This window comes from Oncorhynchus keta, chromosome 3, assembly GCF_023373465.1.
Source record: "Oncorhynchus keta strain PuntledgeMale-10-30-2019 chromosome 3, Oket_V2, whole genome shotgun sequence".
NCBI lineage: Eukaryota > Metazoa > Chordata > Actinopteri > Salmoniformes > Salmonidae > Oncorhynchus > Oncorhynchus keta.
This window is the reverse complement of record NC_068423.1, coordinates 21,862,523-22,006,701: the sequence shown is the minus strand read 5'-3', so window position 1 is coordinate 22,006,701 and position 144,179 is coordinate 21,862,523. Positions and strand designations below refer to the sequence as shown.

Genomic DNA, 144,179 nt, shown 5'->3' with positions numbered 1-144,179 from the left:
GGAGCTTCTTGTTTTAGTTTCTGTCTGTAGGCAGAGATCAGCAAAATGGAGTCATGGTCAGCTTTTCCGAAAGGAGGGCGGTGCAGGGCCTTATATGCGTCGCGGAAGTTAGAATAACAATGATCCAAGGTTTTGCCAGCCCTGGTTGCGCAATCGATATGCTGATACAATTTAGGGAGTCTTGTTTTCAGATTAGCCTTGTTAAAATCCTCAGCTACAATGAATGCAGCCTCAGGATGTATGGATTTCAGTTTGCAAAGAGTCAAATAAAGTTTGTTCAGAGACATCGATGTGTCTGCTTGGGGGGGAATATATACGGCTGTGATTATAATCAAAGAGAATTCTCTTGGTAGATAATACGGTCAACATTTGATTGTGAGGAATTCTAAATCAGGTGAACAGAAGGATTTGAGTTCCTGTATGTTTCTGTGATCACACCACGTCTCGTTAGCCATAAGGCATATGCCCCCGCCCCTCTTCTTACCAGAAAGATGTTTGTTTCTGTCGGCGCGATGCGTGGAGGAACCCGCTGGCTGAACCGACTCCGATAGCGTCTCTCCAGTGAGCCATGTTTCCGTGAAGCAAAGAACGTTACAGTCTCTGATGTCCCTCTGGAATGCTACCCTTGCTCCGATTTCATCAACCTTGTTGTCAAGAGACTGGACATTGGCGAGAAGAATGCTAGGGAGTGGTGCACGATGTGCCCGTCTCCGGAGTCTGACCAGAAGACCGCCTCGTTTCCCTCTTTTACGGAGTCGTTTTTTTGGGTCGCCGGCTGGGATCCATTCCGTTGTCCTGGGTGAAAGGCAGAACACAGGATCCGCTTCGCGAAAGACATATTCTTGGTCGTACTGATGCTGAGTTGACGCTGATCTTATACTCTAAGTGATAGAGGTTAGGTTTTCCAGTATAGCCTTCTGGCCTACTCTACGTGACATGAACACTTGTTGGCTGCTTTTCCTTCCCTCTGCAGACCAAGTCATCCCAAACCATCTCAATTGGGTTGAGGTTGGGTGATTGTAGAGGCCAGGTCACTCCATCAATCTCCTTCATGGTCAAATAGCCCTTACACAGCCTGGAGGTGTGTTGGTTCATTGTCCTGTTGAAAAACAAGTGATAGTCCCACTAAGACATGGTGGTTCGAATAAAGAATCTCAAATTTGGACTCAGACCAAAGGACAGATTTCCAACAGTCTAATGTCCATTGCTCGTATTTCTTGGCTCAAGCAAGTCTCTTATTCTTATTGGTGCCCTTTTGTAGTGGTTTCTTTGCAGAAGTTTGACCACGAAGGCCTGATTCACAGTCTCCTCTGAAGAGTTGATGCTGAGATGTGACTGTTACTTGAACTCTATGAAGAATTTATTTGGGCTGCAATTTCTGAGGCTGGTAACTCTAATGAACTTATCTTCTGCAGCAGAGGTAACTCTGGGTCTTCCTTTCCTGTGGCGGTCCTCATGAGAGCCAGTTTCATCATCGCTCTTGATGGTTTTTGCGACTGCACTTGTTCTTGAAATTTTCCACATTGACTGACTTTGTCATAAAGTAATGATGGACTGGTGACAGCTTTGCACACCTGTTAATTGAAATGCATTCCAGGTGACGACCTCATGAAGCTGGTTGAGGGAATGCCAAGAGTGTGCAAAGCTGTCACCAAGGCAAAGGGTGGCTACTTTGAATAAACTCAAATATAAAATATATTTAATTTATTTTTTGGTTACTACACAACTCCATGTGTTATTTCATAGTTTTGATATCTTCATTAGTATTCTACAATGTAAAACATAGTAAAAAATAAAAAATAAACTTGAAAAGTAGGTGTGTCCAAACTTTTGACTGGTACTGTATGTAAATATATGTAAACATTATTAAAGTGTCTATGTCTATGTACATAGGGCAGCAGTCTCTAAGGTGCAGGGTTGATTAACCGGGTGGTAGCCGGCTAGTGCCAGTGACTAAAGTTCAGGTCAGGGTACTGGGCTGAGGACAGCTAGAACACTGACTAAAGTTCAGGTCAGGGTACTGGGCTGAGGACAGCTAGAACACTGACTAAAGTTCAGGTCAGGGTACTGGGCTGAGAACAGCTAGAACAATGACTAAAGTTCAGGTCAGGGTACTGGGCTGAGACCAGCTAGAACACTAAGGTTCAGGGAAGGGTACTGGGCTGAGACCAGCTAGAACACTAAAGTTCAGGGCAGGGTATTGGGCTGAGACCAGCTAGAACAGAGACTAAAGTTCAGGGCAGGGTACTAGGCTGAGGCCAGCAAGTGGTGACTATTTAACAGGCGGGTGGCATGGAGATGGAAGCTGTTTTTCAGTCCCAGCTTTGATGAACAGAAATGGAAAATTGTATAAATAAAGTGTGCGTGTGAGAGAGATAGATTGCATCAAACTGAACGACAGATGACTCCATGATTAGATGTTAATTAAACTTAATCTCTGTCTCCCTTCATTCTCTCTTTTCCCTCTTCCACCCTCTCTCTAGCCATCTTCTATCAAATCAAATCAAATAAAACAATGTATGTCACATGCGCCGAATACAACAGTGAAATGTAAACTTAAGAAAAATACCTACAAAAATAAGAAATAAAATTATCAAATAATTAAAGAGCAGCAGTAAAATTACAATATATATAGCGAGGCTATATATAGCTCTCCCTTTCCATCTCTCTCTCTCGCTCTCTCTCTCTATCCCCTCCCTCTCCTCCTCCTCTCTCCCTCCCTCTCCTCCTCTCTCCCTCTGCTCCACCTCCCTTCCTCTCCTCCTCTCTCCATCTTTCCCTTTCTCCCTCTCCTCCTCTCTCCCTCTCCTCCTCTCTCCCTCCCTCCCTCCCTCCCTCCCTCCCTCCCTCTCCCTCTGCTCCCTCCCTCCCTCTCCTCCTCTCTCGCTCTAGTCCACCTCCCTCCCTCTCGACTACCAGGGACACTCTCAGTTGCCAAAATGTGTCGAACGTTGCAGATAGAAATGGCATGAAAAGAGACAACATGATTCCTTGGTCTACATGTCGGAGGGGCGTATTTGTTTTATGTCTATATTACACATTTCTAACTGAACGTTCCAAAATGTTGTCCTGCTGAACACACCCCAGATGTTACGGGAACAAGAGTTCTCCTTCTAGGGAGTAATATTTTACCCCGGAGGCCTATAGTGTGTTGGATGATCAGCTCTCTGGCCGTCCAAGTCTCTCCCCTGCGTGTGTGCTTTTGTGTCCAAGCCAAGGGTACTGCTAATGGCTTTCTGTTTGTCTGCATCTGGAGATGCTTCCCTTTTTCTGTTTTCTCTCTATCTTTTTCTTTCGCTCTCTCTCTCCGTCCATCTCAAGGAGTCAATATCGGCTTGTCTCTCTGTCCATCTCAAGGAGTCAATATAGGCTTGTCTCTCTGTCCATCTCAAGGAGTCAATATAGGCTTGTCTCTCCGTCCATCTCAAGGAGTCAATATCGGCTTGTCTCTCTGTCCATCTCAAGGAGTCAATATAGGCTTGTCTCTCTGTCCATCTCAAGGAGTCAATATAGGCTTGTCTCTCCGTCCATCTCAAGGAGTCAATATCGGCTTGTCTCTCTGTCCATCTCAAGGAGTCAATATAGGCTTGTCTCTCTGTCCATCTCAAGGAGTCAATATCGGCTTGTCTCTCCGTCCATCTCAAGGAGTCAATATAGGCTTGTCTCTCCGTCCATCTCAAGGAGTCAATATAGGCTTGTCTCTCTGTCCATCTCAAGGAGTCAATATAGGCTTGTCTCTCTGTCCATCTCAAGGAGTCAATATCGGCTTGTCTCTCCGTCCATCTCAAGGAGTCAATATAGGCTTGTCTCGCCGTCCATCTCAAGGCGTCAATATCGGCTTGTCTCTCTGTCCATGTCAAGGGGTCAATATAAGCTTGTCTCTCCATCCATTCATGAAAACATTGACCCTGCCAAGGTTCTCTATTTTCGTTCACTTTCTTTCTCCTCTCTCCATGTTAAGAGGTCCCTCATTTTCCCCAGCCGTCTTAGCTAGAGTTGTGATTGCTCTCTCTCAGAACCTCCAGTACAACCAGTGGATGCTGCTGAGGGGAGAACAGCTCATAATAATGTCTGGAACAGAGCGAATGGAATGGCATCAAACTACTGGAAACCATGGAAACCAATGTGTTTGATGTATTTGATACTATTCCACTCATTCCTCTCCAGTCATTACCACCAGCCCACTAACCTCATGTGATCCTTTTCTCTCTATTTCTCTCTCTAATAAAGGGGCCTCTGTCTTCTCTTGGGGGGCAGTATTCTACCCAGTATTACTAGTTCAGTGGTACTGGTTGTTACTGGTCCTGGTGGTAATCCTTGTATACTCTGTCGATGCTGCGATCTCCTATATGTTCCTGTTACCCCACTAAACTGAGATACCAGTTAGGTAAATGATGAAATATTAAATCGATTAGCTTTATAACATTTTATTTCCAGACCAATTACTCCTAATCCCAGCAGACCGCCTCACAATTAATATGATATTGTGTGTGTGTGTGTGTGTGTGTGTGTGTGTGTGTGTGTGTGTGTGTGTGTGTGTGTGTGTGTGTGTGTGTGTGTGTGTGTGTGTGTGTGTGTGTGTGTGTGTGTGTGTGTGTGTGTGTGTGTGTGTGTGTGTGTGTGTGTGTGCGACTGTGCAATCGGAGCAATAATTGCCTAGCTGTATTGGATCACGATCTAGTCGATTATACAAACACCGGTTCTGGCGGCCACATAGCCCGGTCTGAGACAGAGAGTGTGTGTATGTGGGTTTAACTATTCTTGTGGGGACCAGAAGGACACACAATTCCATTAGAAAAAGCTAAATTCCATTAGTAAAAAAACAATTCCATTAGAAAAAGCAGCCAAAACCTCCCCAGAGTCAGAGTCAGAGTCAGAGCTAGAGTCAGTCAGAGTCAGAGTCAGAGCCAGAGTCAGAGTCAGAGCCATGTGAATGCAAAACACCAGCGTCAGAGTGTGTTAGCCTTACTCATACTGACAACTGTCAAACGGTTTAGAGGGAAAAACACAAATGTCATCTGAGCTGTAGACATGGTGTGGGCGCTCAGAGAGTAACAGGAGAGAAACAGGGGGAAGGTAGAGAGGAGAAATGGATAGAGAAGAATAGAGGAACAGAGGGCTGGTAGAGAGGAAATGGATAGAGATCAACCTTCTAATCTACCTGGCCCGGGTATCTTGGAAGGATACTGACCTCATCCCGTCAGTAGAGGATGCCTGGTTATTCTTTGAAAGTGCCTTCCTCAACATCTTAAATAAGCATGCCCCATTCAAAAAATGTAGAACCAGGAACAGATAGAGCCCTGGGTTCTCTACAGACCTGACTACCCTTGACCAGCACAAAAACATCCTGTGGCGTTCTGCATTAGCATCGAATAGCCCCGTGATATGCAACTTTTCAGGAAAGTTAGGAACCAATATACACAGGCAGTTAGGAAAGCTAAGGCTAGATTTTTCAAGCAGAAGTTTGCATCCTGTAGCACAAACTCAAAAAGTTCTGTGACACTGTAAAGTCCATGGAATAAGAGCACCTCCTCACAGCTGCCCACTGCACTGAGGCTAGGAAACACTGTCACCACTTGGATAAAAGCGTCTGCTAAATGGCATATATTACCACCAATACATGCACGATAATTGAGAATTTCAATAAGCATTTTTCTACGGCTGGCCATGCTTTCCACCTGGCTACCCCTACGCCGATCAACAGCCCTGCACCTCGATGGCAACTCGCCCAAGCCCTCCCCCATTTCTCCTTCACCCAAATCCAGATAGCTGATGTTCTGAAAGAGCTGCAAAATCTGGACCTCTGCAAATCAGCAATCTGGACTCTCTCTTTCTAAAATGATCTGCCGAAATTGTTGCAACCCCTATTACTAGCCTGTTCAACCTCTCTATCGTTTGAGATTTACAAAGAATGGAAAGCTGTCGCGGTCCTCCCCCTCTTCAAACTGCTACAGACCTATATCTATCCGACCCTGCCTTTCTAAGGTCTTTGAAAGCCACGTTAACAAACAGATTACCAACCATTTCGAATCCCCCCGTACCTTCTCCACGATGCAATCCGGTTTCAGAGCTGGTCATGGGTGCATCTCAGCCACGCTCAAGGTCCTATATGATATCATAACCGCCATCAATAAGAGACATTACTGTGCAGCCGTATTCATCGACCTGGCCAAGGCTTTCGACTGTCAATCACCTCATTCTTATCGGCAGACTCAACAGCCTTGGTTTCTCAAATGATTGCTGGTTCACCAACTACTTCTCTGATAGAGTTCAGTGTGTCAAATCGGAGGGCCTGTTGTCCGGACCTCTGGCAGTCTCTGTGAGGGTGCCACAGGGTTCAATTCTAAGGCCGACTCTCTTCTCTGTATATATCAATGATGTCGCTCTTGCTGCTGGTGATTCTCTGATCCACCTCTACGCAGATGACACCATTCTGTATACCTCTGGCCCATCTTTGGACACTGTGTTAACAAACCTCCAGACAAGCTTCGATGCCATACAACTCTCCTTCCGTGGCCTCCAACTGCTCTTTTTTACTTCTTAGGGCTGCAATCCCGTTAACGGGATGATATGACAACAGCCAATGAAAGTGCAGGGTGCCAAATTCAAAACAACAGAACTCTCATAATTAAAAATCCTCAAACATACAGTTCATGTATCTTATACCATTGTAAAGGTAATCTTGTTGTTAATCCCACCACAGTGTCCGATTTCAAATAGGCTTTACTGCGAAAGCACCACAACGATTATGTTAGGTCACCACCAAGCCACAGAAAAACACTGACATTTTTCCAGCCAAAGAGAGGAGTCACAAAAATCACAAATAGAGATAAAATTAATCACTAACCTTTGATGATCTTCATCAGATGACACTCATAGGACTTCATGTTACACAATACATGTATGTTTTGTTTGATAAAGTTCATATTTATATCCAAAAATCTTAGTTTACATTGGCGCGTTACATTCACTAGTTCCAAAAACATCCAGGAATTTTGCATAGTCACATAGATTCAACAGAAATACTCATCATAAATGTAGATGATAATAAGTTATACACATGGAATTATAGATATACCTCTCCTTAATGCAACCGCTGTGTCAGATATTTTAAAAAACTTTAAGGAAAAAGCCAACCATGCAATAATCTGAGACGGACCTCAGAAAATTAATCAAATTTGCCGTCATGTTGGAGTAAACAGAAACCATAAATTACATGATAAATATTCCCTTACCTTTGATGATCTTCATCAGAATGCACTCCCAGGAATCGCAGTTCCACAACAAAAAAAGTAGGTACTTTTGTTAGCGTCAGGTACATGCGTTTGGACAAAAAACGCTCATGCGTTTGGACAAAAACTTCGGACAAAAAATTCAAAAAGTTATATTACAGGTCGAAAAAACATTTCAAACTGCGTATAGATTCAATCATTAGGATGTTTTTATCATACATCTTCAATAAAGTTCCAGCCGGAGAATTCCTTTGTTTCTACAGAAGCAACGGAACGCAAGTCGATATCATGTGGAATGCGCAAAACCAGGAAATGGCTCTCTGCCAGTAAGCTGACTCATTCAGCTCGTATTCAGTCCCACAACACAGCAGAAGCCTCATTGAAGTTTCTAAAGACGGTTGACATCTAGTGGAAGACCTAGGAAGTGCAACTTCATTCATATCCCAATGTGTGGGCACCTTTCATCCAAGCTACTCAATACTGCCCCTGCAGCCATAAGAAGTTAAATGCAAGGTAAACTAAATGCATGCTCTTCAACCGATCACTGCCTGCACCTGCCCGCCCGTCCAGCATCACTAGTCTGGATGGTTCTGACTTAGAATATGTGGACAACTACAAATACCTAGGTGTCTGTTAGAGTGTAAACTCTCTTTCCAGACTCACATTAAGCATCTCCAATCCAAAATGTAATCTAGAATCGGCTTCCTATTTCGCAACAAAGCATCTTTCACTCATGCTGCCAAACATACCCTAGTAAAACTGACCATCCTACCGATCCTTGACTTCAGCAATGTTATTTACAAAATAGCCTCCAACACTCTACTCAACAAATTGGATACAGTCTATCACAGTGCTATCCATTTTGTCACCAAAGCCCCATATACTACCCACCACTGCGACCTGTACGCTCTCGTTGGCTGGTCCTGGCTTCATACTCATCGCCAAACCCACTGGATCCAGGTCATCTACAAATCTCTGCTAGGTAAAGCCCCACCTTATCTCAGCTTACTGGTCACCATAGCAGCACACATCCGTAGCATGCGCACCAGCAGGTATGTCTCACTGGTCATCCCCCAAAGCCAATTCTTCCATTGGCCGCCTTTCCTTCCAGTTCTCTGCTGCCAATGACTGGAACGAACTGCAAAAATTGTAATTACTTCGCCACCATGGCCTATTTATTGCCTTACCTCCCTTATCCTACCTCATTTGCACACACTGCATATAGACTTTTTCTATTGTGTTATTGACTGTATGTTTGTTTATTCCATGTGTAACTGTGTTGTTATATGTGTCACACTTCTTTGCTTTATCTTGGCCAGGTCGCAGTTGTAAATGAGAACTTGTTCTCAACTAGCCTACCTGGTTAAATAAAGGTTAAGTTAAAAAATAGAGGAACAGAGGGAGGGTAGAGAGGATATGGCTATATGTGTATCCTCTGAGAGTTGTGTTGAAAGGTAATGATGTCACAGCGAATGGTAATGATGTCACAGCATTTCCATGGGGAATACTGTGTAACGGGAGCAAACAGGATCAAATCTAATCAACTTTTATTTGTCAAATACGGCGAATACAGCAGGTGTAGACGTGAAATGCTTACTTACGAGCCCTTAACCTCTTGCTCCTACCTGGCACGCAGGCGTCCCATCTAGAGATCTGGAAATGCAAATGCGCTACGCTAAATGCTAATAGTATTAGTTAAAACTCAAACGTTCATTAAAATACACATGCAGGGTATTGAATTAAAGCTACACTCGTTGTGAATCCAGGCAACAAGTCAGATTTTTAAAATGCTTTTCGGCGAAAGCATGAGAAGCTATTATCTGATAGCATGTAACACCCCAAAAGAGCCGCAGGGGACGTAAACCAAACAATTAGCATATTCGGCGCTACACAAACCGCACAATAAAATATAAAACATTCATTACCTTTGAGCATCTTCTTTGTTGGCACTCCTAAATGTCCCATAATCACTATTGGTTCTTTCTTTCGATTAAATCGGTCCATATATAGCCTAGATATCGATCTATGAAGACTGTGTGATAAACAGAAAAAAATTGCGTTTCATAACGTAACGTCATTTTTTAAAATTCAAAAAGTCGACGATAAACTTTCACAAAACACTTCGAAATACTTTTGTAATGCAACTTTAGGTATTAGTACACGTTAATAAGCGATAAAATTCATCAGGAGGCGATGTAAATTCTATAGGTGTCCGTCTCGAAAAAATGTCTGGAGAGAGCTCGACCAAAACATCCGGTCGGAGACCGGAGGGAATCGGTTCCCTTGATTCGGTTTGACCAAGAATCAAAGCTGAATCAAATGACAAGATTCTAGACATCGTGTGGAAGCTTTAGGCACTGCAACCTCGGCCTCATTTAATTCGGTTCACTTTGAACAATTCCTGGAAGTAGCGCAAGGATATTTATTTACATTTTCAGTGATCATATTTTCCTGCACTTTTCGATGAAACGCACGTTCTGTTATAGTCACAGCCGTGATTGAACCAGTTTTATAAACGTCTGAGTGTTTTCTATCCACACATACTAATCATATGCATATACTATATTCCTGGCCTGAGTAGCAGGGCGCTGAAATGTTGCGCGATTTTTAACAGAATGTTCGAAAAAGTAGAGGGTCGACTTAACAGGTTAAACAAGTAAATAAGAAACATTTGCTTAATAAACTAAAGAAAGAAAAATATACTTTAAGAGAAGAGAGGATGAGGGGGGATAGAGGATGAGTGGAAAGGAAAAGGGAAGGATGAGAGTGGGGGCTAGAGGATGAGTGGAAAGGCTACAACCAAAAACAATGATATGGAGAGTAGGCGAGAAAGGTGGTGAACACACACACACACACACACACACACACACACACACACACACACACACACACACACACACACACACACACACACAGACACATACACAGGCCCAAAGTGACATCTGACTAGAAAAGCAGCAAGGCTTCTGTGACATTTAAACAACATGAGGCTAGCCAACACCAGAGGGCACTGTCCCAAACAGCCCTGCTGTGTTATTGTGTGTGCGTGCGTGTGTGTGATGAATTTGGCAACCTGACCTTTTGCTATTGTTGCTGTAACCCTCTCATTATGACACAGTCTTAGAGACCCAAAGATATGTCTCAACTAAATAACACCTAAATAATGTAATAATGAATAAATAACTAGTAATAACTCATTAAGAGTGGTGGAGTACTGCTTCAAGGATGGATTGTGCCCTTAACTCTAATCTTGTGAGAGAAAGACAGAGAGAGAGAGAGAGAGAGAGAGAGAGAGAGAGAGAGAGAGAGAGAGAGAGAGAGAGAGAGAGAGAGAGAGAGTGTTAGAGGAAATTATGGTTGAAATGACTAATTATGTATACATTCCAATCAGAACTGACTAGTCCAAATGCTATAATGTACTGTACATGTGAATTTTCTCTCTTGCTCCCATTCCCAATTGTATATAATGTAGTCAGGGGTTTAGTAACAATGAAGGTCTGTTCCTTAGTTCATACATTTGTACAATCTCCAGGTGGCAGAAACGGCCCATCTCCAGACTGTCTAGAATGTTGATTTATACTGACTGACCTTGACTTCGTGCTGATAACGCGAAGGCTCGAGAGCTAGAGGGCCCCTCTACTTGTGAAATAGATAGAACGTTTAGAAAACGCTGACGTCATTTTCAGTTTATAACCTGTGGAAATATGTGCATGTGTTTAGTACTCTCTTGAATTAAACACTGTTTACCTGGCTTTTAAGACTGGTCTCAATCTACTTCATGCATAATTAATGAACTTAACAATATAGGAGAGTGGTGGTTGTCGCAGTAACGATATAGGAGAGTGGTGGTTGTCACAGTAACGATATAGGAGAGTGGTGGTTGTCGCAGTAATGATATAGGAGAGTGGTGGTTGGTAAGTAACAAGAGAGGAAAAGGTGTGTTCTGGGCTCCGCTCACCTTGTCTGAGCCCTAGCTTGTTATCATCCTCCCCCACTTCAGCACACACACACACACACACAGCTTGTTATCTCCTCCCCCAATTCTACACACACACAGCTTGTTATCTCCTCCCCTACTTCTACACGCACACACACACACACACACAGCTTGTTATCTCCTCCCCCACTTCTACACACACACACACACACACAACTTGTTATCTCCACCACGACTTCCACACATACACACACACACACACACACAGCTTGTTATCTCCTCCCCCACTTCTACACACACACAGCTTGTTATCTCCACCCGACTTCCACACACACACACACAACTTGTTATCTCCACCCCGACTTCTACACACACACACAGCTTGTTATCTCCTCCCTCACTTCTACACACATACACACACAGCTTGTTATCTCCTCCCCCACGTCTACACACACACACACACAGCTTGTTATCTCTACCCCGACTTCTACACACACAGCTTGTTATCTCCACCCCGACTTCTACACACACACAGCTTGTTATCTCCACCCCGACTTCTACACACACACAGCTTGTTATCTCCACCCCGACTTCTACACACACACAGCTTGTTATCTCCACCCCGACTTCTACACACACACAGCTTGTTATCTCCACCCCGACTTCTACACACACACACACAGCTTGTTATCTCCACCACCTCAATGACTTCTCCTCCTCATGTGAAATATGATGGACAGAACACTTCTCTCCTTTTTCTTTTTATCTTTCTCTCTATACGCTTTTTCTTCTCTCTTTATTTGCTTAAATTTCAAGCATCTGGATAGAAGTTTAAGTAGGAACTACAAAGCTTTATACGTCTTATACAACTACCCTTGTCGGGACACACAATCCTATTTTCCTTAACCTTTAACCCTAAACCAACCCGAAGTCGTACCCTTATCCTAACCCTAACCCTAACCTTAAACTGAAAACCTTAACCCTAACCCTAAACCTAACCCTCACTCCTAACCCTAAAACTAAGCCTAGCTCCTAACCCTGACCCTATGTTTAAATTTAACCCTTGCACTAATTCTAACCTTAACCCTAAACCCTGTAGAAATAGAATCTGACCTAGTGGGGACTAAGAAAATGTCCCCAGTTGGTCAAAGACATCCACACAGACACATGCAATGGCAAGATGGTGCCGATGGTGCCTCGCTTCTAGTCCTAAGGAAACTATGCAGGTCCACCCACACAGACAGTGTGGTGAAGAAGGCGCAACAGCGCCTCTTCAATCTCAGGAGGCTGAAGAAATGTACCTTGTCACCTAAAATGCTCACAAAATTATGATTAAATTACTGAACAAATCATTTTAAATGGAACTGTAACTTAGTAAACGTATACTCTGTTTTATTATATCTGATTAACAATATGAGTTCATAAGAAGGGATTGTGTGACACGGACAAGGAGTAATTAAAGTTAATGAACACCATTCCAACTAGGTAGAAACTAATGGGTTGTGGATTAAGTAAGTCAAATCAAATCAAAATCAAATCAAATCAAATCTTCTACACCTGCATTGCTTGCTGTTTGGGGTTTTAGGCTGGGTTTCTGTACAGCACTTTGAGATATCAGCTGATGTACGAAGGGCTATATAAATACATTTGATTTGATTTGATTTGTGTTGTGTGTCCTGTGTATGTGCTAGGGGGGTCAGAATGAACTCAGAATGAACCTTTAAAGTTAACACATACAATGTCAAGATGGTGCCGATGGTGCCTCGCTTCTTGTCCTTAGGAAACTATGCAGTATTTTGATTTTTTTATCTATTTTTTTCTTACATTATTATCCCAGAAATGTTTAAGCGTTATTACATACAGCCTGGAAGAAGTATCAGAGTGACGTCAACTTACCACCATTACGACCAGGAATACAACTATTCCGAAGCGGATCCTTTGTTCACACCACCACCCAGGGCCTTGATTCCAAAACAACGTCGCCACAGAAGAGGTAGACATAGCGGCCTCCTTGTCAGACTTCGAAGGCGTGCACACCACCCACCGCTTCCGAGTATATTACTCGCCAATGACCAGTCTCTAGATGACAAAGTAGATGAAATTAGGGCAAGGGTTGCTTTCCAGAGAGACATCAGGGATTGTAAATTACTCTGTTTCACGGAAACATGGCTCTCTCGGGATATGTTGTCGGAGTCGGTATAGCCACCGGGATTATTGATGTGTCGCACCGACAGAAATAAACATCTCTCTGGGAAGAAGAAGAAGCCAATGTATGCTTCATGATCAATGACTCATGGTGTAATCGTAACAACATACAGGAACTCAAGTCCTTTTGTACACCTGACCTGGAATTCCTCACAATCAAATGCTGACCATATTATCTCCCAAGAGATTATTGTCAATGCCGTGTATATTCCGCCTCAAGCCGATACCACGATGGCCCTCAAGGAACTTCACTGGACTCTATGCAAACTGGAAACCATATATCCAGAGGCTGCATTTATTGTAGACAGGGATTTTAAACAAGACAAATTTGAGAACAAGGCTACCTAAATTCTATCAGGATATTGATGGTAGTACTCGTGTGAGCAATACACTGGATCACTGCTACTCTAACTTCCGTGATGCATACAAGGCCCTCCCCCGCCCTCCCTTTTGTCACGCCCTGGTCGAAGTATTTTGTGTTTATCTTCATTTATTTGGTCAGGCCAGGGTGTGACATGGGTTTTTGTATGTGGTGTGTATGTAGTGGGATTGTAGCTTAGTGGGGTGTTCTAGGGAAGTCTATGGCTGTCTGAAGTGGTTCTCAATCAGAGGCAGGTGTTTATCGTTGTCTCTGATTGGGAACCATATTTAGGCAGCCATATTCTTTGGTTGTGTTGTGGGTGATTGTCCTTAGTGTCTTGATGTCATTATTCTTTGTTAGTTTGCACCAGTTTAGGCTGTTTCGGTTTTCATTACGTTTATTGTTTTGTTGAGTTTGTGTTTTGATTCGTGTTACGTTGTTTTATTAAACATGGATCGAAATCTACACGCTGCAATTTGGTCCGACTCTCCTTCACCACATGAAAATCGTTACACCTTTGGAAGATCTGACCACGACTTCATTTTGCTTCTCCTGTCCTATAAGCAGAAACTCAAACAGGATGTACCCGTGACAAGACTAGTTCAACTTTGGTCTGACCAATCGGAATCCAAGCCTCAAGATTGTTTTGATCATGCGGGCTGGGAAATGTCCAGGCAGGCTCAGAATAATATCGATTTATGCGCTAATTTGGTGAGTAAGTTTAAAAGGAAGTGCATTGCAGATGTTGTACCCACTGTGACTATTAAAACCTACTCTAACCAGTAAACCTGGATAGATGGCGGCATTCACCAAAACTGAAAGCGCAAACCATCGCATTTAACCATGGAAAGACAACTGGGAATATGGCCGAATACAAACAGTGTAGTTATTCCCTCCGCAAGGCAATCAAACAAGCAAAATGTTCGTATAGGGACAAGGTGAAGTTGCAATTCAACGACTCAGACACGAGACATATGTGGCAGGGTCTACAGTCTACAGGCTTGAGAATAATACAGTGCCACCGACGCGGCCCGCTACCAAGGACTTCGGGCCCCCCCCCTCCTTCTCCTTGGATGATGTGAGTAAGTCAGTTAAATGTGTTAACCCTCACAAGGCTGCCGGCCAGACAACATTCCTAGCCGCGTCCTCAGAGTACGCGCACACCAGATGGCTGGTGTGTTTACAGACATATTCAATCTTTCCCTATCCCAGTCTGCTGTCCCCACATGCTTCAAGATGGCCACCATTGTTCATGTACCCATGAAGGCAAAGGTAACTGAACTTAATGACTATCGCCCCGTAGCACTCACTTCTGTCATCATGAAGTGTCACGGGCGTCTGAAGAAGAGGACCAAGGTGCAGCGTGGTGGGCCTACATTTATTTTTATTTAAGATAAATGTCGCCAACAAAACAAGAAAACGAACGTGAAGCTCAACCGGGCTAAGTGCCACAAATGCGCAATGGAGACACCGTGCGCTCCACCGCATAACAATGTGCCTGACCAGTATGGCGTTCGCCACGGTAAGCACGAGCAGTTGGCTCAGGTCTCCAACCTGACTCAGTCAAACTCCCCATGTTCCCTCCCCCCAACAACAATTGGGGGGCTGCCTCTCGGGCTTCCTTGCTAGCCTTGTTCCCTCATAACGCTGGGCCCCTTTTTACCAGCTGCCTTCGCCTTCCTCTCTGCTTCTACCTGCTGTCACGGCAGGCGATCGTTTCCGGCCTGGATCTCCTCCCACGTCCAGGATCCCTTGCCATCCAGGATGTCATCCCATGTCCAGTCCTCTTTCTTACCACACTGCTTGGTCCTTTAGTGGTGGGTAGTTCTGTCAATGGTGTCCGAAGAAGAGGACCAAGGTGCAGCGTGCTGAGCGTACATTTATTTTTATTTAAGATAAATGTCACCAACAACACAACAAAACATGAAAATGTCCGTGAAGCTCAAACAGGACTAAGTGCCACAAACAAAGTTAACTAACTACAATCACAGGTGGGAAAAAAGGCTGCCTAAGTTCCCAATCAGAGACAACGATAGACAGCTGTCCCTGATTGAGAAGCATACCCAGCCAAAACAAAGAAATACAAAACATAGAAAATAGAACATAGAATACCCACCCCACATCACACCCTGACCTAACCAAATAGAGAAATAAAACGTCTCTCTAAGGTCACATGACGTGCTTTGAGAGACTAGTCAAGGATCATTTCACTTCCACCTTACCTGCCACCCTAAACCCACTTCAATTTGCATACCGCCCCAACAGGTCCACAGATGATGCAATCACCATAACACTGCACACTGCCCTTGTCCATCAGGACAAGAGGAATACCTATGTAAGAATGCTGTTCATTTACTACAGCTCAGCAATCAATACCATAGTACCTCCCAAGCTCATCATTAAGCTTGAGGCCCTGGGTCTCAATCCCGCCCTGTGCAATTAGGTCCTGAACTTCCTGACAGGCCTCCCCCAGGTGGTGAGGGTAGGAAACAATAACTTTCCCTGTTCACCCATGACAGCATGGCCATGCACGCCTCCAACTCAATCATCAAGTTTGCAGAAGACACAACAGTAGTGGGCTTGATTATCAACAACAACAAGACAACCTACAGGCAGGAGGTGAGGGCAGTCGGAGTGTGGTGTCAGGAAAACAACCTCTCACTCAATGTCAACAAAACAAAGGAGATGATTGTGGACTTCAGGAAACAGCAGAGGGAGCAGCCCTCTATCCACATCGACGGGACAGCAGTGGAGAAGGTTGTTATGTTTTAAGCACCTCGGCGTACACATCACGGACGAACTGAAATGGTCCACTCACACAGACAATGTGGTGAAGAAGGCACAACAGTGCCTCAAATGTGGCTTGTCACCTAAAACCCTCACAAACTTTCACAGATGAACAATTGAGAGCATCCTGTCGGGCTGCATCACTGCCTGGTATGGCAACTGCGCCACCCACAACCGCAATGCTCTCCAGAGGGTGGTGCAATCTGCACAACGCATCACCGGGGGAAAACGACCTGACCTCTGGGACATCTACAGCACCCGATGTCACAGGAAGGCCAAAAATATCATCAAGGACAACAACCACTCGAGACACTGCCTGTTCACCCCGCTACCATCCAGAAGGCGAGGTCAGCACAGGTGCATCAAAGCTTGGACCGAGAGACTGAAAACAGCTTCTATCTCAAAGCCATCAGACTGTTAAACAGCCACTACTAATACAGAGAGGCTGCTGACTTGAAATCATTGGCCACTTTAATAAATGGATCACTAGTCACTTTAATAATGCCACTTTAACAATGTTTACATATCTAGCATTACTCATCTCATATGTTTATACTGTATTTTATACCATCTATTGCATCTTGCCTGTGCCGGTCGATCATCGCTCATCCATATATTTATATGTACATACTCTTATTCCATTCCTTTACTTAGATTTGTGTTAGGTAGTTGTTGTGGAATTGTCAGATTACTTGTTAGATGTTACTGCACTGTCGGAATTTGAAGCACAAGCATTTCACTACACAATAGCATCTGCTAACCATGTGTACGTGACCAATACAATTTGTTTGATTTGAGACCATACTCCACCAAATAATTCTATAGAAAATAAATTGTATACATTTTATTTCATACTGTGACACAGTCAAGCATAACCACATGAGGGCTATAGGGTCCACTAAATCGTTTTTCATATCTCTCCCTGAGCCCCATGGCAGAAATCATACACACACAGACCAGTGGATTGAGATAAACACACACACACACACAGCAGGGAGTGGTGGGACATGGTGGAACACACACAGCTTTTGGGTAGGGATGTAAAATACAGAGTGGACTATAATCCATCTTCCTGTGACAGAAACACACACAAACAACTAAACAAACCGACACACATACACAGCCACACACACACACACACACCTACATACACCGACACACACACACACCGACAAACACACACACCGACACACACCCACACACACACACCGACACACACACACCGACACACATACACACACACACCTACACACACACAACTACACACACCACACACACACACACACCAAACACATACACCGACACACACACACACACCGACAAACACACACACCGACACACATACACACACACCCACACACACACACCACACACACACACACCGACACACATACACACACACACCTACACAAACACACAACACACACACACCACACACACACACACACCAGCACACACAAACACACCGGCACACACACACAACTATACACACACACACACACACACACACACTGATACACGCACACACACAACCACACACACACAAACACACCTACACACACCTATACACACCGACACACACACACACACACACACACACAAGCGCGCACACACACATACACACATGCATACAGGGATTTTCTGCCATTGAAATCATTGGGTGGGTCTCCTAAGCGTTTTTTGCAGGCCGCTTAAACAGTGTAAAATATGTATATATATTGTCATTGACACACACACTCATTAACACACACACTCTTTAACACACACTCTACAGGCTATGACAGGAATGCTTTTTCTCATTTTTTTCATGTCATCAGTCGAGAGGCAAGGCAATGTGTGTTTTAGTGATACGTGGGTTGACTCATAACCCACTGTCCCGTGGTTATATCCGTGGGGCAGGCGGGTTCAGGGTTACGAAATATTGTGTGGATGAAGGGCAGGTGGGTGGCGGGCGGTTTGAATTAAGAGGAAACAATACATTAAACGTTGGTTCAATACATTAAACGTTGGTTCTGGTCTGTCCTGAGCTGCTAGAGTCTCCCATCTGTCCTGAGCCATCAGAGCAGCCAGTCTGTCCTGAGCCGTCAGAGCCGCCAGTCTGTCCTGAGCCGTCAGAGCCGCCAGTCTGTCCGGAGCCATCAGAGCTGCCAGTCTGTCTTGAGCCGTCAGTCAGCCAGGAGCTGTCAGTCAGCCAGGACCTGCCAGAGCCGTCAGTCAGCCAGGACCTGCCAAAGCCGCCAGTCAGCCAGGAGCCGCCAGAGCCGCCAGTCAGCCAGGAGCCGCCAGAGCCGCCCATCAGCCAGGAGCCTCCGGAGGCACTAATCAGCCAGGAGCCGCCAGAGCCGCCAGTCAGTTAGGAGCCGCCAGAGCCGCCAGTCAGCCAGGAGCCGCCAGAGCTGCCAGTCAGCCAGGAGCCGCCAGAGCCGCCAATCAGCCAGGAGCCACCAAAGCCGCCAGTCAGCAAGGAGCCGCCAGAGCCGCCCATCAGCCAGGAGCCTCCAGAGCCACTAATCAGCCAGGAGCCGCCAGAGCCGCCAGTCAGTTAGGAGCCGCCAGAGCCGCCAGTCAGCCAGGAGCCGCCAGAGCCGCCAGTCAGCCAGGAGCCGCCAAAGCCACCAGTCAACAAGGAGCCGCCAGAGCCGCCAGTCAGCCAGGAGCCGCCATGGCCGTCAGCCAGCCAGCAGCTGCCAGAGCTATCAGCCAACCAGGAGCTGCCAGAGCCATCAATCAGTCCAGAGCTGCCCCTCAGTCCGGAGATGCCCCTCAGTCCGGAGCTGTCCCTCAGTTCGGAGCTGCCCCTCAGTCCGGAGCTGTCCCTCAGTCCAGAGGCGCTCCTCAGTCCAGTGGAGCCTTTAATTAGGGTCTTAGGCCCAAGGTCGGAGGCGAGGGTTGTCACTCTAAGCAGGCCCCTGAAGACGGCAATGACTATGGTGGAGTGGGGTCCACGTCCCGCGCCGGAGCCGCCACCGCGGCCAGATGCCCACCCACCCAGACCCTCCCCTATAGGTTTAGGTTTTGTGGTTACTGTCACACTCTGACCATGATTTGCGTTGTTTGTTTCTATGTTTTGTTTGGTTAGGGTGTGATATGAGTGGGCATTCTATGTTGTATGTCTAGTTTGTCTATTTCTATGTGTTTTGGCCTGATATGGTGCTCAATCAATGGCAGGTGTTTGTCATTGTCTCTGATTGGGAACCATATTTAGGTAGCCTGTTTTGTATTGTGGTTTGTGGGTTATTGTCTATGTGATGTTGCATGTTAGCACTCAGTTTCTATAGCGGTCACGTTCGTCTGGTTAGTTTGTTTGTTTGTTTTAGTGTATTTTGTGTTTTTTCCCGTCTTTCATTAAATCATGCAGTCACACCACGCTGCGCTTTGGTCAGCTTCTTACGACGATCGTGACATTTACTTTGATGTGATGGTTATTATATATATATTTGGTTCCACCGCCATTTCTCGAGTAATTAATTGAACCGACTCAAAAACATCCCACCATGTCGAACAAACAAATGATCTGTTGGCATTTATGAAATTGTACAGAAACGTCCTGTTTCCTTCACTACTGTTGTGATTTTTTTTCCTACGGTATGACTCATAAAAACTGTGGATGGAAACGTGTCTTTTATTTCATCCCCCGTACCCACACTAACTGTTCATTCTTCCATACCCCTCTTCTAGAACTACAGGTAACTGCCAACATAATGGAAACACGAGTAAATTAGGGGTACAAACTATATTGAAGCCAGTGCTCCACACATGTGGTTCCTGAGTTAATTAACCTCTTGGTCCTACCTGGCAGAGAGCTCGACCAAAACATCCGGTCGGAGACCGGAGGGAATCGGTTCCCTTGATTCGGTTTGACCAAGAATCAAAGCTGAATCAAATGACAAGACTCTAGACATCGTGTGGAAGCTGTAGGCACTGCAACCTCGTCCTCATTTAATTCGGTTCACTTTGAACAATTCCTTGAAGTCGCGGATGGATATTTATTTACATTTTCAGTGATCAGATATTCCTGCACTTTTCGATGAAACGCACGTTCTGTTATAGTCACAGCCGTGATTTAACCAGTTTTATAAACGTCTGAGTGTTTTCTATCCACACATACTAATCATATGCATATACTATATTCCTGGCCTGAGTAGCAGGGCGCTGAAATGTTGCGCGATTTTTAACAGAATGTTTGAAAAAGTAGAGGGTCGACTTAACAGGTTAAGCAGTTAACATCCAGTCATGTTTTGGGTCATGTATAGAAAATACTGGGAAGGCCATTATTTTTTCTACCATGGCTATGCCCCCATAGGATGACAATGCCCCCATCCACAGGGCACAAGTGGTCACTGAATGGTTTTATGAGCATGAAAACAATGTAAACCATATGCCATGCCTGTCTCAGTCACCTAAGCCTAAAACAGTGTTTTCCACCACCATCGACAAAACACCAAATTGTGGAATATCTCATGGAAGAATGATATCACATCCCTCCAATAGAGTTTCAGACATTTGTAGAATCAATGCCAAGGTGCATTGAAGCTGTTCTGGCTCGTGGTGGCCCAACGCCCAATTAAGACACTTTATGTTGGTGTTTCCTTTATGTTATCCTCCCTAACATCCCACCTGTCCTGCCCCCCTCACCACTCGTAGCCCCAGTCCCCCAGGTTCCCAGACGGTGACAGAAGAGCAGATAGTCCTGTGTCTGGGGGGAACGGTGAGGTGGAGAGGGCATGTCTGTTACGTTAGGAGATGGGTGTGGAGTCAGGCTCAGAGAGCAGAAGTTTCACGGGACAAAAACGCTTTAATGTCCACAGTAAACAAAAATGGGTGAAGCCAAAGCACAGGCGCAACACAACCCAAAGACCACTGTTACATAACCCGGACAGTGAAAGCCCTACCTGAACAATACACCTTCAACGTACAATGACAACAAGCCCGCACAAACACAAGGGGGCTAAACAAACTTAAATAATACCCACCCCAAAACCCCAACAAGGAACAGGTGAAAACAATTAGACAAAAACAAACGAAAAGGAAAAAGGGATCGGTGGCATGTAGTAGACCGGCGATGACGACCGCCGAGCGCCACCCAAACAGGAAGGGGAGCCACCTTCGGTGATATTCGTGACAATGTCCGTCTTTTCATGGGTCAGCCCACACTTCACCTAACAGGACTTCCCAGTCAGAGGAGGAGGCGAGAGAGGAACTGTGAGGAGAATAATTGCTGTGTCCCAAATAGCTCCCTGCTTCCTATTTAGTGCACTAATTTTGACCAAAGCCCATATATGGAATAGGGTGTTGCCAGACAGCAACAAACTACCATGTGATCTACTCCAAGTGGAAAGGAAAGGTAGATAGATAGAAGTATAGCAAGAATGAGAGGGGATGGAGACATGATTAATTGAATAGAGAGGGAGAGAGAGAGGTAGAGAGAGAGAGAGAGAGAGAGAGGGGGGGGGGGGGTTTAATGGAAAAGGAGACATGGATTATGTAGTGTCTTTGGCTATGCCTGATTAAGTGATATGACATGTTATTCTATAAAATCCTTTCTCCGTAATTAATATTACCTGATTGAGCTAATCATGTAAATGTAATTAACTAGAGAGTCAGGGCACCACAAAATAATATTTATAGAACTGTTATCTTCCGAATAAACTCTTTAAACTCTCGAATAAACTCTTTAAATCAATAGCAGTCAATATTAATCGTCACCTTAATTCAGTCTCATCTGAAAGTTGTAAATTCTTCAAGAACCTTGGCTAACAAGTTGAATCAGCAATACAATATTGGGTTTAATTATTTATTTACTAAATACCTAACTAATCACACAGAATTACACATACACATAATTAAATCATAACTTGATTACAAATTACATCATAAAGGAAAACGTCTCTTGCAGGCCGAACAGATATGACAGCTTGTTACACAACAGAAAAGGGGCTGGGTTTGAGTGAAAGAACGGGAAGACTGAGGGACAAAGGGAGAAGCTGTGCTATCATAAATACAGCATCTTATGCATTCTAAATTACCGCCCATTTGGAAAAGTAAAATACAATAAATATTTACTCCGAGCTGCGCTTCGGTAGGTTGGTGGTTGATGGAAGGCCATGTTGCCAAACTGAGTCCTTTGTACTTTGAAGAATGTCTCTGGTGGTCAATTGTACAAATTGTAGTAATGTCGTTGTGTGGTAGACGGAATACTCTGTCTGTTCTTTCCTAGCCCACGTTTGCAGCTGCTGTTGCTAACTCAACAGCTAGGAGGTATCACTTCTGTAGTGAATGAAGAGTTCAAAGGTCATACCATTCGCAACCAAAGCTCACGCTGAGGTTGGCTTAGTTCTGTAGTTGACATGTTAGTCTTTTTAATGCAGAGGCTACAGACCTCACATACTTGGAACAGGAGGTTACATTTTCGTCAAGGCTTTATATAGTGGAGCGAGAAGGGTGTGTCTGAAAAGTTTAATAACCCATGTCTCTTCACAGGGGCGGTCCACTGATTGAGCAGAGCCCTAACCATATGAAAACCCAAATCTCTCATTCGGAAGCTAAAATTACATTTCATCTCTTCACCAATAATGTTATATTCAAACATTTAAATTGAAAAACAATTCCATGTGACTCCGAAAACTACTATTTGCAGACTTTCCACTGTAGTCCACTGTCATTGATGAGAATGTCCCAGATGACAACCGAATTGACATCATATTCATTAAGTACCACCGCATATGTTCAATTGGTCGCATTACCAGAATATAGTTAATTTCCCCCCACCTTCTGATGTTCCCACAATCTCTATGTTAACCAAGGGGTTTGCAAATTTCACATCAGTAGGGTAGAGAGAGGGAAAAGGGGGAAGAGGTATTTATAACTGTCATAAACCTACCCCCCAGGCCAACGTCATGACAGTGATGTGGAGATAGGTGTGTGTCAGCCAGATGAACTGTTGGGAGGCTCACACACACTCACACATCATACAAATAAACACACAAATACACACATTCTAATGTGCTCGACCACCCACACATGCCCCTGAGTATGTATCTGGTTTGATGACTCACATCCACAATGTATGAGCATGTGCTCCATTTGAAGGATTTCAAACAGAGAGTTTAATGTGTTTACAGTTTTTAGAAGAGATTCTTCTCTAGGTCACAGTCACTCATTATCGCTTCCCAGTAGCAGACGATTCAAATCCAGATAACTTTCATTAGAACAATGTCACAGGGAGAAAAGATCTCTGGTACTGTATTTCTCATCTGAGCTCATTAAATAGAGCTGTGGGGGAGGGGTTGTTAAGTTTGATGGAATTCCAGTATTCTTTGAGGATTTTGGGTTCAATTATAACTGAGAGAGGAAAGCCATTGATTAGCTGACTCAGCTGTGTTTTTGCAGGGCTAGACCCACAATTTACAATGTTATGGGGTACATAATAAAACGACTAGAGTTGAGGGAAAAACTGTCGTAATCAGTGTTGCTCTCTGTCACACAAAGTATTCCTCCCGGCCAGTTCTCTCCCTAGTTACAACGTAATGATACTGTGAGACATTACAGCACCACAACATCTCTAGGTCTATTAACCCAGTTCTAGAACACCCTAGCCATCCCTTCAGCCGACGTGCTTTGTCCTGTATGTGCCTGACATAACAGAGATATAGCTATGTCCAGCCAAGTCTTGGGAAGGCATGACAGAGATATAGCTATGTCCAGCCAAGTCTTGGGAAGGCATGACAGAGATATAGCTATGTCCAGCCAAGTCTTGGGAAGGCATGACAGAGATATAGCTATGTCCAGCCATGTCTTGGGAAGGCATGACAGATATATAGCTATGTCCAGCCATGTCTTGGGAAGGCATGACAGAGATATAGCTATGTCCAGCCAAGTCTTGGGAAGGAATGACAGAGATATAGCTAGGTCTAGCCAAGGCTTTGGGAGGCATGACAGAGTATTGCTAGGCCCAGACAAGGCTTAGGAAGAAAAACAGCCCAGGTAAACATTCTACATCTTGCTACCTGCTGAAGTCAAGAGAATATGGCTTGTAGGGTTGAGACAGGCCCACTGGAACGAGGTCTGTGTGTCAGTATGTGTATGTGTGGGTTTCTCATGTGGCTTTCTGCTGATTCTGTTGCATTCCCTCATTTATGGTATCTAGGACAGAAACAGCCTAGTTCACCCATCACATCACCTAAATATACTGTTTTTTTTAGATTGTATTTAGTATGGATCCCCATAATAAGGCAACAGCTACTTTTCCTGGGGTCCGTCACAATTAAGGCAGTTATACAATTTTAAAAACATTACAATACATTCATAACAGATTTCACAACACACTAGGTGTGTGCCCTCGGGCCCCTACTCCACTACCACATATCTACATAACAAGATCCATGTGTATGTGTGTGTGTAGTGCATATATTATCATGTGTGTGTGTGCATGTGTCTGTGTCTTTGCTTGTGTTGCTTCACAGTTCTGGCTTTTCCATAAGGTGTATTTTTATCTGGGTTTTTTTTCCAATCTGATTCTACTACTTGAATCAGTTACCTGATGTGGAATAGAGTTCCATGTAGTCATGGCTCTATGTAGAAATGTGCACCTCCCATAGACTGTTCTGGACTTGGGTACTGTGAAGAGACTTCTCTTGGTATGTCATGTGGGGTATGCATGGGTTTCTGAGCTGTGTGCTAGTCGTTTAAAACCTCTTAAGGTTACGCCCCTTTTTTTAAATTTTCAACTAAAATGACAAAAGGCCCAAATGTATTATTCCAGCCCAGGTGCAATTTAGTCTTGGCCACTAGATGGCAGGAGTGTATGTGCAAAGTTTTAGACTGATTCAATGAACCGTTGCATTTCTGTTCAAAATGTTGTATCAATACTTCTCCCCATCTTAGCTACTGTTGTATCAATATCTTTTCTCTATGACAGTTTACAATCCAGGGTTACTCCAAGCAGTTTAGTCACCTCAACTTGCTCAATTTCCACATAATTTATAACAAAATATTATAACAAAATGTTATTTACAAAAAATATGCATAACAAAATCGTAAATACAATGTTATTAGTTTTTGAAACATTTAGGACTAACTTATTCCTTGCCACCCACTCTGAAACTAATTGCAGCTCTTTGTTAAGTGTTGCAGTCATTTCAGTTGCTGTAGTAGCTGACGTGTATAGTGTTGAGTCATCTGCATACATAGACACCCTGGCTTTACTCAAAGCATGTTGCAAGTAAAGATTGAAAAAAGTAAGGGGTGTCGTGAATGTTGAAGGAGGAGGACCAAGGTGCAGCGTGGTGAGCGTACATTTCTTTATTTATATGACACCGACAAAAACAATAAACACTACAAAAACAAACCGTGAAGCTAAAGGCTATGTGCACTAAACAGTGACAACTTCCCACAAGAGGGGAGGGGGAAAGGGCTACCTAAGACACGTTGCAGGCCTCGAACTGGGCACCACTCGTCGCTGCGGGCCACAGACTGGGCACCCTCATCGCTGCGGGCCCCGTACTGGGCACCCTCGTCGCTGGGGGCCCCAGACTGGCGACCATCGTCACTGGGGGCCCCGGACTGACGACCGTCGTCGCTGGGGGCCCGGACTGGCGAACGTCGTCGCTGGGGGCCCGGACTGGCGACCGTCGTCGCTGGGGGCCCGGACTGGCGACCGTCGTCGCTGGGGGCCCGGACTGGCGACCGTCGTCGCTGGAGGCTCCGGACTGGAGACTGTCTCTGGAGGCTCCGGACTGGAGGCTGTCTCTGGAGGCTCCGGACTGGAGGCCGTCGCTGGAGGCTCCGGACTGGAGACCGTCTCTGGAGGCTCCGGTCTGGAGGCCGTCTCTGGAGGCTCCGGACGGGGACCGTCTCTGGAGGCTCCGGGCTGGGCGCAGGCACAGGACTCACCAGGCTGAGGAGACACACAGGAGACCTGGCTTTGGGAACAGGCGCAGGACTCACCAGGCTGGGGAGACATACAGGAGGCCTCTTCCTTGGCCGAGGCACCGGATACACTAGGCCGTGGAAGCGCACTGGCGGGTCTCGAGCGCAGAGCTGGCACCACCTGTTCTGGCTGGATGCCCACTTCCACCCGGCAAATGCGGGACGCTGGCACCGAGCACATCGGCCTGTGAATGCTCAGCCGAGACACAGTGCGCATCACCCCATAACACGGGGCGTGACCAGTCACATGTTCGCCACGGTAAGCACAGGGAGTTGGCTCAGGTCTCCAACCTGACTCTGCCAAACTCCTCAAAATGTTTTTTGGGGCTGCCTCTCGGGCTTCCTTGCTAACCGTGTTCCCTCATAACTCTGCCGCTCCGCCTTAGCTGGCTCCAGTTCCTCCCGTGGACGGCGATACTCCCCAGCCTGCCTCCAGTTCCTCCCGTGGACGGCGATACTCCCCAGCCTGCCTCCAGGGTCCCTTCCCGTCCAGGATTTCTTCCCATGTCAATGAATCCTGAACACGCTGCTCCTCCTTACCACAGTGCTTGGTCCCTTGGTGGTGGGAAGTTCTATCACGAACGTTGAAGAAGGAGGACCAAGGTGCAGCGTGATGAGAGTACATATTCTTTATTTATATGACACCGACAAAAAACAATAAACACTACAAAAACAAAAACCGTGAAGCTAAAGGCTTTGTGCCCTAAACAAAGACAACTTCCCACATAGAAAGGAGGGGAAAAGGGCTACTACCTAAGTATGGTTCGCAATCAAAGACAACAATAGACAGCTGTCCCTGATTGAGAACCATACCTGGCAAAAACATATAAATACAAAATCATAGAAAACAAAAACATAGAATGCCCACCCCAAATCACACCCTGACCAAACCAAATAGAGACATTAAAAGAATCTCTAAGGTCAGGGTGTGACAAGGGGCCTAGACAGCTGCCCAGGGGAATTCCATATTCTATCTGGATTATGTTGGAGAAGTTTCCATTAAAGAACACCTTCTGTGTTCTGTTAGTCAGGTAACTCTTTATCCTCATTATAGCAGGGGGTGTAAAGCCATAACACATACGTTTTTCTAGCAGCAGACTATGATCGATAATGTCAAAAGCCGCACTGAAGTCGAACAAAACAGCCCCCACAATCTTTTTATAATACATTTCTCCCAGACAATTTCACTCAGCTAAACATCAGTCACACAAGTGCTGTGCTTATTGAATGACCTTCCCTATATGCGTGCTGAAAGTCTGTTGTCAATTTGTTTACTATAAAATAGTATCTTGTTAAACACAATTTTTTCCAAAACCTTACTAAGGGTTGGTAAAGAGCCAGTAAAGAAGGCTTTACTGTTCTTAGGGAGTGGAATGACTTGAGCTTCCCTCCAGGCTTGAGGGCAAACACTTTCTAGTGGGCTTAGATTGAAGATAAGGCAAATAGGAGAAATGGTCAGTTGTCCATCTGAATGTTTTCAACTGAAATATGTCTTCCACATTTTACCCAACCTCTCTGAATCAGAGAGGTGCAGGGGGCTGACTTAATCGACATCCACGTCTTTGGCGCCCGGGGGAACAGTGGGTTAACTGCCATGCACATGGGCAGAATTACATATTTTTATCTTGTTAGTGTAAATATCGTCCCCTACTATCCTCAGCAATTTTCCATCCAAGTTGTCAGACCACGGTGGAAATAATTTTTTCAGCTATTCCACACTCACTTTACTGAATTCAAAATTACAATTATTGTCTGGTTGGTCCCCCACGTACCAGACAGGATATACTGTGATGGTCCCCCACCTACCAGTCAGGATATACTGTGATGGTCCCCACCTACCAGCCAGGATATATTGTGATGGTCCCCCACCTACCAGCCAGGATATACTGTGATGGTCCACCACCTACCAGCCAGGATATATTGTGATGGTCCCCACCTACCAGTCAGGATATACTGTGATGGTCCCCCACCTACCAGTCAGGATATACTGTGATGGTCCCCACCTACCAGCCAGGATATATTGTGATGGTCCCCCACCTACCAATCAGGATATACTGTGATGGTCCCCCACCTACCAGCCAGGATATATTGTGATTGTCCCCACCTACCAGCCAGGATATATTGTGATGGTCCCCCACCTACCAGTCAGGATATACTGTGATGGTCCCCACCTACCAGCCAGGATATATTGTGATGGTTCCCCACCTACCAGTCAGGTCAGGTAAACTGATTGTGATGGTCCCCCACCTGTACCTGCCCAGTCCAGTCAGATCCTCACCTGAGATTTAATTTTAATTTTAATTTGACCAGGCAAGTCAGTTAAGAACAACTTATTTTCAATGATGGCCTGGGAAAAGTGGGTTAACTCAGGGGCAGAACGACAGACCCCCATCTTATACCTGCTCCACCCCCATCTTAGACCTGCTCCACCCCATCTTATACCTGCTCCACCCCATCTTAGACCTGCTCCACCCCCATCTTATACCTGCTCCACCCCCATCTTATATATGCTCCACCCCCATCTTACACCTGCTCCACCCCATCTTATACCTGCTCCACCCCATCTTACCACAATTCCACTCCATCTTACCCCCTGCTTCCCCCATTGTACTCCTGTTCCACCCCATCTTATACCTGCTCCACCCCCATCTTACCCCTGCTCCACCCCATCTTACCCCTGCTCCACCCCATCTTACCTCTGCTCCACCCCATCTTACCCCTGCTCCACCCCATCTTACCTCTGCTCCACCCCATCTTACCCCTGCTCCACCCCATCTTACCCCTGTTCCACCCCATCTTATACATGCTCCACCCCATCTTCGCCTGGTCCACCCCATCTTATACCTGCTCCACCCCATCTTATACCTGCTCCACCCCATCTTATACATGCTCCACCCCATCTTCGCCTGGTCCACCCCATCTTACGCCTGCTCCACCCCATCTTACCCCTGTTCCACCCCATCTTATACCTGCTCCACCCCATCTTACACCTGCTCCACCCACATCTTACCCCTGTTCCACCCCATCTTATACCTACTCCACCCCCATCTTACCCCTGTTCCACCCCATCTTATACCTGCTCCACCCCATCTTACACCTGCTCCACCCACATCTTACCCCTGTTCCACCCACATCTTACCCCTGCTCCACTCCATCTTACCCCTGTTCCACCCCATCTTATACATGCTCCACCCCATCTTCTTCTGCTCCACCCCATCTTACTCCTGCTCCACCCCATCTTACCACAATTCCACTCCATCTTACCCCCTGCTTCCCCCATTGTACTCCTGTTCCACCCCATCTTATACCTGCTCCACCCCCATCTTACCCCTGCTCCACTCCATCTTACCCCTGCTCCACTCCATCTTACCCCTGTTCCACCCCATCTTATACATGCTCCACCCCATCTTCACCTGCTCCACCCCATCTTCACCTGCTCCACCCCATCTTACTCCTGCTTCACCCCATCTTACCCCTGTTCCACCCCATCTTATACCTGCTCCACCCCATCTTCACCTGCTCCACCCCATCTTACTCCTGTTCCACCCCATCTTATACCTGTTCCACCCCATCTTATACCTGTTCCACCCCATCTTATACATGCTCCACCCCATCTTCTTCTGCTCCACCCACATCTTACCCCTGTTCCACCCCATCTTATACCTTCTCCACCCCATCTTACCCCTGTTCCACCCCATCTTATACCTGCTCCACCCCATCTTACTCCTGCTCCACCCACATCTTACCCCTGTTCCACCCCATCTTATACCTTCTCCACCCCATCTTACCCCTGTTCCACCCCATCTTATACCTGCTCCCCCCATCTTACCCCTGTTCCACCCCATCTTATACCTTCTCCACCCCATCTTACCCCTGTTCCACCCCATCTTATACCTGCTCCCCCATCTTACCCCTGCTCCACCCCATCTTACCCCTGTTCCAGCCCATCTTATACCTCCTCCCCCCATCTTACCCCTGCTCCACCCCATCTTACCCCTTCTCCACCTCCATCGATTCTGTAACAGGAGCTAAGGAGGATGTGTTGTTCTCTCGTCTCACAGGTGTTCCTTTAGGAAGCGGGCAGCCTGCAATGCTTTCTCCAGCAGAGTCTTGTCAACAGCACAGCACCAACATGTGCAAAGCTTGATAACATCAGACCTGTAGAGAGAATGGGAAGGGGGAGCTCTGTATCATTACTCTCCGCAGTAGCTCAGTGACTCAGTGAGATGGCAGTACAGTGGCAGCTTGGTGATTACTAAACTTTGAAGTTCCTCTGGTTGGTGGGTCCCCCTCTCTCCTTCCCTCTATCCCTCCCTCCATCAGTTTGAAAGTGTTGGTAGTTGGTAGGGAGCAGGCCGGTCACCTAAGCCCCAGTAGAAGGCTGTCTGCTCCAGGGGACAGCTAATGAATGAAGTCATTGACAAATTAAGGATGGAGGAGACAGGTTTAAATGTGCTTACACATAGGATTTTTGTCGAATTGTTGTGTTGTAATTTCAGAAAATGTTTATAATATATCTGCAGATAATAATGGTATGATAGTGTTTCACAGCGTTACTTATCCCTCCAGTGTTGTGATTGGCTGTGATATTTGCCTGTTGGTTTCTCCCGCCGGACCGGCATCTGTTGTCAAAATGGGAAAGCTGTTCTGTTTTAGTGGCTGTGTTATGGAGTGGAAATCAAAAAAATTCTACACTGTTAAACTCAATTTCAGTTTATGTGAGAAAACAAACATTGAATAGCGTAGTTAATCATTGTACCATCTAAATCTATAGGGCACAGGGTGAGACCTAGTTGCAGACACGGGAGGCAGAGGGTTGAAGTCTCTGATATGTATTATAATCAAAGGGGCAGGCAAGAGAATGGTCGTGGACTGGCAAAAGATCATAACAAGGTCAGAGTCCAGGAGTTACAGGGTGGCAGGCAGGCTTGAGGTCACGGTAGGCAGAAGGGTCAGGCGGACGGGTTCAGGGTCAAGGCAGGCAAGGGTCAAAACTGGGAGGACTAGCAAAATCATAGAAAAGGAAAAAGCAGGAGCACGGAAAAACACGCTGGTTGACTTGACAAAACAAGACGGACTGGCAACAGACAAACAGGAAACACAGGAATAAGTACCCAATGGGAAAACAGGTGACACCTGGAGGTGGGTGGAGACAATCACAAAGACAGGTGAAACAGATCAGGGCGTGCCAAAATCACTGTGAAATATCTTTTCAATAATCCAAAATATTGTTGTTACAGCTGTTTGAAGCCAGTGGACCAGTGGACTGAATGTAAAAGGCTCAACAGCGAGTCTCTGCCATGTTACGGGGAAATGGAATGCGGGTGAGGAAATAGTTATCTGACCACTGACCCCGTCCACCCACAGAACGCCGCCTCCCCCTTCTCATTCCCACACGTGTCCTCACATCAGAGAAGGGGGTGTTTGGAGAACAATGTCTTAATATAATTGTCCGTATGACAAATGTATTGAAGCTGAAACCAACGTTTCAGTTATCAAACATGGGTTAAAAAGCCAGTATAGAAACGTTTGCGCCCTCCACTGCTCCAAGGCTGATCTCGAACCAGTTTATATAAATTATCTCTGTGTTACAGTAGTTAAATTAAGTACGAAATGGGACAATTCAGGCCCACTCTATTGTTCATTATCAGTGTAGTCTATTCTCTTTGTGATAATGACTGTACTGGCAGCTGTATAAAAGACACATAGCGTCCGTGGTGAATTACCTTCCTAACGTAAATCCTTACCGTATAATTACATAATAAATCTTGGGGAATATAATGATCTCAATGAGTGTGGTTTTAATTGTGTGCTCCCCTCTGGGATGTCGAGACACTATTAATCAAACTAAGATGGCCACCGCTTTGCCTGGACAGGGAACAGGGAGAGGTAACAACGGGCTGACACACACACACACACACACACACACACACACACACACACACACACACACACACACACACACACACACACACGCACAAACACACACACGCGCACACGCACACACACACGCGCATACGCGCGCACACACGCACACACGCACGCATACGCACGCACACGCACACACACACACAGACACCGCATGCACGCACGCACACGCACACACACACACACACACACACACACACACACACACACACACACACACACACACACACACACACACACGCACACACAGACACACACACACGCACGCACACACACGCACAAACACACACACGCGCACACGCACACACACACGCGCATACGCGCGCACACACGCACACACGCACGCACACACACAGACACCGCATGCACGCACGCACACACACACACACACGCGTGCACACACACACACACACACACACACACACACACACACACACACACACACACACACACACACACACAGCAGTGTTAATGGGGTAGGAGGGAGGTTTGTCACTGAGGTCTCTGGAGACGTGGTGGATGAACAGTTCACAGACCAGAGTAACAACAGGAACATCAAATTCACTACAGACAGAGAAGGGAAGGGAAAAGGACAGAGAAGGAGAGGGAGAGACATTTTTGACTAGGTACTGTCACATTCTGACCTTTTTTCCTTTGTTTTGTCTTTGTTTTAATACGGTCAGTTGAGTTGGGGTGAGTTGGGGTGGGAAGTCTATGTTTGTGTTTCTATGTTGGTTTTTGAGTTTGGCCTGGTATGGTTCTCAATCAGAGGCAGGTGTCATTAGTTGTCTCTGATTGAGAATCATACTTAGGTAGCCTTTTTCCACCTGTGTTTCGTGGGTATTTATTTTCTGTTTTGTGTCATCACTAGACAGGACTGTTTCGTTTGTTTGGTCTTCCTAGTTGTTATTTTGTTTAGTGTTCAGTTTGATTATATTAAAAATCATGAACACTTACCACGCTGTACCTTGGTCCTCACCTTCTTCCACCAACGATGTCCGTTACAGGTGAAGACTCAGTGAGCATAACCTCCCGAAGGCAGACCTGGCTCTCAAGAGGAGACAGGCTGTTTGCACACTGAGCTGCACTTCCTAACTTCCTGCCAAATGTATGACCATATTAGAAACACATACATATACACATCCCCTCACACATCCCCTCACACTACCTTACACACCCCCTCACACACCCCGTCACACATCCCCACACTCATCCCCTCACAATACCTTACACACCCCCTCACACACCCCGTCACACATCCCCACACACATCCCCTCATAATACCTTACACACCCCCTCACACACCCCATCACACATCCCCACACACATCCCCTCACAATAACTTACACACCCCCTCACACATCCCTCACAATACCTTACACACCCCCTCACACACCCCCTCACACACCCCCTCACACACCCCCTCACAGTACCTTACACACCCCCTCACACACCCCCTCACAATACCCTACACACCCCCTCACACATCCCCTCACCCATCCCCTCACACACCCCCTCACAGTACCTTACACACCCCCTCACAGTACCTTACACACCCCCTCACACACCTCCTCACACACCCCCTCACAGTACCTTACACACCCCCTCACACACCCCCTCACAGTACATTACACACCCCCTCACACATCCCCTCACACACCCCCTCACAATACCCTACACACCCCTCACACACCCCTCACACACCCCCTCACAGTACCTTACACACCCCCTCACACACCCCCTCACAATACCCTACACACCCCCTCACACATCCCCTCACACACCCCCTCACAATACCCTACACACCCCCTCACACATCACCTCACACATCCCCTCACAGTACATTATACACCCCCTCACAGTACCTTACACACCCCCTCACATCCCCTCACTCTACCTTACACACCCCCTCACACTACCTTACACACCAATTCACACCCCCTCACACACCCCCTTGCACTACCTTCACACTCCTCACACTCCCCTTACACACCCCCTCACACACCCCTTTGCACTACCTTACACACCCCCTCACACACCCCCTCACACTACCTTACACACCAATTCACACCCCCTCACACACCCCCTCACACTACCTTACAGACCCCCTCACACACCCCCTCACACTACCTTACACATATCTGTAAGTCCACTTACTGATATCTGAACAAGGAAGCCTCATCGAAATTGCAACAAGCGGTTCTGTGAAATGTTTATTTAATTTAACCAGAAGCCACTGCCAGATTACTGGATTGGGCTGTGCTCAGAGTTTCCGGCCTTGGCAAATCGAGCTTTAAAGACACTGATGCCCTTTGCAACCACGTACCTTTGTGAGAGTGGATGCTCGGCCCACATTAGCATGAAAACTAAATACAGGCACAGACTGTGTGTGGAAAATGATTTAAGACTGAGACTCTCCAATACAACCCAACATTGCAGAGTTATGTGCATCCTTTCAAGCACACGCTTCTCATTAACCTGTGGTGAGTTATTCACAATTGTATATGTAAGATGGTTAAATAAAGAGCAAAATGATTGATTATTATATTATTATTTGTGCCCTGGTCCTATAAGAGCTCTTTGTCACTTCCCACGAGCCGGTTTGTGACGACAAACTCACACTCATTCTTATGTTTAATAAATGTATTGTATTCTCTGTTTTCTTCCTACCTTGACTGCACAACACCTGATCTGTCATCTATTGCTGACACCATTTCCACAACTTGCAGACTTGTTGCTGTGCGTTTTGTTGCCAACCTTACTTTGCTACCTGACAATTTTACAGTTTTTACTTTTTAATAATTATATTTTTGTTTTTTCCCCTTTTTTTCCCTTTTTTTCATTCAACTTTTTCACTCCGGACGCTTTATCTGGACGTGGTTCGTCAGGACCTCCAACAGCCGAAGCTATGTAGTAACATTAACATGATGCCTTCTAATTGCAGTCGCTGTACTCATAATATACAGGAAAACGATCGCCTTACGGTGAGGATAGCTGTGCCGCAAGTCCAGCTTCAGACGCAATCGTTAGGCAAGGGTAATTTCAGTGTAGGAAAGGATGAAACAGCGTCTGTGCCACCAGTAAGTACAGATAGTAGTATAAACCCTCTCGCACGGTCCTCGCAGCCGGACAACTTTCTCATGGTTTCTGGAGGGAAATGCTGTAGGAATGCTCAACCGGTGTCGCTCATTCAGCCGACAGAAACTTTCAACTGGTTTTCCCCATTAAGCAGCTCGTCGGAGTCTAGGATTAGTCGGAGTCTAGGATTAGTCAGAGTTTAGGATTAAGACCTCTTCCATTCCTGTCATTATTGAAAGGGATCGTGATACCTCACATCTCAAAATAGGGCTACTTAATGTTAGATCCCTTACTTCAATGGCAATTATAGTCACTGATCATAATCATGATGTGATTGGCCTGACTTAAACATTGCTTAAGCCTGATGAATTTACTGTGTTAAATGAGGCCTCACCTGGTTACACTAGTGACCAAATCCCCCTTGCACCCGCAAAGGCGGAGGTGTTGCTAACATTTACGATAGCAAATTTCAACTTACAAAAAAAAATGATGTTTTCGTCTTTAGAGCTTCTAGTCATGAAATCTATGCAGCCTACTCAATATTTTTTTATAGCTACAGTTTACAGGCCTCCTGGGCCATATACAGCGTTCCTCATCGAATTCCCTGAATTCCTATCAGACCTTGTAGTCATAGCAGATAATATTCTAATTTTTGGTGACTTTAATATTCACATGGAAAAGTCCACAGACCCACTCCAAAAGGCTATCGGAGCCATCGTCGACTAAGTGGGTTTTGTCCAACATGGTTTTGTCTCTGGGCCTACTCACTGCCACAGTCATACTCTGGACCGAGTTTTGTCCCGTAGAATAAATGTTGTGGATCTTAATGTTTTTCCTCATAATCCTGGACTATCGGACCACCATTTTATTACGTTTGCAATTGCAACAGATAATCTGCTCAGACCCCAACCAAGGAGCATCAAACGTTGTGCTATAAATTCACAGACAACACAAAGATTCCTTGATGCCCTTCCAGACTCCCTCGGCCTACCCAAGGACGTTAGAGGACAAAAATCAGTTAACCACCTAACTGAGGAACTCAATTTAACCTTGTGCAATACTCTAGATGCAGTTGCACCCCTACAAACTGAGAACATTTCCCATAAGAAACTAGCTCCCTGGTATACAGAAAATACCCGAGCTCTGAAGCAAGCTTCCAGAAAATTGGAACGGAAATGGCGCCACACCAAACTGGAAGTCTTCCGACTAGCTGGGAAAGACAGTACCGTGCAGTATCGAAGAGCCCCTACTGCTGCTGGATCATCCTATTTTTCCAACTTAATTGAGGAAAATAAGAACAATCCTAAATTTATTTTTGATACTGTCGCATTCCCCAAGTGAGGATGGCTTTCACTTCAGCAGTAATAAATTAACCTTTTGCGTGTAGGGGGCAGTATTTTTGTTTTTGGCTAAAAAACGAACCCATCCAGAAACTAAAATATGCAAATAATTGTCAGATTAGGATATAAAACACTCTAAAGTTTCCAGAACTGTCAAAATATTGTCTGTGAGTATAACAGAACTGATATTGCAGGCGAAAACCTGAGGAAAATCCAATCAGGACGTGCCTCTTATTTTGAAACCTCTCTGTTCCTATGCATGCCTATCCTCAATTTAAAGGGATATCAACCAGATTCCTTTTTCTATGGCTTCCCTAAGGTGTCAACTGTCTTTAGACATAGTTTCAGGCTTTTATTTTGAAAAATGAGCGAGAAAGGTCACATTGTGTAAGTGGATAGGTGGGGGCTCTCAGAGTGAGTTTTGCGTAACAGAGTAAAGTGGCCAGTGTTTCTCCCGGTCCTATTGAAAAACCTACACTCACGGTTGACATATTATCAAATACATATTTTAACCTCTAGTGACTCCCACACCTGCATGCGGGAGCGTAATCATCGCCTGAAACTAATTAGCATAACGCAGCGGACATAAATATCCCTAAAAAATATTCCTATTCATGAAAATCACAAATATATTGAGACACAGCTTAGCCTTTTGTTAATCACCCTGTCATCTCAGACTTTCAAAATATGCTTTACAGCCAACGCTAGACAAGCATTTGTGTAAGTTTATCATAGCCTAGCAGCAGGCAACCTTGTCACGGAAATCAGAAAAGCAATCAAATTAAATAATTTACCTTTGATGAACTTTGGATGTTTTCACTCACAAGACTCCCAGGTAGATAGCCAAAGTTAATTTTTTTCCCAAAATATTATTTTTGTAGGTGAAACAGCTCCGTTTGTTCTTCACGTTTCGCTGAGAAATCGCCCGGTCACCACAACGCCGAACAATATTCCAAATTAGCTCCATAATATCGACAGAAACATGGCAAATGTTGTTTAGAATCTATCCTCAATGTGTTTTTCTAATATCTATTCAATAATATATCCGTCGGGGCAATTCGTTTCTCATCGCGGACCGATTGGAGACCGAATGGCTACCTCTGTACTTTACACGAGAATCTCTCTCGGAGCCACCATGTGACCACTTACGCAATGTGCCCGCCTACGGCTATTCTTCAAAAGAAATGAGTAAAACTACGTCACAATGCTCTAGACACCTTGGGGAATACGTAGAAAGCGTAAGCTCGTTGATGGTACATTCACAAAGAAATAGGGAGTCATTGGAACGCAGCGCTTTCAAAACCTGGTGCACTTCCGGATTGGATTCTTCTCAGGCTTTCGCCTACAACATCAGTTCTGTTATACTCACAGACAATATCTTTACAGTTTTGGAAATGTTAGAGTGTTTTCTATTGCAAGCTGTCAATTATATACATATTCTAGCATCTTTTCCTGACAAAATATCCCGTTTAAAACAGGAACGTTTTTTTTTCTAAAAATTAAAATCTGCCTCCTAGTACCAAGAGGTTTTAAAAACAACCTGAGGATTGATTATAAAAAATTAAAAAAACATGTTTCTGTGGACATTATGGATATTATTTGGAATTTTAGTCTGCGTTGTCGTGACCGCTCTTTCCTGTGGATTTCTTAACATAAGGCGACAAACAAATGGAGGTATTTGGATATAAAAATAATCTTTATGGAACAAGAGGAACATTTGTTGTGGAACGAACTGGGAGTCTCGTGAGTGAAAACATCCGAAGGTAAACAATTATTTTTATTGCTTTTCTGATTTTCGGGACCTAGCTACTTAATGCTCAGTCTACATAATGTTTTGGTATGCTATCGATAAACTTACACAAACGCTTGGATTGCTTTCGCTGTAAAGCAGAATTTCAAAATCTGAGACGACAGGTGGATTAACAAAAGGTTAAACTGTGTTTTGCAATATTGCACTTGTGAATTCATGAATATGAATATTTTTTAGTAATATTATTTGACTGTGGCGCTATGCTATTCAGTGGTTGCTGATGACAATTATCCCACTTAAGGGATGGGTAGCGTCAAGAAGTTTTAATGAACTTCTTTGAGGAAAAAATCATGATTATGAGAAAGCAAATTCATACCCCTCTTTAAATCTGCGTATTCCTTCAAAGCTCAGTTGTCCTGAGTCTGCACAACTCTGCCAGGACCTAGGATCAAGAGAGACACTCAAGTGTTTTAGTACTTTATCTCTTGACACAATGATGGAAATAATCATGGCCTCTAAACATACAAGCTGCATACTGGACCCTATTCCAACTAAACTACTGAAAGAGCTGCTTCCTGTGCTTGGCCCTCCTATGTTGAACATAATAAACGGCTCTATATCCACCGGATGTGTACCAAACTCATTAAAAGTGGCAGTAATAAAGCCTCTCTTGAAAAAGCCAAACCTTGACCCAGAAAATATAAAAAACTATCGGCCTATATCGAATCTTCCATTCCTCTCAACATTTTTAGAAAAAGCTGTTGCGCAGCAACTCACTGACTTCCTGAAGACAAAACAATGTATACGAAATGCTTCAGTCTGGTTTTAGACCCCATCATAGCATTGAGACTGCACTTGTGAAGGTGGTAAATAACCTTTTAATGGCATCAGACCGAGGCTCTCCATCTGTCCTCATGCTCCTAGACCTTAGTGCTGCTTTTGATATCATCGATCACCACATTCTTTTGGGGAGATTGGAAACCCAAATTGGTCTATACTGACAAGTTCTGGCCTGGTTTAGATCTTATCGGTCAGAAAGACATCAGTTTGTCTCTGTGAATGGTTTGTCCTCTGACAAATCAACTGTAAATTTTGGTGATCCTCAAGGTTCCGTTTTAGGACCACTATTGTTTTCACTATATATTTTACCTCTTGGGGATGTAATTCGAAAACATAATGTTAAATTTCACTGCTATGCGGACGAAACAAAGCTGTACATTTCAATGAAACATGGTGAAGCCCCAAAATTGCCCTCGCTAGAAGCATGTGTTTCAGACATAAGGAAGTGGATGGCTGCAAACGTTCTACTTTTGAACTAGGACAAAACAGAGATGCTTGTTCTAGGTGCCAGGAAACAAAGAGATCTTCTGTTGAATCTGACAATTAATTTGAATGGTTTAACAGTTGTCTCAAATAAAACTGTGAAGGACCTCGGTGTTACTCTGGACCCTGATCTCTCTTTTGACGAACATATCAAGACTGTTTCAAGGACAGCTTTTTTCCAATGCTCTACGTAACATTGCAAAAATCAGAAACTTTCTGTCCAAACATGATGCAGAAAAATTAATCCAAGCTTTTGTTACTTCTTGGTTAGATTACTGCAAAGCTCTACTTTCCGGCTCCCCGGATAAAGCACTAAAAAGACTTCAGTTGGTGATAAATACGGCTCCTAGAATCCTGACTAAAACCCCAAAAAATTATCACATTACTCCAGTGCTAGCCCCAGTTTGTTATATCTGGAGTACTTCTCCTATCTTATCCGGTGTCCTGTGTGAATTTAAGTATGCTCTCTGCAATTCTCTCTTTCTCTCTTTCTCTCTGAGGACCTGAGCCCTAGGACCATGCCTCAGGACTACTTGACATGATGATTCCTTGCTGTCCCCAGTCCACCTGGCCGTGCTGCTGCTCGAGTTTCAACTGTTATGCCTGCGGCTATGGAATGACCTGTTCACCGGACGTGCTACCTGTCCCAGAACTGCTGTTTTCAACTCTCTAGAGATAGCAAGATTGGTAGAGATACTTTTTATGATCTTTTAATGACTGACATTGACTCCTGAGGTTCTGACTTGCTGCACACTCGACAACTACTGTGATTATTATTATTTGACCTTGCTGGTCATTTATGAACATTTGAACATCTTGGCCATGTTCTGTTATAATCTCCACCCGGCACAGCCAGAAGAGGACTGGCCACCCCTCATAGCCTGGTTCCTCTCGAGGTTTCTTCCTAGGTGTTGGCCTTTCTAGGGAGTTTTTCCTAGCCACCGTGCTTCTACGCCTGCATTGCTTGCTGTTTGGGGTTTTCGGCTGGGTTTCTGTACAGCACTTTGAGATATCAGCTGATGTCCGAAGGGCTATATAAATTTTGATTTCATTTCATTGTGTATTGTGTGTGTGGCAGACTTAAAATGATGGTAAAAATGACATTGAGAGTGCTGACCCTGGTGCTGGAGGAGGTACTCAGCTGGAGGTTGAATGTTTTCAAGGGGTACGGGACTATAAAAAGTTGGGGAATCACTGATCTAGTGTATATTTAAATCATTACCACTCTCAGGAGAGTGGTACTTGCTGAGAGCTGGGCAAAGCGGCATTTAAAATAAATAAATACAACGACCGTGTCCTTGAGAGTATTAACATCCATAATCCAATGTGCCTTGTCATTGTCAAAGGCCTGGCTGGCTCAGTGAAGTGGTTGCCTACTTTAGCTTGACACAGCAAGTCCAACTCTCCAACCAACTCTGCCAGTTTTGGCACAGAGTTTGGGGCCATAGAGTCGTCACATGATTGGCCACATGGTGGCACTACAGGAAAGGAAGTGAATAGATGCATAGACATAGTTTTTTATGTTTCCAGATTGATTAAGCAGTACGTACTTTATTCATAATCATAACACGAATTAACCAAAAAAGACCATCAGACCACTTTATCATGACAAAACCTCAATTTTTATTATTTTGAATGAACTAATAACAATTCTAGACATAAAGCAGCATCTCTTCCTATCACAAACTACTCAAATTAGCTTTAGAATAGATACGATTGCACTGGAGAGACACCCTCATTTGGTTGTTCATATGGCGTTACGGGATCCATTGTTGATCTGTGTTGGATTATCTAGCCATGGCCAGACCCACCATGTTCTGGGCTCTGCTGAAGATGGAATAGTACTGTCGGATGAAAATGTCACCCAGAATCCACAGGTTGGAGCTACTAGACAAGAGACCGGTACGGCAGCCATAGTAGGTGGACTGTAAAGGTGGCAGAGAGAGAGAGAACTTGTCAAAACAATGTTACGATCACTTCATGGCTACGTAAGATCTACCACAGACACACACACACAAACACACACACACACACACCTGGCGGACGTAGGTGGAGGCTGGGAGAGTGAAGGCCTGTCCGTGGATGTGGAAGACCATCGATGGCATGTTGTTGATGTTGTTACAGTTCACCACATTCTGAAAAAGAGAGAGAGACAAATAGAGGGAGGAGAGAGAGGTATGAGAGGAGAGAGAGACAATGAATTCTTTTCTGGTTCTTGTTGAGTTATGTCAGTAGTGGTGATGGGAACACATCATTAACACAACGTTATGCCTGGTTCTTTGTGACACATCACCAAAACAATATTACATGACTTACGTCTCCGTTGGCGGAGTGGGCTCCCACAGCACGGGCTATGCTGAAGATGTCGGCCTGAGGTCCCACAATATTAGAGGTGCCGGTGTCCACGATAGCCTGGCAGCCGCCGTTACAGGCCACAATCTGGCCGTTCACAGTCACACTGCAATGGACACACAGATATACACAGATCAGGAAGAGATGGCTGCTTGAGAACAGTACTCAACAACTTCATCTACCAGTTACATAGGATTATATAACCCATTAATAACCATTTATAACCCTATAAAACGTACTGTAACTGCAACAGTACCTGTCGACAGTGATCTGCCAGTACATCTGAGAGGACAGGGGGATCCATGCGATCTGGCCGGAGTAGTGGTTGGTGTCAACGCCTCCGAAGGTCACCATGCTACCAACCGAAGAGTTACTGGAGATGGACGACAGCAGAGAGCGAGAGGGAGATAGAGGGGGGAGTGTGAGGGAGAGAGAGGGGAGAGGGAGAAACAGAGAGAGAGAGAGAGAGAGAGAGAGAGAGAGAGGGAGAGAGAGAGGGGGGGAGTGTGAGGGGAGAGAGAGAGAGGGGGGTGTGAGGGGGAGGGAGAGAGAGAGAGAGAGAGAGAGAGAGAGAGAGAGAGAGAGAGAGAGAGAGAGAGAGAGAGAGAGAGAGAGAGAGAGAGAGAGGGGGTGGGGGAGTGTGAGGGGAGAGAGAGGGGGGAGAGAGAGAGAGAGAGAGAGAGAGAGAGAGAGAGAGAGAGAGAGAGAGAGAGAGAGAGAGAGAGAGAGAGAGAGAGAAGTTTTGTCAGTTCATATTTCCATGTCTGGCAAGCCATGATGGTTTGTGGGAGCCATGTAGCTCTGGTCAACAGTAGTGCACTATACAGGCAATAGGGTTCCATTTCAGAAATAGCCCTGGTTGACCTCCACTCTGACCACTCACCGAGTCAGGTAGACAGAGAACATGTCCTGGTTGACCTCCACTCTGACCACTCACCGAGTCAGGTAGACAGAGAACATGTCCTGGTTGACCTCCACTCTGACCACTCACCGAGTTAGGTAGACAGAGAACATGTCCTGGTTGACCTCCTCTATGACCACTCACCGAGTCAGGTAGACAGAGAACATGTCCTGGTTGACGAGATGCTGAGTCATCATGTTGTCAAAGACTGGTGTGGCCTGAGAGGCTGCCAGGCGGGGGTAAGCCAGACCCAGGATACCATCAGCCTTCATATAGGCCATGAAGGGAGCCTCCGATTGACTCAGCCCAAAGATCTGGTTCTTCACAGGGATCCCACCCACCTACAGAGGACCAGGAAGAGGATGAAGAGGAGGAGAAGAAGAGGGGTGAGGAAGAGGAGGATAATACTTTAGATAGTACTGAAACCTACACAATGTTTCCAGTCCTCATGTTGTTGTGATGAATTCTGTTCCTTACCACAACGGTATCGAAGCCCTCAAAGCCAGTCATACTGCCAGTACCGTATTGGATCGACAGGCTCTTCCCAGCATTCTTGAAGGTAGAGGACAAACCGGGGTTGAACCTGTTGTGGTTGGCTGGAAGGAGGGGAGACACGATTAGCCTGGGAGTGTTTGTGTGTGTGTGTGTGTGTTTGTGCTTGTGTGTGTGTGTGTGTTTGGGCATGTGTGTGTTTGTGTTTGTGTGTGTGTGTGTTACAAACCGCAAGCTGCGCTGCTGCAGTAGACGGAGGGAATCCACAGGTTGGATGATCCAGTGTCAAAGATGACAGTGAAGGACTGAGGTGGAGTTCCAATGGAGATCACTCCAAAGTACGCCAACTAGAGAAGATCAAATAATGAAATAATCATTAGTATTAATAAATACCTCCCCCAACAAAGTACGCCAACTAGAGAAGATCAAATAATTAAATAATCATTAGTATTAATAAATACCCCCCTACAAAGTACGCCAACGAGAGAAGATCAAATAAGGAACTAAATATTTGTATGAATAAATACCTCCCCCAACCTTATGATATTATAAGAATTAGCTGAATAACGCCAGAATACCTATAGGTCATCAGAAATCGAATTGTTGATTTCAAACTAAAGTTTTCCTGGTGGATCAATAATTAATTTAGGAAGAAGAGGCCAAAAGATGTGCTTCAGCCTTCTCTGCTGCCTTACATAGTGGAACGTGTTAAGTGCTATCCATTCTCATGCTTACATCAGCGTCGTTGGTCATCTGCTCATTGGAGACATATAGGCTCTGGTCGCCAAACCTGGTGGGGTTGAAAGGGAACTTCCCTCTGTACTCATTCCACAGACCCTGCTCCTCCAGGCTCTCCCTGGCACTCTTCCCCTTGATCAGAGGCACCCTGTGGAGGAGGACAAAGTCTGGTTGGGCAAGCAGATCAGGTCCAGCAGGTTTCTGGTCAATGGTCTAAGACCTTCTGGTCAAACCATTGTAATAAACGTTATGGCAGCATAGGCTAAACAACTGTGTGTGACTATTCAAATCATTCACTCATTTCGGGGTATTACACTTTTCACTGCCTTCTGATCTGTTGCATAATGTAAATATAGGAGTATAGCAGGAGAATAGCAGGAGAAAAGCAGGAGTATAGCAGTAGAATAGCAGGGTATAGCAGGAGTATAGCAGGAGTATAGCAGGAGTATAGCAGTAGAATAGCAGGAGTATAGCAGGAGAATAGCAGGAGTATAGCAGTAGAATAGCAGTAGAATAGCAGGAGTATAGCACGAGAATAGCAGGAGTATAGCAGGAGAACAGCAGGAGTATAGCAGTAGAATAGCAGGGTATAGCAGGAGTATAGCAGGAGTATAGCAGGAGTATAGCAGGAGAACAGCAGGAGTATAGCAGTAGAATAGCAGTAGAATAGCAGGAGTATAGCAGGAGAACAGCAGGAGTATAGCAGTAGAATAGCAGGGTATAGCAGGAGTATAGCAGGAGTATAGCAGGAGTATAGCAGGAGAACAGCAGGAGTATAGCAGTAGAATAGCAGGGTATAGCAGGAGTATAGCAGGAGTATAGCAGGAGTATAGCATGAGTATAGCAGGAGAATAGCAGGAGTATAGCAGTAGAATAGCAGTAGAATAGCAGGAGTATAGCAGGAGAACAGCAGGAGTATAGCAGTAGAATAGCAGGGTATAGCAGGAGTATAGCAGGAGAAAAGCAGGAGTATAGCAGTAGAATAGCAGTAGAATAGCAGGAGTATAGCAGGAGAACAGCAGGAGTATAGCAGTAGAATAGCAGGGTATAGCAGGAGTATAGCAGGAGTATAGCAGGAGTATAGCAGGAGAACAGCAGGAGTATAGCAGTAGAATAGCAGTAGGTATAGCAGGAGAACAGCAGGAGTATAGCAGTAGAATAGCAGGGTATAGCAGGAGTATAGCAGGGTATAGCAGGAGTATAGCAGGAGTATAGCAGTAGAATAGCAGGGTATAGCAGGAGTATAGCAGGAGTATAGCAGGAGTATAGCATGAGTATAGCAGTAGAATAGCAGGGTATAGCAGGAGAATAGCAGGAGTATAGCAGGAGAACAGCAGGAGTATAGCAGTAGAATAGCAGGGTATAGCAGGAGTATAGCAGGAGTATAGCAGGAGTATAGCAGGAGAACAGCAGGAGTATAGCAGTAGAATAGCAGGGTATAGCAGGAGTATAGCAGGAGTATAGCAGGAGTATAGCATGAGTATAGCAGTAGAATAGCAGGGTATAGCAGGAGAATAGCAGGAGTATAGCAGGAGAACAGCAGGAGTATAGCAGTAGAATAGCAGGGTATAGCAGGAGTATAGCAGGAGTATAGCAGGAGTATAGCATGAGTATAGCAGTAGAATAGCAGGGTATAGCAGGAGTATAGCAGGTGTATAGCAGGGTATAGCAGGAGTATAGCAGGGTATAGCAGGATTATAGCAGGTGTATAGCAGGAGTATAACAGGAGTATAGCAGGAGTAATACAGGTGTGTAGCAGGAGTATAACAGGTGTATAGCAGGATAATAGTTGGAGAATAGTACGAGTATAGCAGGATAATAGTAGGAGAATATTAAGAGTATACCAGGATAATAGTAGGAGAATATTAAGAGTATACCAGGATAATAGTAGGAGAATAGTACGAGTATATCAGGATAATAGTAGGAGAATATTAAGAGTATACCAGGATAATAGTAGGAGAATAGTAAGAGTATAGCAGCATTACAGCAGGAGTATAACAGGAGTACAGCAGTAGTACAGCAGGAGTATAACAGGAGTATAACAGGAGTATAGCAGGGGTATAGCATGATTAACGTACTGGATGATGCATTCGGAGAGTGCCACCACGGCACAAAGAACGATAGCCCACTTCATGATTTGATGTCTGGTCTCCTCAGCAGTCACCTGTCGAACTCGTTCACCTGTGCAAAGAAGCAATTCCTCAATCAACCCATCAAACGCAATGTATCGCAATTCTTTTGCTCAGCGCAAACCAAGCGAGGTAGAGACCTTGAGAGGAACCAGACTCACCTGTAGATGCCTGTGGATGAGTGATCTGAGACGTGTGTGTGTGTTGTCTTATATACAGACGGTCCACAGTTCTAACTCTGCGTTGCTTTATCGCTACGATAAGAGAGTATCCACCTGCCATGATAAGTAATGGTGAAATAATGGACGACCTCGAGACAATGTCAATCTGACGATAACCTGTACAGTATGTTGTTTCCAACGGCTACATTACAGTAATGTGTGTATACTGTTGAAAAGTGCCAGTTCTAATCATATAATGGCTAACCTGCCAGACTTCTCTCTAGGATATGAGATGACTTGTGTAGACTCAGTGATATAAAGTAAAAGTCCCCACTTGCAAATACCCTCCTATCAGCACACTTTTCCCCCAGACGGTTTACTTTAGGATTAGGCAGCCTTATTATGGCTACTGTATCTCTGTTAGGATACGATACCTATCAGTGATTATTTCATTAACTAACATGGCACATTCACGAGAACATTCACAATGTTAACAAATATCTTGGTGATTATTTAAAGATGAATGTCACTATATGTTTCAAATAGAAAACATAATGGACATTCAACACAAAACACAACGTTACTTCTGGGCCAAGTGGCCATATGTCTTCATTGATCATCAAGAAAAATATATATGTCCTTTGAGATTTAAAAAATAATCCTATTTAGATATTTTATTATACAATAGATACAAAAGAAGTAAAATGTAAACAACCCCAACCCCCAGAATACATACAGTTGAAGTCAGAAGTTTACATACACCTTAGTCAAATACATTTAAACTCCGTTTTGCACAATTCCCGACATATCATCCTCGTAAAAATTCCCTGTCTTAGGTCAGTAAGATCACCACTTTATTTTATGAATGTGAAATGTCAGAATAATAGTAGAGAGAATTTTTTATTTCAGCTTTTATTTCTTTCATCACATTCCCAGTGGGTCAGAAGTTTACATACTAATTGAGTGTATTTGATAGCATTGCCTTTAAAACGTTTTGTGACTAGGGGGCAGTATTTTCATTTTGGAAAAATATCGTTCCCGTAGTAAACGGGATATTTTGTCAGGACAAGATGCTAGAATATGCATATAATTGACAGCTTAGGATAGAAAACACTAAAGTTTCCAAAACTGTAAAAATATTGTCTGTGAGTATAACAGAACTGATATTGCAGGTAAAATCCTGAAGAAAATCCAATCCGGAAGTGACTCATATTTTGTAAACTCTGCGTTCCAATGTGTCCCTATTGAGCAGTGAATGGAATATCAACCAGATTACCCTTTCTCCGTATTTCCCAAGGTGTCTACAGCATTGTGACGTAGTTTTACCCATTTATGTTGAAGAATACCCGTAAGCGGCAACATTGCGCAAGTCGTCACCTGATGGCTCTCAGAGTGATTCTCGCGTAAAATACAGAGGTAGCCATTATTCCAATCGGTCCTACTGAAGAACCAATTGTCCCGGTGGATATATTATCGAATAGATATTTGAACAACAACTTGAGAATTGATTATAAACAACGTTTGCCATGTTTCTGTCGATATTATGGAGCAAATTTTGAATATTTTTCGGCGTTTTTGTGACTGCAATTTCCGGTCGATATCTCAGCCAAACATGAAGAACAAACGGAGCTATGTCGCCTACAAAAATAGTATTTTTGGAAAAAAGGAACATTGGCTATCAAACTGGGAGTCTCGTGAGTGAAAACATCCGAAGCTCATCAAAGGTAAACTATTTAATTTGATTGCTTTTCTTATTTCCGTGACCAAGTTACCTGCTAGCTGGACACAATTTTCTTTCTGAGGTCTTGGCTCATTTATTTTGATTTTCCCATGATGTCAAACAAAGAGGCACTGAGTTTGAAGGTTGGCCTTGAAATACATCCACAGGTACACCTCCAATTGACTCAAATGATGTCAATTAGCCTGTCAGAAACTTCTAAAGCCATGACATCCTTTTATGGAATTTTCCAAGCTGTTTAAAGGAACAGTCAACTTAGTCCATGTAAATTTCTGACCCATTGGAATTGTGATACAGTGAATTATAAGTGAAATAATCTGTCTGTAAACAATTTTTGGAAAAATTACTTGTGTCATGCACAAAGTAGATGTCCAAACCAACTTGCCAAAACTATAGTTTGTGTTAAGTGATATAAGTGTTACTGGCCAAACTCTGGCTGCTCCATGCAGACTGGCCAAACTCTGGCTGCTCCATGCAGACTGGCCAAACTCTGGCTGCTCCATGCAGACTGGCCAAACTCTGGCTGCTCCATGCAGACTGGCAAAACTCTGGCTGCTCCATGCAGACTGACAACTCTGGCTGCTCCATGCAGACTGGAAACTCTGGCTGCTCCATGCAGACTGGCAACTCTGGCTGCTCCATGCAGACTGGCAACTCTGGCTGCTCCATGCAGACTGGCAACTCTGGCTGATCCATGCAGACTGGCAACTCTGGCAGCTCCATGCAGACTGGCAGCTCTGGCTGCTCCATGCAGACTGGCAGCTCTGGCTGCTCCATGCAGACTGGCAGCTCTGGCAGCGCTGAACAGGCGGGAGACTCCGGCAGCGCAGAACAGGCGGGAGACTCCGGCAGTGCTGGAGAGGAGGAAGGCTCTGACTGCGCTGAACAGGCGGGAGACTCCGGCAGCGCTGTAGAGGAGAAAGGCTCTTTCAGCGCTAAACAGGCGAGGCGCACTGTAGGCCTATACAATGTTGGTGCTGGCACTGGTGGTACTGGGCCGAGGACATGCACAGGAAGCCTGGTGCGGGGAGCTGCCACCGGAGGGCTGGTGCGCACCGAGCCTGCCCAACCCTACCTGGCTCGATGCCCACTCTAGCCCGGCCGATACGAGGAGCTGGTATGTACCGCACCGGGCTATGCACCTGCACTGGAGACACCGTGCGCTCCACAGCATAAAACGGTGCCTGCCCGGTCTCTCTAGCCCCCCGGTAAGCACAGGAAGTTGGCGCAGGTCTCCTACCTGGCGTAGCCATACTCCCTGTGAGACACCCCCCCAAGACATTTTTGGCGCTGACTCTCGGACTGCTTGTCTCTCCAACTCCATTCTCCTATAACCCTCTTCGCACTGCTCCAGCGAATCCCAGGCGGGCTCTGTCACCTCGCAGCTTGGTCCTGTTGTGGTGGGTGATTCTGTTACGGTTTTCTTGCGGTGAAGGAGAGTCAGACCAAAATGCAGTGTGGTATTCTTGATACATGTTTAATGACGATGAAAAAACTAACAATACAAAAACAACAAACGTAACGTGAAAACCTATACAGCCTATCTGGTGCAAACAAACACAGAGACAGGAACAATCACCCACGAAACACTCAAAGAATATGGCTGTCTAAATATGGTTCCCAATCAGAGACAATGATAAACACCTGCCTCTGATTGAGAACCACTCCAGACAGCCATAGACTATGCTACAAAACCCCACTAAGCCACAATCCCAATACCTAACAAAACCCCAAGACGAAACACACCACAATAAACCCATGTCACACCCTGGCCTGACCAAAATCATAAAGAAAACACAAAATACTAAGACCAGGGTGTGACAGTTACACTGTAAGTGTTAAATAAATACAAAAATATTTTGATGACAGCTTTGCAAACTCTTGGCATTCTCTCAACCAGCTTCATGAGGTCACCTGGAATGCATTTCAAATAACACGTGTGCCTTGTAAAGAGTTAATTTGTGGGATTTCTTTCCTTCTTAATGCGTTTCAGCCAATCAAAGAAACCACTACTAAAGGACACCAATAAGAAAAAGAGGCTTGATTGGGCCAAGAAACACGAGCAATGGACATTAGACTAGTGGAAATCATTCCGTTGGTCTGATTAGTCCAAACTTGAGATTTTTGGTTCCAACCATCTTTCTGAGACGCAGAGTAGGCTAACGGATGTTCTCTGCGTGTGTGGTTCCCACCATGAAGCATGGAGGAGGAGGTATGATTCTGTGGGGGTGCTTTGCTGGTGACACTGTCAGTGATTTATTTAGAATTCAAGGCACACTTAACCAGCATGGCTACCACAGCATTCTCCAGCGATACGCCATCCCATCTGGTCTGGGACAATCATCTGCACTTAGTGGGTCTATAATTTGTTTTTCAACAGAACACTGATCCAACACACCTCTCGACTGTGTAAGGGCTATTTGACCAAGAAGGAGAGTGATGGAGTGCTGCATCAGATGACCTGGCCCCCACAATCACCCGACCTCAACCCATTTGAGATGGTTTGGGATGAGTTCGACTGCAGAGGGAAGGAAAAGCAGCCAACAAGTGCTCAGCATATGTTGGAATTCCTTCAAGACTGTTGGAAAAGCATTCCAGTGTGGTGTGAGGATGGTGAGGTGTAGCTTTCGTCATCTAGAGGCAGATGGGAAGGACCCAGGGATGATGCCAAGGCATGGCTGCGGGAAGACGTTCTGGGCTGGGGGTGTAGAACAGGAGAACAGGAGGTATGACTGAGGGTCCCACACCACCGCATGCTGCACGTACTACGACCCAGGACACACACACACAAATAGGTATTGTCGTGTTACCTATTTGAAACAGTACTACCTAAAGCCTCAATCTTCTGCCTTCCTTGTGTTCCAGTAGGCATTATTTTCACTTGTCTGACCGCTTGCATGATGACAAGTTTCTCACACGACTGGCCTATCTGGGTGATGTTTTTTCTCACCTGAATGATCTGAATCTAGGATTACAGGGACTCTCCGCAACTATATCCAATGTGTGGAACAAAATTGAGGCTATGATTAAGAAGTTGAAGCTCTTCTCTGTCTGCATTAACAAGGACCACACACAGGTCTTCTCTGTCTGCATTAACAAGGACCACACACAGGTCTTCTCTGTCTGCATTAACAAGGACCACACACAGGTCTTCTCTGTCTGCATTAACAAGGACCACACACAGGTCTTCTCTGTCTGCATTAACAAGGACCACACACAGGTCTTCTCTGTCTGCATTAACAAGGACCACACACAGGTCTTCTCTGTCTGCATTAACAAGGACCACACACAGGTCTTCTCTGTCTGCATTAACAAGGACAACACACAGGTCTTCTCTGTCTGCATTAACAAGGACCACACACAGGTCTTCTCTGTCTGCATTAACAAGGACCACACACAGGTCTTCTCTGTCTGCATTAACAAGGACCACACACAGGTCTTCTCTGTCTGCATTAACAAGGACCACACACAGGTCTTCTCTGTCTGCATTAACAAGGACAACACACAGGTCTTCTCTGTCTGCATTAACAAGGACAACACACAGGTCTTCTCTGTCTGCATTAACAAGGACCACACACAGGTCTTCTCTGTCTGTATTAACAAGGACCACACACAGGTCTTCTCTGTCTGCATTAACAAGGACCACACACAGGTCTTCTCTGTCTGCATTAACAAGGACCACACACAGGTCTTCTCTGTCTGCATTAACAAGGACCACACACAGGTCTTCTCTGTCTGCATTAACAAGGACAACACACAGGTCTTCTCTGTCTGCATTAACAAGGACCACACACAGGTCTTCTCTGTCTGCATTAACAAGGACCACACACAGGTCTTCTCTGTCTGCATTAACAAGGACAACACACAGGTCTTCTCTGTCTGCATTAACAAGGACAACACACAGGTCTTTCCATCATTATATGATTTTTTGTGTGCAAATTAACTCAAGCTTACGGACAATGTCGAATGTGATAGAGCGAAGCACCTGAGTGAGTTGGATGCGCAATTACGCAGGTACTTTCCCGAAACTGTCACGACTTCTGCCGAAGTCGTTGCCTCTCCTTGTTCGGTCGGTGCTCGGCGTTCGACGTCACCGGTCTTCTAGCCATCATTGATCCTTTTTTCATTTTCCATTGGTTTTGTCTTGTCTTCCCACACACCTGTTTTCTATCCCATTCATTACCTGTTGTGTATTTAACCCTCTGTTTCCCCTCATGTCTTTGTCAGAGATTGATTTGTTATCAGTGTAGTGTGATTGTTTGTATAGGTGCGCGTCGGGTCCTCGTACCCATGTTTTGTTTGTTTGTACATTTATTGTTATGGAGCATACTCTTGGAACGTTATTAAAAGACTCCATATTTACACTCCATTTGACTCTCCTGCGCCTGACTTCCCTGCCACCTATTACACCTATGCATGACAGAAACGGATGACACAAACCACTGGATTTGTTATGCCTTTCATGCCCTGCCTCCAATCCACTTACCAATATCTGAACAAGGAAGCCTCATCGGAATTGCAACAAGCGGTTCTGTGAAATTCTGATTTAATTTAACCAGAAGCCACTGTGGCGCTTTTAAGACACTGATGCCCTTTGCAACCACGTACCTTTGTGAGAGTGGATTCTCAGCCCACACTCGCATGAAAACTAAATACAGGCACAGACTGTGTGTGGAAAATGATTTAAGACTGAGACTCTCTCCAATACAACCCAACATTGCAGAGATATGTGCATCCTTTCAAGCACACGCTTCTCATTAACCTGTGGTGAGTTATTCACAATTGTATATGTAAGATGGTTAAATAAAGAGCAAAAGTATTGGTTATTATATTATTATTTGTGCCCTGGTCCTATAGGAGCTCTTTGTCACTTCCCACGAGCCGGGTTGTGACAAAAAACTCACACTCATTCTTATGTTTAATAAATGTATTGTATAGTGTGTGTGTGTGGCAGGCTTACAATGATGGCAAAAAACAACATTGATTCCGGTGGGGTGCCCCCACCCAGGCAGTGGCAGTGCTGGCAACACTAGCTGCAGTAATCGATGGGGAGGGGTCATGCAACTGTTGAGATGGAAATGCATTTGGCAGTTGATCTACTTCAATTGGGTAAATGGCACTGTGTGCTCTTTTCGAAGGATGGATCCCAGTCTGTTCAGGGCTATGGAATGTGGGGGGTCAGAGGTGGCATTGGGATGAAGGCCCAGCTCGGGATGAGGAGGGCTTTTAGCAGGTGGAATGGTGGGGACCAATTGGAGGTTTACTTAGTAGCAATGCAAATATCATGGTACAGCTACAGTATATAGACACGCAATCATGTTGAATCTATTATGGATTTATTATGGATAAATGAATAAACAATATCCCCATTTATAATATAATTGTGTCTAGGTAAACGTATACTCTGTATGTTTAATAGACAATATGAGTTCATAAGAAGAAATTGTGTGACAGGAGAAAGGAGTAATACAACCATTCCAACTGGACAGGAACAAATGGGTTGTGGACTGTGTAAACACATAAGGTCGTTAGCCTATGGTTGACCCAACCTGAAACTTAGCTCTGGGGTTTTTAGATTAGGCAGTGAGTGCATTTCTAGGGTTTCTGTTAATTAAACCTGTCAGTTCAGTGGTGATCGATAATGTTGAGGGGTCAAAGGTTATCTGGGAGTGTGTTAGTAAGATAGAATGAACTTTTCACCTTACTTTGTCCTGTCGAGTGGGGGGCGGGGTTCGGTTATGACAGTGAAATGACGTCATGGTCTGTATTTAAACTAATGCATGTGTTTTGAGTGGTAGCGCGCTCCGAGAATAAATTCTATTACCTATTATTTAAAGACTGGTCTGTGTCTATTTTTAGTAAACAAGAAATCTTACAAATTCTCATAAAATAGATCAAGGGCTTTCAATTGATGAAAGCACATTGTCATAATTAAATTATACTAACAATCATCATTTTACTTTTTAATGGTACGTTTACAAACATATTTTTTTATAAATAGAATTGAAAGTTGTGTCTCATTATGGTAAGTGGTGAAATAAGTATAGCCAGTTACAATTGTAATGGTCTAGCAGCTAACAAGAAAAGACGATCTGTATTTACCTGGATAAAAGAGGAATATAATATCTATTGTTTACAGGAAGTTTTAGATTAAGTTTTGTGGAAAAAGACCTGGGGGGTGAAATATATTTCTCCCATGGGCAAAGAAATTCAAAAGGGGTGATGGTTTTAATTAACAGTCATTTTGATCCAAATGCGCAAATTCTTCAAACAGATTGTCATGGTGGATGGATTATTTTAAATATGTTATTGGACAATAAACAGATAGGGCTTATCAACCTATACGGTCCGAATAATGATTATCCAAGCTTCTTTGAAAATATATATAAGAATTTATCAACTTTACAAGCAACACTGGACTCTATTATTATGGTGGGAGATTTTAATACAGTCTTAAATACCTCTATGGACCGGAAAGGAAATCACACTACCAACTATCACCCTCAGGCACATTTAAGGAAATCATTAATGTCATGGATATATTGGATTTTTTTGTTTTACCTTTATTTAACTAGGCAAGAACAAATTCTTATTTTCAATGATGGCCTAGGAACAGTGGGTTAACTGTCTGTTCAGGGGCAGAACGACAGATGTGTGCCTTGTCAGCTCAGGGGTTTGAACTTGCAACCTTCCAGTAACAAGTACCAACGCTCTAACCACTAGGCTACCCTGCCGGAATTATTAGATATATGGAGACTTAAATACCCTGACCTAGTGAGATATACAGGCTTAATCAAGCTAGTCGTCTTGACTACTTTTTTATGCCATTCTCTCTGGCACCAAAAGTTTCAAAAGTGTTGATAGGGGACAGAATGCGGTCGGATCATCACATAATTGGCATATATATTACTCTTACAGAATTTCCACGTGGGCGAGGATATTGGAAATTTAATCAAAGCCTACTAGCTGATAAATTGTTTAGATCTCAGGCAGAAGAATTTATAATGGACTTTTTCAGACAACATAGGTACATCAGATCCCTTTATTGTATGGGACACTTTTAAATGTGCCTTTAGAGGCCATGCAATTCAGTACTCATCAATAAAACAAAAGCAATTTATATCAAAAGTGTCCATATTAACAAAGGAAATTGAAGGACTAACAGTACAGTTAGATAGCAATAAAAATGGTACCATAGAGGCACATAATAAGTTAGAGGAAAAACAAAAAGAAATGGAGGAACTTATTCAAGAAAGATCCAGTGTAATAGATTATAAAAATAAAGCGAACTGGATGGAATATGGGGGAAAATGCACCAAAGTCTTTTTCAATCTTCAATATAGAAACGCTACCAAAGAAAATGTATTAAAACTTGCTACAAATGATGGAGTCATTCATGATTCACCAAATGATATTTTGAAAGAGGAAGTAAAGTACTTAAAGAATATGTTTTCGTTTCAGCCTCCTCCGTCTCCACTAAATGAAACTAATTGTATGGATTTTTTTCCTAATAATAATGTAAAATTAACATCTGTACAGAAAGACTCATGTGAAGGTCAAATTACAGAGGAGGAACTGCTTAATGCAATTGGGGCCTTTAAGGATAGGAATCCTCCAGGGCTGGATGGCATACCAGTGGAAATATACTCAAAGGACCATTATTAGCATGTTTTAACCACTCCTATATAAATGGTAGATTATCAGACATGCAACAAGAAGGTCTGATATCATCATTACTGAAACAGGACCCAAGTGGTATATATAAAGATCCAGTCCATTTAAAAAAATTGGAGACCTCTTACACTTCAGACCTCTTACACTTCAGTGTTGTGATGCAAAAATCAGAGCAAAATGCTTTGCGCATAGAATTAACAAGTATTGTCAGATATTATTAATCCTAATCAGACAGGTTTTATACATGGACGATATATTGGAGATAAAACAATAACAACAATATAAAACAAGTACTGGAAACAATAGAAAACTATGAAATATCGGGGACACCAGGCCTGGTTTTCATAGGTGATTTTGAAAAGGCTTTTGATAAAGTACGACTGGAGTTTATATATAAATGCCTAGAATATTTCAATTTTGGGGATTCTATTTAAAATGGGTTAAAGTTATGTATAGTAACACTAGGTGTAAAATAGTAAATAATGGCTACATCTCAGAAAATGTTAAACTCTCTTAGAGGAGTAAAACAAGGTTGTCCACTATCGGCATATCTATTTATTATTGCCATCGAAATGTTAGCTTTTAAGATTAGATCAAACAATAATATTAATGGCTTAGAAATCCATGGCTTAAAAACTAAGGTGTCATTGTACGCTGATTATTCATGTTTTCTTTTAAAACCACAATTAGAGTCTCTCCAAGGCCTCTTAGAGGATCTAAATACTTTTGCTATTCTCTCTGGATTAAAACCAAATTATGATACTATATTACGTATTGGATCACACTTGGTATACAAATCCCAAAAGAAAGGAATTACCTCACTCCAATAAATGTTCATAGAAAGTTAGCAAAAATAGATAAGATCTTGCTACCATGGAAAGGAAAATATCTGTCTATTTATGGAAAAATCACCCTGATTAACTCTTTAGTCATATCACAGTTGACCTATTTGCTTCTGGTTTTGCGTACACCTAGTGACCTGCTTTTTAAATTGTATGAACATAAGTAGTAAATTGGCACAAATGTCTCATCCTATGTTCAAGAAGGGCCTTTTTCCCTTTATTCAGATTACACCGGCCCACTTTCGGTTGTTTGAAAAGGTAATTATCTCCAAAATATCTTTATTTTTTGAACAAGCCTTAGAAAGTTGGTTGCAATTTCAGTTTAATCCACCTGAAAAGACAGAACAAATAATACAACAAATATTGTGGTTAAATTCAAATATACTAATTGATTTAAAAAAGCTGTCTTTTTCAAAGAAATGCTTAAAAAATATATAATTTATGTGAATGATATCATAAATAGGACTGGTGGAGTTATCTCACACAGGCAGCTAACACAGACATATGGAAATGTTTGCTCTACCCAAAATTACAACACATTATTGCAGCATTACCACAAAAATGGAAGAGGCAAGTAGAAGGGGAAAAAAGTAATGACCTTGTATGTTGGCCATGTATTAAAGAACATAAATGGTTAAAGAAAAGTGTGATAAATAAAAACATATACCAATTTCATTTAAGGACCAAAAACTGACAGCTGTGCCATATAAATTGCAAAATAGTTGGGAAGAGATTTTGGATGTACCCATTCCATGGCACATGGTTTATGAATTGATACGCAAAACAACGCCGGATGCAAAACTTTGAATTCTTCAATTTAAATTACAATACAAAATTCTTGCAACTAATAGAATGTTATATATATGGGGGATACAATCTTCCCAGCTCTGCAGATTCTACTGTGAGGAGGCAGAGTCATTAGATCATTTATTTTGGTATTGTCCGTATGTAGCTCGTTTTTGGTCACAGGTCCAGGAATGGCTGAAGAATTGCAACATTTGCCAAGATACAATGCTGCTGTCACGCCTTGGTCATTGTATTTTGTGTTTTCGTTATATTATTTGGTCAGGCCAGGGTGTGACATGGGTTTATGTTATTGTATTTTCGTATTGGGGTTTGTAGTATTTGGGATCGCGGCTGATTAGGGGTGTTGTATAGGCTTGGCTGCCTGAGGCGGTTCTCAATCAGAGTCAGGTGATTCTCGTTGTCTCTGATTGGGAACCGTATTTAGGTAGCCTGAGTTTCGCTTTGTATTTCGTGGGTGATTGTTCCTGTCTCTGTGTAGTTTCACCAGATAGGCTGTAATTAGATTTCACGTTCCGTTTGTTGTTTTGTATTTGTAGAAGTTATTTAATGTGTCACTTTCTTCATTAAAGTCATGAGTAACCACCACGCTGCAATTCGGTCCGACTCTCTTTCTACAAACAAAGAACGCCGTTACAGCTGCAGATAGCAATACTGGTTGATTTGAAAAGCCATAGTCAATAAATCAATAATATAATAATTATTTTAGCAAAAATATATTTTTTAAATTTACAATCTGTAGAAGCTATGAGAATAGAAAGTTTCAATCCGTTTGTGAAGCTTCACAGCACAGTTGAAAAATATATGGCAAATAGAAATCCAAAATGGATGATGTTGAGAGATAGATGGGAGAGGTTGAATGAAGCAGAAGGGTGGGACTAATAACAAGATAGACCATGTAAAACCTACGGGGTCTGTAAAATGTCTACAGGTTCAGAACTTTTGTCAAATAACACAGTTACAAATAGAAATCTAACTGGATGGACATCAGAAATAGAGGAAGGACTAAAAACAAACCAGAAAGAACTCTTGTAAAATAGACTGTGTCTGTACATTTACATTACATTTAAGTCATTTAGCAGACGCTCTTATCCAGAGCGCCTTACATTCACCTTATGACATCCAGTGGAACAGCCACTTTACAATAGTGCATCTAAATATTTTAAGGGGGGGGGGGTGAGAAGGATTACTTTATCCTATCCTAGGTATTCCTTAAAGAGGTGGGGTTTCAGGTGTCTCCGGAAGGTGGTGATTGACTCCGCTGTCCTGGCGTCGTGAGGGAGTTTGTTCCACCATTGGGGGGCCAGAGCAGCGAACAGTTTTGACTGGGCTGAGCGGGAACTGTACTTCCTCAGTGGTAGGGAGGCGAGCAGGCCAGAGGTGGATGAACGCAGTGCCCTTGTTTGGGTGTAGGGCCTGATCAGAGCCTGGAGGTACTGAGGTTCCGTTCCCCTCACAGCTCCGTAGGCAAGCACCATGGTCTTGTAGCGGATGCGAGCTTCAACTGGAAGCCAGTGGAGAGAGCGGAGGAGCGGGGTGACGTGAGAGAACTTGGGAAGGTTGAACACCAGACGGGCTGCGGCGTTCTGGATGAGTTGTAGGGATTTAATGGCACAGGCAGGGAGCCCAGCCAACAGCGAGTTGCAGTAATCCAGACGAGAGATGACAAGTGCCTGGATTAGGACCTGCGCCGCTTCCTGTGTGAGGCAGGGTCGTACTCTGCGGATGTTGTAGAGCATGAACCTACAGGAACGGGCCACCGCCTTGATGTTAGTTGAGAACGACAGGGTGTTGTCCAGGATCACGCCAAGGTTCTTAGCGCTCTGGGAGGAGGACACAATGGAGTTGTCAACCGTGATGGCGAGATCATGGAACGGGCAGTCCTTCCCGGGAGGAAGAGCAGCTCCGTCTTGCCGAGGTTCAGCTTGAGGTGGTGATCCGTCATCCACACTGATATGTCTGCCAGACATGCAGAGATGCGATTCGCCACCTGGTCATCAGAAGGGGGAAAGGAGAAGATTAATTGTGTGTCGTCTGCATAGCAATGATAGGAGAGACCATGTGAGGTTATGACAGAGCCAAGTGACTTGGTGTATAGCGAGAATAGGAGAGGGCCTAGAACAGAGCCCTGGGGGACACCAGTGGTGAGAGCGCGTGGCGAGGAGACAGATTCTTGCCACGCCACCTGGTAGGAGCGACCTGTCAGGTAGGACGCAATCCAAGCGTGGGCCGCGCCGGAGATGCCCAACTCGGAGAGGGTGGAGAGGAGGATCTGATGGTTCACAGTATCGAAGGCAGCCGATAGGTCTAGAAGGATGAGAGCAGAGGAGAGAGAGTTAGCTTTAGCAGTGCGGAGCGCCTCCGTGATACAGAGAAGAGCAGTCTCAGTTGAATGACTAGTCTTGAAACCTGACTGATTTGGATCAAGGTCATTCTGAGAGAGATAGCGGGAGAGCTGGCCAAGGACGGCACGTTCAAGAGTTTTGGAGAGAAAAGAAAGAAGGGATACTGGTCTGTAGTTGTTGACATCGGAGGGATCGAGTGTAGGTTTTTTCAGAAGGGGTGCAACTCTCGCTCTCTTGAAGACGGAAGGGACGTAGCCAGCGATCAGGGATGAGTTGATGAGCGAGGTGAGGTAAGGGAGAAGGTCTCCGGAAATGGTCTGGAGAAGAGAGGAGGGGATAGGGTCGAGCGGGCAGGTTGTTGGGCGGCCGGCCATCACAAGACGCAAGATTTCATCTGGAGAGAGAGGGGAGAAAGAGGTCAGAGCACAGGGTAGGGCAGTGTGAGCAGAACCAGCGGTGTCGTTTGACTTAGCAAACGAGGATCGGATGTCGTCGACCTTCTTTTCAAAATGGTTGACGAAGTCATCTGCAGAGAGGGAGGAGGGGGGGAGGGGGAGGAGGATTCAGGAGGGAGGAGAAGGTGGCAAAGAGCTTCCTAGGGTTAGAGGCAGATGCTTGGAATTTAGAGTGGTAGAAAGTGGCTTTAGCAGCAGAGACAGAGGAGGAAAATGTAGAGAGGAGGGAGTGAAAGGATGCCAGGTCCGCAGGGAGGCGAGTTTTCCTCCATTTCCGCTCGGCTGCCCGGAGCCCTGTTCTGTGAGCTCGCAATGAGTCGTCGAGCCACGGAGCGGGAGGGGAGGACCGAGCCGGCCTGGAGGATAGGGGACATAGAGAGTCAAAGGATGCAGAAAGGGAGGAGAGGAGGGTTGAGGAGGCAGAATCAGGAGATAGGTTGGAGAAGGTTTGAGCAGAGGGAAGAGATGATAGGATGGAAGAGGAGAGAGTAGCGGGGAAGAGAGAGCGAAGGTTGGGACGGCGCGATACCATCCGAGTAGGGGCAGTGTGGGAAGTGTTGGATGAGAGCGAGAGGGAAAAGGATACAAGGTAGTGGTCGGAGACTTGGAGGGGAGTTGCAATGAGGTTAGTGGAAGAACAGCATCTAGTAAAGATGAGGTCGAGCATATTGCCTGCCTTGTGAGTAGGGGGGGAAGGTGAGAGGGTGAGGTCAAAAGAGGAGAGGAGTGGAAAGAAGGGGCAGAGAGGAATGAGTCAAAGGTAGACGTGGGGAGGTTAAAGTCGCCCAGAACTGTGAGAGGTGAGCCGTCCTCAGGAAAGGAGCTTATCAAGACATCAAGCTCATTGATGAACTCTCCGAGGGGACCTGGAGGGCGATAAATGATAAGGATGTTAAGCTTGAAAGGGCTGGTAACTGTGACAGCATGAAATTCAAAGGAGGCGATAGACAGATGGGTAAGGGGAGAAAGAGAGAATGACCACTTGGGAGAGATGAGGATCCCGGTGCCACCACCCCGCTGACCAGAAGCTCTCGGGGTGTGCGAGAACACGTGGGCGGACGAAGAGAGAGCAGTAGGAGTAGCAGTGTTATCTGTGGTGATCCATGTTTCCGTCAGTGCCAAGAAGTCGAGGGACTGGAGGGAGGCATAGGCTGAGATGAACTCTTCCTTGTTGGCCGCAGATCGGCAGTTCCAGAGGCTACCGGAGACCTGGAACTCCACGTGGGTCGTGCGCGCTGGGACCACCAGATTAGGGTGGCCGCGGCCACGCGGTGTGGAGCGTTTGTATGGTCTGTGCAGAGAGGAGAGAACAGGGATAGACAGACACATAGTTGACAGGCTACAGAAGAGGCTACGCTAATGCAAGGAGATTGGAATGACAAGTGGACTACACGTCTCGAATGTTCATAAAGTTAAGCTTACGTAGCAAGAATCTTATTGACTAAAATGATTAAAATGATACAGTACTGCTGAAGTAGGCTAGCTGGCAGTGGCTGCGTTGTTGACTTTGTAGGCTAGCTGGCAGTGGCTGCGTTGTTGACACTACACTAATCAAGTCGTTCCGTTGAGTGTAATAGTTTCTACAGTGCTGCTATTCGGGGGCTAGCTGGCTAGCTAGCAGTGTTGATTACGTTACGTTACGTTAAAAGAACGACAATAGCTGGCTAGCTAACCTAGAAAATCGCTCTAGACTACACAATTATCTTTGATACACAGACGGCTATGTAGCTAGCTATGTAGCTAGCTACGATCAAACAAATCAAACCGTTGTGCTGTAATGAAATGAAATGAAAATGTGATACTACCTGTGGAGCGAAGCGGAATGCGACCGGGATTGTTGAGTGCGGAAGTTCTATTCAGTAGACGTTGGCTAGCTGTTGGCTAGCTAGCAGTGTCTCCTACGTTAAGGACGACAAATAGCTGGCTAGATAACCTCGGTAAATTAAGATAATCACTCTAAGACTACACGCTCTAAACTACACAATTATCTTGGATACGAAGACAGCAAAGACAACTATGTAGCTAGCTAACACTACACTAATCAAGTCGTTCAGTTGAGACGGTGGACGTTTGCTAGCTGGCTAGCTGCTGGGCAGATAGCAGTGTAGACTACGTTAGGACGACGAAATACGAAGTTGCAATAGAAGTGCTGACTGTTTCACTTTGTTGTCCTCTTTCTTTTCCTTTTTCTTCTGTCCTTCTTTTGTCCTTATTTTGTCTTCCTTTCTTCTGTTAACTAGATATTTTTTGTTGATATTCTTTGTAAGCTAGCTAGCTTCTTCCAGGAGAGTCCCTAGCAACTGCTTAGCAACAAGTAAACAATTCTGCTAGCAATTCAGCTAGCTAAGATAACTGTACAATTTTATGAAAAATAGTTACTTTTTCAAAAGCCTGTCTTTTTTGGTTTGTTCCTTGTTTTGTCTTCTATTGAGTCTTGCAGTTTTCTCTTGATTTTTTTCGATGTACTTCACTCTAAAAAAACATTTAAATCTCAATATATACAGGAGCTCATTTCTCAGCAGCTGCTCAATTTAGAACTCCGGAACACTGTAAAAGGTGTATAAGATGTATAAATTGAAGGTAAAAGCCGAAGTGTCTATTAGTTTACTTCAATTGGGGGATCGGTGGTATTGTTTGCGGGGAATAATAATAAAGGTATATTCTTTAAAAAAGTATGTATGTCTATATAGGTATGTGTATTTATAAATGTGTATATGTATGCATGTGTGTATGTGTAACAGGGTTATATTGGTGATTCCCCTTGCCACTTTATTGTTAAGCCAATGGGTTTTTGGTTTGAGTTTGTCTTGCCTTCACCTACTCAACATGGCATCTTATTGGCTGGTTTGCGTAGCTTGCTTACGAGGGGGGATGTTCCAGTTAGAATCGTCCCAGTGAACAAGCACCAAACCAGCGGTAAGTTGTTGGTTGCAAAGCACCGTACGTCAAAAGTGATTTTATGCTCTCAAGTGATGATTTAAATGTACAATTTATATCAAATAGTTCGTAAATGTTATTCAAACATCACACATAAGATGCAGGGGTTTTTGGAGAATATTTGTTGTGCATTTTGTTGTAGAGAATTCACGCCAGTATTAGCTAGCAACTTACTGTGTCTGGTGGGGGGGGTTCATATATTTTGTACAGTGCGTGAGTGCAGAGTTGGATGGTGAGACGGGCATTGCATGACGTGCAATCTTGTGTCGTTCTTATCAGGTACATTGTTAAAGATATTATATTGGAATTGTATTATTTTGGTAACTGCCCAGTGAACAAGCACCAAACCAGCGTGCGTGAGTGCAGAGTTGGATGGTGAGACGGGCATTGCATGACGTGCAATCTTGTGTCGTTCTTATCAGAATAAAGCTACATGATTGGTGCTACATATTGGAGTTCCGTGTCGATGACTGATGTACACAACGCCAGAAGAGTACTGTTACAGTGGTGCCGTGACTGTTCTTCTGGATCGGATCATCCTTCGTTGGATTTCCATCCCAGAACTTCGCCGTGGTTGCTGTTGAAGAATCAGATAAGACGTTGCTGGTGCAGTTTGGCGATATCGCATTTCGCCACAAGATGGCGCCACTAGAACGTTTTATTATTGCAATTGATAATTTCTCTGTCTGAGGCTCTTCACAGACAAAGGATAACTTTTGTGTTACTTGTTTATTTGCAATTCTGATGTATATCTGATATAAGTAGGGTGGGTTTTACCAGTGTACTAGATATAGGTGAGATTTAGGTGATATATTTATACATGTTTTGCTGTTTACATTTTCATTAGGGTGTTGATTTCCCATTGTTAAAATGGAAGGTGTTGGGAGAGGTAGGGGTTTCCTGTCATTTAATCTGTCACCATCTGTGGGTAGGGGTTCAGCCAAAATTCCAGTTACTTCTACACCTATGCCCAAACTGGAGGGTTTTGATGATAGTTTATCCATGGACACGCCCAAGGATGTGTATGAAAGAGGTTTGCCAAATACAGGGAGTGGGGAGGTCTCCATGGATTTCATAGCAGACATAGTACAGCAGATTGGTCATTCCATTGGGGAGAACATTGCCTCCTGTTTGGAGTCAAAGGCAATTGCTGGACATGTTGGGGACAATGTTATGGGGAGTGTATGCAGCTCGAGGGGTATGGATGTGTCAGGCCTGAACCTGGTATTGAAGTCTGATATCAGGGAACCGGTGTATTTTCGGGGGGATGGCTCTGAAAAGTGCACAGTGCATGAGTGGGAGGATATGGTCATGGTTTACATGCGTAAGAGGGGCGTGTCTGTGATGGACCAAGCAGTTGAGGTTATGGGCAGGCTTATAGGAAGGGCCCGCGATGTTGTTAAAGTTGGCATACGCAGCAATCCCTCCATTGATTTATCTAAAGGCCCGAGTCCCATCTTTGACATACTGAAACAACATTTTAGTGACACTGTTTTTTCAAGCATGCCCCTTGCTGACTTTTATGCCACATTACCTCTGACTGATGAACAACCATTTGAATATTGGCTCAGACTGAACAGGGCTATGGAGGTTGCAGAAGATTGTCTAAAGAGACAGAAAAAAAGTGTTGAAGACCCATCTCGTGAGCTCACAGTCATGTTCATCAGACATTGCCCTAACGCTGAACTGTCCCTTATCTTTAAGTGCAAGCCATTAAAGCAATGGACCGCTGCAGATGTTCATGAGAGGCTGGATGAATACAGGAGGGAGCGGAGGTACTCTCACTTATCTAAGGTGACCCCAGCCATCGCAACAATGAAGCAGGAAGTTGGTGCTGTCATGCCGATCACCATGCCTGCTGTGAGGTCCCACATGGAAGTACCCAATACGTTGCCTTACCCAGCCCAGCCTATTCAGGGCTCAGCTGAGCCCATGGAACATATCCTTGCCATGCTGGAGCGTGTGCTGGAGCAGAGGCCACAACAGTCTGACCATAAGTTCCAAAAAGGGAATAGGAGCAAAGTGAAGTCTAATGGGCCATGTAACGTGTGCGGGGATGCTGGACATGATACTTACTTTCACTGCAGGACCAATCACCTCTGCTTTCTTTGTCATGTAGCTGGCCACGCACGCTCTCAGTGCCCCAAGGCCGCAGCTCTGAGCACAGCTAGTGGAGTCCCTACAGTAATCACTGCTCAGCTTCCGGAAAACTAGTAGGCCTGCATGTAGAAGGGGAGAGTGTTGGGCCTTTTGTAGAGTCCCCATCAGTGAGAGCTGTTGATTTGGAGTCTGTATATAAAAGTGTTTGTGACGAAATGGAGACTGAGAAGAGTATCATAATGCAGAACACACAGAGACTTTCCCCGTATGATGATTTATTCTATGCCAAGGTGTTAATAGGAGGAGAAGTGGAAGTGAGAGCTATGCTTGACAGTGGGTCCATGGCTTGTACCTTGAGCTCTAGGGTCTTACCTGAACTGTTGCATGCAGGAGTGTTGAAAAGTCCATCATTGAGTCCTACAGAGGTCGTCTTGGTTGGTTGTGGTGGGTTGAAGACGAGGCCTTTGGGAGTATGTGAGCTGGAGATGGAGGTGTACGGATGTAGAGTCGCTGTGCCTACACTGGTGGTTGAAGGCCAGAGTGATGACCTCATCTTGGGCAGCAATCTCCTAAAGCACTTGATTCGCCACCTGAAGACGGATGGAGATCTCTGGAAGAGGGTTTACACTCCTGTGTGTGACGGGGGTGAGGAGAGCAAGCTAATCGAGATGATGGCTAATGTGGAGAGATGGAGAGACAGTGAAGTACCTGACAAAGTTGGAACTGTGAGACTAAAAGGGGCTGTGACTCTAGAGCCTATGCAGGAGCACTTAGTCTGGGGCAGACTACGAAACACTCAGAATCTATCAGCTGGCAGTGCTGTTGTCATTGAGCCCAGCAGTTCAAGGTCAACACCAAGGTCAATACTGGTAGGGAGGACAGTAGCTCTATTGCGGGGGGATGGGTGGCTCCCTGTTAGAGTGATAAACCCTTCTCAGAAGACAGTGACATTGAGACGAAACGCCACTCTAGCCGATGTCTTTCCTTGCATGGCTCTAGAGGACTTTGACTGTGCGGGTGTGAATGATGGTTCATCAGCAGCTTTACAGCAGCAAGTGCAGAGAACGGCTGATATACTCACTGACTGCCAAGATGACTTGACACTGACTGACGGTTCCAGCCAACTTCACGATACTGACGGACCTGACAGTTCAAGCGAGCCTGAGGTCTTACGTGACTTAGGTTTGACTGATATTGATGTCTCCTCCTGTCAAGCGTCTCCTGCTGGTAAGAAGAAACTCACCCAGCTCATAGCTGAGTACCAGTCTATTTTTTCCAGGCACAAGTTGGATTGTGGAAAAGCTTCCGGATGTCTTCACCGCATTCAACTGAGTGATGAGAAACCCTTTCGGATGCCCTACCGACGCCTTTCACCAAATAATTATGAGAAGCTCAAACAAGCATTGAATGAGATGGAAGAACGTGATATCATAAGGAAGTCTAGTAGTGAGTTCGCCTCTCCCCTTGTCCTTGTATGGAAGAAGTCTGGAGACCTGAGACTCTGTACTGATTTTCGTTTGCTCAATGCTCGCACCATCAAAGACGCCCACCCACTCCCTCACCAGGCTGACGCGCTGGCTGCGTTAGGTGGAAATGCCTTTTTCTCGACAATGGACCTTACCTCTGGCTACTACAATGTGGAAGTGCATGAGGATGACCGGAGATTCACAGCTTTTACGTCCCCATTTGGATTGTACGAATACAATCGAATGCCACAGGGGTTATGTAATAGTCCGGCAACCTTTATGAGGATGATGCTAAACATCTTTGGGGATCAGAACTTTCTTAGCCTGCTGTGTTACCTTGACGATGTCTTGGTCTATGCGCCCACTGAAGATCTGGCTATACAGCGCCTGGAAATGGTTTTTGAGCGTCTCAAGGCTCACAACCTGAAGTTGGCGCCAAAAAAGTGTAACTTTCTGCAGAGGTCTGTGAAGTTTCTGGGGCATATCATTAGTGCGGATGGTGTAGCTACAGACCCTGAGAAGGTGAGGGCCATTACAGGAGTAACAGAAGCTGATCTGATGAAAGATGGCACTGACATTCCATCTCAGAAGAAGTTGAGGTCATTCCTTGGGATGGTGGTGTATTATCAACAGTTCATTGAAGGTTGCTCGACCATTGCAAAGCCTCTCTTTGGATTGACTACTGGACACATAGCTCCACGCTGGAAAAAGAAGCGAAGCTCACCTGTCAGGAAGTTGACGGCTGCCGACTGGACAACAGAATGCAGACAGGCCTTATTCCAGCTAAAGCAAGCCTTGCTGGACCAGGTTTTGTTGGCCCACCCCAACTTCGAAAAACCCTTTCTACTCTCGGTGGATGCATCCAGCAATGGCTTAGGTGCTGTGCTATCTCAGGTGCAAGAACCGGGAGCTACAGCGAGACCTATAGCCTTCGCGAGCAAGTCCCTCAGTTATGCACAGTCAAGGTATCCTGCGCACAGGCTCGAGTTCTTTGCCATGAAATGGGCTATCTGTGACAAGTTCCACCACTGGCTACGGGGACAGCAGTTCACGGTATGGACGGATAATAATCCCTTGACATACATTCTGACCAAAGCAAAGCTTGATGCTTGTGAACAGAGATGGGTCGCCAAGCTGGCACCGTACGAGTTTGACATTAAATACATCCCTGGAAAAATGAATGTTGTTGCAGATGCTTTGAGCAGAGAGCCCTTCGTACGACCCAGTGCACTCCATCGCCTGACAAGGGTCCCGTACGAGACCTTACTAGCTGAAGCCGACGCTGTGCGCACAGACAGAGTGCAAGATGTGTTTCGCTGGTCCAGCCACCCCTTTGACAAAGCCTCTGACTCCAACGAAGTGGTCATTAGCTGTCAGGCTACTGTTTACCCCCCATCTGGTGCTTTATCAAGACATGAAGTTGCAGCTGTTCTTCATTCACATAGGTGCTGGGTGGGGTGAAGTGGGCTCACATGCACTGCTGTTGCCACAGCTCCCACAGGCTGTTATGCCATCAGAGCAGACCAATGTCGATGTTCTGCCACACAACCTACTGATGAGTAAGCAGCGTGATGACAACGTGATCAGCAAAGTCATCTTCTTTGTTGAGAGGGGGAGAAGACCATCCCGGAGAGAGCGTGCCCATGAGAGTGTTGAGGTTTTGGGTCTTCTCAGAAGTTGGGACAAGTTGACCATGAAGTTGGGTGTACTGTATCGTGTTTCAAAGAATGTAGTTACAAAGAGGAAAATGTATCTGTATGTGGTTCCAGCCTCCATGAAAGCAATGGTGTTGAAGGGTGTCCATGATGAAGCTGGCCACCAGGGCCAACAGAGAACAGTCTACCTGACAAGACAGAGATTCTTCTGGCATGGCCTGGAGAGGGAGGTAAAAGCCTATGTGAAGTGCTGCAGGAGATGCGTGGTGAGCAAGACTCCTGATCCGGAAGCAAGAGCTCCTCTTGAGAGCATAATAACAACTGAGCCTCTTGAACTAGTGTGCATAGACTTCTGGTCTGCAGAAGATTCTTCAAACAAATCCTTGGATGTGCTCGTTGTTACTGACCACTTTACCAAATTAGCTCATGCCTTCTTGTGTCCGAACCAGTCTGCTAAGTCAGTAGCTCATCAGTTGTGGAACAACTATTTCTGTGTCTACGGGATGCCTCGCCGTATACACTCAGACCAGGAGCCAACTTTGAGAGCGCTTTAATAGCCGAACTGTTGAGTGTTGCAGGCGTTCAGAAGTCTCACACCACACCGTACCATCCGATGGGGAACGGGTCCTGCGAAAGGATGAATAGGACTTTGGGAAACATGATCCGGGCCCTGCCAACGAGAGCTAAGCACAGATGGCCTCAGGCGCTGAAGTCCCTTACGTTTGCATACAATTGTACAATCCACGAGACCACAGGCTTTGCCCCTTTCCTGCTAATGTTTGGGAGGACGCCAAGACTGCCTGTTGACATAGTCTTTGGCTCGGTCATAGAGAACCCAGAAGTTGTCGACTATGACCAGTTTGTTCAGTCTTTGAGGAGAGATCTGAAAGAAGCCATGAATGCAGCACAGGCATCTGCAGCGAAGCAGTTGAAGAGGCATGCTGACCTTTATGACAGAAGAGTCAGAGGAGCACCAGTGGAGATTGGGGATCGTGTATTGCTGGCTAACAAGGGGGAGCGTGGAAAGCGGAAGCTCGCTGACCGTTGGGAGGATACTGTCTACCTTGTCATTGGATTGAATGCTGACAGTCACACTTTTAAGATTCAGAACAGCTCCACTGGACGGGAGAAGACGGTACATCGCAATCTGATAATGCCAGTCAACTTTCTTCCTCTTCCCCATGCTGCTGTTGAGGAGGGAACAGACATGTCTGGATTAACAGAGTCTGAGGACATGAATGACAGCCTAGTGGTCTCAGCTGCCATGGACACTGCAGTGGATGATGGTGCTGAGTACAGAACCAGAGTGTGGGTGTCAGAGTTGTCTTCTGAAGGAACAGGTGACACAAGCCTGGAGGGTGATGTGCGATCCTTGGATGCTCAGGATATTCCACCTTTGGTTTCCGTGGATGATATACTGCAGCTGGAAGGTCTGCCTCGATCAGAGAGTCTTCAAGAATCTGACCGAGACTGTAACAGTGTAGTGAGTGAGCTAATTGACCAGTCTGCTTACGATATCCGTACTGACCTACCAAACGCGGACCATTCCTTACCTGATCAGTTAAGTACTGACTGTGTTGACGGACACACTATTGCAACAGTGCACAACACTGTTACCCCTTATGCAGTTGAAGGTAGTCGGGGTCATATTAGGTCAAGGGCAGGAAGGCTATTTAAACCAGTGTCAAGACTGATTGAGATTATGAATCAGCAGAAAGTTAGCTCTTGAAGGTAAAATATGTGAATAGAGGGTCAATGGTATTGACATCTTTTATTTGTTTTGCTTTTACATCATTTTGACCATAATTAGAGGTTGCAGGATGGTAATGTGACATATGATAAAGTCTCTTATGGTGGTTTATTTTATTACTTGGATGTTTGAAAGTCACCGAGTGTACTTAACATGTGACAGGGCATGTTTACCTATGAGGGCTAAGGGGTTTAATCAACCGCTTTTCACTCTAATTCTCAAGGAGAATAGTCTAAGGACTGGAATATTTAGTGACTGATTTAAAGCAGGGTCTGCATCCTTGATATACACAGTGTTACCTTTTAGTTCTCTATTAGGTAGTACATTTTTTTTCTCTGGATTATTCTGTACATATGTTGAGTGTCTCTGTATCTGGTATGTTTGCACAGTGCCGTTTTGTATTTTGTTATTTTTCTTGGCAAGTGGAATTCAGTAGGGGGGAGTGTAACAGGGTTATATTGGTGATTCCCCTTGCCACTTTATTGTTAAGCCAATGGGTTTTTGGTTTGAGTTTGTCTTGCCTTCACCTACTCAACATGGCATCTTATTGGCTGGTTTGCGTAGCTTGCTTACGAGGGGGGATGTTCCAGTTAGAATCGTCCCAGTGAACAAGCACCAAACCAGCGGTAAGTTGTTGGTTGCAAAGCACCGTACGTCAAACGTGATTTTATGCTCTCAAGTGATGATTTAAATGTACAATTTATATCAAATAGTTCGTAAATGTTATTCAAACATCACACATAAGATGCAGGGGTTTTTGGAGAATATTTGTTGTGCATTTTGTTGTAGAGAATTCACGCCAGTATTAGCTAGCAACTTACTGTGTCTGGTGGGGGGGGGTTCATATATTTTGTACAGTGCGTGAGTGCAGAGTTGGATGGTGAGACGGGCATTGCATGACGTGCAATCTTGTGTCGTTCTTATCAGGTACATTGTTAAAGATATTATATTGTAATTGTATTATTTTGGTAACTGCCCAGTGAACAAGCACCAAACCAGCGTGCGTGAGTGCAGAGTTGGATGGTGAGACGGGCATTGCATGACGTGCAATCTTGTGTCGTTCTTATCAGAATAAAGCTACATGATTGGTGCTACATATTGGAGTTCCGTGTCGATGACTGATGTACACAACGCCAGAAGAGTACTGTTACATATGGATATATATATTTACCCCAAAAATATATGGGGGATTGGAAATGATGCAGACAATTACATTGATGGAGCCAATATTCTTTCCGCAATATTAAGTTGATCCACCACCTAAAAAATGATTACATTTTTTAAACATTGAGAGTGCTTTGACCCTGGTGCTGGAGGAGGTACGCAGCTGGAGGTTGAATGTTTGAAAGGGTACGGGACTATAAAAAGTTGGGGAACCACTGATCTAGTGTATATTTAAATCATTACCACTCTATGGAGAGTGGTACTTAGCAGAGAGCTGGGCAAATACGGCGACCGTGTCCCTGAGACTATTAACATCCATAATCCAATGTGCCTTGTCATTGTCAAAGGACTGGCTGGCTCAGTGAAGTGGTTGCCTACTTTTGCTTGACACAGCAAGTCCAACTCTCCAACCAACTCTGCCAGTTTTGGCACAGAGTTTGGGGCCATAGAGTCATCACATGATTGGCCACATGGTGGCACTACAGGAAAGGAAGTGAATAGATGCATAGACATAGTTTTTTATGTTTCCAGATTGATTAAGCAGTGCGTACTTTATTCATAATCATAGCACGAATTAACCAAAAAAGACCATCAGACTACTTTATCATGACAAAACCTCAATTTTTATTAGTTTGAATGAACTGATAACAATTCTAGACATAGAGCAGCATCTCTTCCTATCACAAACTACTCAAATTAGCTTTAGAATAGATACGATTGCACTGGAGAGACACCCTCATTTGGTTGTTCATATGGCGTTACGGGATCCATTGTTGATCTGTGTTGGATTATCTAGCCAGGGCCAGACCCACCATGTTCTGGGCTCTGCTGAAGATGGAATAGTACTGTCGGATGAAAATGTCACCCAGAATCCACAGGTTGGAGCTACTAGAAGAGAGACCGGTACGGCAGCCATAGTAGGTGGACTGTACAGGTGGCAGAGAGAGAGAGAAGTTGTCAAAACAATGTTACGATCACTTCATGGCTACGTAAGATATATCACAGACACACACACACACACACAAACACACACACACACACACCTGGCGGACGTAGGTGGAGGCTGGGAGAGTGAAGGCCTGTCCTTGGATGTGGAAGACCATCGATGGCATGTTGTTGATGTTGTTACAGTTCACCACATTCTGAAAAAGAGAGAGAGACAAATAGAGGGAGGAGAGAGAGGTATGAGAGGAGAGAGAGACAATGAATTAAACAGCATTGACTGTGTGAGTTCTTTTCTGGTTCTTGTTGAGTTATGTCAGTAGTGGTGATGGGAACACATCATTAACACAATGTTATGCCTGGTTCTTTGTGACACATCACCAAAACAATATTACATGACTTACGTCTCCGTTGGCGGACTGGGCTCCCACAGCACGGGCTATGCTGAAGATCTCGGCCTGAGGTCCCACAATATTAGAGGTGCCGGTGTCCACGATAGCCTGGCAGCCGCCGTTACAGGCCACAATCTGGCCGTTCACAGTCACACTGCAATGGACACACAGATATACACAGATCAGGAAGAGATGGCTGCTTGAGAACAGTACTCAACAACTTCATCTAGTGGTTCTGTAGCTCAGTTGGTAGAGCATGGCGCTTGTAACGCCAGGGTAGTGGGTTCGATTCCCGGGACCACCCATACGTAGAATGTATGCACACATGACTGTAAGTCGCTTTGGATAAAAGCGTCTGCGAAATGGCATATATTATTATTATTATTATATATTATCTACCAGTTACATAGGATTATATAACCCATTAATAACCATTTATAACCCTATAAAACGTACTGTAACTGCAACAGTACCTGTCGACGGTGATCTGCCAGTACATCTGAGAGGACAGGGGGATCCATGCGATCTGGCCGGAGTAGTGGTTGGTGTCAACGCCTCCGAAGGTCACCATGCTACCAACCGAAGAGTTACTGGAGATGGACGACAGCAGAGAGCGAGAGGGAGATAGAGGGGGGAGTGTGAGGGAGAGAGAGGGGAGAGGGAGAAACAGAGAGAGAGAGAGGGGAGAGGGAGAAACAGAGAGAGAGAGGGGAGAGGGAGAAACAGAGAGAGAGAGGGGGTGTGAGGGGAGAGGGAGAAACAGAGAGAGAGAGGGGGTGTGAGGGGGAGGGAGAGAGAGAGAGGGAGGGTGTGAGGGGGAGGGAGAGAGAGAGAGAGAGAGAGAGAGAGAGAGAGAGAGAGAGAGGGGGGGAGGGGAGAGAGAGGGGGAGAGAGAGGAGAGAGAGAGAGAGAGAGAGAGAGAGAGAGAGAGGAGGGAGAGGAGGGGAGAGAGAGGGGGGAGAGAGAGAGAGAGAGAGAGAGAGAGAGAGAGAGAGAGAGAGAGAGAGAGAGAGAGAAGTTTTGTCAGTTCATATTTCCATGTCTGGCAAGCCATGATGGTTTGTGGGAGCCATGTAGCTCTGGTCAACAGTAGTGCACTATACAGGCAATAGGGTTCCATTTCAGAAATAGCCCTGGTTGACCTCCACTCTGACCACTCACCGAGTCAGGTAGACAGAGAACATGTCCTGGTTGACCTCCACTCTGACCACTCACCGAGTCAGGTAGACAGAGAACATGTCCTGGTTGACCTCCACTCTGACCACTCACCGAGTTAGGTAGACAGAGAACATGTCCTGGTTGACCTCCTCTATGACCACTCACCGAGTCAGGTAGACAGAGAACATGTCCTGGTTGACGAGATGCTGAGTCATCATGTTGTCAAAGACTGGTGTGGCCTGAGAGGCTGCCAGGCGGGGGTAAGCCAGACCCAGGATACCATCAGCCTTCATATGGGCCATGAAGGGAGCCTCCGATTGACTCAGCCCAAAGATCTGGTTCTTCACAGGGATCCCACCCACCTACAGAGGACCAGGAAGAGGATGAAGAGGAGGAGAAGAAGAGGGGTGAGGAAGAGGAGGATAATACTTGAGATAGTACTGAAACCTACACAATGTTTCCAGTCCTCATGTTGTTGTGATGAATTCTGTTCCTTACCACAACGGTATCGAAGCCCTCAAAGCCAGTCATACTGCCAGTACCGTATTGGATGGACAGGCTCTTCCCAGCATTCTTGAAGGTAGAGGACAAACCGGGGTTGAACCTGTTGTGGTTGGCTGGAAGGAGGGGAGACACGATTAGCCTGGGAGTGTTTGTGTGTGTGTGTGTGTTTGTGCTTGTGTGTGTGTGTGTTTGGGCGTGTGTGTGTTTGTGTTTGTGTGTGTGTGTGTTACAAACCGCAAGCTGCGCTGCTGCAGTAGACGGAGGGAATCCACAGGTTGGATGATCCAGTGTCAAAGATGACAGTGAAGGACTGAGGTGGAGTTCCAATGGAGATCACTCCAAAGTACGCCAACTAGAGAAGATCAAATAATGAAATAATCATTAGTATTAATAAATACCTCCCCCAACAAAGTACGCCAACTAGAGAAGATCAAATAATTAAATAATCATTAGTATTAATAAATACCTCCCCCTACAAAGTACGCCAACGAGAGAAGATCAAATAAGGAACTAAATATTTGTATGAATAAATACCTCCCCCAACCTTATGATATTATAAGAATTAGCTGAATAACGCCAGAATACCTATAGGTCATCAGAAATCGAATTGTTGATTTCAAACTAAAGTTTTCCTGGTGGATCAATAATTAATTTAGGAAGAAGAGGCCAAAAGATGTGCTTCAGCCTTCTCTGCTGCCTTACATAGTGGAACGTGTTAAGTGCTATCCATTCTCATGCTTACATCAGCGTCGTTGGTCATCTGCTCATTGGAGACATATAGGCTCTGGTCGCCAAACCTGGTGGGGTTGAAAGGGAACTTCCCTCTGTACTCATTCCACAGACCCTGCTCCTCCAGGCTCTCCCTGGCACTCTTCCCCTTGATCAGAGGCACCCTGTGGAGGAGGACAAAGTCTGGTTGGGCAAGCAGATCAGGTCCAGCAGGTTTCTGGTCAATGGTCCAAGACCTTCTGGTCAAACCATTGTAATAAATGTTATGGCAGCATAGGCTAAACAACTGTGTGTGACTATTCAAATCATTCACTCATTTCGGGGTATTACACTTTTCACTGCCTTCTGATCTGTTGCATAATGTAAATATAGGAGTATAGCAGGAGAATAGCAGGAGAAAAGCAGGAGTATAGCAGTAGAATAGCAGGGTATAGCAGGAGTATAGCAGGAGTATAGCAGGAGTATAGCAGTAGAATAGCAGGAGTATAGCAGGAGAATAGCAGGAGTATAGCAGTAGAATAGCAGTAGAATAGCAGGAGTATAGCACGAGAATAGCAGGAGAATAGCAGGAGTATAGCAGTAGAATAGCAGGAGAATAGCAGGAGTATAGCAGGAGTATAGCAGTAGAATAGCAGGAGTATAGCAGGAGAATAGCAGGAGTATAGCAGTAGAATAGCAGGAGTATAGCAGGAGTATAGCAGGAGAATAGCAGGAGTATAGCAGTAGAATAGCAGGGTATAGCAGGAGTATAGCAGGAGTATAGCAGGGTATAGCAGGAGTATAGCAGGAGTATAGCAGTAGAATAGCAGGGTATAGCAGTAGAATAGCAGGGTATAGCAGGAGTATAGTATGAGTATAGCAGGGTATAGCAGGAGTATAGCAGGAGTATAGCAGTAGAATCGCAGGGTATAACAGGAGTATAGCAGGTGTATAGCAGGGTATAGCAGGAGTATAGCAGGAGTATAGCAGGTGTATAGCAGGAGTATAACAGGAGTATAGCAGGAGTAATACAGGTGTATAGCAGGAGTATAACAGGTGTATAGCAGGATAATAGTAGGAGAATAGTACGAGTATAGCAGGATAATAGTAGGAGAATAGTAAGAGTATAGCAGCATTACAGCAGGAGTATAGCAGGAGTACAGCAGGAGTACGTACAGCAGGAGTATAACAGGAGTATAACAGGAGGATAGCAGGGGTATAGCATGATTAACGTACTGGATGATGCATTCGGAGAGTGCCACCACGGCACACAGAACGATAGCCCACTTCATGATTTGATGTCTGGTCTCCTCAGCAGTCACCTGTCGAACTCGTTCACCTGTGCAAAGAAGCAATTCCTCAATCAACCCATCAAACGCAATGTATCGCAATTCTTTTGCTCAGCGCAAACCAAGCGAGGTAGAGACCTTGAGAGGAACCAGACTCACCTGTAGATGCCTGTGGATGAGTGATCTGAGACGTGTGTGTGTGTTGTCTTATATACAGACGGTCCACAGTTCTAACTCTGCGTTGCTTTATCGCTACGATAAGAGAGTATCCACCTGCCATGATAAGTAATGGTGAAATAATGGACGACCTCGAGACAATGTCAATCTGACGATAACCTGTACAGTATGTTGTTTCCAACGGCTACATTACAGTAATGTGTGTATACTGTTGAAAAGTGCCAGTTCTAATCATATAATGGCTAACCTGCCAGACTTCTCTCTAGGATATGAGATGACTTGTGTAGACTCAGTGATATAAAGTAAAAGTCCCCACTTGCAAATACCCTCCTATCAGCACACTTTCCCCCCAGACGGTTTACTTTAGGATTAGGCAGCCTTATTATGGCTACTGTATCTCTGTTAGGATACGATACCTATCAGTGATTATTTCATTAACTAACATGGCACATTCACGAGAACATTCACAATGTTAACAAATATCTTGGTGATTATTTAAAGATGAATGTCACTATATGTTTCAAATAGAAAACATAATGGACATTCAACACAAACCACAACGTTACTTCTGGGCCAAGTGGCCATATGTCTTCATTGATCATCAAGAAAAATATATATGTCCTTTGAGATTTAAAAAATAATCCTATTTAGATATTTTATTATACAATAGAATAGATACAAAAGAAGTAAAGTGTAAACAACCCCAACCCCCAGAATACATACAGTTGAAGTCAGAAGTTTACATACACCTTACACCTACATACATTTAAAGTCTGTTTTTCACAATTCCCAACATTTCATCCTAGTTCCCTGTCTTAGGTCAGTTAGGATCACCACTTTATTTTAAGAATATGAAATGTCAGAATAATAGTAGAGAGAATTTTTTATTTCAGCTTTTATTTCTTTCATCACATTCCCAGTGGGTCAGAAGTTTACATACTAATTGAGTGTATTTGATAGCATTGCCTTTAAAACGTTTTGTGACTAGGGGGCAGTATTTTCATTTTTGGAAAAATAACGTTCCCGTAGTAAACAGGATATTTTGTCAGGACAAGATGCTAGAATATGCATATAGTTGACAGCGTAGGATAGAACACACTCTAAAGTTTCCAAAACTGTAAAAATATTGTATGTGAGTATAACAGAACTGATATTGCAGGAGAAAGCCTGAGAAAAATCCAATCCGGAAGTGACTCATATTTTGAAAGCTCTGCGTTCCAATGCGTCCCTATTGAGCAGTGAATGGGCTATCAACCAGATTACCTTTTCTCCGTATTCCCCAAGGTTTCTACAGCATTGTGACATAGTTTTACGCATTTATGTTGAAGAATACCCATAAGCGGCTACATTGCGCAAATGGTCTCCTGATGGCTCTCAGAGTGATTCTCGCGTAAAATACAGAGGTAGCCATTATTCCAATCGGTCCTACTGAAAAAACAATTATCCCGGTGGATATATTATCGAATAGATATTTGAAAAACACCTTTAGAATGGATTATTGTCACGAATATTACCGAAGGTGACTCCCCTTCTTGTTCGGGTGGCGCTCGGCGGTCGTCGTCGCCGGTCTACTAGCTATCGCCGATCCGTTGTTCTGTGTTTGTTTAGTTCTGTCTAATTGGTAGCACCTGTTTCTTGTTTCTTGTTGTTAGGCTAGGGTTATATATAGTCTGTTCAGCCCGCTTCTGTTTCGTGTGGGCTTGTTCGCCTGTTTTCTTGTTTGAATGTATTTTTGTTGGCATTTGGGTTTCACGCTGTCCGTTTATATTTCTGTTCATTTGTGTTTCCACTTTTGTTCATGTTATGTTTCCGGGACATTAAAGCGTGTTGTTTTTCCCATATCTTTTGCTCTCTACGCCTGACTCCACACCACTTCACTCATTTACTCGTAACAATTATAAACAATGTTTGCCATTGTTTCTGTTGATATTATGGAGCAAATTTTGAATATTTTTCGGCATTTTCGTAACTGCAATTTCGGGTGGATTTCTCAGCCAAACGTGAAAAACAAACAGAGCTATTTTGCTATGCTAGGCTATCGATAAACTTACACAAATGCTTGTTTAGCTTTGGCTGTAAAGCATATTTTGTAAATCTGAGATGACAGGGTGATTAACAAAAGGCTAAACTGTGTCTCAATATATTTCACTTGTGATTTTCATGAATAGGAATATTTTCTAGGAATATTTATGTCCGTTGCATTATGCTAATTAGTGTCAGACGATGATTACGCTCCCGGACCCGGGATGGGGAGTCACTAGAGGTTCAATTGTTTAACTTAGGTCAAATGTTTCAGGAAGCCTTTACACAAACTTCCCACAATAAGTTGGGTGAATTTTGGCCCATTCCTCCGGACAGAGTAAGTGAGTCAGGTTTGTTGGCCTCCGTGCTTGCAGAAGCTTTTTCAGTTCTTCCCACATATTTCCCATAGGATTGTGGTCAGGGCTTTGTGAAGGCCACTCTAATACCTTGACTTTGTTGTCCTTTTTGCCACAACTTTGGAAGTATGCTTGGGGTCATTGTCCATTTGTAAGGCCCATTTGCGACCAGGCTTTAACTTCCTGACTGATGTCTTGAGATGTTGCTTCAACGTATCCACATAATTTTTTCTCCTCCGTGATGCCATCTATTTTGTGAAGTGCACCAGTCCCTCCTGCAGCAAAGCACCTCCACAACATGATGCTGACACCCCCGTGCTTCACGGTTGGGATGGTGTCTTCGGCTTGCAAGCCTCCCCATTTTTCCTCCAAACATAACAATGGTCATTATGGCCAAACAGTTCTATTTTTGTTTCATAAGTCCAGACGACAATTTTCCAAAAAGTACGATATTTGTCCCCATGTACAGTTGCCAACTGTAGTCTGGCTTTTTTATGGCGGTTTTGGAGCAGTGGCTCCTTCATTGCTGAGCTGCCTTTCATGTTATGTCGATATAGGACTCGTTTTACTGTGGATATGTAACGTCGTTCTTCGTTTGTCGAAAGAGAGTCGGACCGAAATGCAGCGTGGCGGTTACTCATGTCTTTAATGAAGAAAGCGATACATGAAATAACGATTACAAAATACAACAAACAGAACGTGAAATCTAATTACAGCCTATCTGGTGAAACTACACAGAGACAGGAACAATCACCCACGAAATACACAGTGGAACCCCGGCTACCTAAATACGGTTCCAATCAGAGACAACGAGAATCACCTGACTCTGATTGAGAACCGCCTCAGGCAGCCAAGCCTATACAACACCCCTACTCAGCCGCAATCCCAAATACTACAAACCCCAATACGAAAATACAATATATAAACCCATGTCACACCCTGGCCTGACCAAATATATAATGAAAACACAAAATACAATGACAAAGGCATGACAGAACCCCCCCCACCCCTAAGGTGCGGACTCCCGGACGCACCTCAAAACCATAGGGAGGGTCCGGGTGGGCGTCTGTCCATGGTGGCGGTTCCGGCTCGGGACGTGGACCCCACTCCATTAAAGTCATAGTTGCTCCCCTTCGCGTCCTGGGATAATCCACCCTCGCCGCCTACCATGGCCTAATAGTCCTCACCCAGAACCCCACTGAACTGAGGAGCAGCTCGTGACTGAGGGGCAGCTCGGGACTGAGGGGCAGCTCGGGACTGAGGGGCAGCTCGGGACTGAGGGGCAGCTCAAGACTGAGGGGCAGCCCGGAACTGAGGGGAAGCCCGGAACTGAGGGGAAGCCCAGTACTGAGAGGATGCCCAGTACTGAGAGGAAGCCCAGTACTGAGATGAAGCTCAGGCAGGTAGTAGGCTCCGGTAGATCCTGGCTGGCTGGCGGATCTGGAAGATTCTGGTTGACTACCAGATCTGGAAGAGACTGGTTGACTGGCAGATCTGGAAGAGACTGGTTGACTGGCAGATCTGGAAGAGACTGGTTGACTGGCAGATCTGGAAGAATCTGGTTGACTGGCAGATCTATAAGATCATGGCTGACTGGCGGATCTAGCTGCTCTATGCAGACTGACAGCACCTTGCAGACTGACAGCTCTGGTTGCTCCATGCAGGCTGACAGCACCCTGCAGACTGGCAGCTCCTTGCAGACTGACAGCTCCTTGCAGACTGGCAGCTCTTTGCAGACTGGCAGCTCTGGCTGCTTTATGCAGACTGACAGCTCCTTGCAGACTGGCAGCGCCTTGCAGACTGGCAGCTCTTTGCAGACTGACAGCTCTGGCTGCTTCATGCAGATTGACAGCTCTGACTACTACATGCAGGCTGACAGCACCCTGCAGACTGGCAGCTCCTTGCAGACTGACAGCTCCTTGCAGACTGACAGCTCCTTGCAGACTGACAGCTCTGGCTGCTTCATGCAGACTGACAGCTCTGGTTGCTTCATGCAGACTGACAGCACCTTGCAGACTGGCAGCTCAGGCTGCTCCGAACAGGCAGGAGGCTCCGGCAGCGCTGTAGAGGAGGAAGGCTCTGATAGCGCTGACCAGGCGGGAGACTCCGACAGCGCAGGAGGGAAGGAAGGCTCTGATAGCGCTGAACAGACAGGAGACTCCAGTAGCGCAGGAGGGAAGGAAGGCTCTTGCTGTGCTGAACAGGCGAGGCGCACAGAAGGCCTGGTGCGTGGTGCTGGAACTGGTGATACTGGAGCGAGGACACGCACAGGAAGCCTGGTGCAGGGAGCTGCTACCGGAGGACTGGTGTGTGGAAGTGGCTCTGGATAGACCGGACCGTGCAGGCGTACTGGAGCTCTTGAGCACCGAGCCTGCCCAAGCTTACCTGGCTCGATGCCCACTCTAGCCCGGCCAATAGGAAGGGCTGATATGAACCCCACCGGGCTATGCACCCGCACTGGAAACACTGTGCGCTCCATAGCATAACACGGTGTCTGCCCGGTCTCTCTAGCCCACCGGTGAGCACAGGGAGTTTGCGCAGGTCTCCTACCTGGCATAGCCATACTCCCATTAAGCCCCCCCCCCCAATAATTTTTTTGGGCTGCTTTTCGGGCTTCCAACCGCGTCGCCGTGCTGCCTCCTCATACCAGCGCCTCGCCGCTTCAGCCGCCTCTATTTCTTCCTTGGGACGGCGATATTCTCCCGGCTGCGCCCAGGGTCCTTTTCCGTCTAATATCATCTCCCAAGACCAGAAGTCCTTATATCGCTGCTCCTCACAATTAACAGGGAGAGTAGGCTCAGGTCTGACTCCTGACTCCGCCACTCTCTCTCTGAGCCCTCCCCCAATAAATATTTGGGGGTTACTTTCGGTTTTCGCTCTGCGCCGCCGTGTCTTTCTTTTCGACTCCATTCGCCTATAGCCCTCTTCGCACTGCTCCAGCGAATCCCAGGCGGGCTCCTGCACTCTCTCTGGGTCGGCCGCCCAACTGTCTATTTCTTCCTACGTCGTATACTCCATTCCTCTGCTGTCCTTATGTCCTCCCTTCGCTGCTCCAGCTGCCTGTTACCACGCCACTTGGTCCGTGTGTGGTGGGTGATTCTGTAATGTCGTTCTTCGTTTGTCAAAAGAGAGTCGGACCGAAATGCAGCGTGGTGGTTACTCATGTCTTTAATGAAGAAAGCGATACATTAAATAACTATTACAAAATACAACAAACGGAACGTGAAATCTAATTACAGCCTATCTGATGAAACTACACAGAGACAGGAACAATCACCCACGAAATACACAGTGGAACCCTGGCTACCTAAATACGGTTCCCAATCAGAGACAACGAGAATCACCTGACTCTGATTGAGAACCACCTCAGGCAGCAAAGCCTATACAACACCCCTACTCAGCCGCAATCCCAAATACTACAAACCCCAATACGAAAATACAATATATAAACCCATGTCACACCCTGGCCTGACCAAATATATAACGAAAACACAAAATACAATGACCAAGGCGTGACAGGATATAGATAATTTTGTACCTGTTTTCTCCAGCATCTTCACAAGGTCCTTTGCTGTTGTTCTGGGATTGACTTGCACTTTTCATATTAAAATACGTTCCTCTCTAGGAGGTAGAACGTGTCTCCTTCCTGAGCGGTATGACGTCTGTGTGGTCCTACGGTGTTTATACTTGCGTATTATTGTTTGTACAGATGAACGTGGTACCTTCAGGCGTTTGGAAATTGCTCATAAGGATGAACCAGAGTTGTGGAGGTCTACCATTTTCTTTCTGAGGTCTTTGCTCATTTCTTTTGATTTTCCCATGATGTCAAACAAAGAGGCACTGAGTTTGAAGGTTGGCCTTGAAATACATCCACATGTACACCTCCAATTGACTCAAATTGTGTAAATTAGCCTATCAGAAACTTCTAAAGCCATGACATCCTTTTATGGAATTTTCCAAGCTGTTTAAAGGAACAGTCAACTTAGTGTATGTAAACTTCTGACCCACTGGAATTGTGATACAGTGAATTATAAGTGAAATAATCTGTCTGTAAACCATTTTTGGAAAAACTACTTGTGTCATGCACAAAGTAGATGTCCTAACCGACTTGCCAAAACTATAGTTTATGTTAAGTGTTATAAGTGTTACACTGTAAGTCTTAAACAAATCAGCTTTGTAAACTCTTGGCATTCTCTCAACCAGCTTCATGAGGTCACCTGGAATGCATTTCAAATAACACGTGTGCCTTGTAAAGAGTTAATTTGTGGGATTTCTTTCCTTCTTCATGCGTTTCAGCCAATCAGTTGTAGTGTGACAAGGTAGGGGTGGTATACAGAAGATAGCCCTATTTGGTAAAAGACCAAGTCCATATTATGGCAAGAACAGCTCAAATAAGCAAAGAGAAATGACAGTCCATCATTACTGAAAGATATGAAGGTCAGTCAATCTGGAAAATGTCAAGTACTTTGGAAGTTTCTTCAAGTGCAATCGCAAAACCATCAAGCGCTATGATGAAACTGGCTCTCATGAGGACCGTCACAGGAATGGAAGACCCAGAGTTACCTCTGCTGCAGAGGATAAGTTCATTAGAGTTAACTGCACCTCAGGTTGGAGCCCAAATAAATGCTTCAAAGAGTCACAGACACTTCTCAACATCAACTCTTCAGAGGAGACTGCATGAATCAGGCCTTCATGTTCGACTTGCTGCAAAGAAACCACTACTAAAGGACACCAATAAGAAAAAGAGGCTTGATTGGGCCAAGAAACACGAACAATGGACATTAGACTAGTGGAAATCATTCCATTGGTCTGATTAGTCCAAACTTGAGATTTTTGGTTCCAACCATCGACACGATGAGACGCAGAGTAGGCGAACGGATGATCTCTGCGTGTGTGGTTCCCACCGTGAAGCATGGAGGAGGAGGTGTGATTCTGTGGAGGTGCTTTGCTGGTGACACTGTCAGTGATTTATTTAGAATTCAAGGCACACTTAAACAGCATGGCTACCACAGAATTCTACAGCGATACGCCATCCCATCTGGTCTGGGACAATCATCTGCACTTAGTGGGACAACAATTTGTTTTTCAACAGAACAATGATCCAACACACCTCTAGGCTGTGTAAGGGCTATTTGACCAAGAAAGAGAGTGATGGAGTGCTGCATCAGATGACCTGGCCCCACAATCACCCGACCTCAACCCATTTGAGATGGTTTGGGAAGAGTTTGACTGCAGAGGGAAGGAAAAGCAGCCAACAAGTGCTCAGCATATGTGGTATTTCCTTCAAGACTGTTGGAAAAGCATTCAAGGTGAAGCTGGTTGAGAGAATGCCAAGAGGGTGCAAAGCTGTCATCAAGGCAAAGGGTGGCTACTATTTGTTGAACACTTTTTTGGTTATTACATAATTTCATATGTCTAATATCAGAGATGTTATGTCTTCACTATTATTCTACAATGTAGAAAATAGTAAAAATAAAGAAAAACCATTGATTGAGTAGGTGTGTCCAGACTGCTACTGTACGTATGCAGAACTTCTAACTTCTAGAAGCACTAGTAAATAGTTAAAAAATCTCATCACGCGTATAGAATTTCAAATGCAGAAGCACTAAAAAATAGGTAAACAACAGTGGGAAAACTTGTATCTTAAAGTATAGTACACACTTCATATCTTAGTGGAATCTTAAAGGTTCATTCACTATATACACATAGTAGTAGGCACTTGAATCTATGTCAGTCTCTCTCTCTCGATTTCTCTCTCTCTCACTCTCTCAATCTCTGTCTGTCTCAGGGCCCTCTGAAATCCAGGTTTGCCCTGCACTTCGATCCAGGGCCTTCATGTTGATCACTTCCACCTCCACTAGAAGCCTGGGGGGGCCTCTGAGCTGAATCATCCGAGTGAGAGCTCCCTGAGTGTCTGCCTCGATGTCTAGGAAACTGGCTGGCTCCAGAACACCTGGAAGGCCTGGTGCCCATGCCCAGGCCAGAGCTCCTGTGGGTGGGCTTTGTTGCCTCAGAGAGTTAGGTGTCTCTGGGTGGGTGGGCAAACGCAAGGGAGGGAGGGCTTGATTGAAGGAGGGAGGGCAAGAGAGAGGGGTAATGGGGTTTACAAGAATGAGGAGAGGAAGAGAGTTAGATGATCAATGTCAAGAATAAAACCAGAAATATAAACGGTACAGCATATGTTCATTGCAGGAAATATGTTGGGAGCATATAGTCAGGGCCAGATACTGTATGTCTAGAGTTTAGGTCAGGAGTGTAGTGGTCAGGCAGGTCTTACGTGTGGGACAGAGAAGTGTTCCCGGGGGAGTAGCAGCTACTATTTGATGTTGAGGATACTCCTGTGTCTGCTGCTATAGACCTCAGCAGGTCCTCCTCTGAAACACCATGGGAGACAACAGAACTGTTTTAGGTGTTTTCACACACACGCCAGACAGGGTTAGGACCTTGGCTTGCAGGTTGTGACTGTGGCTGTAGCTGGGGTCTGGAGGCAGGTCAGACAGGGATGGATCCACACATGCAGGGAAGGAGGGGAGGGAGTTGAGGGGGGGTGAGGCGTAGCTTCATAGGGGCTTTTGTCATCTAGAGGCAGACGGGAAGGACCCAGGGATGATGCCAAGGCATGGCTGCGGGAAGACGTTCTGGGCTGGGGGTGTAGAACAGGAGAACAGGAGGTCTGACTGAGGGTCCCACACCACCGCATGCTGCACGTACTACGACCCAGGACACACACACACAAATAGGTATTGTCGTGTTACCTATTTGAAACAGTACTACCTAAAGCCTCAATCTTCTGCCTTCCTTGTGTTCCAGTAGGCATGTGAATATGAGACTATGAAGTCTGGCAATGCGAGGCTACAGCATTTACCTGTGTTGTCGGTCTCCAGGTGAAACAGGTCCAGACCACAGCGTTGGAACGTTCCCTCACCTTCCCTCTTAGGGTGGCGTAAGCTGTTTTTAGTCAGCCCGTACAGACTGATCTTGCTTCTGCTCCCCTTCACTCCCACTCAGGGCTGTAAATTGTGTGTGTGTGTGTGTGTGTGTGTGTGTGTGTGTGTGTGTGTGTGTGTGTGTGTGTGTGTGTGTGTGTGTGTGTGTGTGTGTGTGTGTGTGTGTGTGTGTGTGTGTGCGTGCGAGTGCGTGCGTGTGTTTGTGTGTGTGTGTGTATACTCGGCCTTGTCTCAGGATGATAAGTTGGTGGTTGAAGATATCCCTCTAGTTGTGTGGGGGCTGTGCTTTGGCAAAGTGGGTGGGGTTATATCCTTCCTGTTTGGCCCTATCCGGGGGTATCATCGGATGGGGCCACAGTGTCTCCTGACCCCTCCTGTCTCAGCCTCCAGTATTTATGCTGCAGTAGTTTATGTGTCGGGGGGCTAGGGTCAGTTTGTTATATCTGGAGTACTTCTCCTGTCTTATCCGGTGTCCGGTGTGAATTTAAGTATGCTCTCTCTAATTCTCTCTTTCTCTCTTTCTCTCGGAGGACCTAAGCCCTAGGACCATGCCTCAGAACTACCTGGCATGATGACTCCTTCCACCCGGCACAGCCAGAAAAAGACTGGCCACCCCTCATAGCCTGGTTGCTCTCTATGTTTCTCCCTAGGTTTTGGCCTTTGTAGGGAGTTTTTCCTAGCCACCGTGCTTCTACACCTGCATTGCTTGCTGTTTGGGGTTTTAGGCTGGGTTTCTGTACAGCACTTTGAGATATCAGCTCATGTACGAAGGGCTATATAATTAAATTTGATTTGATTTTGATGAGTGTGTGTGTGTGTGTGTGTGTGTGTGTGTGTGTGTGTGTGTGTGTGTGTGTGTGTGTGTGTGTGTGTGTGTGTGTGTGTGTGTGTGTGTGTGTGTGTGTGTGTGTGTGTGTTTAGCATTCCAGACATCATAGGAATGGTGAGAGACATCTCCATAGCATAGCAGCGGGACCTAATTTCAGCACTTCTCCTCCCTTCCCTCTCCTTTTCTCCATCTCCTTGAATATATATTATTTGATTTATTTTGTGCAATAACTTCCGACTTTAAATCATACATCTTTGAAGGATTGGTCATGAACCAATTGTTTATTATTATTTTTTTTAAAATACACTTGATATTGGCCTGAATGATCAACACGGGTTGAAATTGCACAGGCTCTACAGTTGGCACCATTGTCTTGTTTTTTTATTGACGGATAACCAGGGGCACACAAACAAAGCATGTGTGTTTAGTGAGTTCGCCAGATCAGAGACAATAGGGATGACCAGGGATGTTCCTTTGATACGTGTGTGAATTGGACCATTTTCCTGTCATTCTGGCCATTCATAATGTAGCGAGTACTTTTGAGTGTCAGGGAAAATGTATTAAGTAAAAAGTACATACAGTAAGTGTCTTTAGGAATGTAGTGAAGTAAAAAGTACATACAGTAAGTGTCTTTAGGAATGTAGTGAAGTAAAAAGTGCATACAGTAAGTGTCTTTAGGAATGTAGTGAAGTAAAAAACAGTCAAAAATATCAATAGTAAAGTAAATTACAGATACCCCCAATAACAACTTAAGTAGTACTTTTAAGTATTTTTTACTTAAGTACTTTACACCACTACTGGAACTCTACTTGATGGATGAAACACCATTATATCATATTAAATTCCATAATTTGGTGTTTTATGTTGACGGTTGTGTCTCAGGCACCACTGCAGAATCTCCCATAAGTGTTCAATTGGGTTGAGATCTGGTGACTGAGATACAAGCAGACACACACAACCTTTAAACCCCTATGCTCTTTTGAGACCCCTCTTTCAAAATCACCGAGATCGCTTCTTCTAGCCGTTGTCGCCAAAATAATGGGCAACTGGGCAGTTTTATGCAGGACCCTAAGCATGGTGTTGTTACGTTTTAATTACGTAATTAAGGAACCACAACTATGTGGAAGCACCTGTTTTCAATATTTATTTTATTTATTTAACCTTTATTTAACTAGGCAAGTCAGTTAAGAACAAATTCTTATTCACAATGACGGCTTACCAAAAGGCAAAAGGCCTCCTGCGGGGGCTGGGCCTGGGTTTTAAAAATTATAATAAATACAATATAAATATAGGACAAAACACACATCACAAAAAGAGAGACAACACAACACTACATAAAGAGAGACCTAATACAACAACATAGCAAGGCAGCAGCACATGACAACACAGCATGGTAGCAACACAACATGGTAGCAGCACAAAACATGGTACAAACATTATTGGGCACAGACAACAGCACAAAGGGCAAGAAGGTAGAGACAACAATACATCACACAAAGCAGCCACAACTGTCAGTAAGAGTGTCCATGATTGAGTCTTTGAATGAAGAGATTGAGATAAAACTGTCCAGTATGAGTGTTTGTTGCAGCTCGTTGCAGTCGCTAGCTGCAGCAAACTGAAAAGAGGACCAGGGATGTGTGTACTTTGGGGACCTTTAACAGAATGTGACTGGCAGAACGAGTGTTGTATGTGGAGGATGAGGGCTGCAGTAGATATCTCAGATAGGGGGGAGTGAAGCCAAACAGGGTTTTATAAATAAGCATCAACCAGTGGGTCTTGTGAGGGTATACAGAGATGACCAATTCACAGAGGAGTATAGAGTGCCGTGACAATATACTTTGTATTCCTCATTTACTCAATTGTTTCCTTTATTTAGGCAGTTATCTCGAGTTGGATGAGAACATTTACCGCCCTCCACTGAAAGAGATAGAGGGAAGGCATGGTAACGTGTTGAACATGCATTGTATTGGATAATAAATATTCACTACACAAATACTAGATATGTATACACGTTGCCTTTGATATCTCGGGAGATGCTGCGAAAAGTATTGGAGGATGCGGGCATCGATCCCGCTACCTCTCGCATGCTAAGCGAGCGCTCTACCATTTGAGCTAATCCCCCAGTTGCTGTTACAGGGGAAGTTTTGAGTACTAGACTCACATCACTGCAAGAGTTTACAGTACTGGGACAATTAGTTATCAATGGCTAGGTTTCATCCACGAGTTGAAAGATTTTTAAGCGAAAACTATAACATTAGCACAAAAAAATATGCGCATTCTACCTAAAAGGGGATGGTTGTAGCGAGAACAACAGGACATAACATTGCGTGAGTCCAATGACTTAGACATAATGGTTATTCATGACAATATTTGTACAAAAAAAGCGTTTCCGTGCGCTATTTGTCACATAATCTATTTCACCGACAAAAAATCCACCCTTGTCGAATATATTTTGTATTGTTGACGTTTTACTCGTCATTTCAATAAAATGTCTATTTCCTTGTACATTGGTTTTCGGGAAGGGACGCGGCTGACAGTGTCATGTGACCTTTCTAAGCCAATCGCAGGGTAAAAACAAACCAGCTCAATTCAGGAAGTGAGTCAGCTGACACATGTCATATTATCACAATTATATTGTAACGTTAGTCCAACTCCAAAAAAAGATTTATTCGTAAAAATAAAAAAAACTTGTAATACACTATTATTTATCGTGATTCAAACGGTATCTCAAACTTAGAACCTCACGTAAGATTCTAATGATTGAAGTTTACAAAGTGCTGCTGCAGGATTTTGGACTCTGAATTCGTGATCTGTCTACTCTACTCGTCTGCTCCATTCATGGCCAGTCCAGTCCCGAGTGTGTCTGAGTTGGTTGCCGAGGCTCGACGTGTGTACGAGCAGAGCTTCGGGGGAGATGGTCCACAGGTGGCAGTGTGTGCCCCAGGCAGGGTCAACCTGATTGGGGAGCACATCGACTACAACCAAGGATTCGTCCTCCCTATGGTAATAATGTCATGAATGTTGTGTTTATTATATAAATGGTTGTTTATTTAGGACTGTAAAAGTGTCACTTATATAGTCCAGTCCACACTGGGTACACAGATAAATGAACTCCCTGCCGTTTGTATTGACATCTGAAGTACAGTACCAGTCAAAAGCTTGGATACACCTAATCATTCATGGGTTTTTCTTTATTATCTGGATTTTTATTTAATTTTATTATTCTACATTGCAGACTATTAGTGAACCCATCAAAACAACGAAATAACACATAGGGAATCATGTAGTAACCAAAAAAGTGTTCAATCAAAATATATTTGAGATTTTTTGACTTGATGACACTCTTTGGCATTCTCTCAACCAGCTTCATGAGGAATTATTTTCCAACAGTCTTGAAGGAGTTCCCACATATGCTGAGCGCTTGTTGGATACATCATCCCAAACCATCTCAAATGGGTTGAGGTCAGTGGATTGTGGAGTTCAGGTCATCTGATGCAGCACTCCATCACTCTCCTTGGTCAAATAACTCTTACACAGCCCAGAGGTGGGTTTTGGGTCATTGTCCTGTTGAAAAACAAATGATAGTTTGTGCTGGGCAGGCAGGCTCAAGCGCAAACCAGATGGGATGGCATATCGCTGCAGAATGCTGTGGCAGCCATGCTGGTTAAGTGTGCCTTGAATTCTAAATAAATCACAGACAGTGTCACCAGCAAAGCACCCCCAAAACATCACACCTGCTCCTCCATGCGTCACGGTGGTAACCACACATGAGATTATCCGTCTACCTACTCTGTGTCTCACAAAGACACTGCGGTTGGAACCAACCATCTCACATTTGGATTCATCAGACCAAAGGACAGATTTCCACCGATCTAATGTCCATTGCTGGTGTTTCTCGGCCCAATCAAGTCTCTTCTTTGGTGTCCTATAGTAGGGGTTTCTTTGCAGCAATTTGACCATGAAGGCCTGATTCACACAGTCGCCTCTGAACAGTTGATGTTGACATATTAATTGAACTCTGTGAAGCATTTATTTAGGTTGCAATCTGAGGTGCAGTTAACTCTAATGAATTTATCCTCTGCAGCAGAGGTAACTCTGGGTCTTTCTTTCCTGTGGTGGTCCCATTGAGAACCAGTTTCATCATAGCCCTTGATGGTTTTTGCAACATCACTTGAAGAAACTTTCAAAGATCTTGAAATGTTCCAGATTGACTGACCTTCATGTCTTTCAGTAATGATGGACTGTCAATTCTCTTTGCTTATTTGAGCTGTTCTTGCCAAAGGGATATCTTCTGTATACCCCTCTACCTTGTCACAACACAACTGATTGGCTCAAACGCATTAAGAAGCAAAGATGTTTCACAAATTAACATTTAAAAAGGCACACGTGTTAATTGAAATGCATTCATGGTGACTACCTCATGAAGGTGGTTGAGAGAATGCCAAGAGTTTGCAAAGCGGTCATCAAGGTAAAGGCTGGCTACTTTGAAGAATCTCAAAAATAAAATATATTTGGATTAGTTTATCACTGTTTTGGTTACTACATGATTCCATAATATGTGTTTTTTCATAGTTGTGATGTCTTCACTATTATTCTACAATGTAGAAAATTGTACAAATCAAGAAAAATCCTTAAATGTGGTGCTGTGTCCAAAATGTTGACTGGTACTGTATGTGGTTATTTGATTTGTACAGGGTCATTGTATATAGGTGAGGAGACATTGGAAATGTACATGACATGGCTGTACAGATACCCAGCCCAGAAGCAAAGGAGACATTGGAGATGTACGCTACCGTTCAGAAGTTTGGGGTCACTTAAAAATGTCCTTGTTTTTGAAAGTAAACCCCATTTTCTTATCCATTGACATAACATCAAATTCATCAGAAATACAGTGTAGACATTGTTAATGTTGTAAATGACTATTGTAGCTGGAAACGGCAGATTTTTTAATGGAATATCTACATAGGCGTACAGAGGCCCATTATCAGCAACCATCACTCCTGTGTTCCAATGGCACATTGTGTTGGCAAATTCAAGTTTATAATTTTAAAAGGCTAATTAATCATTAGAAACCCTTTTGCAATTATGTTAGCACAGCTGAAAACTGTTGTTCTGATAAAAGAAGCAATAAAACTGGCCTTCTTTAGATGAGTTGAGTATCTGGAGCATCAACATTTGTGGGTTTGATTACAGGTTCAAAGTGGCCAGAAACAAATAACTTTTTTCTGAAACGTGTCAGTCTATTCTTGTTCTGAGAAATGAATACTATTCCATGTGAGAAATTGCCAAGAAACTGAAGATCTCGTACAACGCTGTGTACTACTCCCTTCATAGAACAGCGCAAACTGACTCTAATCAGAATAGAAAGAGGAGTGGGAGGCCCTGGTGCACAACTGGGCAAGAAACAGACGCCTCACAAGTCTTCAGCTGGCAGCTTCATTAAATAGTAGCCGCAAATTACCAGTCTCAACATCAACAGTGAAGAGGTGACTCCGGGATGCTCTGTCCAGTGTCTGTGTTCTTTTGCCCATCTTAATCTTTTCTTTTTTTTGGCCAGTCTGAGATGTGGCTTTTCCTTTGCAACTCTGCCTAGAAGGCCAGCATACCGGAGTCGCCTCTTCACACTGTTGACCTTGAGACGGGTGTTTTGCGGGTACTATTTAATGAACATGGTTTTACAGATCCCCAGCCCAGAAGCACTCATCAGTCAGTCACATATCTCCAATGCGGTATCTCTTTCATCCTTGTGCCAGGCTCTGCCCATGGTGACGGTGGTGGTTGGCAGTAGGACCTCTGGCCAGAGTGCCTCCATCATTACTGCTGCTAAAGATGTGGAGGAGCCCAGGAGAGTGGACTTTGACTTGCCAAATGACAAGGCTCCTTTGTCTCCTGGGAAACCCAGCTGGGCCAATTATGTCAAAGGAGTGGTGCAGCACTACAGAGGTGAATGGAAAACAATACCTCATGTATCACATCATGAGTCCTGTTGAAATGTGATGTGTTGTGTCACTCTCTCTCTCTCTCTCTCTCTCTCTCTCTCTCTCTCCCCCCCTTTGTCTCCTCTCTCTCCCCCTCTCTCACTCCCCCCCTCATTCATATATATGTATGTATGTATGTATGTATGTATGTATGTATGTATGTATGTATGTATGTATGTATGTATGTATGTATGTATGTATGTACGTATGTATGTATGTATGTATGTATATAATATGTGTGTATATATATATATATAATATATATATATAATATATATATATATATATAATATACATAATATATATATATATATTATATATAATATATATATATATATATGTGTATATATTATATATCTCGATATCTTTCACTTTCTGCCCCCCCTCTATCTCTCTGTCTCTCCCTGTCCCTCCCTTCAGCTCCTCCAGTCCCAGGGTTCAGGGCAGTGATAGCAAGTAGTGTCCCTCTAGGGGGCGGTCTGTCCAGCTCAGCCTCTCTAGAGGTAGCCATGTACACATTCCTACAGCAACTCAAGCCAGGTGAGTGGACTATATTTGGGTGACATCCAATAGTCTGTGAGTGAGGCTAGATGTCATAATGCCATCCCACTACCCTCCTCAGATGACGGGGACAAGGTGGCGAAGGCGGTGGCGTGCCAGAAGGCAGAACACACCCATGCAGGTGTGCCCTGCGGCATCATGGACCAGTTTGTCTCCGTGCTGGGCAGGGAGGCTCATGCTCTTCTCATAGACTGCAGGTAACAGGCCTGGTTATAGGCTCAAGTGTTATGTATGGCTAATGCTATAGGTTAATTGTAAAGTAACGCTAACACTGTACTTAAAAGGGTTGTTACTGTCTTTTTACTGTGTAATACAGTCGATAGGATAAAGTAATCCTTCTCACCCCCCCCCCCTTAAAAGATTTAGATGCACTATTGTAAAGTGGCTGTTCCACTGGATGTCATAAGGTGAATGCACCAATTTGTAAGTCGCTCTGGATAAGAGCGTCTGCTAAATGACTTAAATGTAAATGTAATGTAATGTAATACGCTGCTGTTGTCCGCTCAGGTCTTTGGAGGCCACTCCTGTCCCTCTGTCAGACCCAGGCCTCGTCATCCTCATCAGTAACTCGAACGTGAAGCATTCTCTGACGGGCAGCGAGTACCCTAGCAGACGACGACAGTGTGAGGAGGCAGCTGCCATCTTGGAAAAGGCCAGCCTGAGAGATGCCACACTGAAGGACCTGGAGGGTAAGAACGAGAGGATGTTCTAGTCTAATACAGTCAATCATCGTGTTCTGAAATATTTTGTGATCCCCCCCCATTGTTCCAGATGCTAAGAGCCGATTGGACGATGAGACCTATCGAAGGGCTCGTCATGTAATTGAGGAGATAGAGCGGACGGCCCAGGCAGCAGAGGCCCTGAAGAAAGGGGCCTACAAAGAGTTTGGCAAACTCATGGTAGAAAGCCACAACTCACTCAGGTGAATAGAGAACACCCTCATAGAAATCTTCAGTCAATGTGTTAATGTCCAGAATACTTTTTTTCTGCATGAAAACCATGATAGAAATGCATCCCTTGGTAATGTGTTCCCTAATGTCAGGGACTTGTATGAAGTGAGCTGCAAGGAGCTGGATGAGCTGGTGTCTGCAGCCGTAGAGGTGGAGGGTGTGTTTGGCAGCAGGATGACAGGGGGAGGGTTTGGAGGATGTACCGTCACACTACTGCAGGCTGAAGCCATAGACAGGACCATGCAGCACATACAGGTGAAGAAGAACACACACACACACACACACACACACACACACACACACACACACACACACACACACACACACACACACACACACACACACACACACACACACACACACACACACACACACACACACACACACACACACACACACGGCAGGTGAATTGTTAGATATTACTGCACTGTTTGAGCTAGGAACACAAGCATTTCGCTACACCCGCAATAATATCTGCTAAATATGAGTATGTGACCAATAAAACTTTATTTGACACACACAGTGAAGGGAACTTGGTGACAAGCTTGCACAAACGAATCACTGTGGATAAAAGCACTTTTAGAATCTCTTCTGTCACTTTAAGACAAACTGCTCGGTCCCGGGGCTGTGTCTTGCCCGGACAGCCCTGAGAGAGAGAGAGAGAGAGTGTGTTTGTGCACGCACGCCTGTCTGTGTGTGTGTGAGAGCACTGAGCATGGGTTACAGCAGGAGAATAAAAGCTAGCAGCGTCCCTTTATTAGCATTCAAGTCCGGTTGCCTCGCTGTCCTTCTCTCCCGTCTCCCACTGCCAGCAGCTCTGAAACAAACAGCCTTTTGCAACTAGCCAGGCTTCAGCTCACTGACAGGAATCCTAAACAGCACAAGACCATGAAGAAACAGAACTACTGATAGATAAATCGACCTGCGCAGAACACCGGCTTTTTACAGATCCAGCTTCCAGACACACTGGGACTATATTTTCTGATCTTTTTTGTCTTCTCATCATTCTTGGGTCTTTTTGTGACTCGCTCATATCCCCGGATACAGATTCGCCCTTCCACCTCTGAAACCAAAGTGTCTTCAGGATACAAAAGACACTTGAAACTTCTAAGTTTGTTTGAACAGCACTGCATTCCATAGAAAAGAGACAACAACAGGAGTGTTCCACAAGAGTTCCACCACTTCCAATCCAGAGTGTTCTAATCTTGTGTTCTAACCTGAGCAGAGGTCGTCTCAGTGCCTGAGGATGCTGAACCTAAACTCCCCGGACAGCAACACTTATAGCAACAGTAACTCCCTGTCGGATCCCGTGTCTCTCAACGTTGGCGGGGAGATCTACACCACGACCCTGGACACTCTGACACGCTACCAAGACTCCATGCTGGGGGCTATGTTCACCGGACAGATCTCCACGCTCCGGGACAAACAAGGAAACGTGTTCATCGACCGCGATGGGAAAGTTTTCCGCTATATCCTGAACTTCCTGCGTTCCAGCTCCCTGGACCTGCCGGAGGGGTTCTCTGAGATGAGGCTGCTGAGGAGGGAGGCAGATTTCTTCCAGATACGCCCCCTACTGGATGAGATACGGCGGCGCGTCGAGGCCGGGCCGCTCAGCCTAAGAGACGCACCCAGAGGAGCCATGCTGCTGTTGGATGTGGACTGCCAGGTGTGTGTGTGTGTGTTTTTCTTTGCGTGTTTGCTAGCGTTGTTGTGTAAGCATGCGTGTGTGTGCATGTGGGTTGGTTAATGTGGATCGTGGGTGTGCCTCCACATTAGCACTGCAGCATCAACCTGTCGTTCTCATTCCAGGTACGCGTGCTACACTACAACCTACGCCGTGCTCCCGAGAACTACGAACTCCGCACATGCTCAGTGCGCATCCTCACTGCCGAAATCTTCTGTACCTGGCGTGCCTTTCTGGTTCTCCTCTGTGAGCGCTTCTCCTACCGTAACACCCAGGGTCCTACCTCCCCCCTCCCCAGTGACCAGCGCCACAACCGGCTCAAACTGGAGTGGGTTCCCCGGCCAGACGAACTTCCCCAGGACCAGTATGAGAAACAGCAGTACCGAGGACTCGTCGTCTCGGACTCTTGGGCCACACAGACCCACTCTGGGGACCTATGTGATGTCATCATCCCGCGCCGCAGCCCCTGTGAGGTCAAAGACATGCGCGGGTTTGTGGAGGAGCTGCTGACGGTGTCTCTGGCGGAGGGTTTTAGGGTCAACTCAGTGGCCCCTGACCCCATGGACATTTTGAACTGCCGTACTCTGCAGCTTGTGCGTTAGTGATATAGCTTATTCCAGCTCACCACTGAACCACCAGTCATAGACTTACTAAAATAACAAAGGTCACCCTATATTGTTTCCAACCTACTGAAAATGACTGCTTATGAATGGTCTATAACTAACAGACTTTACTAACATTGGAAAGGTCGATCTATAATGTTTACAATCCTCTCTTTGATGCGAAGCTGAGACTGATCCTGCCATCTGAACCCTCTAACGATCTCTGACCTCAGTAGCCCTGCCGTGGAGTCCGTTCTAAACTGTAGGGTAGGCCTTCATCTGGTTTTACAGAATAGACCCTGTCCCCAACAATAAGGAATGGTTGTCAGCTCGTCCTGTTGATGATCAGTGCATTTGTTAAAGAGAGAGACGGAGACAGGGTGTGTCAGAGTTTGTGGATTGTCTGTGAGAGAGTGTGCTGCTTTGGTAGGAGGGGTGATCTGACCATTCCACAGAGCGGGTATGAGTACATTTGTTGGTACTGTTTTGTTAAACAGTGTTACAGTGTAATAAACTGACCGGTCTGTAGATATGTTTTCAGCTCATCAATTTAATAAAAACACTACTTCATGAAATGTATTTCTCCCTGAACCCCCTATCAGTCAGACTGGTTCAAGTTCCTTTCCTCAAATAAAATAAAATGTTATTGGTCACATACACATGTTTAGTAGATGTTGTTGGGGGTGTAGCGAAATACTTTTGTTTCTAGCTCCAGCAGTTCAGTAAGATCTAACAAGTAATATCTAAGAAATTCACAACAATACACACAAATCTAAAGTAAAGGAAAGGACTAAAGAATATAGCAATATTTGGACAAGCAATGTCGGAGTGACAGACTGAGATACAGTAGAATAGAATACAGTATATACACAGGAGTAAATGCTAAATATGTAAACATTAATAGTCGAACACTAGTCCCTTTAATAAAGTGGCCAGTGATTTCAAGTCTATGTACAGTTGAAGTCGGAAGTTTACATACACTTGGGTTGGAGTCATTAAAACTCGTTTTCAACCATTCCACAAATTTCTTGTTAACAAAGTTTTGGCAAGTCGGTTAGGACATCTACTTTGTGCATGATACAAGTAATTTTTCCAAGAGTTGTTTACATAACCTGAAAGTCCGCTCAGCAAGGAAGAAGCCACTGCTCCAAAACCCCCCATTAAAAAGACAGACTACGGTTTGCAACTGCACATGGGGACAAAGATCGTACTTTTTGGAGAAATGTCCTCTGGTTTGATGAAACAAAAATATAACTGTTTGGCCAGAATGACCATCGTTATGTCGGTAGGAAAAAGGGGAGGCTTGCAAGCCGAAGAACACCATCCCAACTGTGAAGCACAGGGGTGGCAGCATCATGTTGTGAGGGTGCTTTGCTGCAGGAGGGACTGGTGCACTTCACAAAATAGATGACTTCATGAGGGAGGAAAATGATCTGGATATATTGAAGCAACAACTCCAAGACATCAGTCAGGAAGTTAAAGCTTGGTCGCGAATGGGTTTTCCAAATAGACAATGACCCCAAGCATACTTCCAAAGTTGTGGCAAAATGGCTTAAGGACAACAAAGTCTAGGTATTAGAGAGGCCTTCACAAAGCCCTGACCTCAATCCCATAGAACATTTGTGGGCAGAACTGAAAAAGCGTGTGCGAGCAAGGAGGCCTACAAACCTGACTCAGTTACACCAGCTTTGTCAGGACAAATGGGCCAAAATTCACCCAACTTATTGTGGGAAGCTTGTGGAAGGCTGACCAAAACTTTTGACCCAAGTTAAATAATTTAAAGGCAATGCTACCAAATACTAATTGAGTGTATGTAAAATTCTGACCCACTGGGAATGTGACGAAAGAAAATAAAAGCTGAAATAAATCACTCTCGACTATTATTCTGACATTTCAAATTCTTAAAATAAAGTGGTGATCTTAACTGACCTAAAACAGGTATTTTTTACGTTGATTAAATGTCAGGAATTGTGAAAAAAAGGAGTGTAAATGTATTTGGCTAAGGTGTATGTAATCTTCCGTCTTCAACTGTATAAATGGCAGCAGCCTCTAATGTGCTAGTGATGGCTATTTAACAGTCTGATGGCCTTGAGATAGAAGCTGTTTTTCAGTCTGTTGGTCCCAGCTATGATGCACCTGTACTGACCTCGCCTTCTGCATGATAGCGGGGTGAACAGGCAGTGGCTCAGGTGGTTGTTGTCCTTGATGATCGTTTTGGCCTTCCTGTGACATCGGATGCTGTAGGTGTCCTGGTGGGCAGGTAGTTTACCCCTGTGATGCGTTGGGCAGACCGCACCTCCCTCTGGAGAGCCCTGCGGTTGAGGGCGATGCAGTTGCTGTAACAGGCTGTGCTACATCCTGACAGGAGCTATCAATTGCTATTATCTGTAAAAGTTTGAGGGTTTTAGGTGCCAAGCCACATTTAAATCAAATCAAATCAAATTTCATTTGTCACATACACATGGTTAGCAGATGTTAATGCGAGTGTAGCGAAATGCTTGTGCTTCTAGTTCCGACAATGCAGTAATAACCAACAAGTAATCTAACTAACAATTGCAAAACTACTGTCTTATACACAGTGTAAGGGGATAAAGAATATGTACATAAGGATATATGAATGAGTGATGGTACGGAGCAGCATAGGCAAGATACAGTAGATGGTATCGAGTACAGTATATACATATGAGATGAGTATGTAAACAAAGTGGCATAGTTAAAGTGGCTAGTGATACATGTATTACATAAGGATGCAGTCGATGATATAGAGTACAGTATATACGTATGCATATGAGATGAATAATGTAGGGTAAGTAACATTATATAAGGTAGCATTGTTTAAAGTGGCTAGTGATATATTTACGTCATTTCCCATCAATTCCCATAATTAAAGTGGCTGGAGTTGAGTCAGTGTCAGTGTGTTGGCAGCAGCCACTCAATGTTAGTGGTGGCTGTTTAACAGTCTGATGGCCTTGAGATAGAAGCTGTTTTTCAGTCTCTCGGTCCCAGCTTTGATGCACCTGTACTGACCTCGCCTTCTGGATGATAGCGGGGTGAACAGGCAGTGGCTCGGGTGGTTGATGTCCTTGATGATCTTTATGGCCTTCCTGTAACATCGGGTGGTGTAGGTGTCCTTGAGGGCAGGTAGTTTGCCCCCGGTGATGCGTTGTACAGACTTTACTACCCTCTGGAGAGCCTTACGGTTGAGGGCGGAGCAGTTGCCGTACCAGGCGGTGATACAGCCCGCCAGGATGCTCTCAATTGTGCATCTGTAGAAGTTTGTGAGTGCTTTTTGTGACAAGGCGAATTTCTTCAGCCTCCTGAGGTTGAAGAGGCGCTGCTGCGCCTTCTTCACGATGCTGTCTGTGTGAGTGGACCAATTCAGTTTGTCTGTGATGTGTATGCCGAGGAACTTAAAACTTGCTACCCTCTCCACTACTGTTCCATTGATGTGGATAGGGGGGTGTTCCCTCTGCTGTTTCCTGAAGTCCACAATCATCTCCTTAGTTTTGTTGACGTTGAGTGTGAGGTTATTTTCCTGACACCACACTCCGAGAGCCCTCACCTCCTCCCTGTAGGCCGTGTCGTCGTTGTTGGTAATCAAGCCTACCACTGTTGTGTCGTCTGCAAACTTGATGATTGAGTTGGAGGCGTGCGTGGCCACGCAGTCGTGGGTGAACAGGGAGTACAGGAGAGGGCTCAGAACGCACCCTTGTGGGGCCTCAGTGTTGAGGATCAGCGGGGGGGAGATGTTGTTGCCTACCCTCACCACCTGGGGGCCCGTCAGGAGTCCAGTACCCAGTTGCACAGGGCGGGGTCGAGACCCAGGGTCTCGAGCTTGATGACGAGCTTGGAGGGTACTATGGTGTTGAATGCCGAGCTGTAGTCGATGAACAGCATTCTCACATAGGTATTCCTCTTGTCCAGATAGATGGGTTAGGGCAGTGTGCAGTGTGGTTGAGATTGCATTGTCTGTGAACCTATTTGGGCGGTAAGCAAATTGGAGTGGGTCTTGGGTGTCAGGTAGGGTGGAGGTGATATGGTCCTTGACTAGTCTCTCAAAGCACTTCATGATGACGGAAGTGAGTGCTACGGGGCGGTAGTCATTTAGCTCAGTTACCTTAGTTTTCTTGGGAACAGGAACAATGGTGGCCCTCTTGAAGCATGTGGGGACAGCAGACTGGTATAGGGATTGATTGAATATGTCCGTAAACACACCGGCCAGCTGGTCTGCGCATGCTCTGAGGGCGCGGCTGGGGATGCCGTCTGGGCCTGCAGCCTTGCGAGGGTTAACACGTTTAAATGTCTTACTCACCTCGGCTGCAGTGAAGGAGAGACCGCATGTTTCCGTTGCAGGCCGTGTCAGTGGCACTGTATTGTCCTCAAAGCGGGCAAAAAAGTTATTTAGTCTGCCTGGGAGCAAGACATCCTGGTCTGTGACTGGGCTGTATTTCTTCCTGTAGTCCGTGATTGACTGTAGACCCTGCCACGTGCCTCTTGTGTCTGAGCCGTTGAATTGAGATTCTACTTTGTCTCTGTACTGACGCTTAGCTTGTTTGATAGCCTTGCGGAGGGAATAGCTGCACTGTTTGTATTCGGTCATGTTACCAGACACCTTGCCATGATTAAAAGCAGTGGTTCGCGCTTTCAGTTTCACACGAATGCTGCCATCAATCCACGGTTTCTGGTTAGGGAATGATTTAATCGTTGCTATGGGAACGACATCTTTAACGCATGTTCTAATGAACTCGCACACCGAATCAGCGTATTCGTCAATATTGTTATCTGACGCAATACGAAACATATCCCAGTCCACGTGATGGAAGCAGTCTTGGAGTGTGGAGTCAGCTTGGTCGGGCCAGCGTTGGACAGACCTCAGCGTGGGAGCCTCTTGTTTTAGTTTCTGTCTGTAGGCAGGGATCAACAAAATGGAGTCGTGGTCAGCTTTTCCGAAAGGGGGGCGGGGCAGGGCCTTATATGCGTCGCGGAAGTTAGAGTAACAATGATCCAAGGTTTTTCCACCCCTGGTTGCGCAATCGATATGCTGATAAAATTTAGGGAGTCTTGTTTTCAGATTAGCCTTGTTAAAATCCCCAGCTACAATGAATGCAGCCTCCGGATAAATAGTTTCCAGTTTGCAAAGAGTTAAATAAAGTTCGTTCAGAGCCATCAATGTGTCTGCTTGGGGGGCGATATTTACGGCTGTGATTATAATCGAGGAGAATTTACCCTCCTGATGTTGAAGAGGTGGATGGAGGATTCTTCGCCTTCTTCACCGCACTGGCTGTGTGGGTGGACCATTTCAGTTTGTCCGTGATGTGTACGCCGAGGAACTTCAAGCTTTCCAACTTCTCCACTGCTGTCCCTTCAATGTGGATAAGGGGGTGCTCCCTCTGCTGTTTCCTGAAGTCCACGATCAGCTCCTTTGTTTTGTTGACGTTGAGTGAGAGGTTATTTTCCTGGTAACACACACCCAGGGCCCTCACCTCCTCCCTGTAGGCTGTCTCATCATTGTTGGTAATTAGGCCTACTACTGCAAACTTGATGATTGAGTTGGAGGCATGCATGCTGAGCATGCACCCTTGTGGGGCCCCAGAGTTGAGGATCAGCGAAGTGGAGATGTTGTTTCCTACCTTCACCACCTGGGGGCGGCCTGTCAGGAAGGTCAGGACTCAGTTGCACAGGGTGGGGTTCAGACCCAGGGCCTCGAGCTTAATGATGAGCTTGGAGGGTGTTGAATGCTGAACTGGAGGGGCTTTTAGGGTGTTGAATGCTGAACTGTAGTCAATGAATAGCATTCTCAACTAGGTATTCCTCTTTTCCAGATGGCATAGGGCATCTGTACTGACATTTTGTCTCTATACTGTACGAGGAAGGGGGATGTGATATGTGTAATTTTAGAATGGAGGAAGTGAGAGGGAAATATTAGTATGGAAGAGGAAAGATGCCTGGTTGGAAAACAGCTTGTCTCTTCCTCTTATCCATCTACTCAGTCCCCAATGCAGCTTTGTTTGCAGATCCTGAAGGAAACGGAAACGTATGTGCAAGCAATAGGATGATGATGGCTTCGCTTGTATCTTTACATTACTGTTTTCAATATTTTGAACTAACCTCAAAAGCAAATAAATTAACTCATTAGTTTTGCATTTCTCTCTCTACAGGAGCGATACAGTGGATTCCCAACTTTCTACATCACAACTCCCTCACAAGGAGCTCGGGTCATGAGTCTATGAAGAGCAAATACTACATTTTTCCATCATGTACAACTTCATCGCAAAAAAAACACATTCCTGTTGATTTTTCTAGGATCTTTTGTTTGCTAATGTAGCAATGTTTAATCAATCCTGTGGGGGTGAAATGAGCAGCTAAAGCAATCTATTGTAGACGTTTCTTCAGATATGAATTCAGCTAGTAATTGCCAAGCACTAAAATCAAATAAAGTATAATCTCTTGTGGCTGCATCTGAAAGACTGTAATAATGTTGTTTTGTACAATTGCAAAAAATGCCATTAATATGGGATGATTGTTCCACTATAAATAAACAATCTTCTAAACTTCAGGATGAGTTTGAGACCTTATACTTCGTGCGACATCTGAAAATGTATTTGGGGAAATTATTTTTATATTACATTTGGAGCCAAACCCATTTCTTTGCTCATGCCCCCCCCTCCCTCCCCTCCCCTGCTGATTCGTATCCCGGAAGGGGAGGTGAAAGGAGGAGTTACTCAGACGAGGCTAGCCAGTCAAGTCGCTCTGTGGGTCAGGGGCATCATCAGGAAACATCGAGGCTGCCTTGGCTGGGCAAAGGAAAGAAAAGTGGAATAGCTACCAAACGAACACAGGATCCGACTTAACGCATTTCAAGACAAGCCGACGACGTGCTTTGGGACTCGATTCGATGTTATATTGGTTAGGGAAGTTGAGACGTGGCAGAACTGGACGCCGACCAAGCGGTGTGAATTAGCGGCTGAAAGCGTAGTGGACACGGTTCAGAGTAAGGTGAGTTTTAAAGGGCCCGAGCAAAAGAGGAGTGTCGCTTCTACAGGTGCTGTAGGCTGTCGTTAGCTAGCCAAATAACAACCTAGACAGCTAGTTATGTTATCAAATTATGATTTGGCTAGATGAATTTCCAGCTACTGTTTTGAGTCAACGTATGTATTGTTGCTAAGGGACTCGGGGATAACACGGGTACATGCTAACTAGCTGGTTAAACTAGCTAGCTACTAGGTAACTCTTGATTTGCCAGCTATCATCTTGGGATAAATGGTTAACTAGCTGGCTAACTAACTTTAACTAGGTTAGCTCGACAGTGTTGTTGGTTATCCGCTGCCAAGCCATTCATTCCATTCAACGTCCAGGAGAGAAAGGGTCTGTGGTAAAACCTTAAAAGCATATGATGATGATGATAATAATACAATTTGTACTTTTCTATACAAGGGACTGAAACAAGCAGCTTTTGGCTAACTAGCAAATTGGCCAGCTAACTTATTTGCTGCACAAGTTGGTGAAATAACTAGTTCTTAGCCGAGTACACTCAACCCCACGGTTTACGATGGACTAAATCGTGCCTTTTGAGTTTAATTCGCCAGTTGAAATAACTAAACAAACTCCATGGTCATCACAAACAATTCACGTTTTTAGTCAGCTTGCTGATGGGAAGGTCTTGACTTTTGATTTAATATATAGCTATATATACACATACAAACAAGTATGTGGACACCCCTTCAAAGTAGTGGATTCGTCTTTTTCAGCCACACCCGTTGCTGACAGGTGTATACAATCAAGCACACATCCTTGAAATCTCAATATACAAACATTGGCAGTAGAATGGCCTTACTGAAGAGCTGTGACTTTCAATGTGACACTGCCATAGGATGCCACCTTTGCAACAAGTCAGTTTGTCAAAGTTCTGCCCTGCTAGAGCTGCCCCTTTCAACTGTAAGCACTGTTATTGTGAAGTGGACATATCTTGGAGCAAGAACAACTCAGCTGTGAAGTGGTAGGCCACACAAACTCACAGAACGGGACCACCGAGTGCTGTGGTGTGTAAATATTGTCTGTCCTCGGTTGCAACACTCACAACCAAGTTCCAAACTGCCTCTAGAAGCAACATCAGCACAATAATTGTTCAGCAGGATCTTCATGAAATGGGGTTTCCATGGCTGAGCAGCCGCACACAAGCCTGAGATCACCATGCCAAATGTCAGTTGGAGTGGTGTTAAGCTCACTGCCATTTGGACTCCGTAGAAATGCCTTCTCTTGGGTGACGAATTGCACTTCACTATCTGGCATTCCAACGGACAACTCTGGGTTTTGCAGAAGCCAGGAGAACCCTACCTGCCCGACTGCATAGTGCCAACTGTAAAGTTTGGAGGAGGAATAATGGTTTGGGGCTGTTTTTCATGGTTCGGGCTAGGCCCTTTAGCTCCAGTGAAGGAAAATCTTAACGCTACAGCATGCAATGACATTCTAGATGATTCTGTGCTTTCAACTTTGTGGCAACAGTTTGGGGAAGGCCATTTCCTGTTTCCGCATGACAGTGCCCCCATGCACAAAGTGAGGTCCATACAGAAAGGGATCACCGAAATCGGTGTGGAAGAACTTGATTAGCCTGCACAGAGCCATGACCTCAAACCCATCGAACACCTTTGGAATGAATTGGAACGCTGACTGTAATCCAGGCCGAATTTTGAAAATTTCCTCTAATGCAGTTGCAAAAACCATCCAGAGCTATGATGAAACTGTCTCTCATGAGGACCACCACAGGAAAGGAAGACCGAGTTATCTCTGCTGCAGAGGACAAGTTAATTAGAGTTAACTGCACCTCAGATTGCAGCCAAAATAAATGCTTCACCGAGTTCAAGTAACAGACATCTGAACATCAACTGTTCAGAGGAGACTCCGTGAAACAGGCCTTCATGGTCGAATTGCTGCAAAGAAACCACTACTAAAGGACACCAATAAGAAGAGACTTGCTTGGGCCAAGAAACATAAGCAATGGACATTAGACCAGTGTTCATCTGTCCTTTGCTCTGATGAGTCCAAATTTGAGATTTTGGGTTTCAACCGCCGTGTCTTTTGTGAGATGCCGAGTAGGTGAACGGATGATCTCCGAATGCGTGGTTCCCACCGTGTAGCATGGAGGAGGAGGTGTGATGGTGCTTTGCTGTTGACGCTGTCAGTGAATTATTTAGAATTTAAAGGCACACTTAACCAGCATTGCTCCCACAGTCACATGCCATCCCATCTGGTTTGTGTTTAGTGGGACTGTCATCTGTGTTTCAACAGGACAATGACCAACCAACACACTTCCAGGCTGTGTTAGGGCTATTTTATATATGATTATATATGATATGAACACTTTTTTTGTGATTCCATATGTGCTATTTCATAGTTTTCATGTCTTCACTATTATTTTACAATGTAGAAAATAGTACAAATAAAAACCCCTTGAATGAGGTGGTGTCCACTTTTGACTGGTACTGTATATGTGAATGTGATGTAGCTTACGATGTATGATATGAATCTAGTTTAAAAAGTAACAAGAAATTATGCTAATAACTGATTTTGTATCTCCATGGGGGAGAAACTGACATATATTTTTAAAGCTGATCTTGTTTTTTAAAATGTATTTTAAGGAAAGAGTTGGAGTTGGTAGGGACTAAGGCGCGTCTCTCCGGCTCGCAGGTTGAGAGAGTTTTGAGACGACGGTAGAGTAGGGTTTCCATCCATGAGTAATTGTCTGTTTTGGGAGGGGAGGGGGCGTGGAGTTGGGGTTAATAGTTTGTTGCACCAGTTTGACCGGTTTGGATTAATTAATGACCAAAATTACATCAATCTTGCCCTCGGGACCAATGTCCATAGCATAGGACTGTTTTGGGTCAAACATAACCGTCACTTTATTCTTGGCTCTGGTAACAGTGAATAAGATTGTATTCATGGGACAGTGAGTCAGTCTGTCAACTGTCTGTCATCTGTTTGCAGTTCCATTAAACCTATGGAAATATGCAGTAATTAATTTGCACTCATTTTCTATTTACCCAATGAGTCAAGCTTGCTGTTCCTTTGGACATGCCAGTGTATTCCTACCACTACGACATGGTGTACCTCACCTTGCTCAATTGCCCCCCACAATCTAAAGAATTTGGCTTCTATAGGTTTCTATGCATGGAGAAAAAAAGACAAGGACAGACAGTCCACTGGCACTGCCCACTCCTTCATTCCCACCTGCAGCTGTGCTAGCCAAACAACACCCCTTTGTTCCCAGCATACCACAGCTGTTGGGACATGATAAACTTCGACCTGAAACGAGGCTTACTCTCCAATCAAAACAACCGCCTGTCACAAAATTGTAGATCAGTCTTGATAAGGAAAGCCAAGGAAACGTAGAGATGGAATCTCTATGGCTGTTTGTTTTCATTAGAGTAGCTCGATAGACCATGATAAGGGCGCTTACTACTTAGCCAAGTGTTGAATGACAGGAAAGCATACAATGATGGACAGATACAGGAAGTTTACAAAACAATGATCAACTGACTAACCAGTGACCACTTTCATTCTCCAAACAAACTCTCCACATCTCACCTGTCTAACTTTCAACCTAAGCTTCCTCAACTGTACAAGGGCAACACAGGCCCTCATAGGTTTACAAGCTAAAACATGACCCTATCAAGCCTGTGTCGAGTGGCCTAGGCACACTCCCTTACTAAACTGTGTCCTGTCGGTGGCTCGTTAAGCCCACATGCCGTAGACTGTCCAAGTTAGGCCGACTCCTGTTTGCCAATGTGGAACCGTTTAGCTCGCAGGAGAAGTTGTCTGTGGTTAGCCAGTGAGACGTGAGAGGAAGCAGAGTCGCTGTGAACATACCTCCCTTGTTTTACTAAAGCCTCTAGCTGCCATTCTAGGTAGCGAACTAAAGCGTCAGAAAGTAGGCCAACTGTAAAAGATGAGCAACTAGACAAGGTAGCGTATATTCCCTTGCAGGTGGTTGGGAGGACTGTAATTCCTCTGTCTATAGTCAAGACTCTGTAGGCCCTACGCTACCCAGTCTGTTAAACGCTTCTCTTGATGCATCATACCACCATCAAACATCCCTCAAGGGGATGATGATGTCTGTGTGCACTCAGTGTGTTATGAGCAATTATACAGCTAGTAGCAGCGTCACCATACCCCAACATGGCCAATTTGTGAATTGTGATTACCGGAAAGAGGGGTTGAGCGGCGCTGTCTGACATCCTGCCGACCACACCCAGACACTATCTTGTTTCTGTCCTTAGACTGACACGGTGAGAAGAGCAGCCTCTCACTGCTGTGGTACTGCGAGTCCCAGTGAACGCGTCGTTCCTTGATCCAGTTACCCGTGAAATAAAGGTTCTCGTCGAGTTGTTGTCGGTTTCACCTATTCAACCTCGTCAGATCAGTGATTTAGGCCGACACAACCTCAACCAAGGCAATAGGTTTCTACAGTATTGGAACATGCAGGCCACATCAGTTCATGCTGACTGTGAAGTGAGTGAGTGAGTGGGAGTCGAGTCATCACTAAGAATAGACCCGCAATGAGGGACTATGGTTCAGACTGTACTAGCTTTACACAGCCTTCCGTTTCTCTCTCTGATGTTTGGATGTAATGCTCGTGCAGGCCGACTAAACGTTCCGCTCTTCTGGCTTCTTAGGCCGACGGTTTAGAGTCTATTTGCAAATTCACCAGGAAGCGTGACCACATTTTTATATGGGTCAGTCAGACTCTAAAAGCCCCCCTCTTTCTTAGAAGAGGGATCAGGAGAGGGTAACTGACACTGAGGGAGAGCACCTCCTTTATGCTGTGAGCGAGGGAAGGGATTGGGAGGAGGACGGGAGAGGTGTTTTCTTGCCAACACAGGTAATTCACCTCGACTGTATTGTTGATTCCTGCACTTGTCAGACAGGTTGTATATGTGTGTGAGAGGGAGAGCAAAGTAGGCTCATTTGAGTTTTCTAGCCACACTTAAAACAACGGACATAATTTCCCTCTTCTGGGTTGATCAACTTGTTTTGACTCATGAGCCTGTTCCATGGAAGTAACTTATTAGTAGTGTATTTTAAATTTAAAGCCCTGACATAGCTGGCGATTGCATAAGAATATAAGTAGAAAATTTAAGGTGGCAGGCATTTCCTGGCATCTTGGTCTGAAGCAGAATGCCAGCTATGTTGTTTTCAAGACGGGGCTTTAGTAGTAGTATGTTGTTTAGCCTAGTTTACGGGCAGTGTTGGTGCCCTGTCCAGACATGTTTGTGTGTATTTTCTTTTTCTCCCTCTGACATCTCTCTCACCTGTCTGATGGTTCAAGTTGATAGAATGCTGGGAATGTGATGATGTCACGTTTTGAGGGGTTGCGAACTAACCAAGAATGGGTGTGATTTCCCCGTAACCAGGTATTTCAGAATAATTTAATATTAATTTTGTCTTAGTCATTAGTCTTGGGCGGTGTACCGTGTATACCGTGGTATTCAGTACCATTGAATCAATTTATTTGACGTTTTTCAGTACATTTGAATATTTGTTGTTACTTTAAGTAAATACCTGCAGTCATCCTGCGCAATATGTTAGGAGAGAAAGCAGATGGCGTTCTTCATTTCACCTGTCGCTTTATTTGAAGTTGAGCCAGTCAGGTGTTTGTAAATGGCACAACGGGAGAAAGCAGGAGCAGGTGAGTCCAGCTGTGTATTAATGAGTCACATTTAAATTGAAAGTAAAGATTATTTATTTTGCTTCAATAGCGTGATCATGGACGTCCAACTAGTTTCCCCACAGAAAACAGCATAATTCATCAGTTAACAGAAGTGCGACACTTTGGCTAGCAGCCACACAAGTAAATGAAAAAGCAAGGAATGTTTTTCAAAAACGATGCATTCCCATCGTATTATGTTTGCCATAGAAGGAATGTAGTGAACTATATTTCCTATAGTGTTGCTTCAAGTTAAACTTGGGTCTTGGCTACACCAAGAGAAAAGTAGCTACACATCGGGCAGCACTGTCTACTGTTAGATTGCCTGTTCGTTAATTGTCATCCGAGTGAAGTGAAACTGAAGCACAAAATGAGTCAGAGGCCGAGCAGAAATTAGCATACGAACCATTTTAGATGTACGTTTATAAAACGCTGCAAGATATTTCTATTACGTTCTTTGTTTCCTGCGTGGGAAAATGCAGAAATCTGCGTTATCTAAGTAAGCGGATGAATTAATAAGATGACGGGGCATCATATTGTTGGCTTTCTGCCGTGTTTGAGAAGTTCAAAGCCCTTTGGATGACTTGTCTGTGCAGCTGCCACTATCTTGATCTTGTTTTTTCCTCTCTGTTCTCCGCCTGTCTGCTTCCCCCCCCCCATCTTCTCCAAGCAGATAAGGCCCGTTGCCCTAGTGACTGAAGACTACACATGCTGCTCCGATATGAAAATATGCATACTGCCCAACCCAAAGAGTGATAATATACAGCCATATCACCTGCATATAGATAGCCCCTACTCTTTCTTAAAGAGGGGCTGAACTTCCTGATTTGGCCTCGGTTTTTGGGCTTGGTCATTAAGTACAGCGGCCATGACTGAAGCCAACTGAGTTGTCTTTGGAGGGTGGTTTAATGTGGGTGTGTTCACACGTGGCAAGCGTTTGAAAATACAGTCACCCACCCTTCTGGATAACTAGTTAAGACTAGGATTTCTAGCCCTTTTGATATTATTGTTGGATCAGATTTTTTAATAGCTAACATTTTGATGGCCCTAATAAATAGATATGCCGATAGTGGACAACCTCGTTTTACTCCTTTTGACAGTAATACTTTCTGAGAAGTAGCCATTATTTATTAGTTTACACCTAGGGTTACTATACTTAACTTGAACCCATTGTACAAATTCTCCAATTGAAATATTCCAGGCATTAGTATATAAATTCCAGACCTACTTTATCAAAAGCCTTTTCAAAGCCAGCTATGAATACCATGCATGGTTTCCCAGATATTTCTCCAATGTATCGTCCAGGTGGAAGAAAAAAAGGATGAATAATATCCAACAATACCTTTTTATTTTTAATATTATATGCACTATGCATTTAGCTTTTTTATTTTAATCACAACACTAAAGTTTAAGGTGCCTCCAATATCTGATAATCTCCCCTATCAACACTTTTTAAACTTTTGGTGCCAGCGAGAATTAGCTAAAAGTAGTCAAGATGACTAGCTTAATTGAGCCTCCGCCTCCACCTTCCGGAGACACCTGAAACCCCACCTCTTTAAGGAATACCTAGGATAGGATAAGTAATCCTTCTCACCCCCCTTTTAAGATTTAGATGCACTATTGTAAAGTGACTGTTCCACTGGATGTCTTAAGGTGAATGCACCAATTTGTAAGTCGCTCTGGATAAGAGCGTCTGCTAAATGACTTAAATGTAATGTAAATGTACAGTCGTGGCCAAAAATATGTATTGCTTTTTTCAAGTAACTCACAATTTTTCCCTAAAAATAAGTTGCAATTTCAACAATGTTTTTGGTCTCCGCCAATCTTTATTTCGCTGTTAATATTACAGAATATTTTTTTGGGATTCAGCACTTAATATGTCCATTTAAATCAGAAAATAAACATAGCATTGACTACATTGACACCCTAGACTTAATATTTGGTAGCACAGGCTTTGGTCAAAATAACTGCAATCAAGTGCTTCCTATAGCCATCAATGAACTTCCTGCACCCCTGTACTGGCACTTTGGCCCGCTCCTCTTCTGCTCTTGAAGGGTGCCTTCTCCCAACTGCTGTTTTCAGATCTCTCCACAGGTTTTCAATGGGATTTAGATCTGGACTCTGCTGAACAGTCCAGTGTTTTGTCTTGATCCATTCCTGGGTGCTTTTTGAAGTGTGTTTGGGGTCATTGTCCTGCTGGAAGACCCATGACCTTCGTCGGAGACCCAGCTTTCTGACACTGGGTGCGACATTGCGCTCCAAAATGCCTTGGTATTCTCCTGATTTCATGATGCCATGCACATGTTCAAACCCAGTGTCAGAGGCAGTAAAGCATCACTGAACCTCCATGTTTGACTGTGGGGTCCTTCTACCATATAACCCCATTTCATTAAGTTGGCGATGGTACAATTTGAAACTGTTGTACCTTGTTTCTGAAGGTCAGCTTGAATCTGCGTGGCAGTTGACTGAGGTGTTTTCTCCATTCAAACAATCCTTCACTGCAGTCTTCCATCAGGTTTTCTCTTTGGGCCACGTCCAGTGAAGTTGGCTACAGTGGCATGGGCCTTAAACATGTTGATAACATTACGTACGGTGGAAACAGGAACACCAAGGTCTCTGGAGATGGACTTGTAGCCTTGAGATTGTACCAAGCATGGACACTCTTGAGTCTGACCTATTCAGATAACTTGAGAATTCTCTCCATGCTCATTGCGGTACACACAGTGACACAAAACAGGAGAAAGTTCTTTTCCCTTTTCAGACTGGTTTAATGAGTGATTTTTATATTGCAGGCTCCTGCAACTTACCACCGGTGAGTTCAATTCCAAAGTAAATGAGAATCACCTGCTTGAAATGTAATTCTCATGTAATTCTCACCTCGAAGGTGCCAATAATATTGTTCTGGACCATTTTAGGATTTCTTTGTGGAATTAGCTAAGCTAGTAAATTATTTAGTCAATTATTCTGATTTCTTTTTTAGTTCAACTGCATACCGAAGACATGCATATGTGGATACCAAAATATGTTTTAATTTCAATAGACTTATGGAAGAAATGGTGCATTATTTGAAAACTGCAAGGGTGCCAATCATTTTGGCCACGACTGTATATTCAACTAGGTCAGGATATTTAAGCCTCCCTATATCCACTAGTTCCAATATATTCATGATATTTGGGATTTCCTTAAGTTCATGAGGGTGATGGTTTGTAGTGAGTTCATTTACGGTCCGTTTAGGTATTTTAAAAGAAATTCCCCAAATTGTCTCATGTACATTGTGTAATTTACCGATGGTCCCTAATGAGCCCCATAGATATTGAATGTCAAACCAACTTGGCCATGGGTATTACGATCAGGTCGCGTGCAGCTGCACTCTAAATTTCTGGTGATTTCCGTGCTGCCAGCTGTGGGCAGGTTTGAAATAAACCCAACACAAGGAAAACTATTGCGGTACCCTTCATTCCGTGACACAATTATTATTATTTTCTAATCTCGCAAATCACCATTTAAAAAAAAATATATACTATTATTTTTAATGGGGGAGAGACTGACCAATTATACTATTTACACTTTGTAGTAAATTGTGGCTCAAATAATATTTTCTGACTCTTATCGATGCCCCCAGGCTGTTTTCAAAACGTTGCTTGTTAGGGACAGTCGCTATTTAAAACACCACCGCTCTCTCATTGTTGGTCAAGGATGTTCAAGACTGGAGCTTTATTGACATTGGTGTGAATTTATTATGGAAGTTTATTGGTCACGTACACATTTGCAAATGTTGTCGGTGCAACACAATAATAGTTTCAAGCTCCAACAGTGCAGTAAATAAACGGTAACCACACAATACAAAAATAAGTTTACATAGGATGAGCCATGACTAGAATACAGTATATACAAGTACATTGGGTGAAATGGTATGTAAACAAGTGACCAGTGTTCAATAACTATGTGCATAGGGCAAAGTAGTCTCTAAGGTGCAGGGCAGAGTACCAGCTGGTAGCTGGCTAGAACACTAAGGTTCAGGGCAGAGTACCAGCTGGTAGCTGGCTAGAACACTAAGGTTCAGGGCAGAGTACCAGCTGGTAGCTGGCTAGAACACTAAGGTTCAGGGCAGGGTACCAGCTGGTAGCTGGCTAGAACACTAAGGTTCAGGGCAGAGTACCAGCTGGTAGCTGGCTAGAACACTAAGGTTCAGGGCAGAGTACCAGCTGGTAGCTGGCTAGAACACTAAGGTTCAGGGCAGAGTACCAGCTGGTAGCTGGCTAGAACACTAAGGTTCAGGGCAGAGTACCAGCTGGTAGCTGGCTAGAACACTAAGGTTCAGGGCAGAGTACCAGCTGGTAGCTGGCTAGAACACTAAGGTTCAGGGCAGAGTACCAGCTGGTAGCTGGCTAGAACACTAAGGTTCAGGGCAGAGTACCAGCTGGTAGCTGGCTAGAACACTAAGGTTCAGGCAGAGCACAACACTAAGGTTCAGGGCAGAGTACCAGCTGGTAGCTGGCTACAACACTAAGGTTCAGGGCAGAGTACCAGCTGGTAGCTGGCAACACTAAGGTTCAGGGCAGAGTACCAGCTGGTAGCTGGCTACAACACTAAGGTTCAGGGCAGAGTACCAGCTGGTAGCTGGCTACAACACTAAGGTTCAGGGCAGAGTACCAGCTGGTAGCTGGCTACAACACTAAGGTTCAGGGCAGAGTACCAGCTGGTAGCTGGCTACAACACTAAGGTTCAGGGCAGAGTACCAGCTGGTAGCTGGCTACAACACTAAGGTTCAGGGCAGAGTACCAGCTGGTAGCTGGCTACAACACTAAGGTTCAGGGCAGAGTACCAGCTGGTAGCTGGCTACAACACTAAGGTTCAGGGCAGAGTACCAGCTGGTAGCTGGCTACAACACTAAGGTTCAGGGCAGAGTACCAGCTGGTAGCTGGCTACAACACTAAGGTTCAGGGCAGAGTACCAGCTGGTAGCTGGCTACAACACTAAGGTTCAGGGCAGAGTACCAGCTGGTAGCTGGCTACAACACTAAGGTTCAGGGTAGAGTACCAGCTGGTAGCTGGCTACAACACTAAGGTTCAGGGCAGAGTACCAGCTGGTAGCTGGCTAGAACACTAAGGTTCAGGGCAGGGTACTGGGCAGAGGCCAGCTAAAACACTAAGCTCCCCCCTTTGGAGAACCCTGCCTTGTTTTTCTACAACACTAAGCCCCCCCCCCCCCCTCTGGAGAACCCTGCCTTGCTCTTCTACAATGCTGATGATGTCATTTCTGATGACACCAATCAAATAGTGACTAAATGCTTAGCAGCACTGACAGTGTTGCTCTGTGTGTGACGATGTGACACGCCTGTCTGTGTACCTATTTCTTAACCGAATTCCATTTGCACTGTCCATCAGGAATTCATGGGAAAATACACACCTGATTTCACTGTTAGTCTAATAGAATGGCTCTGTTGTCCACCAATGGGGATGTTTCCTACTTAGTTTCTGGCCCTGACCTTGTAACGAACAGATACTTCCCCCTAACTGCCAGAGTACTGTCTACAGTGATATGAGTGGAAATGTAGGCTAGGTCTGTTGGGATATGTCACGTGTGACTTACGTGCACATGATTTCTGTATCTATACTGTAGCCTTGAATAAGTCACTCATTTTCAGTTTGCCACATTTTCCCACCCTACTGTACTCTGAAAGAAAAGCTGCGAGAGAAAGAGGCAGAATTGACCGTTCTGAACACTACTCTGTTCCAATGGACGCTCATCAGAGGAGGAAGGGGAGGACTCGTCCTCAGTGAATTTCATAACAATAGGGAAATGTTTGAAAGCAATTCCTTTTAGACAAAACTATACTCAACACACTGTTTTGCAGTGGTCTACAGTAGCCTCAACAGCACTCTATAGGGTATCCCCATGGTGTAGCTGGAGGACAGCTAGCTTCTGTCCTCTGGGTACATTGACTTCAATACACACCCCTTCCCTAGACTTGTACAGTAATTATGACAACTTTCGAAAGACGTCCTCCAACCTATCACAGCTCTTTCAACATGAACTGACATGTTGTTCACCCAATCAAAGGATCAGAGAATGAATCTGGTACTGATAGCATAAGCTACAGCTAGCTAGCACTGCATAAATGTGCTGAGTAGTTGACTCTCGACCTGTGTGCTCCTAGATTGTGAACTTAGGCTAACTCATTTTTAGGCTAGGTTGTAGCAACCTCATCGTGGGTATAGGGAAAATCTAGTATCATGTAGTAGCCTGAACCTATTAACGTTAAATGAATGCTGTCATATGCTGCCATTGTCATAAAAATAAGAATGGTCCTCCCTCATCTTAAACGGCACCGACTGCTCTGCTCCAACGGGAGCATAGTGTTTAATTACTGGGTAGGCCTTGCTGTCACACTGGTTGAAAGCCTAAAGTTATTCACCATGTAGTCGGCAAGTGTTTCTTCTGGTAATGTAGGGTATGTCCTCCCTAGAGTCTGTTGGCATCAGCCTAAGCACCGCTATAGGGGGTCGACTGACCAAGGTGGTCGTCATATGCTGAAACCAAGGTCCTGCTTTTCCACCCAACCTACTTTAGGAGATCCTCCTTCCCTGCTGCTCTACTGGAGAACACAGAGGAACAGAATAGCCGGTAGAACTAGAATCATAATCACTCCATGTTAAAGAGTGACTGTGTTAAAGCATCGCCTCTCTTCTATTCAAATAAATCGATGTAGCCGATGCTATTTCTTTGATGCAGATCTCGGCTCAGTTTAGCCTACCCTCCCCAAATGCACCACTTCTTCATCCCACTGCGTCTGCAGGATCCAAATGAGGAAGTTTACTTAGTGAGGGAGTGAGTCAGGCCTCCGCTATCCCATAATCCCTCACACGCCTAATGACTAACATCGTTCTGCAGCTGATATCAGGGTGTTAATAATAACAAAAGTATGTCTGTCTCGACTCAACGAGACGAATGAGTCGGCCAAGACGGAAAAATAACTTTAATCCCGGCCTACAACATTATCATTTGTCACTTTTATGAATCTAGTTTTCCCATTATTTAAATTTTAAACTTAATCATCACACAGACCTGAAACACTAGCCTGTTTTGTGTAGGGTTTTTGTGGGTATTTTGAGGGGGACATTCTTGTTGTCACCCAGGGAGACAGCTTTGAGTTGGAGTTCAGTCAGACCACTACTCTCTGAGCCTTAGACCACTGGGTTGAGTTCAGTCAGACCACTACTCTCTGAGCCTTAGACCACTGGGTTGAGTTCAGTCAGACTACTACTCTCTGAGCCTTAGACCACTGGGTTGAGTTCAGTCAGACCACTACTCTCTGAGCCTTAGACCACTGGGTTGAGTTCAGTCAGACCACTAGAAGAAGACATTAGACCTCTGAAGTATGATCAAACCAACCTGTGAGTATAGCCTTTCTCCCTCACGCGATGTGGCTTAGGAAATGTAGTGGTATGTGAAGAGATTAAGAGAAAGCTGTCAATACTCTTCCTTCCTCTTCCTGGTACAATGAGATCCAGCGGTTTTAAACTGTCTACAGGAGTTTTGCTTTCAAAGGGTTGTGTGATCGGGTCATGGTTCGTTACGCCCTAAACGTTCTGCAAATGTTATTCATAAAGAAAATAATGACTCTTTCCCCTTTTCCCTCTTTCTATCTGATGAAACCTCTTGTCTGAGTGACAGGTGTTTTTGTCAACGTCTGTGTGTTGGAGAACAATGGTCTCTCCCTGACCCCTAGCTCTTGTCTGTGTCTAGCCCTTCCCCCTCAGGCAGTGTGTGTGAGACCCACAGAGACATCAGGAGAGTAGGCCATGCTCCGCCTGTGGAACCCCTTTCTCTCGTCTGTCAGTGTCAGACACACACCACCTGAGCCATGTTTTTCCAGGAGCCCCTGTTTAGTTTTCTGCCCCAGTTGTTAGTGTTCACTTCCTCGTTTCTGTTTCCTTAATTAGTTTTTTTTTTTTTTTTTCTCCAGGAAGTTTTATGTTCTCTTTATCTCTCGTCCACGTTCCTCAGATAGGGAGTGGAGACTCTTCTGCTAGGCTATTATACTTCCCTGTATACCTCCTTAATCTCTGTCCCTCTCCCCTCCGTCCCTCTCTCCCTCTGTAGAGGTGTAGTGGTTGGGCCTGTGCTCCTCAGATTCCAGTGAGAATGAAGAGGTTTAGGAGACATGGACAGGAGTCCCACAGAGATCGGATCAAACAGGAGCTCTATGGGTTCAACAAGGTAAGAGCTGGAACAGAGTCAATCTGATCTCCAATCTCTACAATAAGATTATGGTCCCAATTCCAGACAATTGTCAGTTGATTTGTCCTGCCAGTTTCTATAACTTCTCTCGATTCAAGGGGCTTTATTTACATGGGAAACATTTGTTAACATTGCCAAAGCAAGTGAAATAAATCATAAACAAAAGTGAAATAAACAATCCTAAATAACCAGTAAAGATTACTCACAATTTGTTTTTAAAGGAATAGACATTTCTATTGTCGTATTATGTATATATACACTTTTAACGAAGTACAAAAGGGAAAATAAATAAACATAAATATGGCTTGTATATAAAATGGTGGTTGCTCTTCTCTGGCAACAGGTCACATCTTTCTGCTGTGATGGTATTTCACCCAATAGATTTCTCTCTCTCCTTGCTTTCCTCTCTCTCCCCCTTTAATTTTCTCTCCTCTTTCTTGCGCCCCCTCATTTTTTTCTCTCCTCTCGCCCATTTCTCTCTTCCCCTCCCCCATAGACGGTGGAGCATGGTTTTCCCCACCAGCCCAGTGCTCTGGTCTTCAGTCCCAGCCTACAGCTCCTGGCCATCGGCACACGCTCCGGCGCCATCAAACTGTATCCTTCAATAGACACTCAGAGGGAGAGTGCTGGCTGGCTGGATGGCTGTGTAAGAGTGCAACATTTAAGCGTCAACATTTTTGACCCAGTTTGTCTCAGCTGAAGCAGAGGGTAGCGGTTTGTGTGGAGTTATTTTTCCAGGCTGTTGCTCAGCCCTGACTACCAGACAGGCACAGTTGTGTGTGTGTTTCTGTATCTCTGTTTTTAGTGCGTGTTGATTCATCTGACACAATCGTGCTCATTGACCGTGTGGAGCCAGTCGGCACGCTATTCCCCCTTCGTTCCCTACGATAACCCATCATTAGAACTCTCCACTCACACAATGGGGCACATTGTTGGGTTCTAACACAAAACAAATCCTATGAATAAATGTAATATTATCCGTTGGCAGGGCAGCCAGATAAGACCGACAGAACAGACAAACTCTTTCTGTAGATGCATGTGGACCCTTTCAATACAGTGTAGTAAAAGAAACACGTGTGTAAGTCTATGAATGCTTCAGGGGAGTGGGGGGGGCATGCTTCAGGTGAGTGGGGGGGGCATGCTTCAGGTGTGTGTGTTCTTTAACCCAAGGTAAGTTATGGGGCTCCAGGTGTAGAGTTCATGGGTCTACATGATGAGAACGCTGCCGTCACACAGGTCCACTTCTTACCACAGCAGGTGAGTGGCTGCTCCACACACACACATACACACACACATACTGTACAGGCCTGAAGAGTGCTGTTTCAACCCCTCATCTCATGCTCTATTCACAACTGTTACTGAAAAAACTAACTTTCTCGGCGTCCTGATTTATTTTAGGAGCACCAGTGTGACCAGGAAGAGAAATCTCCCAGATAGTAATTGTCTTACATGTAAAGAATATGAACGAAGGCATCGGGGATGTTTGTATTTCTGGTAACTTCATGAAGACGACACAGGAATCCCTCTGTCTACCACTTAGTGTAGCCAGCCAGTCATTTCTAAAGGCCTTCCCAGAAAACCTTCCAAATAGCAAGTAGGCTTACCTGGCAGAATGAGATGACATCCTGATGATTAGTTTCATTCGGATGGTAGTTTGTTTTTGCTAACTCTGCTATTGTACATGCAGTACAGCAACACCACCAGCCAAACACCACTTTCTTTAGGTGCCATATTCTTTTGAATTAATGGGGCAACTATACCCTTCCCAAAAATATGTTCTTCCCCAGACCTAAAGTATTTTCCTGCTGTACTGTAAGCATTGTTGTGGACTTAGAACATCCAATTTGGTTGTTTTTCTATTTAAATGTCTTTTGTATCGAATGATTTGGAGTGAAAACCTGAAGGAGGATAAACTAGGTGAAATCACAGAAATACAAGCTTACAAAGCCGAGAACTTTCTATTTTGTTATTATTGCAAATAAATATATTGGCCACAGTGGCTGGTGGACCGAAAAGTTCTTAGGCCCAGTTCATAAACCACGTCGCGGCTCTTTTCAAAATCATTCACGGGCATTTGTTTACACCTTGTTCAGTCGTGTTATCTCAATAGCTAGCTGGCTCACTTCCTGGTAACTTTACCAGTACACCTAAGCATCACAGACAAAAAGAAAGGAAAGGGCATATCTTATTTTAGAAGATCAATGATCATCTGTATGAATGACTGATCTCTTGCATGTCGTCACTCACTAACGTGAGACGGTGTAGAATGTCATGCATGTCAATAGGTAGCACTGATGTACGAAACCGATATTCCACAGATGACTCGTACCATTGACAGGTTTCTTTCAACATTTCAGCTTTTTCTTTTTTTCTTTCTTTTATAGCACAACTTGCTTCAAAAGTAACTAGAATTCATATAGGCCTGATTTTAAGCTGTATCTCAGTCAATTACACAGGTATTCTGGTGCTCCTAGATTGTATGTTGTGCTCCTAACTTTTTAAAGTTCTATAAAAATGTTCCTGTCGGGTCCTGTATGTGATTAGCTATGTGCTCCATTTACGGGTCCTGTTGACATCGCTGGAAATGCCAGTCGTAAAGCTGTGGCCAACGTCCCTGGTTGGTCTGTGTTGAATAGGTTGCCATGGTGACTCTGTTGGATGACAACAGTCTCCACATGTGGACCCTCCGAGCTCACCACGGAGTCTCTGAGCTGCTGGAGACAGGACGCTTCACACTTACTGGACCACCGGGGTGAGACGCACGACATACACCCCACCACTTCCTGACTTGATTTCTCTCACACACTCGTTGGATCGCCATGGTAAGAGATGCACTGAGAGGCACAGAACTCGATTGAAAATGGTGACATGCACACGTTCAATGACACACGTATGCACCTTAAATAGTCTATTTACCACCCCAACCTCTTCGGAGGAGACACCTTTTTTTAGTTTAATGCTTTTCTGCTACATTTACATCCATTTTTACATTCGTGTTACTTTTTATATACAGCACAGCACAATAATACTAAACCGAACATGGGCTCTTTAGTCCCACCTCTCAGCCCGTCCCACCTCTCAGCCCGTCCCACCCCTCAGCCCGTCCCACCTCTCAGCCCGTCCCACCTCTCAGCCCGTCCCACCTCTCAGCCCGTCCCACCTCTCAGCCCGTCCCACCTCTCAGCCCGTCCCACCTCTCACCATAGACCACGTTTGGTGTCCATGTGCCATATATTTCAATTGTTCCTTGATGTTTAGCATGAGTTTGGAGCCTTTTTAATCATATAGTATCCACAGACTGTGGTAAAGATGAGAACCTTTCCTACCAGTATTATTATATTATTGACTTGAATCTTTCCAAATCGCCCGACGCTGCTATTTGTAAGGTTAATTTTCATTGAATGTAGAGATTTTTTTATATATTTTTTTATTATACCATTCCTGAACCTGTGACCAGAAACAAGCTACATAGGGGCAATACCAGAATAAATAATATTGTTATTCTGTCTCTTATCAGCTAAATCTATAGAGCTGAGATTGTTGTATGCCCCATATACAGGGTATTCTCAAAATATTCACACCCTTTGACTTTTTCCACATTTTGTTACATTACAGCCTTATTCTAAAGTGTATTAAGTTTTTCTTCTTCTTTTTCTCATCATTCTACACACAATAAATACCCTGTAATGACAAAGCAGAATTTTTTTGTTGTTGCAAATGTATAAAAAAATAAATGGTCATATCACATTTACTTAAGGATTCAGACCCTTTACTCGGTACTTTGAGGCTTTAATCACTGCCAAAGGTGCTTCAGGTCTTCTTGGGTATGATGCTACAAGCATGGCACACCTGTATTTGGGGAGTTTTTCCCATTTCTTGTCTGCAGATCCTCAAGCTCTATCAGGTTGGAGGGGGAGTGTTGCTTCACAGCTATTTGTGGGTCTCTTCAGAGATGTTCGATCGGGTTAAAGTCCAGGCTCTGGACATTCAGAGACTTGTCCCTGAAGCTCTACGGACAATTCCTTTGACATCATAGCTAGGTTTTTGCTCTGACATGCACTGTCAACTGTGGGACCTTTTTATAGACTGGTGTGTGCCTTTCCAAATCATGTCCAATCAATTGAATTTACCACAGGTGCATTTGTGACAGGTTAAAGGACATATTCATAGCCTGTTATACATTGAAAAGTATTAGTAAGTTCATAGTATGTGAGGATCTTAAAACATCTAAGGTTAAAAAGATGCATTCAGTATTAGTTGATAGAGATTGATAACATTCATATAATTGTGTTAAAGTTCAAATCTGTCAAAGGGTACGAATTGTGAGAGTAATGTGTAAACGTTATATTGATTACTTTATTTTGTGGTGCCTAAAAGTGTTAATCTGTGATCTACGAAATGCTCTTAAGCTAATGAGCCGGAGATCGATTGCTCTGGTCTCCACGCATATTCCTGGGGAAATTCGCGGTCTTTTCTCATTGAACTAAATGTTGACTTGAGAATACAACACCGTATCACTCTCGTGATTATTTCTCCCCTGTTTTCACATTTCATTCAAATCTCAAGGATGATCAATGGAAACAGGATGCACCTGAGCTTAATTTCAAGTCTCATAGCAAAGGGTCTGAATACTTATGTCAATAAGGTATTTCTGTTTTTTGTTTTTAATATTGGGGTATTGTGTGTAGATTGTGTAGATAAAGAATACGGCTGGCTGTAACAAAATGTGGAGAAAGTCAAGAGGTCTGAATACTTCCCGAAAGCATATACAGCATTCTGTTGGTGGCAAGAATTTTGGATAATAATTTAAATTGGATAATAATTTAAATTGAAAAACATCATGTTGAATCAAGTGTTTTTTTAATCTAGGTTTGTTGTCAATAAGACCATCAGACCATCTCCTTGAATCATGACGCACCTTTGCGTCCTAAGGCAAACCCGTGGCTGCCGATTTGGCGTAGGCCAGAGGGAAATATGGGCAGTCCCATGATCACATCATTCAATACTGCCACCCTTCACTCACACGTTCAAAGCCCCGTATGTCTATTGCATCTATCTATCTGATGGTGTTTTTTATGAGAACTAACCAAATAACATGGGAAAATCAGTGACAAAATAATGAGATTAAATTAGAAATAATAACAGCACAATATTGTAGATTCACGCTCATATTAAGAAACCGAGGCTAGAAGCACGTCAGCCCGACCTGCACAGTTCTCTGGATCCGATTGTTCTAAAATATTAGAGGAAATGAAGAGGGAGGAGACCAGTTCTTTGTCCATCTCCTGCACGCTGCCTATCAACAGACATATTTCATATCCTTATTATTATGTCCTGTTATATTCCGACAAAAAGGAACATCCATTAATGATTGCCAGTAAAAATGTTACGCATCACACTACCCATAAAGGGATACAGCTAGGATCGAACCCGGGTCTGTAGTGAAGGCTCTTGCAGTGCAGTGCCTTAGACCGCTGCGCCACTCGGGATGCCTTATATTTAAGTCCATGTAGTCCAAAGTTCCGTAAAGCATGAATAAAAAAACATGTTTAAAGGATTAGTCCGTCATGCTCAATTCACTTTCCCATATGTCCAACCTGGTAAAGTCCATGGTTCCATAAAGCATTAATAAAACAAGTTCATGGTTCCGTAAAGCGTTAATAAAACAAGTCCATGGTTCCGTAAAGCATGAATAAAACAAGTTCATGGTTCCGTAAAGCGTTAATAAAACAAGTCCATGGTTCCGTAAAGCATTAATAAAACAAGTCCATGGGTCCGTAAAGCATTAATAAAACAAGTCCATGGGTCCGTAAAGCATTAATAAAACAAGTCCATGGTTTCGTAAAGCATGAATAAAACAAGTCCATGGTTCCGTAAAGCATAAATAAAACAAGTCCATGGTTCCGTAAAGCATGAATAAAACAAGTCCATGGTTCCGTAAAGCATGAATAAAACATGTCTATGGGTCCGTAAAGAATTAATAAAACAAGTCCATGGTTCCGTAAAGCATGAATAAAACATGTCTATGGGTCCGTAAAGCATTAATAAAACAAGTCCATGGGTCCGTAAAACATTAATAAAACAAGTCCATGGTTCCGTAAAGCATTAATAAAACAAGTCCATGGTTCCGTAAAGCATTAATAAAACAAGTCCATGGTTCCGTAAAGCATTAATAAAACAAGTCCATGGTTCCGTAAAGCATTAATAAAACAAGTCCATGGTTCCGTAAAACATTAAAACAAGTCCATGGTTCCGTAAAGCATTAATAAAACAAGTCCATGGTTCCGTAAAGCATTAATAAAACAAGTCCATGGTTCCGTAAAGCATTAATAAAACAAGTCCATGGTTCCGTAAAGCATTAATAAAACAAGTCCATGGTTCCGTAAAACATTAAAACAAGTCCATGGGTCCGTAAAGCATTAATAAAACAAGTCCATGCTTCCGTAAAACATTAATAAAACAAGTCCATGGTTCCGTAAAACATAAAACATGTCTATGGGTCCGTAAAGCATTAATAAAACAAGTCCATGGGTCCGTAAAGCATTAATAAAACAAGTCCATGGTTCCGTAAAACATTAAAACATGGTTCCGTAAAGCATTAATAAAACAAGTATGGTTCCGTAAAGCATTAATAAAACGTAAAAGTCCATGGTTCCGTAAAGCATGAATAAAACAAGTCCATGGGTCCGTAAAGCATTAATAAAACAAGTCCATGGGTCCGTAAAGCATTAATAAAACAAGTCCATGGGTCCGTAAAGCATTAATAAAACAAGTCCATGGTTCCGTAAAGCATTAATAAAACAAGTCCATGGGTCCGTAAAGCATTAATAAAACAAGTCCATGGGTCCGTAAAGCATTAATAAAACAAGTCCATGGGTCCGTAAAGCATTAATAAAACAAGTCCATGGGTCCGTAAAGCATTAATAAAACAAGTCCATGGGTCCGTAAAGCATTAATAAAACAAGTCCATGGGTCCGTAAAGCATTAATAAAACAAGTCCATGGTTCCGTGGCATGAATAAAACAAGTCCATGGGTCCGTAAAGCATTAATAAAACAAGTCCATGGTTCCGTAAAGCATGAATAAAACAAGTCCATGGTTCCGTAAAGCATTAATAAAACAAGTCCATGGGTCATTAATAAAACAAGTCCATGGGTCCATTAATAAAACAAGTCCATGGTTCCGTAAAACATTAATAAAACAAGTCCATGCTTCCGTAAAGCATTAATAAAACAAGTCCATGGGTCCGTAAAGCATTAATAAAACAAGTCCATGGTTCCGTAAAACATTAATAAAACAAGTCCATGGTTCCGTAAAGCATTAATAAAACAAGTCCATGGGTCCGTAAAGCATTAATAAAACAAGTCCATGGGTCCGTAAAAAAGTCCATTAATAAAACAAGTCCATGGGTCCGTAAAGCATTAATAAAAACAAGTCCATGGTTCCGTAAAGCATTAATAAAACAAGTCCATGGTTCCCGAATAAAGCATTAAAGCATGAATAAAACAAGTCCATGGTTCCGTAAAGCATGAATAAAACAAGTCCATGGTTCCGTAAAACATAAAACATGTCCATGGTTCCGTAAAGCATTAATAAAACAAGTCCATGGTTCCGTAAAGCATTAATAAAACAAGTCCATGGGTCCGTGTATGAATAAAACAAAGCATTAATAAAACAAGTCCATGGGTCCGTAAAGCATTAATAAAACAAGTCCATGGGTCCGTAAAGCATAATAAAACAAGCCCATGGGTCCGTAAAGCATTAATAAAACAAGTCCATGGGTCCGTAAAGCATTAATAAAACAAGTCCATGCTTCCGTAAAACATTAATAAAACAAGTCCATGGTTCCGTAAAATTAATAAAACAAGTCCATGGTTCCGTAAAGCATTAATAAAACAAGTCCATGGTCCGGGAATAAAACATGTCTATGGGTCCGTAAAGCATTAATAAAACAAGTCCATGGGTCCGTAAAGCATTAATAAAACAAGTCCATGGGTCCGTAAAGCATTAATAAAACAAGTCCATGGGTCCGTAAAGCATTAATAAAACAAGTCCATGGGTCCGTAAAGCATTAATAAAACAAGTCCGGCTCCACTATTTCACGGGGAAGTTCATTAATAGAGAAAGGGATGTGTTGTTCAGCTCTCTCCATGTGGCAGTGAGTTAGCTGCTATGGGACTGGGCACGTCGTCGTCTCTACTATTTCACGGGGAAGTTGTTCATTAATAGAGAAGGGGATGTGGTGTTCAGCTCTCTCCATGTGGTAGTGAGTTAGCTGCTATGGGACTGGGCCTTCCCTCTGCCACTGAAACGGGCAGCCAGTTGTATCCGCCGGTCCGTCATCTTGAGATTGTGTTTCATAAACACCTCAACTTTTTCCTCTGTTGACTGATCATTTGTTTTCATCCTTCTTTATTCCCGTTATAACAATATTGTTCTTCATACTCCTGCGCTATAGAGCAGGTCATTTGGCTTTCATTGTTTTATCATACCGTAGCCTCTAGTGTCTAGTTTTAAATATCGTATTTTAGGGTCTTATTTCTTCTATCTTCTTACTGTAATACACTTGTTTTGTTGGCCTCAACCTCCCCCAGTTGCCCAGAGTAATTTTAACTTGGTCTTTGACAGATTCAACCTGTTAACTGTGCCCATCTCTCGTTCCCTCCTTCAGTGCTCCTCCCAGTGTGACTCGTGTGACGGCGGTGCTGACCCACTCCTCTGGGGACATGTTGTTTCTGGGAACAGAGGGGGGACACGTGTTCGTAGTGGAGGTACCGGGCTTCAGAGAACTAGAGGAGAGGAACATTAGCCTGGAGAATGTCACTAACAGGTACACACACACACACACACACTAGTGTACTGCCTTTTTATTGGCTCACTGAGTTGGAGATATTTTTTCCCCTAAACAGATGTCAATACCTCCCAGACATTCTCTCTCACACACGTACAAAACCATAGTTGATCCATGGTATTTTTTTATTTAACTAGACAATTCAGTTAAGAACCATTTCTTATTTACAATGACTGCCTACTGGGGAACAGTGGATTAACTGCTTTGTTCAGGGGCAGATGGACCAGCTCAGGGATTCGAACCAACAACCTTTCTGTTACTAGTCCAACCACTCTAACCACTAGGCTATCCATAACGATGCTAAAATCCAACCCTGTCGCTCCCTCCCTCTAGTTTACCAGAGGACTATGGAGGTCGTAGGAGCTTGGAGCATGTTGAGTCCTTACAGGAGAATCCCGTCAACCCACGCCAGGTTCTGATTGGCTACGGACGAGGCATCATGGTCATCTGGGACCTGGAGCGCCATTCAGCCGTCAAACACATCCCCGCTACTCAGGTACAGTGTGAGTCTCTGTGTTGGTGTCTGGGTCTCGAGGGCCCTGGACTTAACTTCCTGTTTGGCTGTGTGTCTCTCTAGCAACTAGAGAGCGTGTGGTGGACGGAGGACGGTGGCCATGTTCTCAGTTCCCATAGCGACGGGAGCTACTGTCGCTGGATGGTGGCCGGGGAGGGGACACAGAGCGAACCGGAGAAGTCTGAAGTACCATACGGTGAGGGAGCATCCTGTTCCTCTCTGTTGAACCTCACAGAACACAGTGACACGGGTGAGGACCGTGTTGGTTGAATGCTGAATGGGTTAGTTGATTGACTGGACGGTTTGTCTCTCCCGTGCAGGCCACTTCCCCTGTAAGGCCATCTCTAAAATCATCCAGCTCCCTACAGAACAAGGGTGAGTCTCTTTCCTGTCTGTGTCCCCTTCTCGCGGCATCAACCTGTTCCACATGAATCCAAGTGTAAAGATCTGCTCGTCTGTCTTCTCCGCGTGTCCAGGCCTCCATTCCTGTTCCTCAGTGGCGGCATGCCCCGGGCCAGCTACGGAGACAGACACTGTATCAGTGTGATCCACAGTAAAACACACGTGGCTCTGGACTTCACCTCCAGAATCATCGACTTCTTCGTCATCAGAGACGGACCAGACCATACAGGTAGCAAGGCAGGGGGATACACACACACCCCCACACACACACACAGTCTAACCCCTCTCCCTCTGTCCAGGCGACCCCAGTGCGTTGGTGGTCTTAGTAGAGGAGGAGTTGGTAGTGATAGATCTCCAGACTGAAGGGTGGCCGGTCATCCAGACTCCGTACCTGGTGCCTCTCCACTGCTCGGCCATCACCTGCTCCCACCATGTCTCTGCTATACCCCTGAAGATGTGGGAGAGGGTCCTGTCTGCCGGAGCACTGCAGAACACACACTACTCTAAGAAGGTTGTTGACACACACACACACACAGACACACACATTGCTCAAGCAAGATCCTGCACCACACATACAGGCACCCATGCAAACACCTGAGCAGAAAGTCAGCCTGAATTGGAGCTCAAATTGAATAAATTCTCTCATCCTCTTTCTTCCCCCCTGTCCCTTCTCTCTCCCTCTGTCTGTCTCCCTCTGTCTGCCTCTCTCTCTCACTCTGTGTAGCCGTGGCCTATAACAGGAGGACAGAACCTGTCTCCCGACGCTCCTCAGCGAGACCTACTTCTCACAGGGTCAGTGGACATTCACAGCTCATCAGTGTCTGTTCAATACAAGTTACCAACATTTAACATTGATCCTGTGTGGAGACCGTGAACAGGGTTTCAAAGGGTTAAAATCATGTTTCTCTGGTTGTTAATCCTCACAAACGTGTCCTAATATCCTCCCTCCCTCTCTCCTAGGCACGAGGACGGCACGGTGCGTTTCTGGGACGCTTCGGGAGTCTGTCTGTACCCCATGTACAAGCTGAGCACGGCAGGGGTGTTCCTCACTGACGCAGAACCCAATGACAACATGAACCAGTGCACAGAGGGAGAGTGGCCACCTTTCAGAAAGGTGGGGTGTGTGTGTGTGTAGAAATAACCAGAGTTACCACCATTCTGGTGTGTGTGTGTGTGTGTAATAACATAATGGTGTCCCTGTAGGAAGGTGTGTTTGTTTTATAGGAAATGTGTGTACTGACTCGGAATGAATAACCAGCCGAATCACCTGGAGACGGTGTGTTAAATATGTCCCCCTCGCCTCTTTCTCCCCCCCAGGTGGGTTGTTTTGACCCGTACAGTGACGACCCTCGCCTGGGCGTTCAGAAGATCCACCTGTGTAAATACAGTGGTTACCTGACTGTAGCTGGCACTGCTGGACAGGTGAGTTGACCAGGGGAAAACCAACCACTACTCCCTCTGGTGGCCAGTTAGTCAAAGCGCAGCGGCGTACATATTTGGGCATTACTGCTGCTGTTTTCTTCATTTCCAACATTCTTTGGCACTAGGTCTTCTTTTCCTGGGGCTATTTGGCTCACGGACAGTCACACATTCAGTGAACGACCCATTTTCCTGACCCAGTCTGCATGGCTCTCCTATAATGTAATATGATAAGTGATGAAACTGGTCTCCCGTCCTTTACAGAGCACTGGATCATCAGTCTTCTCTATGATCTGTCATTAACAACAGAACAGGACGCTGACGGTCTGACCTCTCCCCTCCGTAGATCCTGGTGTTAGAGCTGAACGATGAGGCAGCGGATCAGATGGTGGAGGCCACGGTAGCTGACCTGCTACAGGGACAGGAGAGCTTCCGCTGGAAGGTAAAGCCAACGTTGCGTTATAAAGAAAAAAATCTGCGTAAACACCAATGCAATTTAATTGGATTGGATTTCAGTGAGACAATGAGTGATCAATACATTGTATAGCGTTTCGGTCTATATTGTTTTTTTGTAACCATCTGTCCCTATCAGGGCCACACGCGTCTGGAGGTGAGGGAGGAGCCGGTGACGTTCCCCCCAGGATTCCAGCCCTTTGCCCTGGTCCAGTGTCAGCCTCCTGCTGTTGTCACCGCTCTAACCCTGCACTCTGAGTGGAAACTAGTGACCTTCGGGACCAGCCACGGCTTCGGACTCTACGACTACCAGCAGAAAAGCAACGTCCTCGTCAGGTACGAGTGTGTTTCTGCAACTTTCTGCCTGTATGACTTCAATATCACGGCAGGTGGCAGAGATGGGATAGAGACGACTGTGTTAACCATCTCCTGTAGGTGTACTCTGAACCCCAGTGACCAGCTGGCTATGGAAGGTCCTCTGTCCAGAGTAAAGAGCATTAAGAAGTCTCTCCGCCAGTCCTTCAGGAGGATCAGACGCAGCCGAGTGTCTTTACGCAAACACCACGTCAACAGCGCTGCTAAGGTAAACAACAAAACAATATTTTTTTTGTCAAATAAAAACATGACTGCATGAATCCTTATTGAACAAAAGTTCCTAAAGATCAGTTGTTGAAGACTAGGATGTGTCTCAAACATGCTCCTCTCTCTCTCCCTCTCCCTCTCTCTCTCTGTGTGTGTCTAGGTGCAGGAGGCCAATGCTCGTCTGGAGGCTGAGCTAGCAGAGATGGAGTTGGCTCCTGTTCAGAGAAAGATAGAGGCTCGATCCTCAGACGACTCCTTCACCGGCCTCGTTCGCACACTGTACTTCGCTGACACCTTCCTCTCGGACAGTAAGACACACACACACACACACACACACACACACACAGAGACAGACCTTGGGTTATTTAATGTTTGTGATGTCTCATCTTGCTGATTCCGCTCTCCTCCTAAAGGCTCCCATCACATGCCCTCTCTCTGGGCAGGGACCAATGGGGGCTCGGTATTCGCCTACCAGCTCCGCCTACCGCCTGTGGAACGCAGATCAGAGGACCCCGTCTCCGCCCACCCTGGTGAGAGCATGCCTTTTTCTCCTCTCGTCCATCTCTCCCTCGTGCCTCTGTCCACCCTCTCTTCTCGTCCATCTCTCCCTCTCGTCCCTCTGTCGACCCTCTCTTCTCGTCCATCTCTCCCTCTCGTCCCTCTGTCGACCCTCTCTTCTCGTCCATCTCTCCCTCTCGTCCCTCTGTCGACCCACTCCTCTCGTCCATCTCTCCCTCTCGTCCCTCTGTCGACCCACTCCTCTCGTCCATCTCTCCCTCTCGTCCCTCTGTCGACCCACTCCTCTCGTCCATCTCTCCCTCTCGTCCCTCTGTCGACCCTCTCTTCTCGTCCATCTCTCCCTCTCGTCCCTCTGTCGACCCACTCCTCTCGTCCATCTCTCCCTCCTCTCGTCCCTCTGTCGACCCACTCCTCTCGTCCATCTCTCCCTCTCGTCCCTCTGTCGACCCTCTCTTCTCGTCCATCTCTCCCTCTCGTCCCTCTGTCGACCCTCTCTTCTCGTCCATCTCTCCCTCTCGTCCATCTCTCTCTCTCTCGTCCATCTCTCCCTCTCGTCCCTCTGTCGACCCTCTCTTCTCGTCCATCTCTCCCCCTCGTCCCTCTGTCGACCCACTCCTCTCGTCCATCTCTCCCTCTCGTCCCTCTGTCCACTCCCCTCCATCTCCCTCGTGCCTCTGTCCATCTCTCATCCTCCCTCGTCCCTCTGTCACCCTCTCTCTCGTCCATCTCTCCCTCTCGTCCCTCTCTCTCCTCTCGTCCATCTCTCCCTCCGTCCCTCTGTCGACCCTCTTCTGTCCACCCTCTCTTCTCGTCCATCTCTCGTCCCTCTCGACCCACTCCTCTCGTCCATCTCTCCCTCTCGTCCCTCTGTCCACCCTCTCCTCTCGTCCATCTCTCCCTCTCGTCCCTCTGTCCACCCTCTCTTCTCGTCCATCTCTCCCTCTCGTCCCATCTGTCCCTCTCGTCCTCTGTCCATCTCTCCCTCTCGTCCATCTCTCCTCTCGTCCATCTCTCCCTCTCGTCCCTCTGTCCACCCTCTCTTCTCGTCCATCTCTCCTCTCGACCCATCTCTCGTCCTCTCGTCCCTCTGTCCCTCTCCACCCCTCTCTTCTCGTCCATCTCTCCCTCTCGTCCCTCTGTCGACCCACTCCTCTCGTCCATCTCTCCCTCTCGTCCCTCTGTCCACCCTCTCTTCTCGTCCATCTCTCCTCTCGTCCATCTCTCCCTCTCGTCCCTCTGTCCACCCTCTCTTCTCGTCCATCCTCTCGTCCCTCTGTCTACCCATCTCTCTCCCTCTCGTCCCTCTGTCCACCCTCTCTTCTCTCTCCATCTCGACCCCTCCTCTCGTCCATCTCTCTCCCTCTCGTCCCTCTGTCCACCCACTCTTCTCGTCCATCTCTCCCTCTCGTCCCTCTGTCCATCTCTCCCTCTCGTCCATCTCTCCCTCTCGTCCCTCTGTCCACCCTCCTCTTCTCGTCCATCTCTCCCTCTCGTCCCCTCTGTCCACCCCCTCTCTTCCCTCTGTCGACCCATCTCTCCCTCCCTCGTCCATCTCTCTCCCTCTCGTCCCTCTGTCCACCCTCTCTTCTCGTCCATCTCTCCCTCTCGTCCATCTCTCCCTCTCCCTCTCGTCCATCATCTCTCCCTCTCGTCCCTCTGTCCACCCTCTCTTCTCGTCCATCTCTCCCTCTCGTCCATCTCTCCCTCTCTCGTCCCTCTGTCCACCCTCTCTTCTCGTCCATCTCTCCCTCTCGTCCATCTCTCCCTCTCGTCCCTCTGTCGACCCACTCCTCTCGACCCACTCCATCGTCCCTCTCTCCTCTCGTCCCTCTGTCCACCCTCCCTCTCTCTCGTCCATCTCTCCTCTCGTCCCTCTGTCGACCCACTCCTCTCGTCCATCTCTCCCTCTCGTCCCTCTGTCTACCCACTCCTCTCGTCCATCTCTCTCCCTCTCGTCCCTCTGTCGACCCACTCCTCTCGTCCATCTCTCTCCCTCTCGTCCCTCTGTCGACCCACTCCTCTCGTCCATCTCTCCCTCTCGTCCCTCTGTCGACCCACTCCTCTCGTCCATCTCTCCCTCTCGTCCCTCTGTCGACCCACTCCTCTCGTCCCTCTGTCGACCCACTCCCCTCTCGTCCCTCTGTCGACCCACTCCTCTCGTCCATCTCTCTCCCTCTCGTCCCTCTGTCGACCCACTCCTCTCGTCCATCTCTCCCCTCGTCCATCCCTCTCTCGTCCATCTCTCCCTCTCGTCCCTCTCTCTCCTCTCGTCCATCTCTCTCCCTCTCGTCCCTCTGTCGACCCTCTCTTCTCGTCCCTCTCCCCCTCTCGTCCCTCTGTCGACCCACTCCTCTCGTCCCTCTGTCGACCCACTCCTCTCGTCCCTCTGTCGACCCTCTCCTCTCGTCCATCTCTCTCAGCTAAGGAGATCCAGCTGATGCACCGTGCTCCAGTAGTCGGCATCGTGGTGTTGGACGGCCACGGTTCCCCTCTGCCTGAGCCCCTGGAGGTGGCCCACGACCTGGCCCGCTCAGCTGACATGCAGGGCTGCCACCAGCTACTGGTCATATCCGAGGAACAGTTTAAGGTGAGAACACACACATCTTACCCACTCACACTCATCTGATGGGGAGACTTTATTTGGCCACAGGTTGATGAAGAAACTTGGAATGTTTTGTCTTTCAAGACTATAAAATGAATATGTAATGTTTGTCTGTTTCCAGGTGTTCACCCTGCCCAAGGTGAGCGCTAAGATGAAGTTAAAGCTCACCGCCATCGATGGTTCGCGAGTGCGCAGGGTGGGTGTGGCCTGGTTCGGCAGCAGCCGCTCGGAGGACTATGGTGAGAGTGGCCTCACCGTCCTGACCAATCAGGGAGACCTCCACGTGGTGTCGTTGCCGGGGGTGAAATTGCAGGTCCAGTACCCCTGTATCCGCAGAGAGGACGTCAGCGGCATCGCTTCCTGTGTCTTCACCAAACACGGACAGGGTAGGACGAGAGGGAGAGACCACCACACATTTGACCTCTCACAAGCATTTTCCATTTCATGTGTTCAGCTTCTTTCTCCTCTCCAGGTTTCTACCTGATCTCTCCGTCTGAGTTTGAGCGTTTCTCTCTGTCCGCTCGCTGTGTGGTGGAGCCCAGGTCTCTAGTGGAGGTGCCCTCCCAGACACCCGGCACCACCCTGCCTCGGGCACAGCCTGACGGCCCGTCTCTGGCGCACAGGTACACTCCCACTGCGTCTCTTTAGTGGTGCTCACTATCGTCTTTGGGAGCAGTGTTTTCTGACTTCTTGACTCAACTAATCTTTTCACGTTTTACTGAACTGTGTTTTTTCTGTCATTCCAGAAATTCCACGCGGGACACCGATGACGTGGGTAAGATGTAAAAAATATATAAAAACTTCAGTATAATGTTAGCTGTAGTTATGTCACTAGTACTACCTCGTGCATGTGTCTGTGCCTAACAGTAGGAAGGTTTCCGTTAGGCTGTCAGCCTGTCTGCTTGTTCTGTGTGTTGGATCAGCTTGCTGCATGTGTGTGTTTTAAGATGACATTTTGTACACACACACACACACACACTGGTTGTCGATCATGCTGCGTGTCTTGATGTGCTGACTGCGTCCTGCCGTGCGGTTTGTTTACAGAGAGCTCTGCTAGACGTGTGATGGAGCATGCTTTGCTGAATGACGAGAGTGAGTAGCCTGCAGAACATAACCGTAACCAACAGCAATGTTTTAGGATGTGATCGCTGCGGGGGATTGAACCAGCAACTTTCATGTTTGCTACTGCCATGATCTCACCAGCTGAGCCGCGTTGAAGTGTCTACTTTAACTGTCAGCTCTGTCTGTTACATAGCAACCCACAACCACCCTACTGCATGTTTCATCATAGCCAACTTAACTCATGGCAACTGTCAATCATCATAGTGTGTCTGTGGTCTGACCTGTTTGTTCCTTACAGCTGTGCTTCAGGAGATCCAGAAATCTCTAGAAGGATACCAGCCGTGAGTATTTGTCCCTAAAGACAAGTGTTCATGACAAACAGTTACATTTTCCGCAAAGTTTTAGAACACTACTCATTCCAGGGTTTTTCTTTATTTAGACTATTTTGTACATTGTAGAATAATAGTGAAGACATCAAAACTATGAAATAACACATATGGAATCATGTTTTAACCACAAAAGTGTTAAACAAATCAAAATATATTTGAGGTTCTTCAAGGTAGCCACCGTTTGCCTCTGACAGCTTTGTAGGTGTGTCCAAACTTTTGACTGGTACTATACATTTGAGTCATTTAGCAGATGCTCTTATCCAGAGCAATTTACTGGAGCAATTAGGATTTAAGTGCCTTTCTCAAGGGCAGACAGATTTTTCGCCAAGTCAGCTCAGAGATTCGAACCAGCGACCTTTAGGTTACTGGCCCAATGCTCTAAAGTACTAGGCTAGCTGCTCCTACCAATGTGTTTTGTTGGTACTCATTTTTGTTTGCTACAGGACGTTCCTGGAGAACAACGTGAAGAGTGCTCTCGCTGGAGGGAAGGTGCTGACCAATGGAGGTGAGTTTGATATGATCAGTAAAGAACCAGGTTCAAATATTATCATTTTTAGGCCCATGTTACAGACAGCTATGTCAGTCCTCCTAATGCGGGACTAGTCAAGGTCCTCCTAATGTGGGACTGGTCAAGGTCCTCCTAATGTGGGACTGGTCAAGGTCCTCCTAATGCGGGACTGGTCAAGGTCCTCCTAATGCGGGACTGGTCACGGTCCTCCTAATGCGGGACTGGTCACGGTCCTCCTAATGCGGGACTGGTCAAGGTCCTCCTAATGCGGGACTGGTCAAGGTCCTCCTAATGCGGGACTGGTCAAGGTCCTCCTAATGCGGGACTGGTCAAAGTCCTCCTAATGCGGGACTGGTCAAAGTCCTCCTAATGCGGGACTGGTCAAGGTCCTCTAATGCGGGACTGGTCAAGGTCCTCCTAATCGGGACTGGTTAAGGTCCTCCTAATGCGGGACTGGTCAAGGTCCTCCTAATGCGGGACTGGTCTAATGCGGGAAGGTCTAATGCGGGACTGGTCAAGGTCCTCCTAATGCGGGACTGGTCAAGGTCCTCCGGGACTGGTCACTGGTCAAGGTCCTCCTAATGTGGGACTGGTCAAGGTCCTCCTAATGTGGGACTGGTCAAGGTCCTCCTAATGCGGGACTGGTCATGTGGGACTGGGTGTGGGACTGGTCAAGGTCCTCCTAATGCGGGACTGGTCAAGGTCCTCCTAATGGGACTGGTCAAGGTCCTCCTAATGTGGGACTGGTCAAGGTCCTCCTAATGCGGGACTGGTCAAGGTCCTCCTAATGCGGGACTGGTCAAGGTCCTCCTAATGCGGGACTGGTCAAGGTCCTCCTAATGCGGGACTGGTCAAGGTCCTCCTAATGCGGGACTGGTCAAGGTCCTCCTAATGCGGGACTGGTCAAGGTCCTCCTAATGCGGGACTGGTCAAGGTCCTCCTAATGCGGGACTGGTCAAGGTCCTCCTAATGCGGGACTGGTCAAGGTCCTCCTAATGCGGGACTGGTCAAGGTCCTCCTAATGCGGGACTGGTCAAGGTCCTCCTAATGCGGGACTGGTCAAGGTCCTCCTAATGCGGGACTGGTCAAGGTCCTCCTAATGCGCGACTGGTCAAATGCGGGACTGGTCAAGGTCCTCCAGACTGGTCAATAATGCGGGACTGGTCAAGACTGGACTGGTCAAGGTCCTCTAATGCGCGACTGGTCAAGGTCCTCCTAATGCGGGACTGGTCAAGGTCCTCCTAATGCGGGACTGGTCAAGGTCCTCCTTGCGGGACTGGTCAAGGTCCTCCTAATGCGGGACTGGTCAAGGTTTAATGCGGGAGTCCTAATGCGGGACTGGTCAAGGTCCTCCTAATGCGGGACTGGTCAAGGACTGGTCACGGTCCTCCTAATGCGGGACTGGTCAAGGTCCTCCTAATGCGGGACTGGTCAAGGTCCTCCTAATGCGGGACTGGTCAAGGTCCTCCTAATGCGGGACTGGTCAAGGTCCAGTGCATTACTTTAGTGAGCATTTTGAATTTATATTTTATAGTGACCTTACAGTGAACCTGGCCCCGCGGCCTCAGACCCACTAGGATGACGGTCCATTTAAATGAATGTAGCCAGCCTACAGTGGGAAGGAGTTTATGAAAACGTAATCTCTCATTGACAGACACTACCTAAACATAAAGAAGCATCTGACCAAATTACTCAAGCTTTTAGTTCTGGGTTAACCGAGATGAATGAAAACGTGACCAGACAGAGGTCACATGAAGCTGTAATACTTGTCCCAGTCTGCAGAAAGGAAGACCATCACACCTAGAACTATACCGAACAAAAATATCAACGCAACAGTTAAGGTTTTACTGAGTTACAGTTCATATAAGGAAATCCGTCAATTGAAATAAATTAAATTAGAACCTAATCTATGGATTTCACATGACTGGGCAGGGGCTCAGCTATAGGTGGACCTTGGTGGGCCCAGCTAATCAGAATGAGTTTTTCCCCACAAACGGGCTTTATTGCTTACAGAAATACTCCTCAGTTTCATCAGCTGTCTGGGTGGTTGGTCTCAGATGATCCCACAGGGTAGGAACCCAGATGTGGAGGTCCTGGGCTGGTGTGGTTCCACGTGGTCTGTGGTTATGAGGCCGGTTGAACGTACTGCTAAATTCTCTAAAGTGACATTGAGGCTGCTCAGGGTAGAGAAATGAACATTCAATTCTCTGGCAACAGTTCTGGTGGACATTCCTGCAGTCAGCAGGCCAGTTGCACGTTCCCTCAAGACATCTGTGGCATTGTGTTTGTGTGACAACTGCACATTTTAGCGTGGCTTTTTATTGTCCATCACAAGGTGCACCTGTGTAATGATCATGCTGTTTAATCAGCTTGTTGATATGCCACACTTGTCAGGTGGATGGATTATCCTGGCAAAGGAGAAATGCTGACTAACAGGGATGTAAACAAATTTGTGCACAGAATTTTAATGACAGGCTTATTTTGCATATGGAACAATTCTGGGATTTTTTTATTTCAGCTTGTGAAACATGGGACCAACACTTTATAAATTGCGTTTATATTTCAGTATATTTCCAAATACCTTAAGTGCATGGGAGTCGATGTATTTTAGTTTTTTCAAATATTTATGTATTTCCAAAGGCACAGAAATATTCAGCCACTGAATGCCTACTTTGAATGTAACAGATATTTGTACCCTGGTCTGAAATGGTGTGATGAGTATCACTATGACGACAGCATTGAGGCTGTTCATTTGTTTTGCTCATCTCTTGTTCTCTCTCTTTCAGACTGAGACAGTCCTTCCTGGTCATGAGACATCATGGAGTCTGCCTAGCAAACTACGCCAACACTAATACTGCCACTACTGACCCCTGAACCATGACCCCTAGCCCCCAGAGACTGAAACCTCACCCCCTAACCCAAAAAGACTGACTCACTGTCCGTGTCCCAAATTGCACTCTATTCCCCAAGTAGTGCACTGCTTTTTACCAAGCCCATATAGGGCGAGTGGTGTAGTGTATGAGGACTAGGGTGTGATTTGAGCCCATATAGAGAGAAGAGCGATGGAGAGGGGGTCCACCGGCTGTGCCTAGAGACCAACCACTGTACTGTAATACCCTCCTACACTTGGTACCTCTACACCTGCAACACAGTGGTCATGATATGGTCATTCCGCTGACGCGCTTGTCCAAAGCCAATCACAGTTCACACACCTTCACACACAAGCCATAATTGCATGTAACACACCCTACTCACTCACCCACCCACTCCCTCCTCACCCCGACCCCAGTCACGGCCTTCCGACCTTCAGCCTTTCACCATTTGAACCCAAGCTGACCTGTGGAACTCTGTTTCGTCCCAACCCTGCCTCGGCACATCCTCGCTTGCCTTCGTCTCCTAGAGAGACACGGTCCGAGACGGGGAGATATCAGGAGGAGGAATGGACTTGTTTTTATTCATATTTTAATTGTGATTTAATTTGACCTGTGATTTTAGTATTTTTGTTTTGATTTGACCTAAAATCTAGATGGGGGGGGGGGGACTGTACAAGAAAACAACAGGAATGTTTAAAAAGTGACCTGTTTGACATGGTAGTTTATTGCTAATGCTAACAAGACATTGTTTGGGGCGAGAGAGAGCAACACTGAGTGTCTGTGGAATCGGAACAGTTAATTTTGAACCAGACCTAATCCTAGAACACCAGCCTGGTAGCCATGTCCACAAAGCCTCTGAGTAGGAGTGATGATCTCGGATCGGTTTAGGTTTATAAGATTATATGGACAGATCCTAGATCAGCATTCCTTGTGTATACGGGCCCTGTTCCTGCTTTAGCCATCCTCAGAAACTGATCTGACTACCAGACTAGTCGTGTAAGACCACTGTGCCGTAAATGTCTCCCCAAGGGTTTTTTGCTAACTGGCCTCCCTCCTTGCCTCCCCTACCGTCCGCTCGTTAAGGTGTAATAACCAGTTCTAAGTTATAACCTGTCGTAGGTACTTGTCCACTACCGTGTAGCACACAATGTCTAGGGGAACAACTTTCTATGGGGGTTTTACATTTTTATCATGTTAAACGTCTTGTTTTGAACACCACATTGAATGATGTAATTTAGGAATGTAAGTTTAAGATATTGTAGTCAAATGTTTAATATATATATATATATATGTACTATATGATGATTCTAGGCCTGCAGTTGGACCTGTTTTGTTAATGGGGGTTGGCTGCTATAGTCGGATCTTTACAAGGAAATATTTTGGTACTGTTTCTCCGAAATGCTGGGTATTTTAGCATTTTTATGGTCTCTAGAATATATTTTTGTAGTGAATGGTTGAGTATGAGAACCCTAATTTTTGGATTGCTAACTTTCACACTACATAATGTCCTGCTGGAAAATGAATACAAGTTTGTTTGTTTTTTTCACAAGAGTTCATGTCTGTTCCTTTTTATGAAGTTGGACTTTATTGATTGCTTGATTGAACATTAGGATTGCTGATTCAAGCCTTGCTCTGACTCTCCCCTCAATCGGCACATTCACAACCAGGTACGATCATCTGATGGCCATGGCCTGAGGGTATACCCTGAGCGTGGTGAGTTTGGTGCTGGCCGGTGAAGTGGATAAAGTAGGGATCGGTTGTCATACAAGCACAGCCAAGAGTTTTACTGATCAACTATTGAGCAGCACTAATTGGCTGGTCCACCATCGCTTTGCTGAAACTTAGATGTTAAGGCTGCACTCAAAGATCAGACCGTTCACTCTCGAATGGTGGTGAAAGGGAGAATGTATTTATTGTTGGCTCAAACATGACAGAAAGCACCTTGGCCCCTATGAACTATAACGCTCTGCCAGAATGTGCTGTTTAGAGCACATTTGTTTACCCATGTAGCCAGTGAAATGTCCTTTCATATTGTTTTAACCCTTACCTGGTCCATAAGTAAAACATTTTCACTGGTGTGTTTTGTAGATGTATTATAATGCTCTTCAACTGAAAAACAAGTTAAATGAATTTAGTGTGAAGAGGGGGAGGAAAAGGAAGCAAGAAATAGAGCTTAGCCTGTGCATTCCAGAGCACAGATGATATCTCTTTCCAAGAGAAGGCACTGCTCTTTCATTCTATCTGTCTCTCCCTGGTCTCATCACCACACCTGCTCTCACTCCACCGATCCATCTACAGCTAGGATTACTTCAAGCTGAGATCAAACATTTAGAACCACGTAGGGTGTTTATTTTTTTTGCAATGTTCTAAATGATTAAATTGTTTAACATCAACCGAATAACAAAAACCTGAAATTATTCAAGTCTTTGGTAGTTAATCGTAGCAAGTCTTATGTTGTGTGGTAATACACTTCACTACACAGTACAGGAACTATGATGGCACTTGTGATCCTGTAGCTAATGGGTTCAGTAGCTAAACTTGATCTAACCTATGGCCTGTGTCAAGTGGTGATCAGGGTGGAAAACGTCAAGCTTTGTCCTAATATTGACTGACTCTTTGAGAAGCTCGTTACATGACCTGGTGCACTTGTCTAAGTTATCTAAACATTTTACGTAGTAAAGCCATTTTGTGGGTTAACTCGTTCAGGTTGGCTGGGCCTGGCTCCCCACAGTTTGACAACCAGCGTCCCTGACCCAGCAAGGGTCTGAAATCCAAGATGGCTGACAAATCCGTGACAATAGAAACCCATTAAAGCAGAGAGAAAGGGAAACGAAAAGCCAGTGGAGCAGAGGAAGGAGCCCTGATTCTGAAACGTGACAAAGACAACGATGCTTCTTCCTCAGTGGAGACGCAGGGGGATGAGGCTACCTCAGCTTCATCCAAAGGCCCATCACGGACGATGATGCTGAAAGCAAAAAGACCTCGAAGCCCATCTGGCAAAGGAGAACAGAGGAGAGCAGGAACAAGCGAAAGGTAAGATAGAGAATGAAACATTGTCCTGAACAGGAAAAACATTCGAGTCAAGATGGCGTCTGTTTGGTACAGGACCAGTAAGCTGCTGGCAAAGCCTAGAGAGGAAGCAGCTACAGTCGGGTCTACAGATGCAGTCTCAGCCAAACCCACGGACCGTCTCATCGCTTGCAGGAAAGGCATGATGACTACAACATGTCTTGGGCTGGATCAAGGGGAAGATGCCCAAAGGGTTCAACCTGAGGAGTAAACTGAGCAGTGACCCTAGGCCATTGGCGTCTCCCACTGGCTCACTCTCCAAGCCATCAAGCAGAGGGAGGGAGCCATCTGCTCAAACACAGGATGACCATGTGTGTGGCTAGTAATAGCGACCTGGCCAGCAAGAAGAGCAGAGTCTCTGGATCCCCAATCCACCTTCCCTCCAGCCACCATCGTGCTCCCCAGAATAAACAAGCTGGGCATGGGCAAGGCCAATGGAATCCTGCCAACACAACCAGCCCAGCCAGTACAGCCTGCTGGAACCAGACCTCACCCTCCAAGTGTTAAAGGTTACAGATGATTCATGAATTTGATTGTTTAATGTTTATGATAATGGCTCACAGGAAACCTCACAGCCTGGTTATGTATACGGCTTACTCAGTTATCAAGAGAAAGCCATTATCACAATACAAAACCCCACCACCGTCCCAACCTGCCCTACCCTCAGGATACCCTCCTGCCCTAACAGATAGTGGAGAAGCTGACCAAGTGGACAGTGTATGAGGATGGGGACCAGGCCAGGATGGGAGAGGACCCTGGGAGTCTGAGGTAACCTGCTCAGGACATGCTAGAGAGCCACATAAACAAAACAAAGGGGTTAGAAACAACTGCCACCCATTGATTAACACCCAATATATACAAACAATTGCTTGCTTACCCTGACAAAGACACTTGTTAAATGATGGGAGAAATTCATAATTTGAAAAGCCTTTATTTTCTTAGCATTTCCATAACCGGAGGAGCAAACCGTTGAAGTCCCTGTAACTCCTAATGTTACGAGCCTACCGGACGAGCAAAATGACTTCTATGCTTGCTACGAGGCAAGCAACACTGAAGCATGCATGAGTGCATCGGCTGTTCTAGACGACCGTGTGACCACGCTCTCTGTAGCCGACGTGAGTAAGACCTTTAAACAGGTCAACATTCACAAGACTGCAGGGCCAGACATATTACCAGGATGTGAACTCTGAGCATGCGCTGACCAACTGGCAAGTGTCTTCACTGACATTTTCGTCCCTGACCGAGTCTGTAATACCAACTTGTTTCAAGCAGACCACCATAGTCCCTGTGCCAAAGAACACTAAGGTAGCCTGCCTAAATGACTACAGTCTGTCTGTAGTCATGAAGTGCTTTGAAAGGCTGGTCATGGCTCAAATCAACACCATTATCCCAGAAACCCTAGACCCACTCTAATTTGCTTACCACCCAAACAGATCCACAGATTATGCAATCTCTATTGCACTCCACACTGCCCTTTCCCACCTGGACAAAAGGAACACCTATGTGAGAAATGCTATTCATTGACTACAACTCAGCGTTCAACACCATAGTGCCCTCAAAGCTCATCACTAAGCTAAGGACCCTGGGACTTGACAGGAACAAATGGGGATCCATAATAAACCCCAGGAAGAGTAGCTGCTGCCTTGACAGGAACTAATGGGGATCCATAATAAAACCCAGGAAGAAATACATTTCAGTTAGTGCTAAATACGGCTGCTAGAATCCTGACTAGAACCAAAAAATTTGATCATATTACTCCAGTGCTAGCCTCTCTACACTGGCTTCCTGTCAAAGCAAGGGCTGATTTTAAGGTTTTACTGCTAACCTACAAAGCATTACATGGGGGGCTTGCTCCTACCTATCTCTCTGATTTGGTCCTGCCGTACATACCTACACGTACGCTACGGTCACAAGACGCAGGCCTCCTAATTGTCCCTAGAATTTCTAAGCAAACAGCTGGAGGCAGGGCTTTCTCCTATAGAGCTCCATTTTTATGGAACGGTCTGCCTACCCATGTCAGAGAAGCAAACTCGGTCTCAACCTTTAAGTCTTTACTGAAGACTCATCTCTTCAGTGGGTCATATGATTGAGTGTAGTCTGGCCCAGGAGTGGAAAGGTGAACAGAAAGGCTCTGGATCAACGAACCGCCCTTGCTGTCTCTGCCTGGCCGGTTCCCCTCTTTCCACTGGGATTCTCTGCCTCTAACCCTATTACAGGGGCTGAGTCACTGGCTTACTGGGGCTCTCTCATGCCGTCCCTGCAGGGGGTGCGTCACCTGAGTGGGTTGATTCACTGTTGTGGTCATCCTGTCTGGGTTGGCGCCCCCCCCCCCTCCACTTGGGCTGTGCTGTGGCGGAGATCTTTGTGGGCTATACTCAGCCTTGTCTCAGGATGGTAGTTGGTGGTTGAAGATATCCCTCTAGTGGTGTGGGGGCTGTGCTTTGGCAAAGTGGGTGGGGTTATATCCTTCCTGTTTGGCCCTGTCCGGGCGTGTCCTCGGATGGGGCCACAGTGTCTCCTGTCCCCTCCTGTCTCAGCCTCCAGTATTTATGCTGCAGTAGTTTGTGTCGGGGGGCTAGGGTCAGTTTGTTATATCTGGAGTGCTTCTCCTGTCCTATTCGGTGTCCTGTGTGAATCTAAGTGTGCGTTCTCTAATTCTCTCCTTTCTTTCTCTCTCTCGGAGGACCTGAGCCCTAGGACCATGCCCCAGGACTACCTGACATGACGACTCCTTGCTGTCCCCAGTCCACCTGGCCATGCTGCTGCTCCAGTTTCAACTGACCTAAGCCCTAGGACCATGCCCCAGGACTACCTGACATGATGACTCCTTGCTGTCCCCAGTCCACCTGGCCATGCTGCTGCTCCAGTTTCAACTGTTCTGCCTTACTATTATTCGACCATGCTGGTCATTTATGAACATTTGAACATCTTGGCCATGTTATGTTATAATCTCCACCCGGCACAGCCAGAAGAGGACGAGCCACCCCACATATGCTCTCTCTAATTCTCTCTTTCTTTCTCTCTCTCGGAGGACCTGAGCCCTAGGACCGTGCCCCAGGACTACCTGACATGATGACTCCTTGCTGTCCCCGGTCCACCTGACTGTGCTACTGCTCCAGTTTCAACTGTTCTGCCTTGTTATTATTCGACCATGCTGGTCATTTATCAACATTTGAACATCTTGGCCATGTTCTGTTATAATCTCCACCCGGCACAGCCAGAAGAGGACTGGCCACCCCACATAGCCTGGTTCCTCTCTAGGTTTTTCCTAGGTTTTGGCCTTTCTAGGGAGTTTTTCCTAGCCACCGTGCTTCTACACCTGC

General features: G+C 45.2%; 5 protein-coding genes, 1 long non-coding RNA gene and 1 other non-coding gene across 19 annotated transcripts; 4 read left to right on the top strand and 3 right to left on the bottom strand.

Annotated features, from left to right (window-relative positions):
• Positions 1-41,467: 41,467 nt before the first annotated feature.
• Positions 41,468-46,777, bottom strand: LOC118378981 (pepsin A-like). The gene is made up of 10 exons (XM_052493200.1): positions 46,642-46,777; positions 46,430-46,532; positions 44,349-44,499; positions 43,843-43,960; positions 43,599-43,717; positions 43,266-43,462; positions 42,477-42,593; positions 42,185-42,326; positions 41,905-42,003; positions 41,468-41,793 (listed from the first exon to the last, which is right to left on the bottom strand). The coding sequence occupies exons 1-10, from the start codon at positions 46,760-46,762 to the stop codon at positions 41,656-41,658; spliced, it is 1,305 nt and encodes a 434-aa protein (XP_052349160.1). The 5' UTR covers positions 46,763-46,777; the 3' UTR covers positions 41,468-41,655.
• Positions 46,778-72,171: 25,394 nt separating this feature from the next.
• LOC127915007 (pepsin A-like) lies at positions 72,172-76,859 on the bottom strand. The gene is made up of 10 exons (XM_052493195.1): positions 76,724-76,859; positions 76,512-76,614; positions 75,310-75,460; positions 74,802-74,919; positions 74,562-74,680; positions 74,229-74,425; positions 73,379-73,495; positions 72,918-73,059; positions 72,615-72,713; positions 72,172-72,497 (listed from the first exon to the last, which is right to left on the bottom strand). The coding sequence occupies exons 1-10, from the start codon at positions 76,842-76,844 to the stop codon at positions 72,360-72,362; spliced, it is 1,305 nt and encodes a 434-aa protein (XP_052349155.1). The 5' UTR covers positions 76,845-76,859; the 3' UTR covers positions 72,172-72,359.
• Positions 76,860-88,944: 12,085 nt separating this feature from the next.
• On the bottom strand, positions 88,945-89,017 carry trnaa-agc (transfer RNA alanine (anticodon AGC)). Its single transcript has one exon. It is a non-coding gene; the product is annotated as a tRNA-Ala (tRNA).
• Positions 89,018-89,443: 426 nt separating this feature from the next.
• galk1 (galactokinase 1) lies at positions 89,444-103,226 on the top strand. Of its 2 annotated transcripts, XM_052493171.1 has the most exons (8): positions 89,451-89,898; positions 92,649-92,838; positions 93,294-93,413; positions 93,496-93,631; positions 93,942-94,123; positions 94,206-94,356; positions 94,477-94,639; positions 102,829-103,226. In XM_052493171.1, the coding sequence occupies exons 1-8, from the start codon at positions 89,734-89,736 to the stop codon at positions 102,898-102,900; spliced, it is 1,179 nt and encodes a 392-aa protein (XP_052349131.1). In that variant the 5' UTR covers positions 89,451-89,733; the 3' UTR covers positions 102,901-103,226. The 2 variants fall into 2 exon arrangements, with proteins under 2 accessions (XP_052349136.1, XP_052349131.1); XM_052493176.1 differs by lacking the exon at positions 94,477-94,639 and having other exon boundaries at positions 89,444-89,898.
• On the top strand, positions 94,678-97,327 carry LOC118377223 (BTB/POZ domain-containing protein KCTD21-like). Its single transcript, XM_035764073.2, has 2 exons — positions 94,678-96,050; positions 96,194-97,327. Exons 1-2 carry the CDS (start codon positions 95,631-95,633, stop codon positions 96,668-96,670), a joined length of 897 nt encoding a protein of 298 aa, XP_035619966.1. The 5' UTR covers positions 94,678-95,630; the 3' UTR covers positions 96,671-97,327.
• A 144-nt stretch (positions 103,227-103,370) lies between the features above and the next one.
• LOC118377225 (LLGL scribble cell polarity complex component 2-like) lies at positions 103,371-139,338 on the top strand. 4 transcript variants are annotated; one of them, XM_035764076.2, is made up of 27 exons: positions 103,371-103,666; positions 117,477-117,593; positions 118,111-118,208; positions 118,790-118,871; positions 120,251-120,366; positions 126,285-126,443; positions 126,798-126,960; positions 127,042-127,174; positions 127,299-127,353; positions 127,455-127,609; positions 127,680-127,891; positions 128,105-128,172; positions 128,341-128,494; positions 128,698-128,802; positions 129,146-129,241; positions 129,392-129,588; positions 129,688-129,835; positions 129,995-130,142; positions 130,248-130,364; positions 132,774-132,940; positions 133,077-133,341; positions 133,428-133,578; positions 133,702-133,730; positions 134,000-134,047; positions 134,316-134,358; positions 134,850-134,911; positions 137,701-139,338. In XM_035764076.2, exons 2-27 carry the CDS (start codon positions 117,519-117,521, stop codon positions 137,703-137,705), a joined length of 3,051 nt encoding a protein of 1,016 aa, XP_035619969.2. In that variant the 5' UTR covers positions 103,371-103,666; positions 117,477-117,518; the 3' UTR covers positions 137,706-139,338. The 4 variants fall into 4 exon arrangements, with proteins under 4 accessions (XP_035619969.2, XP_052349091.1, XP_052349072.1 ...); XM_052493112.1 differs by lacking the exon at positions 103,371-103,666 and adding an exon at positions 108,224-108,545; XM_052493120.1 differs by lacking the exon at positions 103,371-103,666 and adding an exon at positions 109,221-109,352.
• On the top strand, positions 135,026-137,689 carry LOC127915000 (uncharacterized). Of its 9 annotated transcripts, none has more exons than XR_008089782.1 (3): positions 135,026-135,222; positions 135,667-136,004; positions 136,351-137,689. It is a non-coding gene; the product is annotated as an uncharacterized LOC127915000 (long non-coding RNA). The 9 variants fall into 9 exon arrangements; XR_008089781.1 differs by having other exon boundaries at positions 136,325-137,689; XR_008089784.1 differs by having other exon boundaries at positions 135,026-135,300; positions 136,325-137,689.
• Positions 139,339-144,179: the final 4,841 nt, after the last annotated feature.

Excerpts from the sequence above, each read along its gene's own strand:
- LOC118377223 (XM_035764073.2), top strand. The coding sequence starts at position 95,631 with ATGCTGAACCTAAACTCCCCGGACAGCAACACTTATAGCAACAGTAAC. Across the intron at positions 96,051-96,193 it reads TGTTGGATGTGGACTGCCAG|GTACGCGTGCTACACTACAA; the intron begins GTGTGTGTGTGT and ends TTCTCATTCCAG.
- LOC118378981 (XM_052493200.1), bottom strand. The coding sequence starts at position 46,762 with ATGGCAGGTGGATACTCTCTTATCGTAGCGATAAAGCAACGCAGAGTT. Across the intron at positions 46,533-46,641 it reads TCATCCACAGGCATCTACAG|GTGAACGAGTTCGACAGGTG; the intron begins GTGAGTCTGGTT and ends TTCTTTGCACAG. Across the intron at positions 43,961-44,348 it reads AGATGACCAACGACGCTGAT|TTGGCGTACTTTGGAGTGAT; the intron begins GTAAGCATGAGA and ends GATCTTCTCTAG.
- LOC118377225 (XM_035764076.2), top strand. The coding sequence starts at position 117,519 with ATGAAGAGGTTTAGGAGACATGGACAGGAGTCCCACAGAGATCGGATC. Across the intron at positions 118,209-118,789 it reads CGCTCCGGCGCCATCAAACT|TTATGGGGCTCCAGGTGTAG; the intron begins GTATCCTTCAAT and ends ACCCAAGGTAAG. Across the intron at positions 129,589-129,687 it reads AAAAGCAACGTCCTCGTCAG|GTGTACTCTGAACCCCAGTG; the intron begins GTACGAGTGTGT and ends CATCTCCTGTAG.
- LOC127915007 (XM_052493195.1), bottom strand. The coding sequence starts at position 76,844 with ATGGCAGGTGGATACTCTCTTATCGTAGCGATAAAGCAACGCAGAGTT. Across the intron at positions 76,615-76,723 it reads TCATCCACAGGCATCTACAG|GTGAACGAGTTCGACAGGTG; the intron begins GTGAGTCTGGTT and ends TTCTTTGCACAG. Across the intron at positions 73,060-73,378 it reads TGGCAGATCACCGTCGACAG|TGTGACTGTGAACGGCCAGA; the intron begins GTACTGTTGCAG and ends TGTCCATTGCAG.
- galk1 (XM_052493171.1), top strand. The coding sequence starts at position 89,734 with ATGGCCAGTCCAGTCCCGAGTGTGTCTGAGTTGGTTGCCGAGGCTCGA. Across the intron at positions 92,839-93,293 it reads AGTGGTGCAGCACTACAGAG|CTCCTCCAGTCCCAGGGTTC; the intron begins GTGAATGGAAAA and ends CCCTCCCTTCAG. Across the intron at positions 93,632-93,941 it reads GCTCTTCTCATAGACTGCAG|GTCTTTGGAGGCCACTCCTG; the intron begins GTAACAGGCCTG and ends TTGTCCGCTCAG.